At 46.6% G+C, this 138,588-nt stretch overlaps 11 protein-coding genes across 15 annotated transcripts in view; 4 read left to right on the forward strand and 7 right to left on the reverse strand.

Annotated features, from left to right (window-relative positions):
• Positions 1–373: 373 nt before the first annotated feature.
• On the reverse strand, positions 374–12,461 carry LOC119224732 (UDP-glucuronosyltransferase 2A1-like). Of its 2 annotated transcripts, XM_037481994.2 has the most exons (7): positions 11,564–12,461; positions 4,410–5,036; positions 4,068–4,216; positions 3,843–3,974; positions 3,092–3,179; positions 2,579–2,798; positions 374–1,618 (listed from the first exon to the last, which is right to left on the reverse strand). In XM_037481994.2, the coding sequence occupies exons 1-7, from the start codon at positions 12,390–12,392 to the stop codon at positions 1,333–1,335; spliced, it is 2,331 nt and encodes a 776-aa protein (XP_037337891.2). In that variant the 5' UTR covers positions 12,393–12,461; the 3' UTR covers positions 374–1,332. The 2 variants fall into 2 exon arrangements, with proteins under 2 accessions (XP_037337891.2, XP_062418506.1); XM_062562522.1 differs by lacking the exons at positions 374–1,618; positions 2,579–2,798; positions 3,092–3,179; ... (1 more) ...; positions 4,068–4,216; positions 4,410–5,036 and adding exons at positions 7,195–8,885; positions 9,016–9,235; positions 9,875–9,962; positions 11,074–11,205; positions 11,295–11,443 and having other exon boundaries at positions 11,564–12,460.
• Positions 12,462–15,144: 2,683 nt separating this feature from the next.
• tal2 (T-cell acute lymphocytic leukemia 2) lies at positions 15,145–16,892 on the reverse strand. The gene has a single exon (XM_037481997.2). The coding sequence runs from the start codon at positions 16,873–16,875 to the stop codon at positions 16,525–16,527; it is 351 nt and encodes a 116-aa protein (XP_037337894.1). The 5' UTR covers positions 16,876–16,892; the 3' UTR covers positions 15,145–16,524.
• On the reverse strand, positions 16,888–29,946 carry LOC119224729 (protein shortage in chiasmata 1 ortholog). Its single transcript, XM_062562192.1, has 28 exons — positions 29,687–29,946; positions 29,476–29,605; positions 28,967–29,057; positions 28,705–28,886; positions 28,458–28,620; positions 28,125–28,230; positions 27,897–28,038; positions 27,700–27,804; positions 27,304–27,433; positions 26,998–27,107; positions 26,653–26,880; positions 26,061–26,471; positions 25,044–25,244; positions 24,756–24,935; positions 24,537–24,629; positions 24,229–24,413; positions 24,074–24,146; positions 23,913–23,982; positions 23,601–23,776; positions 23,396–23,501; positions 22,978–23,089; positions 22,685–22,806; positions 22,518–22,605; positions 22,205–22,336; positions 21,951–22,100; positions 21,016–21,745; positions 19,706–20,711; positions 16,888–17,993 (listed from the first exon to the last, which is right to left on the reverse strand). The coding sequence occupies exons 1-27, from the start codon at positions 29,753–29,755 to the stop codon at positions 20,626–20,628; spliced, it is 4,371 nt and encodes a 1,456-aa protein (XP_062418176.1). The 5' UTR covers positions 29,756–29,946; the 3' UTR covers positions 16,888–17,993; positions 19,706–20,625.
• A 1,133-nt stretch (positions 29,947–31,079) lies between these two features.
• Positions 31,080–37,117, reverse strand: krt1-c5 (keratin, type 1, gene c5). The gene is made up of 9 exons (XM_037482966.2): positions 36,977–37,117; positions 36,285–36,663; positions 35,988–36,070; positions 35,214–35,370; positions 34,329–34,493; positions 34,102–34,227; positions 33,162–33,379; positions 32,930–32,958; positions 31,080–32,345 (listed from the first exon to the last, which is right to left on the reverse strand). The coding sequence occupies exons 2-9, from the start codon at positions 36,645–36,647 to the stop codon at positions 32,230–32,232; spliced, it is 1,257 nt and encodes a 418-aa protein (XP_037338863.2). The 5' UTR covers positions 36,648–36,663; positions 36,977–37,117; the 3' UTR covers positions 31,080–32,229.
• Positions 37,118–42,128: 5,011 nt separating this feature from the next.
• lhx6b (LIM homeobox 6b) lies at positions 42,129–48,555 on the reverse strand. 2 transcript variants are annotated; one of them, XM_037483678.2, is made up of 9 exons: positions 48,360–48,555; positions 47,573–47,703; positions 46,915–47,043; positions 46,541–46,662; positions 44,941–45,161; positions 44,250–44,350; positions 44,041–44,136; positions 42,879–43,050; positions 42,129–42,427 (listed from the first exon to the last, which is right to left on the reverse strand). In XM_037483678.2, exons 2-9 carry the CDS (start codon positions 47,573–47,575, stop codon positions 42,345–42,347), a joined length of 927 nt encoding a protein of 308 aa, XP_037339575.1. In that variant the 5' UTR covers positions 47,576–47,703; positions 48,360–48,555; the 3' UTR covers positions 42,129–42,344. The 2 variants fall into 2 exon arrangements, with proteins under 2 accessions (XP_037339575.1, XP_037339576.1); XM_037483679.2 differs by having other exon boundaries at positions 44,941–45,158; positions 47,573–48,555.
• Positions 48,556–57,713: 9,158 nt separating this feature from the next.
• Positions 57,714–64,120, forward strand: ptgs1 (prostaglandin-endoperoxide synthase 1). The gene is made up of 11 exons (XM_037483688.2): positions 57,714–57,856; positions 57,952–58,029; positions 59,494–59,610; positions 60,028–60,168; positions 60,795–60,938; positions 61,012–61,193; positions 61,296–61,379; positions 62,005–62,251; positions 62,400–62,686; positions 62,857–63,004; positions 63,582–64,120. The coding sequence occupies exons 1-11, from the start codon at positions 57,850–57,852 to the stop codon at positions 63,929–63,931; spliced, it is 1,785 nt and encodes a 594-aa protein (XP_037339585.2). The 5' UTR covers positions 57,714–57,849; the 3' UTR covers positions 63,932–64,120.
• A 2,343-nt stretch (positions 64,121–66,463) lies between these two features.
• Positions 66,464–76,687, reverse strand: LOC119225604 (roundabout homolog 1). Of its 2 annotated transcripts, none has more exons than XM_062562525.1 (19): positions 76,605–76,687; positions 74,088–74,229; positions 73,858–74,009; positions 73,400–73,553; positions 73,043–73,235; positions 72,824–72,918; positions 72,366–72,552; positions 72,146–72,243; positions 71,905–72,058; positions 71,665–71,783; positions 70,815–70,976; positions 70,582–70,695; positions 70,379–70,431; positions 70,088–70,202; positions 68,651–69,899; positions 68,408–68,562; positions 67,735–67,804; positions 67,451–67,646; positions 66,464–67,025 (listed from the first exon to the last, which is right to left on the reverse strand). In XM_062562525.1, exons 2-19 carry the CDS (start codon positions 74,215–74,217, stop codon positions 66,528–66,530), a joined length of 3,894 nt encoding a protein of 1,297 aa, XP_062418509.1. In that variant the 5' UTR covers positions 74,218–74,229; positions 76,605–76,687; the 3' UTR covers positions 66,464–66,527. The 2 variants fall into 2 exon arrangements, with proteins under 2 accessions (XP_062418509.1, XP_062418508.1); XM_062562524.1 differs by having other exon boundaries at positions 68,351–68,562.
• Positions 76,688–78,158: 1,471 nt separating this feature from the next.
• Positions 78,159–83,588, forward strand: pmpca (peptidase, mitochondrial processing subunit alpha). The gene is made up of 13 exons (XM_037483197.2): positions 78,159–78,285; positions 79,174–79,376; positions 79,470–79,549; positions 79,635–79,717; positions 79,834–79,928; positions 80,246–80,346; positions 80,519–80,782; positions 81,375–81,467; positions 81,583–81,701; positions 82,120–82,210; positions 82,380–82,442; positions 82,580–82,724; positions 82,833–83,588. Exons 1-13 carry the CDS (start codon positions 78,239–78,241, stop codon positions 83,000–83,002), a joined length of 1,554 nt encoding a protein of 517 aa, XP_037339094.2. The 5' UTR covers positions 78,159–78,238; the 3' UTR covers positions 83,003–83,588.
• A 41-nt stretch (positions 83,589–83,629) lies between these two features.
• inpp5e (inositol polyphosphate-5-phosphatase E) lies at positions 83,630–88,650 on the reverse strand. The gene is made up of 11 exons (XM_037483195.2): positions 88,526–88,650; positions 87,158–87,986; positions 86,566–86,689; positions 86,365–86,462; positions 86,150–86,274; positions 85,865–85,984; positions 85,667–85,774; positions 85,264–85,425; positions 85,031–85,146; positions 84,797–84,933; positions 83,630–84,679 (listed from the first exon to the last, which is right to left on the reverse strand). Exons 2-11 carry the CDS (start codon positions 87,904–87,906, stop codon positions 84,547–84,549), a joined length of 1,872 nt encoding a protein of 623 aa, XP_037339092.2. The 5' UTR covers positions 87,907–87,986; positions 88,526–88,650; the 3' UTR covers positions 83,630–84,546.
• Positions 88,651–89,891: 1,241 nt separating this feature from the next.
• Positions 89,892–90,683, forward strand: LOC119225215 (gamma-crystallin M3-like). Its single transcript, XM_037482932.2, has 3 exons — positions 89,892–89,954; positions 90,077–90,319; positions 90,405–90,683. Exons 1-3 carry the CDS (start codon positions 89,922–89,924, stop codon positions 90,681–90,683), a joined length of 555 nt encoding a protein of 184 aa, XP_037338829.1. The 5' UTR covers positions 89,892–89,921.
• A 23,133-nt stretch (positions 90,684–113,816) lies between these two features.
• Positions 113,817–138,588, forward strand: part of LOC119225069 (neurogenic locus notch homolog protein 1-like) — a 31,334-nt gene continuing 6,562 nt past the window's right edge. For both annotated transcript variants that reach the window (XM_037482712.2, XM_037482713.2), the window contains exons 1-27: positions 113,817–114,091; positions 114,752–114,833; positions 123,411–123,550; positions 123,824–124,162; positions 125,198–125,320; positions 125,424–125,657; positions 125,795–125,950; positions 126,226–126,411; positions 126,984–127,097; positions 129,567–129,680; positions 129,827–130,060; positions 130,160–130,270; positions 131,462–131,654; positions 131,756–131,901; positions 132,017–132,130; positions 132,860–132,979; positions 133,135–133,287; positions 133,379–133,607; positions 134,028–134,229; positions 134,477–134,630; positions 134,749–134,933; positions 135,471–135,603; positions 136,159–136,416; positions 136,572–136,684; positions 137,095–137,666; positions 137,763–138,197; positions 138,318–138,466. In XM_037482712.2, coding sequence (XP_037338609.2) covers positions 114,034–114,091; positions 114,752–114,833; positions 123,411–123,550; positions 123,824–124,162; positions 125,198–125,320; positions 125,424–125,657; positions 125,795–125,950; positions 126,226–126,411; positions 126,984–127,097; positions 129,567–129,680; positions 129,827–130,060; positions 130,160–130,270; positions 131,462–131,654; positions 131,756–131,901; positions 132,017–132,130; positions 132,860–132,979; positions 133,135–133,287; positions 133,379–133,607; positions 134,028–134,229; positions 134,477–134,630; positions 134,749–134,933; positions 135,471–135,603; positions 136,159–136,416; positions 136,572–136,684; positions 137,095–137,666; positions 137,763–138,197; positions 138,318–138,466 — 5,047 coding nt within the window. In that variant the 5' untranslated portion in view covers positions 113,817–114,033. The remainder of the gene's footprint in view (positions 114,092–114,751; positions 114,834–123,410; positions 123,551–123,823; positions 124,163–125,197; positions 125,321–125,423; positions 125,658–125,794; positions 125,951–126,225; positions 126,412–126,983; positions 127,098–129,566; positions 129,681–129,826; positions 130,061–130,159; positions 130,271–131,461; positions 131,655–131,755; positions 131,902–132,016; positions 132,131–132,859; positions 132,980–133,134; positions 133,288–133,378; positions 133,608–134,027; positions 134,230–134,476; positions 134,631–134,748; positions 134,934–135,470; positions 135,604–136,158; positions 136,417–136,571; positions 136,685–137,094; positions 137,667–137,762; positions 138,198–138,317; positions 138,467–138,588) is intronic.

Below are 138,588 nucleotides of genomic sequence, written 5' to 3' on the forward strand. Positions count from 1 at the left end.
GAAAGCAAAGAAGTAGAAGGCTTACCTTTTATTGGTAACCTAAGTGTTACGGTTCATTGTTTCTTAAATAAGAGGCCTGACTGCTTTGTTCACAGGAAACTTGAAAAAAAGAAAATATTAAGCCGTGGGTTAACGGCACTATAGGCTGAGTCCTTGTTTACCTCAAATGTGCACATTCTAGTTTTATTTTGTATCGCCCTGTTTGGCAATGTTGTTTTTCAGTAAAATAAAATATTTGCATAAATCAAGCCAATCCACTTTTCCATGTTGATAAGAACATTAAAATGAAACAAAATATATGGAAAAAATATATATGAAGGGACATTTAGAATTTGCGATTAATTGTGATTAAATATTTTTAATTGTTTGACACACACACACATTAATGATTCCAAACGATATACATTCGCAGCATTATGAGCCACCTTGGAAACAAGAACATCAGCAGAAACAATCATGCAGGATTCTTGTCAAAGAAGTAGTGAATATGATGGGATGCTCGTTTGTGCCACTAAAGGGATGTGCATTGAAGATGGATGGTGTTCCTGCACTATATAGATTTGCTCCAATAATGCTGTGGAAATTCAGACTAAAAGTAAAAAAAACACAATTTGTGTTAAGCTCGGTCATGTTTCTGGTTGCAAAAAAAAATCAGACGTCAGGGTGCCAAAATACAAAGACAGTGTTTGAGTAAAATTCAAGTAAATTCAAGTTAATAAAAGTTAAAACACGTTGTGAGCAATAACATTTTGTAATGTTATATATTTTCTATCTCTTAAACTATATTATATTATGTAAGGTATTAACTTTGGTCAACTAAGGTATCTCCTCATTAGAAACAGTTGTAAAAATCCACCATTGGATTAACTTGAAGTTGAAGCTGGAGTTTCGGAGTTCCCCAAGGGCACATAATGAAACCTGTTTGTGTGTTTTACACCAAACTATAATCGCTTATCATTTGAGGTTTAATTGGCCTCAAATGCAGTGAATAAATTAGCTGCAATTTCTAGCCATAGCCAGAAGAGCAAATATCTGTGTGTACACTGCATGCAAATACCTGATATATGCACATGTGGAGGATAGAAATTATTTCACTCAAGTGTTAGATTCTAAGCTCATAGAATGTAGAACAAAGTAAAGCACATGCTACATGCTTAACAGCATAACCAGATGTTTTAAACATTTTCTTATTTTAATTGTTTCAAAGTTTGATTACCCATCTAAAACCATCAATTACAGTCCAGGGCATAATGGTTACATAGAATAATTTAGACCAACAAGACAATATGGATTTCTTCCCAGCAGTTTTTCGCCGGCTACATCTAAGTTCAGCTACTCCGCCTTCCTCTTTGTCGCTGCCTTTCTGCCACAACACCTGCGGAAGCACAAACTGCAGGTCTTGACAAAGAGGAGCACGAGGACCAGATTGACGGCGAGGACGAAGGCCAGGACATCCAGGCTGTGGTACTGGTACCAGGTGAGCTCATGGGCCTGCACCCTCAGGTGCTTGGCCCCTTTGTTTCTCATGGTAAACTCCATCCAGAACACCGCTTCATCCAGAGGACTCATTGGTCGGTCGTGGTGGATCCTGGACAGCCGCAAGGCGTTCTCCTTGTACCTGTGGAAGCAGACATAAAAGGGGGGGGGGGGGTGTCAAATACTGTGTTTCATATATTTTAATTTTGTTGCATTACTTTTCTTTGATCAAAAAAATAAGAGTTAATCTTTTGGTATAATGTCTTTAAAAACTCAATAATCCACAGAAATGGCAATACATGAAGGGAAAGGCTAAGCCAGTTGTTTTGTAGTGTCTTTGAAACTGTTCAGTGGTAATTGAACTGACATAATATATCAGGCCAAGACTCTTTCTACTGCTGTACTAATGTGACCTCTCCAAACGCAAGACATTTATCCTTCAATCAATTTTCTGCTCCTCTGGGCTAAGATTTTGGGTGGCATTTGGCAAATTCCAGACACCCTTCTACTCAGCAACAGCTTCCAGCACCTATGTGAATCCCAGGGTGTTCAGACACATAATCTCTGGAGTGGTTTTCAGGGTTGGCGTTGTCACCACCATTGGCTCACCGTCAGCATATTGAGAGCTGTTTAACCATATTTTGATGATTATTGGAATGACATTAAATGTTAATTTGGTCTTTTGCCAACTTGCGTCTGTTCTCTTGGAGCTGAAACCTGGGACATCCTATGCGTGAAGATTATTCGCACAATCCGCCTTGGCAGAACCCAACGTCCACTAAAAATGTGTTTTGACTCCCTTCAGAGAATTTGGACACACCTCTGATATCAGACAAAGTTGTCCTCGTGTTTCATGACCCAAGGCCAGACGGATCAGTCGACTGGACCTCGGTGGAGTGGGTGGCTTCAAATGTCTCGACCTGACTAAGTCCTATCACGGTACGTCGGTATTTTAAACAACTTTTTGTCGTTGGAATTGCTAAATACGCTGAAACATAATTTTGTCCGCCTGCTGCCTTTTTTGAAAGTCTATTTAATAAGTTGCGGAAAAATGCTGATTTCTATGAGGCAGCACACAGAGATCTTAGGAAAAGTAACTTACGATTTTACATTGATCACGGTGTTGAGTGCATCTCTGAGGTCATCCTTCTTCATCAAGTTCAAGTTCACATTAATTGCAGCTCCCTTGGCTGCCACATGGACCATGTTGTCTGGCTGGTCGGCGAACATGGGCATGCCCACCATGGGAACACCGTGGTAGATGGCCTCATAAATCCCGTTTGCCCCGCCATGGGTGATGAAAGCTCTGGCCTTTGGATGACCTAATAAGGTACAAAGAGTTAAGAAACCTTCACTGGCACTATAGAAAAAAATCACATGGGGAGGAACAAAGTATTCAAGATACGCGGTTTAGAAACCTGGATCTGAAATATCAGGCCGTACTTATGCGTGTTGTGACTGTGGTGAAAAAATCTGGTTTATCTCAATTGACGTGCTCCTTCTCGCCAAAGAAGGATCTCAATGTGTTCCTCTCTCATTTGGTCGGTAAGCATTTTGTTTTTTTTGTCAAACTAACGAATGAGAAAGATCTATAAGATGTTGCGATGTTACTCACCCAATAGATCGTTCTGTGGGATCCAGTTGTAGATTCTGGTGTTGGCACCCAGAGTCACTGGGGCTTCTCCGCCGTATCTCCAAAGCACCTACAAACAAGATAGTTAGATACAATGCTGCATCTATGTCATAGTTTACTGTGGCAGTACATTTAAGGATGCATGTTTAAACAATGAGAATGAAAAAAATACATAGCGTACTTTTAATTGTAAAATAATGAAATTTGATTGGGCTGTTCGACACAAAGATATAAATGTTTTTTTTTCTTTCTGGGATGCAGGAAATCCATTGGCATGACTGAGGGACAGTTTCTTACATACATGTAATTTGGCCCGTCACAGGTTCCTAATGAACCAAAATTACCTCACTGCAGCTGTATGTACCTGCAACAATTTTAAACACTGTCTACATGGTTCAGCCTTATACTAAGTTTTGAAAACCCTTTTTAGGTATTCACCTTCCCTCATTTCCTGTCCCATTATGCTTACTCAGCCAAAATAGAAAGGCATGTTGTTATACCTTAACCACCATTTATTATCAGCTGCTGACCAATTTTAATCCTTGACCTTACTTTAGATCCAGTCAAAAAACATTAAGCACTATATAGATCAAATATGTGCAAATAAGAGCCTTTGAGATGTTTCTTTTCATGTGACAAATCAAGTCCATCCGAGAGCGCAATACTGTGGCACTGAAAATGCTCTTGGAGGTTTTTCATTTCATTCCAATTGGCTCTTAGTTTGTCCTCTGACCTTTTGTGGGATCTGGGCGAGGTCTGAGGCTATCATGTTTGCTTTCTCTGTCGTGATGTTGCGGATAAATGATCCCAAAGAGAAGACCACGATGCCAGCATCTCCAGAACTCTGCACAAACTCCTCCATATCCTGAAACAAAAAACACACTGCAATCCGAGGAACATTTTCACATTGTGGAGGAGGTGTAATGACATAAAAATACAAGTAGAGACGGCCCTGTACCTCTGGCAGAGGTTTGGCCGGTCTGCAGTGAATTCCGCCAACAAATTTGAAGTTAGGGAGGGAAGGACGAGGGAAATCAAAATCCCAGTAGGTTCGCATCAACCAGATATCTGCCCGGCCCATCGTCTCACAGGCACTGGTGGGTGTTCCTGTCATGAAACAAGAAGTAATGAAAGCTGTGTATTTACAATGAAATGGCAAACTGTCAAATCTTTACTGAAAATATCATTGTTGACACCAATGACACTATATAGAACCAGTGCAATTAATCCATATCTATGTGGTCACAATTGGCCTTTATCTCCTTTGTTTCCTCAGAAATCTTGTATTTAAGTAACTCACCTTTGACTTCGGAGTAATATTTGTCCAGTACTTTCCAGTTTACATGATCAATCACGATGTCCTGCAGCACGTAGAAGAGGAAGTTCCACACTCTCTCAGAGAAGTCCATCTTGTCGGTGAGTTTGCTCATGGCGCCCGGTACGAAGGAAGGAGGAGCAGGGAGCTGACCGCAGTGTCTTTCCCAGTGATGGGCAAGAGAAAACCTTAAGGAGAAGACCAGGGGGATGCCCAAAATATCTGCTACTAAGTCACCACCGTGGAAGATGGGGTCAGCCAGGAGAAGGTCGTACTTTCCCTCCTTTAGCTTCTTCATGATGGGTTCCGATTTCACTACGCCGTCTAAATACTTTAAAGCATTTTGGAGGTCTTGACTCATCAAATCCATGTATTTGATGTACATCTGCACGTAGCTCATATGATCTATCTCGTAGATGGAGAAGTGAAGGTACTCCTCAAACATGGTTTCAATATCCTCCATAGAAATGGAGACGTTGAAGGGTTCGTAGCCGAAGCGAGAAGGCTCCTCGGGGCTCATGAACATGGACGTGCTCGGGACCAGAACCGTCACCTGGTGTCCCCTGTCGACCAGCGTCTCCAGCAGAGGCTTCATGTTGATCCAATGGCTGCCTTCGGTGTACCACACCAAAATGTTCCCCCCGCTTGCGCTCCACGTCCCGCAAAGAACCAGCAGGACACACACAGAGAGACTCTGCCCCGGCTCCATCGCGCCTGTTTGTCCGGGTGAAAGGCCGGCTGTGCTTATAAGTCTTCTCCCTGTTTTTTATGGTGCTCTTGGAAAAACAATCATTAACCAAACAAGCTGAACTCTGGCTCGTAGTGCATCTTCATGCAGCATGAACCATTATGTAATCAGCCACCCAGGGAGCAACAGCACTCCCCTCCCGAGGAGGTCTCATAAACTCCGGAACACATCCACAAAGAAAAGTCCGGGGCGGTCTCCAGATTCACAGCGGGACTGATCCAGTAGGTTCCTCGGCAAAGATCAAGATCAGATGCGCCCCGTGGACCATAGATATATACTGTAGGATATTAAAAAATAAATTGACGACCAGGTTCATAAATTAACAATAGATAAAATGCATTTAGTGTACAACAAAATACAATCATGATTCTGGAGATATGTATTCGATAAAGTAATGTGATTGTTGTAAAATCACTGTAATTTTGAAACTGTAATCAATAGATAATACCAATGTACAGTTATGATTGTATTCAATGTAATTCAAATGTTTCTTCATTATTTGAACACAACAATACCTATGCCGTGGACGGCTTAAATCCGTACCGGACGTCAAATATAAAGACGCCCCGCCCATATTGATCCAAAGCAGATCACCATTTCTTAAAAATAACCCCAGAAATATCATTGAATATTCATTAAAAAAAAAGAAATGCAACCATAACTAAGTACGGTGGCCGAGAAGGTTCAGACAAATACAAAAGCCACAACACACCCGCAAATGCCACAGCACAACAGTGAACGCCACAACACAAAATACAAAAGCCACAAGACAATCGCAAATGCCACAACACAACCGAACGCCGCAACACAACACGAAAGCGAAAACGGAAGTAGCTAAATAACTGCCCACGGGAGCGAGCGTATTTTGGAGGAACGCCCACGGGAGCGAGCGTATTGTAGCGTGTCTTAAGTTTCTAAATGTGAATATGGTTCTGATTACTTACTCTGTTACTTGGGCCAGGGTTTGGGGTACCGCCCCTCCCGGGGTAATGTGTGTAGTTTATGGGGAACAGAGGAAGTGGGAATTGCGGGGAGTTGTGGGAAGTTGTAGTTCTTACTGGGATGGCGTGGCTGTGGCCGACAACAATAAACCCGGGTTTTGATAAACTGGCCCTTTATTGGCACAGAACGTTGCAGTATTTTGGAGGAACGCCCACGGGAACGAGCGTATTTTTGACGACCGGTGTTACGTGCCTACTGGTTTTTGAACCTACTGGTTTGGCTACGCGTGCGTGTTTGTTTTGCCCCGACAGCGGCAGATGTTGTCTGCCTCGGTCACCTGATTCGTCACACATTCGCAAACATATTGCTGAAAATGTTCAAAATGCATCCCATATCCAATGCAGCGTGTATGATTGTATACGTGAGCACTACATCACTGACACGTATAAAGAAATCAATAAAAGAACATACATTTATTAAAAGATCGCCACCTGGATTCGAAATCACGCAGTCGAGCAAAACAAAAACACCTTATAAGACGGCGGCGCCACGCCGTCGGCCAACCGAGCTTTCAATGTTGCTGCTGATTTCACTAGTTCTCATGAAATTGCACATCGTCAGGGGCAAGAACACCTTTTGTTAGTTTGCAAAAAAAAAAGAAATTCTCAGATTTACAAGATTCTGCATTCACTCTTGCACCACTCGCACTTCCTGGTCCCAGTCTGAAGCCCTTGTCATGCCCCTAGGGCATATGGGTAATGTAGTCAAGCAAAAACCGTTGAAGGTTGGGAGAACACTAACTGGACCAGGTGATGTTTACCCCTCCAAACTCACTCATTGTCTTGTGAGTTAGTGGCCACCACAGTTTGAGATCATTTGACTGAAAGCCTTATTTTTCCATTAACCCCTTTCCAGTTAATAGCAGGCAGGAAATCAAAAATGCATTATATATTACAATTAACTGAATAAAAAAAAATCAAACCCGCTGGGTATTATCTAGTGTTAGTTACATATAATAGTAATGATGATCCATGATCCAAGCTCGGAAAGTAGAAACAGACTCAAGACAGAGGGGAGCTTGTTCACGTTAAATCACCTTTCATCACGTTCAATCACTAGAGGGCGCACTCATCCTGTGCTCTACATGGAAGGAGGCTTTATTTTTCTCTGGTGATGTTTTTTGTTTTGTAGGTTAAAGCCCTCAAAAGAGTGTTATTACCAATCAGGCAAAGACGTTACAAAGGAATGGAACATGTTTTTCTATTTACACTATTAGATGATGCAGACATTTCTTGACAGTTTGAATGTTTTTTTTTAAGGAATATCGTCCTGTGTAGTCTTCACTCGGTGCATGTCCATGATTCCTCCGGGTCCAGAATTGTGAAATCAAATGGTGATCTGCTTTTTATAATCTGCTTCATGTTGATTGCCAACTAATAGTTTTGTTTTTTAATCCTTGAATAAAACATAAATGTAACAAAAAGTCAAACTTTACTGATGGATAAAAAATGCTTTAATACAAGAGCGTTACATATGCTATTTGTTTCACATGGTAATATTCTATATTTGGATCCATCTGTGTGTATAAATATATATAAAAATCACAACACAACACAATAACCTAATAGAATAATTAAATGAACAGAATGAAAAAGGGTTTCCACCTCAGTTTGACCTGAACTCAACTTCATAGAGACATAAACAAGTGAAACTAGATCACTGCTGTAATGTTTGATTAAATCAATCAACAATTGTCTCATCCCCCCCTTAAGATGTGCTTTTCACATGCGCAGACATCATCACTTTCATCCATGATGATGTCAGCTCTGTGCAGGCGTCTCCGAGCGCCTTACTGGCATTGCTGCAAAATGTAGCATCTGTTCATTCTGCATTAAGTCTACATTATGTCTACTGCATTGAGACTGTGTGAGCATTCACTCATTCATTCATTCATCGTAGAGAGCAGTATACAGTATGCAGTACGCACTGATTAAGTATGCAGTACACACACAGTACACACTGATTCAGTATGCGGTACACACACAGTACACACTGATTCCGTATGCAGTACACACTGATTCACTATGCTGTACACACTGATTCAGTAAGCGGTACAGTATTACAAGAAAATAATGATATTGCCTCTATTGAATTGACAATGCGAGTCTCTGCAACCAGGAGAAGACCTTGAGCATGCAGCCATGGATGGAGGCCTGGATTAGCGGTGGGCAGACGCTGATTCTACTAAATCACACTAATTAACTCATCGCAACTGTAACAAATATAACAACGTTGTTCAGACTTTTATGAGGATACTGGCCATTGTAAGGGTTTTCCCTGAGTGTTTCATGTGCTCTTTCACTGGTTTTTGAGTGGTCCCAAGCCATACATTGCAATCCGGGGTTTTGTGGTTACATTACATTAAATTAAGCCATAATTTAACAGTATTTTCACCCATCACTTTTTCTTTCAGCCAGATACTCAGCTACTCCGCCTTCCTCTTTGTCGCTGCCTTTCTGCCACAGCACCTGCGGAAGCACAAACTGCAGGTCTTGACAATGAGGAGCACGAGGACCAGATTGATGGCGAGGACGAAGGCCAGGACATCCAGGCTGTGGTACTGGTACCAGGTGAGCTCATGGGCCTGCACCCTGAGGTGCTTGGCCCCTTTGTTTCTCATGGTGAACTCCATCCAGAACACCGCCTCGTCCCGAGGACTCATCGGCCGGTCGTGGTGGATCCTGGACAGCCGCAAGGCGTTCTCCTTGTACCTGTGGAAGCGGACATGATACATTTTAATGTAATTGAACTCCTTCATGCTATGTCTTCAATCGCTCACGTGATGGAAGCTCTCCGTAAAAAGCAGTCATTCTGTTCATTCTAGTCTGTCACACAACTCACGATTTCTCATTGACGACGGTGTCGACTGCGTCTCTGAGGTCATCCTTCTTCATGAAGTTCAAGCTTACGGTGACTGCAGCCCCCTTTGCCGCCACATGGACCATGTTGTCCGGCTGGTCGGCGAACATGGGTATTCCCACCATGGGAACGCCGTGGTAGATGGCCTCGTAGATGCCGTTGGTGCCACCGTGGGTGATGAAAGCTCTGGTCTTGGGGTGACCTGACGCGGGTAATAAAAAAAAATCACAAAATGCAGAACAAACACGCATCAATGTCTTCCATTTAAGACAATCAGAGCCTCTGGAAAAATCGAGGTTCTGGAAAAATCTCCAGGAAGCGGCACACAGTTCGCCTCTCGGACCCTTCTGTCATCGTTGGGCACAACCATTGGACCCTATGGGGTATCGGTTTGAAAAAAACGGTCTAGCGTCTGCAGGCAACTGCCATTATTTCCCGGGTTCCTGTTTAGCAACGGGATATCCAGGCGAAGACTTCCTTTTGTGTTCATTGTTCACGGTACGGCACGCAACCAGAGAGCTGGAGGCTGGAGGGGAGAGACGTCGTCCAACATTCGCGTGTTCCACAAGTTGGCGTCATAAAAGCTAGTTTTATGACGATATTAAGCACTTTAAATCAGTACAAAGACATACACATTGTGTATATAGTTAATACATTTGTATGGAATGAAGACAGCTTTGTTTTGTGGACCTGTCTTCTTAGTTACTATGACATACTATTCACTAGATGAATACCACTTTGTAATTATAAATAATATAAATGTGATATAATCACTGGTCTCAGAGGAAAAAGCAAAGTTCACTGAAACATTCTTTGTGTGTTTTCTTTAAGCATTACTCACCCAGTAGGTCATTCTGAGGGATCCAGTCGTATAATCTGGTGTTTGCACCCAGAGTTGATGGTTTTTCTCCACTGTATCTCCACAGCACCTTTAAACCAAAAGAGAAACACGCAAAATAACACAGTGCTCTTATATTCTGTAATAAACTGCTTAAAAGTACATCAACGCTTGCCAAATAAATTGCACAAAGTTTAGTTTTTCCATTTAGAAATGATTAACTTGGTAATCTGTCCAGTGTGATTGGGGTCCATTGTTTCTTTTTATCTCTTACTCTTACACCCTGTCATGCTATCGTGATTCAAACAGGTCACTCTAACATTTCATTTGAATTCAAATCAGTTTTGGCTGCCCACCTCCCACCTTATTTTTTTAGTGGTCACATGCGTGTGTAGACGCATGCAAATTGACCTCTGTATTTAAAACGTCCCAAGCCATTTTTCTCTGATCAGTGTCTCAAGGACACTTCAACATGCGGTTCTGAGGAGACGGAGTTGAATGTCACGTGGTGCTAAATCACATTTGATAACCTAAAAACTATTTTTTTCAGTGACCTCCAACGCTGTTTGGGTGTGGACAAAGGTCGAAACTTGTAGAAGAGGGCGGCCACGTGTGCAACAAAATGTCCATTCACGTGTGGTACGGGCCTAGCACTGAGTAAAAGTGAGTTATCCGCCTTAAGATGATCGGGACGAGCTCCCTCCTGCAGCCTCCCAAGCTGCTGGGGGGGGGGGGGGGTCATTTAAGTTAATCGAAGCTCCTTTCCCATGGTGATGTCTGTGCATAAAGATGTGCTATCGTGTTTATCCTTATTCTGCCCTGTTGCCACTGCTCACGACGGGTCAGGGGTCAGGGGTCAGGAAGCCCAAAGACGACACAGGAAGGCTTGGAGACTGTCGTTCCCACATCTGTGCAGCCTCTGTCACTGGCTTCGTGTGGGACTATCTTTGTACCGGTGATGCTTTTACCTCAAATATAGTGTAGTTTTCCCGATGAAAAATCACGTTCATGTTAAACGGCGGAACTTTATGCTCAATGTAAACAGCAGTGATTTGTGTGCATTCCTCATTTTAATTCAAAACATGCACCGCTGGAATGCACAGCTGCTTTTGATTCGATTGTTCTCCACGTCGCACATGGGAAGTGCATCTGCATTTTGTTTTGCAACCCTGTGTTGCAACGCGGTGAACTTGTCCTCTGACCTTTTGTGGGATCTGAGCCAGGGCCGAGGCTATCATGTTTGCCTTCACTGCTGTGATGTTCTTGATGAATGATCCCAGGGTGAAGACCACGATGCCGGCATCTCCAGAACTCTGCACAAACTCCTCCATGTCCTGGAACACAAAACACACTGCAATTTTTCACATTGTGGAGGAGGTGTAATGACATATTAATACTGTGATAAGTAGAGACGGCCCTGTACCTCTGGCAGAGGTTTGGCCGGTCTGCAGTGAATTCCACCAACAAATTTGAAGTTAGGGAGGGAAGGACGAGGGAAATCAAAATCCCAGTAGGTTCGCATCAACCAGATATCTGCCCGGCCCATCGTCTCACAGGCACTGGTGGGTGTTCCTGTCGTGAAACAACAAGTAATAGATGACAGTTGCTATTTTGGAAAGTGTTGCCAACGTGTTGACGAAAGGGACTGTATCTAAAAGCATTGCAGTCAATCCGAAGATTCCCTGGACTCACCTTTGACTTGGGAGTAATATTTATCGAGTTCTTTCCAAAAAATGTTTTCTAACACGATGTCCTGCAGCGCGTAGAAGAGGAAGTTCCACACTCTCTCAGAGAAGTCCATCTTGTCGGTGAGTTTGCTCATGGCGCCCGGTACGAAGGAAGGAGGAGCAGGGAGCTGACCGCAGTGTCTTTCCCAGTTATTAGCTATGGAAAACCGTAAGGAGAAGACCAGGGGGATGCCCAACATCTCTGCTACTAAGTCACTGCCAGGATAGACCGGGTCCGCCAGGAGAAGGTCGTATTTCCCCTCCTTCAGCTTCTTCATGATGGGTTCAGATTTCACCACGCCGTCCAAATAGATCAAAGAATACTTCAAGTTGTCCTTCATCATGTCCATGAATCTGACATAAATCTGTATGTAGCTCATGTGATCCATCTCATACATGGAGAACTGAAGGAAGTCCTTGATGAACTTCTGCATGGTCTCCATAGTGACGGAGACGTTGAAGGGTTCGTAGCCGAAGCGAGAGGGCTCCTCGGTGCTCATGAACATGGACGTGCTCGGGACCAGAACCGTCACCTGGTGTCCCCTGTCGACCAGCGTCTCCAGCAGAGGCTTCATGTTGATCCAGTGGCTGCCTTCGGTGTACCACACCAAAATGTTCCCCCCGCTTGCGCTCCACGTCCCGCAAAGAACCAGCAGGACACACACAGAGAGACTCTGCCCCGGCTCCATCGCGCCTGTTTGTCCTGGTGAGAGGCCGACTGTGCTATAAGTCTTTTCCCTCCTTTTTTTTTTTTTTTTTTTCTTTTTTAAAGCTGCTCCTAGAAAGATAATCATTAACCAAACAAAGCTGAACTCTGGCTCGTAGCTATTCTTTGTCCTGCGTGACACGTTATGTAACGAGCCCACCCCCGAGTGGTGAAAGGTTATGCTGTGTCAGCGGAGAAACAAAAGTAGCCCGTAACATGAACCAGAAGTCCACAGAGGCGGGGAAGTAGAAACGGACCTTAGAAAGCAAGATTGCAGTTGGCTCTGGAGAGATGGGGCAGCTATGTGGGCTCGGAGCCACGTGAGGATGTTGTGTGTGCACGTGGGAGCCTGAGCAAGAATTTCCGTGCGCACAAAGTGTGGGAGCGGGAGTGGAACCGAGGGTGTGGAACCCTTTTAAAGGCACGTTTGCTTACAGCTCCCCCCCCCAACTCCGCTCAGTTCTGTGGTAGCTGCAGACATCTCAATGTCTCTTCCAAGACATAGAACTGCACATCTGGTACGAATGCACATGAGGATGAAGCGTGCTGACTTTAAGATCTTGTGCAGATGTCCTTGTTTCAAATGATCCCCTCACTTTCCCTCTAGCGCCCCCCCCCCCCCCCACCATTGGGACTTTTGCAGGGGTTGTTTTTAATGCTATTTAAAGTCTCAACATGCAACCACGCCATGTGTGTGATACACTTCAGGATGAGGGGATCCCGTCACAGTGTGTGTGTATATACTGTATATATATGGCTGCAGTCTCTTGTTTTAGGCTTGTACCCGGCAATGAGGCAGCTGATTTCAGAAGCCGCCAAGGGGCCACAGGGGTCACCCCGGGGTGAACATGGGGGGGGGGGGGGGTTGTCCACGATGCCTTTTAGGAATCGTCAGCGTCGAGGGCGCGCCGTTCTTGGGAAGTGTCACATGCAACTAAATCTTAACTCCGGGTATCCTTTGCCCCCCCCCCCCTCCCCCCCTCATTAACATTGTAAATTCCCTTTTGACGGCGGATTCAGGAGCGTCTGGAAAAACAAAAAGCATTTGAATATTGAATTCAATGCCCTGTTGAGGGAGTCAGTGGCCATTCAGAGGGTGTAAGTCTATACGGTTTCGTCCTCAGACCTCCCCTGGTGGTAGAGAGGGACGTGTAGTGGGGGAGGGGGGGGGGGGGGGGACTAGGTATATCACGGTGTTACATAAAATCGTTCGGCCTGAGCGTTGGATTCCAGATGAAATGAAACACGGGGGCGCAGCGCATTCCTGCTGCTTCCTCCTCCTCCCGTCCTCCTCCTCCTCTTCCCCTCGCGCTGCCTTTCCACCACGGGGTAATAAGGGTTACAGCGCACTGCTTTTTGAAGTAGACATTTGCATAATCAGATTAGGATGCGTGATTGTCAGTGGGCCCACCCCCCGCCCCACCCATCAGAGGGTGCTCCAGAGGAGAGAGGGTGCTGTCCAGCCCAACAATGGACGCCTCCCCTCCTCTCTTCGCCCTCCAACCAACCGGCCTGCACCTGCATCCCACCCACCCGTCCGCCCGGGCTGCAGCGCGCCGCCGCTCCACGCTTGGACTCGCAAGCCGTGGAGGGGAGAGAGAGAGAGAGAGAGAGAAGGGGAGGAAGGAGGTGGGGGGGGGGATGAGTGCCTGACGGGAGTGGGAGGGCAGGGGTTGAGCTGAGATATTCAAACATGCAGAGTGTGAATTGGCTTTAAGGGGATAAAGAGCTCAGGGGGGGGGGGGGGCTATCGGTTGGCACCCAACTCCAGAAATTCTTTTTCACGGGGCGCCTCAAGCCGGGAGAGCGAGGGGCTGCCTGCACTGATCTGGCCCATTGTGATAACAGATTCAGACAGTGTGCTAGACGCTGATAAGGAAATGTGCTCTCAATAGACGATTACCAGCACACCCGGGAGAGAGCAGTCATTCAGGCGAACGCGCTCGGTCGGGAGGCAGCGAGAAGCGTACGGATTTGTTGTTTTTTTTTTTTTTTGCGATGCAGGGCTTCGTAATTCTGCTGGAAAATTGAGGTCAGAAGTAACGCTGGTGTTGTCGTTTTTTTTTTTTTTTTTTTGTTAAATAAGGGCGGATCAGCAAAATCCAGTTTGAAATGGATTTCTGAATAATTGAACGTGAAACAGTTTAAAAATGCATTCCTGATACAAACAAGTAAACGCTTTAATATTAGCAAAATACACGTGACCAGGAAGTACAGCTATTAATTACTGCAGTAGTAGTAGTTTTTTCACCATTCCCCGTGAAAATTGCTGCGGAAGTGGCTCCCAGTTCAATATTATTATACAATATATTTATTTCCCATGTTTGCAGGGTGACAAAGAGTCACCTGTCAGTTCCCACAGGCTTCCCAGCCAGTATGTCCAGCTGCCCTCTGCTCCGTTTTACACGCCATCAGCCATTAAGAGTTTAAAAGGGCGCAGTGAAAGCCGCCGCACGAGCCGACTCGGTGTTGACTCTTCGGCTCAGTCAGTCGCGGCCTTTTCGCCTCAAAAAAAAAAAAAACGCGTTACAGTGACAAAAGGCGAGTAAATGTCTGACCTCCAATGACAAACAAGGGGACGGGGTGCATATGGGAGTCAGTGTGTGGAATGACACAAAAATGATTCTCATGATTTATTCGGTTGAAAATAGCTTTTTTTTTTTGTAGCAGCTGCGTCTTTCTGTTTCATTTTGATTGGAAACAGTTTTTTTTTTTTTTTATTTCCGGAAAGACAAAACAGGTCATTTTTATAGGCAACTGTATGTTTTTTTTTGTTTTTTTTTACTGTTGTATTATTTGCTGACTCATCATTAATCGATTCATTAAAAAACATTTTGTGAATGAATGAAATTGGAATTTTAGAGTTAAACGGTGAATGAGTCGCCTTAGTTCTAAATCCAGAGAGTAAACTCCATCTGCACGCCGGTCCACCGGACCCCGTTTGACTGCAGCACGACCTCCGACCCTCAAGGGGGGGTCACAAGTTAAGCTGTCACTTTTACCGGGGCGGAGGTCACCTCTGTGTCCACGCGGTCATCACAGGACTCGTGGGCCGATGTTTCTCGGGCCTTTTGAGCTCGGGACAAAGAGGCGGCGGCTCGAGCCTCTTGAGCCGGACGTCACTTTGACTCACGAGGCCATCGCAGACTGACCATCTGAGAACGGCCCGCTAGGGTTTGAGTTATGGTTTTTTGGTTTTATTCGGCGTTCCTGCTGCTGATGTTTCCCTCCCACGCTCCTTTATTTCCCTTGTACACTCAAATATCTGTTTTAGTATGCGTTATTTCACTCACTACAGTTCAAAACGGGCTTAAATGTAGTAAGTAGTTGTACTTCATCTAAAATGTTTCCTGCGGCAGACGTTCAGAATGATTTGAGTGACCTCTGGCATTTAAAAGATTTCAAAAATCATTATCAAATCATTTATTAAATAAATAGTTCAAATAAATACCATACTGTATATTCACAAGCACACCAAAATAACTTACAAAATAGGTATCAGAAGATAATAAGCACACTCTTCACAGTAGACAATCAATTCAGAATCTTTGGCTATATGACATGCGTATTTTACAAAGACTCAAAACACATTTAAATAAGGAGATATTTGTGGGATGAAGCATGTGTTTGCTGTGAGAGGATTGTCGGTTCTGCTGAAGTTCCTCAGCCCGATCCTACGAGTAAATCTGAGCACAACCAACACTCAACGTTGTTTTGCCAAATTGGCGAGAAACCTCCAAAGTCTTAAAACGGAACGTCCTCCTCTGAAGACCGATTGGATTGGTTCTTAATGAAAATAAAGGTCAGATTTAGAAAAACTGCATGTCGTTGGTTTAAAAAAAAAAGAAGAAAAAAAAGGCTCTTTCGAGACAATTGCATTCTGCAGAATTGTGTGAGCCATTATCTACTCAAATAACTGAATCTGTGGCTTGAAATGAGCAATTCCGTAATCCCCTCCGTTTTCCTCATCGGCGAAGCACCCCGTCATTGCAAAACCCAATTAGTTCCACTCTGCCCGGCGACAAGCAACATTATCGTGAAGACATGAAGGCAACACTGTACATCCTGGTGGTGTTTCAACACATCCATTCCATGCAGAACACAAATCACATATCAACACCCGCGTAGTCCCCCGGCTCCACAAACATCACACAATATCGCACCTCTCTGCACACAAAACGCCGCCGTCGAAGGGGAGAGTCGCCCCCCCCCGCGGGGCTCTACCAGGCCTCGGAGCCGTCGCAGCTGGAGCCGGGCGACGGCACCTCGGTGTCGCTGGTCAGGGCCCAGCCGCCGTGCGGGGGGGGGGAGTGCAGCTGCTCCATGCTGCCCCGGAGGAAGGTGAGCAGGGCGGCGGGCGAGTGGCCGGCCGGCTGCCCCCCCCCGCTCTGGCTCTCCAGCAGCCGCACCAGGAAGCCGATGTAGCGCATGGCCAGCCGCAGGATCTCGTTCTTGCTCAGCTTCTTCTCCGGCGGGTGCGTGGGGATCAGCTTGCGCAGCTCGGCGAAGGCCGTGTTGACGTTGTGCTGGCGCCAGCGCTCCCTCGTGTTGGTGAACACCTTCCTGGTCATCGTGCCGGGGGGAGGGGGGGGGGAGCTGTAACGAGGCGTCGGGTTATGGATCAGTCGTTTGATACAGAGGGAGTTTTGACAATTTGAAATAGGGTTGAGGTTCCAGCTTGTTAAGTGGGGAAGATTTCTTTCTTTTCTTTCTTATAGATAACAGCTAATAATAATAATAATAATAATAATAATAATAATAATCTTTTGGTTTTGAATGCTTTTTAGTAAAAAAAAAAGACATTTTGAGAAACCACCTTTGGCATGCAAGCATTTATGGGAATTATTCACTATATTTTTAGGGCATTTAAAAACAAAATAGTAAATCAAGAAAATAATGTGCATCTTAACCAAAAATCAAATATTCTTAATTCTGAGGTGACGGGATTGGAAGGAGAAAGAGTCAGTGTATGTCATGAAAACTGGCCACGTGTGTGTGTGTGTGTGATTTCTTCTGCGAAGTGATATTGATAATTATTCAGGAAATACTACAATTCATCAGAATTATTTTAATTGTTGGTGCTTTAAAAAAAAACCTCATATTGTCCCTATTTTAGTCATAAATTAACTTAAAGGGTTGTTTGGCTTGTACCAGGCTTTCACTGTAAAAATGCTACTACTCCCTCTACAGTATTTAGCAATAACAAGCAGGATATACACTTTTAACATATTTAATAATACTTGACACAATAATGTAGGAGATATATATTGGTAAATCCTCCTGTTTGCACATACAGGTGAATGAACAGATTATTCATAAAAAATATAGGGAAACACAGGGTACGTTATAGTGCATTACATGTATCACATGTCAACACGGTGCAGTATATTTCATTCTGAAGAGGTTGGTTGAAGCTTAGTATTATCTGATCCGTTTTTAGGAGATTCTCAAACAGTTTGATGTTCCAATTCATGCGAAGTCTGGTAAAATGCACATCGCCTTGTTTTACGCCGCTGAAAATGAACGCACGCGGCCCGAAGGGGTAAAACGAGCGCTTCAGCACGACGACCTCACCTGTGTGAACGCGTAGGAACGGACAGAAATCCTCTGCAGACCGCCGAGTGTCCAGGAGTCCTGGGGCTGTGGAAGGTCCACTCAGACGTGTCTTCTCATGCTGGCCGAGGGGACCCTTGTGAGCGAAGAGGGGAGGAGAGAGTGAGAGGGAGGGACGGGGTGAGACTGCCGCATGCTCGCATCCCCACACTTTATAGCAGGGTGAACCCTATTGTGTGACGTGTGCTGCCTCTGTGGCATTGTGTGTGTGTGTGTGTGTGTGTGTGTGTGTGTGTGTGGTTGATGTTAACTGAGCAGTGATTGTTAACCAGCCCCCCCCTCCCCTTCTATCACTTAGAACCAATGGAGGTGGATTTATGAGTATCTCCTCCACACGTCATCGCTTTAAGCTGATTTTCATAGGTGTTTCTGTGCAACATTTGACAGGATTTTTTTCTTTTTTTTCTCCTTCTCCTTTTCTCGACGGCCTTTTAAGTGACCATTCGTTTGTTGCTTTTATGATTCATTGCTCGTTTAATCCTTGGAGGCTATGATAAGTACATTCCCATTGAAGTGAAACTGAGACGTTGTGAGATCCCTCGCTCACTGCTGTGGACACTTGTCCCTTTCTGTTTCCCTGACATTAGGCACGGACGGCCCACCGTCCGCCGGACCTTGATGTCACCGGCCGCTCCGCCATTCAACTCGGCCCGATTGGCCCACAAAAGGTAAAAATACCACATCCAGATTGACAGTTGAACAATATGTGTTTTGTAATGACTATGGTAATCTTGTTGAGCCATTCCAAGGGGCCACACATAAATTACAGCCTCCTGACTCACCTCTATCCAACCCCCCCCCCCCCCCCCCCCCTTCCTCTGCCTCCCACTTTAAACCTCCGTGCAGATAACCCAAAAAAAAAAAGTCTAGTTTAACCAATTGTCACTGTTCCTTTTACACCCTTCAAGTGTTGTTTCAAAGACGCAGCCTTCCATAAAAGTCTCCGTGTGGAGTAGGAATTTACATAATCCGATTAGGGGCCGGGATTAGCCCCCGGGCCTGGAGGACGAGGGCCCGATGGGGGCCGTTTTTCTATTTTTTTTTTTTCTTTCTTAAACGGCCATTCATGGGCCCTGCTGCACGTCCACGGCGCTGCACCTGCAGGCCCGGGCGCCCGGGCACTCGGCGGCTCCGTCCCGGACCCCCGAAAAACCGGGAAGACTGCGCCGCATTTGTTGCAGCGTCTTTTTTTTATCGTGCTGGTAGTCGGGTGAAGCATTCGGACGTGTCGGCGCACTGCGCGAGCCCCCGAGAGGGGACGATGCATGGAGTCGGGTGTGGACTGGAATAAAATGCGCGCTTGCTGCAGCTTTCGGAGAGGACCGAATAACAAGTGACATGATGGGTTTTGGTCTTAATTCCCCCCCCCATCCTTATGCGTTTTGGGGTTTTATTTAAGAGGAGAGGAAACACACAGGTGACAGTTAACTGCTGCCTGGGATCACAGACGACCACACAGCCGTGTGACCTTTACAGCTGCGGTCGGCGCACAGTCCGAACCTAAAAGGGTGGCTTTTGGTTTAAACAGCCTGTTAATTCCCACAACATCTCCCCTGTCCCATTCAGTGAGCGTAGTCAGAGGGCAATTACGGCGCCATTACCCCGCCGCTGTTTACCGAGCGTTCACACGGGGACTCCTTTCGCCCCCCCCCCCCCCCCCGCGCGTCTTTTGTCCCTTGCGCCGTTAAAGAAACAAACAACCCATTTAGTTAGTGTCTTTTGTTTGTCTGCAGACAGAAAAAGCAAGAGAGAGATGTTTAGAAAAAGAGAAAAAGGCCCCCAAAAAACCTGGTGGGTTATTGATGGTGGCCAGGGCTGGATGCGGCTGTCCACGGGCAGGAGGGGGGGCGAGGGGCGAGGGGCTTGGAGTCGATGTCCCTCGGGGTTGTCTTTGTCTGGGGGGGATCGTTCCTCGGGGAACTGGCTTCACTCTGCTGGCTCGTGAAGATAAGCACTCTCTCCACATGCTGAGAGACGATGATAAGGGGATTGCTGGACTAAATGAAAAAAAAAAAGAAAAAAAAAGAGAGAAAGAAATAGCCCCACCATTGGAGCTGCTGAAATGAGAGGCGTTATCAGTTTTGCTGGCAAAGACCCTCGATCCCACTCCTCCAACCATAAATCCCAATTTGTTTGTCACTATTGAGCATGCTCTGTGTGGGGAAAAACCAAAATAAAATGTGCACTGTTGTGGTCTTACTTTGTGAAAACAAAAATGGCCAACGACGCCCTTTTTATTGCTTACAAGCAGTATTTAAACACATAGTAAACAGTAAAATAGCAGGTAGAGGCCGTTTCAACTGTTTATAAATGTGCAGTATTTTCAACAATTACAATTTACAATTCTAATATTTTATAATGTTACAAATGTTATATTGGTGTTAATTATACATTTATACACCATTATCCCGTCCTGAATGCTTAACAATAAAATAAATTGAAATTATGTCTAAAATGAAGAACTAGTGTTGTAGATTTGATTAAATAAATCATATAAATAACATTTATGGGGAAAATTCAAGAATAAAGCTTCCAAACAACTCATAACAAAGACTTAGCTCACCATAGAAACCCTTCTGCAGACTAACCGTGCAGAATAAAACATCCTGTAACTGAATGAATGAAAAACTCTAAAACTTAATAATACTTGAATTTCACACATCTTTCTTTTTTTTTACAGACCAGCCTCAGGTACAAAGGATTTGTGCCTAAAATAATTTCAGCCTCGTCTGTCCATCACTTCTGCCGGGCACAACCTCATAGCTCAACCTCCCCTTCTTCAGTGGCGTCAACACTGCAAAACAAAGAGGAGGAAATATCTCAAATCCTCCAGTAAGAAAAAAAGTCAACCATCCAAATAAAGTGCCTAATCCCTAATCTTTCCAACTATCGCCAAAAGGAAATCAAACCTCAAAGGGTGGAAGTAGAGGAAGGCCTTCCTTTGGAAATATAGCATCTATATTTGTTTCATGTATTTATTTTATTTGATCTGATGCCGGAGCTCCAGCAGATGTTTAAGTTTTATTTCCTCGACGCGTTGTCTTCCGATTCGACTTTGTTTGCATTTCTGCCTTCATTGAAAAAAAAGTCGCCCTCACCTGTTCCAACCAAACGGGCCGCCTCGCCGCTCCTCTTCCTCTCTCGCCCCGCCCAGCACCTGGAGCCGTAGCTGGCCGAAGCGGTCGGCGTCTCCCCGCCGTTTGGAGCCAGCCCCCACGGCGCGACCTGCTTCGGGGGGCTCAGGCCGTCCGGACGCCATAGGTCACCGAAGGCCGCGGAGTAAGCGCCGCTCACCCCGTACGTGGGATCCGCCTCGAAAGGACCGCCGAGATCCGACGCGGCTCTCTGGGCCCAGTCGCCCTCGGCTCTCTGGGCCCACTCGCCCTCGGCTCTCTGGGCCCAGTCGCCATCGGCTCTCGCCACGACTCTCCCCGCCGCTCCGGCTCTGCCGCCCCAGCCGGAAAAAATAGGCGCCTCCTCTCTCCACGGGCCGCTGGCGGTCCGGACGCTCTTGAGGGGAACAACTGCGGCGCCGAGGGAGGAGCTCAGGTCGAGTCCGAAGGCCGGGTCGCCCCACCGCACCGCCGAGTCCGGGTCGCTGAAGCTGTGGTCGGCTCCGAACAGGAAGCCGGTGTCGTGGTCGCCGCTGAATAGTTCTGCACGGGGGCTGATGGGGGCCTCTTGCCGGAGGTCAGAGTTCACATACTCCGTGGGGGTCCAGGGGATGCAGAGTGGACCCTGTGTCTGGTGGTGTGTCTCAGTGAAGGCGCTCGGAGGCTCCGGATGGTCCACGGTGCCGGTGTACAGGGACGTGGTGTCACTAAACAGCTGAAACCAGAGAGAGCAGAGAGGGGGGGTTCAAATGTTCTCATGATGAGTCACTTCTTTTTATTGATAAAATGTAAATTACATTTAATGTTTAAACTGCAGAAGTTTTTTGTATCTCAAAAGATTTGTTTTAAATACATACATACAAATATATAATCATAATAATGAAAGTAATAATTAAAGATGGCGATAAGTCTCCGTTCACCTTGAGGACTTTATGCGGCACCTCTGGGAGCAGCTCCATCAGCTGGGACAGAGAGGCCCCCAGGAGCCACCGGAGCGACGGCGCTCTCCTCAGCATCAGCTGACCGACCAGAGGGTTGATACACGGGAACTGCACCAGGCACCTTTCCTCCTGGAGGGAAGCAACATGAATGGGCGAATGACGCAGCCCATTTAGCGTTTTATCATTAAAATAAAGTAGCTTTATGCTAATGTAGCTTCCCCGGGACAGATCACCTCTGAAGGATTCACAGTCAGCCAGTCTCTGTCCAGGTAGCTGCGAGGGTCCTTCTCCCCGGCCATCAGGCTGTGGAAGCAGATCTGGCTGATCCATTTGGCCATTTCAGTCACCTCAGACACAATCAGCACCTGACCAACAGAGCAGCAGACTACGTGGATAACATTGTTATCCTGCCAGCTTATTTCATTTCAAAACTAATCAGTGAAGCAAACAACTTGCTTTTTGGGCCTTTTTTGCTCTTCCCATATCTTCAATATAAACAGATATATTTGAGATTTTTTGACAGCAAGGAAAGGAAATTTGTTCTACCTTGATGTCTAGATCCTCAGACTTCATGGCGAACAGCACCAGGGACGAATAAACTAACACCAAGTTGCTGAAGGCTTCAGTGGAAAACCTGTCATCACAAGAACAGCAGAATTAAGTGTGTGAGCGTGTGTGTGTGTGTGTGTGAGCGTGTGTGTGTGGACGCTGACCCTCCTCCTTGGCTCTCTCTGCAGTGCAGGATGAGCCAACAGTAGTTGTATTGCAAAGAGAGAGCGGCCAGCCTCATCACTACTCTCTCACTGGCTCGCTCCTGACACAATTCCTCCTCCTCCTACACACACACGCACACACACACACACACACGCGTCAAGACTGTTTTCCCACACATTTCCATGCAGTAACCGACAAGTAGAGGGAGATAAAAAGGAAATGAATCCAGCATCATAATGGATGTGAGTGAGTTACAGAGAGCTGGAGGAGGCAGCCGGTATCTCCCTGGTACCTGGATGATGATGGCGGTGCTTTCATCCACTGTGATCACAGCGTAGTGATGAGTCCCTCCGAGCATCTGCAGGGACGGGCTGTGGCTCCTCTCCACCACCATTATATCAAACCTTTAACAGAGACATGTTTGTCAGACGATAGCGTATCTTCACTTGGTAGAAACATTGTATTTAAGAACCTGCCGGAGAAGAGATCTTCAGAGGTTTTCCCCCAAAATGTCTGGACGGCGGGATGGCGGGACGACGGGTTTTGTGATAAAAATGTATTTAGCAATCGCTGTAACTATTTATTATAAACTTGCAATCATTGCAAAAACATTTGAAGGACTCGCATGAAGCCAAAACCTCTTTTTGATTTACCACCACGCGTAATGAAGACATTTGTCATTCTGCGTGTGATTCGGTTCGAACATTCACCCTGACTCCAGTGTCTGCAGCAGCAGGGGGCAGTCGAGAAGCCCCTCTGTGACCAACAACACATACGGCACATCGTCCTCCAGGAGCCTCCAGGCTTTCGGCTCATCTTTTGGTAAAAACAAAGAAAACAAACAAAGGTTTAGGGAGACGGACGTTGCGCGTTACCGCACAATGAGTGTGAACAATCCGCGCGTGGGCGGCTGACCCGGCTCGGGGACGACGGTGTGGAAGGTGAGGTGACTGATGCTCCTCTCTCCGCAGACCGCGGCCCATGGCGACTGACCCGGGTGGTCGTACTCCACCACGAGGGAGAAACTGCTCCACGGGAAGTCGGGCCCGACGTGCTGCTCGTGCACCACGACGCACACACTGTCGCACGTGCTGCCGGGGCGTGGCGGCAGGAAGGAAGAGCAACGCTTTCACTCTCACCGAAAAGTCTGGGTGTGATTTATTATCATTTGTTATGTGCTGACATATGTGAATTAAAGGATGCGGCAAATACAAACATGATTGCTACCTGCTAACCACACTGGCACCATTCAGTTTTTTCTTGTTCTCCTCGGGACGAACGGCTGCCACAGCAGCACCTGAGACAAAAAAACAAACACATGCTCAGCAGTATGACGCACATCACAGCGGTGTTGAGTCTGCTGACATGTGATGGAAGGCGTTGCTCACCCGCCACGTGGCTCAGGCCGCCGAGGATCGAAGACCTGATGTGGTCAGAGTCGACGGATATCATGACGAGCATCTACGGAAAAAGGCGAATGAGCAAGGATCATGGCAGTTTGCGTTTGAGTAAACGCTGATCCGTCGCTGCGGGACAAACTGACCTTCTCCGCGGCGTTCTGCCCTCCTCCTGTGTGCTGCAGCCATGAGGCCAGCAGCTTCTGCAGCTCCAGCAGTTTGAGGTTGGACTCCTGGCTCTTGTGACTGAGGTAGAGGATGAGCCGCAGCCTCTTCAGCAGCTGCTCCAGACTCTGCTCCGCACGCGCCTCAGCGGCCTTGGTCAGGTACTCTTCAGTGCATGAGCAGAAGGGCAGTTAGAGCACGGTTGGTTTATTTTTGTTGGAAGAGTTTCTCACTGGGTCTGAGTCTAGTTATAAACAAAACTGCAGATATAAATGGGAGTTATACCGACCTAGTGCAGTGCCGAGGTCACACTTGAGCAGCATCTCCTTAAATGTCACCAGCACATGAATCAGAGCCGCCTGTTTGAACAGCTCCTCGTGATCTGAACACACAGGGCACGGCACACGGGTCTCACACACCTTTACCGAATTCAGACGCTAATGCCACGAAGCTACGAGACAAAAACAACATGCTCTTGTTCCTGCGCCAGGAAGTGAGTGTTTTGTACCTCCGTGCAGCTCGGCGGCGTAGAGCGCCCGCTCCTGCTGCTTGAGGAGGAAGTGCGTTCGGTCCGGGGTCAGGCGGCTGAAGTCTCCTCGCGCGGCGAAGTTGAGCCCCAGCTGCCCGGCGGAGCTCATGCGAGGCCGAGCGAAGGCCAGCAGCTCACCGTGGGCGCGCTGCTGGCTGACTGTGAGGGAGCGAGAGCCGCAGGGGAGCAAGTCACAGGCTTCAAACACTCCGGGAACAATCATATTTAGGTGTTTTCTCCGGTTTGGTGTCTCATTTGGTACCGTACCCGTAGCTTGGACTTCTACCACTCTGCTGTGCTGTCCGTTCTGATGGATGGACTGGCCGGTTTGTTTTTCATTCTGCTCTCTGGTGGCCTTTGCTGACACGGCGCTGCTCATATACGTCGGCCTCTGATCTGATCTGTGAGGCTGCGCCATGGGAGGCTGACGATGCTCCGATGTTGTTTTTTGCTGCTCGACATTTGGTGCTGATGGAAACGATGCGATGAGACAGTGTGTGAACAGACTTTGATGTGCGTTTTAAAGTGATGTATTATGAATTTGAATTGCATGTTTTTAAAGTCCATATAAATGAAGCCACGTTAACGTGACAGTAGTAACTTAGTGATAAAACTAGCGGCCTGCTTAAATAACAGAAAAATCAACAGAATATTTCTCTTTTTAGTAATATTATTTTCTCCAAAATATCAGTAACATAGTTCACAGAGCCGATAGTGAAGTCTTAGTCCAAAAACCAAAATAATTCAGTATTATAATCAAATAACAAATGTACATTTAAAAAGAGTTAATAATCAATTATCCAAACGGTTTGATTAATTATTTTCTTTTTGATTGGACCAATCATTCATGGTCTGCATTATTAATAATTTTGTACAGCAACAAAAATAAAAACATAAAATTATAGTTTTGTGAATATGTGTGGCTACATTCTAGTTTTGACCACCAGAAGGAGCCATAGTTTAAAAAAAATGAAATCTTACATAACAGTAGGTAATAGCAGTCGAAATATTGTATTTTACCTGAAAAACACAAAATCCATATATTGATGCAGTTTTTTAAATTAATTGATACAAAAGATGTTTACTGTGTACATTTTTAACTCCACTAACCTATCATTCCTAAAAATGTATATACACCAAAAAAAAGTTAGCAGAAGAAATAAAAGTATAAAAGTAAGTAAGTAAGTAAGTAAGGTGATGAAAATCATCTTTAGGCTTTATAAACAATGAATGAATGCATAATCTAATCAGTCATTTCAACCACACTGGCGTGTCACAGAGTACCTGAAGTCGAGCTCTCGGCTGCTTCGGAAAGCCGAGCCTGAGATCTCAGCATCATGAAGGCGGTCAGAGGGTCGAGGTGCTTCTCCAGCCGACGCTTTGTACCCGGCAGACATCTCCGATGCTCTCCGCCGGGCGCCGCGTCCCGCTCCGTCTCCGAGTCATCTCGGCTCTCACCTTCTAAAAACCTCCCGTCGGCACCCTCATCTTTGGAGCTGGCGGTGGCATCGGCTTTAGAAAATGTCGAGGGTTTACCTTCCTTGTCGCTTGTGACGAGCGCGGGCATCAGGGATGCGGTGCGAGCCCCCTCGCCAGCGGGTTGGTTGTGGAGCCGAGTGTCGCCGGCAGACGTTTCAGCCCGAAAAGGAGCCGCTTCACATTCCTTCGAGTGAGGCGACATCGGGACAGATGTGCCTGAAACCAAAGGAGACACGAGATGAGATCCACGTCTATGAAATGACCCTCAGTCCAGAACTTTACTCACCGTAGATATTTCTGTTTTTGTACCATACATTTATGAAGAGTGTTTTTATCCATCGACTCGATTCATTTAGCTCAATTATGGTAGAAATCTCCTTCCAACAAACCGCCTCACCGTCCTCGCGCTCAGGGGGCAGCTGGGTGAAGTCCTCCTTCTCCTCCTCCGTGCCGGGGGAGCGGTCGGGGCTCAAGCTCTCTGTGAAATGCACCGGCGGGGCTCCGGCCTCCGCCTCCCCCTGCAGTCCGTCGCCAGCGATGAGAGAGCTTCGATCCTCTGACTTCGCGGCTTTCCGGGCTTCAGACAGCGGCTGGAAGTCGACAGCTGGTCCGTCTGTTTCAGGCTCTGTGAGAAAATATAGCGGATTAAACGGATGGAAGCCTCGGATGGACGTCGTAGTTTTTCTCCGACTCAGCACTCTAAACTGCTGCGGGCAAACAAACAAAAAAAACAAGCGCTTACCTGCAAATAGAAAGCCCACCACGAAGGTCGGGTGCTTCTCCGCCTTCCAGAGGGCCGTCTCCATCTCTCCCCGAGCTCTCGCTGACACCAAAGACCTGCGCGGCCACCATCGACGTTACGAGAGCTTTTCTACGCTGCATCTATTCTGCCTCACAACAGGAACTCCCTGCATCAACATCTAACCCTGCAACATACAAGCTTTTCTTCTCTGAAAGCGTTAAAGGGGTGAAGTCTTGGCGCTTGGTGAATGAACTGAACCCAGTGGGAACCAACGAGCAGTCCCTCCACGCGGCTTTCCTCGCTCACCCGCCGCCGGCCACTGACGCCGCCTCCCGTGGAAGGTCGCGCGGGGACGGACGCATTCGGGTCAGACTCGTCTTGAGACACGGCGTCATGGTCACGTCCAGCCCCATTTCAGTTGGAAGCGTCACACGTCCTTCGAGGGAGATTGAGTTGTTTGGGTTTTTTTGCACATTACACCCGCAGCCAGAGTTCTCTGCAGTTATATTTATATAATGTTTCTATTCTAGGCATGAACTTTAATGACCAGAGGACGGCAGCTGTTGTATTGCAGCAAATACCTTCATACTTTTAAGTAACCTTTGAGTAAAATGTTGAATACAGGACAATATTCCAGGTCGGCGTATGGTTTTGCTACTTATATTAAATAACAGGTTGTTTTTTTCTTCTTTTGACTTTTACCCTCTGGCGCCGCCGAGCCTTCCTTCGCGTGGCATCTCTCGCCGGGCTCCTCCGCTGCTTCATAACGGGAAACGTCAACCGGCGCGGATCCATCGGAGGGGAAAGCTGAGAGAAATGCGAATCCAGTACACAAGTTTACTTTTTTGTGCCGCTGTTTATTTTTATATTTACTAATTAATTGATATATTGTTAATTACCTTTATGAAGCAGATCCAGGACTGAAAGTTGCTCTTCCAGCTGCTCGGGAGCAACATTAAGTGGACCAAAAATGCTGGATAAGGCGGTGGAGTTTTCATGGCTAAGACTCAGCGTGTCCACTACAACAGGCAGTAAAAGAGACTTCACAGAACAAAAAAAAGACACTTTTTAAGTCATCTTAAAACAGAAGAAACAAACCACTCTGAATATGTTTCTTTTTAAGTCACCTCTCCTTTCATCAATGACTCTTTACCAAACTCCTCGTGAACGTTTGGACACGTCTGAAGGTCCGTGGGGAACTCATCAGGAGGTTTTTCAAAAGACGCACAGGGCCTAAAAAGCAGAAGGAGAAAGTAACAGAGTTTTACCTTGAATCATAGTATTTCTACACTGGTATTTTTATTAAAGTAAAACTGTAGTACTTAATACTGCCACTACCACAGCGTTGTAATCTGACATATTTGAATGAATACCATAAAACCAGGGAAGTGATGTCCTCATGGGCAGATTTTTGTGCAACCACTTTGAGCACATAACAACTGAAGGAAAAACATACACACCTGAATATGGCGTCCTCGGGGATGGTGTCTCCCGTTAAGCTCAGCAGGGGGTCGGCCACGGGAAGCGTCCTCAGCCGGGACAGTTTAGCTTTCAGCGTGGGTAAATGTCTCCTGAAGTGTGGCAGGTTATCGGCAACCAGGAGCTCTTCTCTCAGGAGGAGCTCTTTGACAGACGCAGAACATGTTATTGGTGAGAAAGACGAACAAAGACACAGACGTTCTTACAATTATAGGAATATTGACCTACCTTTGTTTGCGCCTCCAGGTGCCATCTGGTCAGTTGTCAACTTCAAAAATGATTCCTGACACGGATTGTTGATGCGCGTCTCTTTTAAAAAGCAGAAGCCATCGTCCTGCTCTGGACCCTTCAGTGAGTCGGCATCAGAGCCCGCTATCGCCTCCACGTCCTCTTTTGCCTCACTCAGAAATCTGAAACATCAATAGAAATTGCGACGAGTCCAATAAAACATACTGTGATTCAAATGAAACACAGTGAGACCGGTTTGAACCTTTCTGGTGAAATGTCTGCTTGGCTTTTCTCTCCCAGGTCATCGAGCACGGAGCCACTGACAAACAGTTTGCAGGTGGAGATCACCTTTCCTATAACGAGTTAAAGAGAAGGTTGTGCTTGTCTCATTTAGGGGAGTCAGACACCTGCAGGTATTTATTTTCTACGCTGTCTCAGTTCCATTGGGTTAGATTGGTTTGGTTCTGTAACGTTAGACAAGGTAAGAATGCTCTTTATTCTTATTTTCATTATTTGGGAGTCACCAACACTCCACATCGTTGCTATTAAAATGGTTCCTGAAATGTGTTTAATGATCACAATGATATATATAATATCACAATGATACACAATGATATATATATCCCCTCTGCCCATAAAATGATCATTACTATTTGTTATACCCTACAAATAGTGGTTAAAGATGTCATGCATTAGCAATATGCAACTTACTACAGTGCCCTGAACTACACATCCGATGCAGAACGTGCACAAAGCAGCTGATGTGTGTACCTCTGATCCACGGGGTCCTGTAGGGGCCTTCAGGTAACTGGCCCCTGTGCGGGTACCGGTCACTGGTCCCAGTAAGATACGGGGCCGGCAGGCCCAGTAAGTTCATCATCACTTTCAGCCTAGTGGAGGTCTGAAATACACAGGGCAGAGTTTTGAGGTTTAATGTTAGTTATTGTGATGTAATTAATTTTGAACAAGCCGTTAAACTCACCTCGAAAACATAGTCGAGAGCTTTAAATCTGATTGGAGGGAAAGAACCGCTTTCGTTTTCGGGCCTCATCTTGAAGAACTACAATTATGTTTTAGGAAACAATAAAGCATCACTTTGTAAACAATAACATATTTAGCAGGAGACCTTATTTTAATTCCAAAACATTAGTGCTTCTGGCTGATAATAATAATACGTTTGCTCGTAATAATTCTTACGACGTTACCTTTCTTTAGCTTTTCGAAGTTAGCTTAGCATCTCATCCAAGTTAGCTAACGGTCAGTCAAGCTAGCAGAGTTAGCGTTAGCATTTATTTAGCTTAACTTAACTTCAACATTCGATTTTTTGATAAATAGTATACTTTAACAGCACAAGGCGAACAAGTCAAACAGAATAACCAGGCTTTGTGTTTCATCACCAAACTTACATGTTGTTGATTGTTGATTCGATTTCGGTTCTTTGACTGACGAAGTCTTTCAGCCAAAGATCGTTTATTTCGGAGGACGCTCTTCATGAAGCGGTTTTCTGGTATCATTGTTTTTGTTTTAGTTATTTAAGGAACAAAGATCCCTCCACTGGACTCACCCTACCAACCGCACCAACTGACCTAATTTAGATTATTGTTGAAAATCACGTTTTAATTTTGTCCCTTTGAAAAATAGCAAAGTAAAAAAGTAATCGAAAAGTAGAAATAATTCTAAAAATATGACCGCATAAAACGTGTTCAGCGTCTCTACCAGCAGATGGCAGCATAAGTGAACTTAACAATCGATTAAGTCACTGCATATTATCTGTGGTTTTGTTCATTATCTATATATCGAGATGTACATTTGAGGTTTTTAGTTCATTTGCAACGTAGTTATAAGCATGGTGTATTTACTTGTCACGCCCATTTAATTTAGGAACCAAACATTACTACTGTACATGAAATGATGACTATGTGTTGATCACAAGGCAATAAATAATGACAATTAAAAAAACAAGATTTATTTGTCAACAGAAGAGGTCACAAGGCCAAGGTGAGAAGATATAATGTTGGTCAAATATTAAATCAATGACTTTAATGTTATTGCCATTGAGAAACAGAAATTGTGACTAAATATGTTCTTTTGTACACAAGACAAGAGCAAAAATAGATGAATTGCTTCTCTAATTTCTATGTTAGTCTTGTGACCCTTTAGATTGATCTCTGTAGAGCTCCAATTACTGAATTGATACTGAAATTCATTACTTAATAAATTACATTTTATTTTTTTATTATTAATTACATTGATTAATGTCCAAGGGAAAGAGCTAATCTGCAGAGCTGAGACACCTAGATGGAACTAGACTATACTGAATCCAACAGACATGTTAATCAGTCCAAAACCGGGGATAAAAAGATCAAATCAGAGAGCAGCACAGGTTGGTCACTTAATCTCTTCGTGAGAGTCCTTCTACGTTGGATTTGACAGAACGTTTGCTTAGATTTGTACTTAAAACATGATCTTAGGTGAAAGAAAGGAGTACCTCGGGTGCGTCACATTCCTTTCTGGCTTGATGACACTTAAAAGTCTGTGTGGAAACTCTGCATTCGGATTTTTACAAGTTTGTCACAAAGGCGAGAAAAAAATAGTCACCGTTTTTTATTCCGAGACATTATATCAGGACTCGGACGCTATCGGTGGCGTCTGACTCTGGCGCTGTGTTTGTTCATTGTTTTCTGCATCATAGTGAAACTTTTCACGCCGGAGTGACAGACTGATGTGAGACCCGCGCTCACAAGAAGCTGCAGGAAACCAGTGCTTCCCTGAGCTGAGTCTGCACTCAGTTTGTTTCTGTAACGCCTATTCAAATTGGAACGTTCAAATTTTCGGGAAAGGTTTGGAAAAACATTATTATGTAATACGGAACATTACAACAAAAAACACCCCCGACAACCTAAATATAACATTCAAAATATAAAGTGAAATTAAACTGTTTTTACCGTTGTTGTTGACTGCTGCCGGGATTCGTGTTGTTATTGTGGATTGTCACATTTTGACTGTTTACACATTTTTTTTTTTTTACTTAGTTTTTTAGTGGCCGTGTTCCAAACATTTCTTAAATTCCTATAAACTGTACAAAATGTACATGTGCGTTAAAAATTCAAAAGGAAAAGTCACTGAAACGAAAACACTCGCAAACAAACACACAAAAGCCCGTAAGCTGAAACCGTTGCGTTTAGGTCTTTGTGGTTTCTGCCCTCTTGGTGCAGAATCACAGGTTTCTTTGTTGCTACGCCGACGATCATGTTCCTCCAGTATCAGTCAAAGTTTCGACTTACTTGAAAATGAGCATGGACTCTCATTTTTTTTTTCCGAAACACTGTTTTATTGACACTGTACAGCTGCTATGGTCGATTTCTACAATTAAGGCTACAGCATGCGCCGAGTTTAATTACAAGAGCTGGATGAAAAAGACCAATGCTTTGTGCATGGAAAATGAAGCTCGAGGCCTTTTTCAGAGCTGCCTGTCAGCAGGCTTTGGGTTTAAGAGACGTCTTCTTCTCTTCGCACACTCATGGCTCATTTTTTGCGCTCCTCGATCTGCTCCACCTCGCTGGACTCATCCACCACTTTGCCGTTGATCATGGTCTGGGTGACGACTTTTACTATCTTCCTCGTCCTGACATCCGGTTCTTCTGTGACGCGGAATTAAAAAAAAAAAAAAGTAATGTCAGTCGAAGTTCAATGAGACAAGAAAGAATCGTCTAACAGCAATGCAATGTCTTACCCTTATTGTGATGCTGAACAGAAACGTCAGAAGGACGTTATTATGTGTACTTTATACTTTATGCCAAGACATACAAAAGGGAATGAGAAAGGACGGAGATCCAATATCCAACTTGCCTCTTATCAGATCTTTTGGGTATTAAGCAACCACACCCTGGATTACAATGTCATGTGGGCTATATTAAGAGTCTGTAACTCAAGGATTCGATGCCTCTGCAACATTTTGCCTACTGTGGATTTGTTTTCAACCAGGCCCCAAAGGATCCACAAAGGATCCACAAAGGATCGGATTAGAGCCAATAATGAATTGAACAAAAACAACCCTTTTTCATAACAGGCCAATGCTGACCAACCAACAATTAGTCGTCCGCCCATAACCTCCTGCAGGAGTTACCACAGGGCCATGTAAACATAATGAAGAGAACTTTGGAGAAAGTCCCTGAAGCAAAGAGCTCCTTTAAAGGCATCCCATTGAAAGGTGGCGTAAACTTACTTTTCGGAGGTGGAGGTGTTTCTTTCACCCTGTGGGACGAAAGAATAAGACAATGTCATCCGATGGAGCGAGACGACACCCCTCTCACTCAATTCCCCCAGGAAGTAGGACACCTTACGTTTGCTCCTTTTTACTGTTAAGAGTTTCTAGAGAAGACGTCCGTCTCAAAATCAACTATGAAATATGTCACAACACTATGAGTGTAGGCGGTGGAATTTTGGCCCTCACTGACATTTCCTCCCCCTCCAGCAGCCTCCTGTAGGTGGCGATCTCCATCTCCAGGTTCTGCTTGATGCGCAGCAGCTGTTCGTACTCGGTCTTGTTGCGCTGCATGTCCAAACGCAGCTGAGACAGCTCGTCCTCCAGGTGGGTCAGCGTGGCCTGGAGACGGTCCATCTCCGCCGAGTACCTGTGGCCCGTTTCCCCCAGGTTTCCCTCCAGCACTCCCACCTGTGAGCGGGAGAGACCAGCCCGTAGTCATGGCGATGAGTCCTACCACACAGGCTACAAAGCAATATTAACAATGCATTTGTGTTTATTGTAAACCCCTCATATGGGTCAAAATATGTCAATGTCAATGTTTGGGGTTTTTTATGTTGACCGTCATGGCAAAACAAACCAAATGAAATTGAGATCAGAACCTTATAGATCAGATCTGTCGTTTTTGAAAGAGTGAGATACGCTGAGACATTCTGCAAAGCCCCAACAAAGGCAGCACTCAAAATGCTCCATGTGTAGAAAAGAATACACTGAATAAAAACAGTTCTTTACAAGAAGACTCCTGGAGGCACCGCCCAGACTGCTCGCACAAAGCAGGGTTTATTACACATAATATTCCTTTATCGGGTTGAGCACCTCTACCATCCGTCACTGCCGCGTATTACCCCGCTGAGGTCACCACTCCTCCACAGGCACTCGAGACTGTCAGCGCCGTAATAGCTCTGCATTCACTACCTATTAGGCAAACATCAACAAGCCCTACTGCCCCCCCCCCCCCCCACTGCTGCACAGATCTATGTGCTCGTTTAACATGTGCCTACATGAGACTTTTGTCTTTTGTCTTGTCACACTGATTGATCACCGGAGCTCAGTGAGAGACGACCGGGGGGGCTGAATTGTGGCTCTCCAGCAGCTGGTCTCTAAAGGGACAAACGTGTGTAAAAGTGGCGCACCTGCTTCCGGAGGCTGTCGAGCTCGACCTCCAGAGCCTGCAGGAAACGCCGTCGCTCGCTGAGCTCGCTCTGGGAGCAGCGCAGCGCCTCGTTGTTTTCTCTGACCTCCGACTGCACCGCGTCCAGCTGAGGACATCCATGGAAATGCATTCAGGAGGACGTTGAGCATGCGGCCCCCGGCCCGCGATCGTCCCTTTTCGGTGGATCAACAACAGATCGGGACGCACCTTCTTGAGGTACCAGGTCTCGGCCTCCTCCTTGTTCTTGCGGGCGATGCCCTCATACTGGACCCTCAGCTCGGCCATGATGGCTCCCAGGTCCGGGCCGTGAGCCGCGTCCACCTCGACGCTCACCTGGTCATTGGCCAGGCGCGACTTCATTAAAGTCATCTCCTTAAAGGGGGGGGGGGGGGGGGGGGGAAGGCAGAGCGGGGGTTTAATGGTACGACATCTTTGTTTCTGCCGCCCTCTTAACATCTGACTATTTTAAAGATGTTCATTGGAAGTTCAAACAGGTTGAAATAGTATTTGTATTCTCAGTTATGAGTAAAGAACAGAATCCACCCATTACAAAATATTTAGGGCACTGAAGACAGTGAAAGCACAAAAAATAACGAGTAACTTAAGGGGCCAAAAGAAAGTACTTTCAGTTTGATTTTCTTTCTTACGACCAGTCTTTGTCACAGTGAAACGTTTTATCACGTCTGCTTGTGCAAAGCTCCCTTAAAAGAACTGTCTTCAGTGGGGTTTCCAGTCCACATCCTGGAGGCCACGCCTCAGAGTCTAAGCACATAATCGGTGTGTCTGGAAGGTTCCTCCAGTGTTCCTCTCTCTGTTGTGTACACAGGTGCTCTGCTGCTACCTTAAAGCGCTCTACAAAGACCAGTGGCGTGTCTGCCCACTTAGAATGATTATATTTCAGCTGTGGGATACTGTTCTCTCTGCCATTGTGTTACTCCACGGAGACTCGGCGAACCCCCCCCCCGTGCCTCAAAGACGCCTTCCAATGCCGACAAGACAGTTCCGTGACGACTTGTGAAGTGATTACTTTGACGAGAAGGCGCTCGTTGATCGCGTCTTGACGTGACCTTCGCCCCTCGGTGAGGGTCTCACCTCGTCGTGGTTCTTCTTCAGGAAGTAGAGCTCCTCCTTCAGGCTGTCCAGGTCCCCCCGCAGAGTGGCCACCAGCTGGTCGTGGTTGGTCTTCGCTCTCTTCAGCGCCTGGCAGTCCCTCTCCACCGACTGGCACATGGTGGCCTCGGCCTCCCATCTGCAGGGAAAACAAAACTTGTTAAATGTTAAAAGTGTTCCACGGCCTGGATCCTAATTTCATTTAAAAAATGAAATGTTTGTTAACAATAGGAAACTAAAAGAAGGTATCATTGCAGCAATGTGAAAACACTTTATAATGAGCAATATTGTGCAGTATTATGAGCAAATATAGTTATACTATTCTGTTACCCCAATAACCTGAAATAATTCCCCAGTGGATGAACGCGTATGAAAAGCCCCTTGCTACCTCATCAATCCATAAAGTACACATGCACGTTGCTGTCGACACCATCAAAAGTGGCCCCGGGTTGGAGCATCGCCCCCTTTGCACCAGGCCACAGAACATACCATCAACACAATGTGAAAAAACGGCACCCAGCCCCACTTTGCCCACTCTGCACTCCGACGATGTCCCTCTGACCTGCACAATCCGTCTTAGCCCTGCTGCGGCCCCGACGGGCGCCGTGGGAACGGGGGGTGGGGGATGGGGGGGGGGCGGTCGTATTTCACAGCCTGACACTGAGGTCATTTATCCGCATCGCTTGGCGCGGTCTGGCGCGAGCGTGCGAAAAAAACCCTCGCGGCGAGGCAAAAAAAGAACCGCGTGACACTCACTTGACCCTGAAGTCGTCGGCCGCCAGCTTGGCGTTGTCGATCTCCAGCAGGATGCGGGCGTTCTCCAGCGCCTTCTTCCTCATCTGGGCAGGGAGACACGGCGGGAGGTTAATGAAGATCCGACATGAAGCATATTCATCATTAAATTCCAAATTCCAAAGTGAAATAAGAAAGAGGTTTCTGCTAGTCTGGGTTTCAGGTGTGATGATCGAGACCATCACCAGGGACACGTCTCCATCACTGCGAAGCCACCAGTTTCTGCCTGATGGAGAAAAAAAATTCCCCCGAGACACTGACCTCCTGCCCGATGGCGTGCGCCTGGGCCATCATCCCCTCGATGTCGTGCCCCTTCGGAGCCTTCTCGAGCATGAGCTGCTTGATCTTCCCCTCCAGTTCGCCGTTGGACCTCTCCAGCGAGCGCACCTTGTCCAGGTAGGTGGCCAGCCGGTCGTTCAGGCCGTGCATGGTCTCCTTCTCGCTCGCCGCCCCGCCGAGGCGGGTGGCCAGCATGTTGAGGCCGTTGCCCATGGAGACGGAGCGGCCCAGGGCCATGGTGCCCCCGGGGAAGGGGGGCTTGGAGCGGACGCTGTCCCTGGCGGACATGGCCGAGAGGGAGGGCTGACCTACCGAGTAGCTGCGCACGGAGAAGGTGGAGGCCATGAAAGTCCTCAAAGTGCTGGGACAACAAAAAAAAAAGCATTGTTTTGTTTCTCTCGTTGCACTTTTAGTTTTTAGTTTTATTTACAGTTATGTAAAACAGAGGCTCTGTGTGCAGTCGTGTTTTGCTACTAAACAGAGGTTTTTGTTAGAATGTTATCTACAAAGTACACCTAAAAAGAAAATAGAAGATCCAAGGATTTAAGGCATCACTTTATCTCTGTCATTGCCGAAAACTTGATCTGCTTCACCCCTTAACCCCTTCGTTGCCATCAGTGACATAAAGTCACTTGATGGGTACAATTAGAGGAGAAAGACAACTGGGTACTTACATCACTCTCAGTTCTTCCCTCGGCCCTGGCGCTGTAGTGGCTGTTGTCACAGGTGAGATTGTCTGCAGAGGCGCGGGTCTTTTTTTTCGTCGGGGCGGAGCCACTGTTGGTGAGTCCGGTCCCACAGGAACCAGGAGGAGGGCAAAGACTCGACTCATTGTAGAGGAAGGCCCCCCAAAAACTAAACTAAGTCAGTGGGAGAATTTTTATACATTGTCTGCCGCATTGCTTAATTTAACAGTGAAAATAAATCTTATTTCAAATGGAATTTTATTATCCAAGGAAGGAAAATAAGGACTGCAATTAATGCAGAGTAATAATAACATGTTTATTGGTGTTCATTAAATGATGAAATCATTTTAAAAAACTAATGAAACTCTGAAAAGATATAGCTTTAAAACAAAAAAAAGCGGTTAAAGGTCACGTGGCCTCTATTTTTCTTGCTGTGGCCTGTTTTTCTGGACTATTACTACATTTTAGCACACAAACGGACTGAGCCACGTTGACACCGACCTCCTCGGGCATCTGTCTGACCTGTACCGTGTAACTGGGAGGGCAAAACTGGTGGTGGGGCAAGCAGGACTGGAAACAAGCCCCCTGCTGTCCACGCCGATGCCATTTAGTCGGCACACAATGCACACAGCAGCGTGAGAGACACCGCCCCCCCCCACCCCTCCCCTCTCTGACGGACAGCCCGGTGGGAGGAAGCCAAAACAATGCAGGGCCCGAATGAAAAGAAAGGGAAGACCCCTGAGAAATGCAGGGCTGAAGGTGTGGCGGAACTAGAAACCTGGATACCTGGCGTAATCACACACACACACACACACACGGACAGAACCACGCCCTTTTCTTGTACATTTAAAATGTGTCAACTGTCTCTCGGACGTCTCTTGCCGTTGTACAGTATGCGTTGTCCCCTATTGTGAGCATTATTCTCTCTGTAGGATCAGATCTCACGGTGACACTGACTTGGTTGAGTTCCTGCCTCGTACACAAACAAACACACACACACACACACACACACAATCACAGAAACACTGAAAAGGACAACAGGGATCTCTTTAACTCTTGAAATTATACACTTTTAGAACAAATAAAAGAAAGTATTTCTTTTGTACTTTTTAGAATCTGATTGAATAAAAGAAAAAAACGTTGTCGTGATGATTTCTTATTACTTGACATCGTGTAGGTGAGCGTAACAATGCAAACAAGCTCTTGCGATACGCTCTGCAGAATGTATCACCACATATTAATAACACTTCCCTTTAAAAAAATCTGGATGCCATGCCTCCCTCAGTGTGTCGCTATATGAGAGTTTGCGTTGCACGGATCACCCCACTAGAGTTCAGCGTGGCTGCACCGCCGCCTTGTGGTTAAAGAAAATACTGCACAGTCCGTACAGACCAGCTAAAACATACTGTCTAGTCTTAAGCAGTAACTAAGATAGAAAAAGTAACTGCATTATACATGACACGGGTCCAGTGAGTGTTCATTTGACCATCTGGAATTGTCTTTATAGCACTTTTTTATTTGTAATGTGTCATATCGTGAGCATAAAGAAGGAATGTTGGGCCAAATATGCTACACAGAGTGCGGAGGCCCCCAAATTCCCTGCCCAACAATCATATTAAAAATCTTTAAGAGGATTAAGAAGTACATTCTGCCCGGTTCAGTGAGCACGGGACACATTTTTACACGTTGCTTTTGCTACTTTTACGAAAGTGAAAAATACATGACTAAAACCGCTGTAATGTTATTTTTGTTGAGAGAAATAAGTGTCCCAGTGTGCCCCCAGGAGACCGATTCTCATCCTGCTCCGGCTTCTCACAAATCAAACTCAAGTGCTGGGATATATTTTAAAAGCCGTCTCCCCCCCCCCCCCCCCCCAATATAAACACACCCTGGGATCGCGTGTTTATTTTCGCAGGCTGGCCGTCAGCCCGCCTGAAGGGAATCATACGTTTCAGCCATTCCACCCCCCCCCCCTCCCCCCCTCCCAGGCCTCCTTCTGGCTCTCGATTTGCTACTGTAAGAGTCAAGAGTTTTCACTTGAAATAACGTTTCTATGTTTATTTGTCAGAATACTGACCCCCCCCCCCCCCCCCCTCCCTCTGTCAAATTAGTCAAATTAATACATGTTGCTTTGTTTGGAAACTTGATACTGCCGGGGTTGAAATGATAGGCCTTTTGCAACATCCACATTTAAACGCAACACCCCCGTGCCACAAAGTAAATGTTGTCCAGCTTCTCTAAAAGAGAAAGTTTCAGTTCACCCTCCCACTGGTGTCTGTGGACGTGGCCCGGCTCTGGAGGGGGTTGAAGGTTTCAGTTTAGATGTGACGTGACACTTTAAGTGCTTCCGTGAATAAGCAGCCACTGTTTAAACAGCAAAGCCATGCATTTTGAAGGTGGGTGCAGCATTGTTTTTTTTTTTGTTGAAAACAAAAACCGGAAACCAAAAGAAAAGGCAACCAGGCTCTGATGCACAGTTCAAGTTTACAACCTTTTATGCAACAAATTCATTGAAACGTTTGAAACAACAGACGCAGGTGGACAAAACCAGAAAGAAGTCTCCATTCTTCTGCTTGTCGAAGTCAGGTGACCAAGGTTTTACATGAAATAAGTTCACCCCGTCATGTTCTAAAAGAACCAAAACATTCTTCTCTTTAGAAGTTGAAACTGAGAATGTGTAATGCTCGCCATCATCAGCTCAGTCAAATAACATCCTCAAGTGAAGAAACAAAACCAGAAGCATATGGCAGCATCTGAATACACTCGAGGAGGAGGAGGAGGGCGCTGATGAAGATGGCTCACGTTGCAGTCTTGCACAGAGGTTTTGTTGACGGATCGTGCAGGGGAGAGCTCATCAGCGTGAAGGAGGGGAACGGGAATGCGCGGAGACGAGGGGCGCCGCAGCGTGCACACACGCACACACACACACACACACACACACACACACACACACACATCTCTGCTCATTAGCGGGGCGACGCTGTAATTCGGAGAGCGAGCGGCTCTGCAATCAGGGGCCTATTCATTAGCGCTTTCATCTGCGACCACTCCAAGCTGCCAATCAACCGGAGCGGACGCGACCAACACGGGGAGGCTCGTGCGCGCGGAGGAGACGCGCCCGCAGTCTCGTATCTGACGGGGACTTTGAAAGGGGAAGAAATGTGCGTTTTTTTAGAGTGTATTGCTGGCAGGCGGCCCGAGCTGCATGTGTCTGATAATCATCTCTCTGCTAAGCGCATAGATGGCTTTTGTTCTAAGGTTCCACGAGGAGGAGAGATTAGTTCAGAGCGGGTTTCCTCCTGGATTGAATTGATTAAAGGTGATTGATTGGGGGGAGGAGGGGGGGAGGGGGGGTGTGGGTTGAGGAAAGAATGAGAGTATTCCATCAGTGTTCGTTTGTGTTGCAAGTGGTGCGCTCCTTCCTCGTGCTCCCACACAAAAGACACGTATACGTGCATCACGTGCGTAGGATGGAGACGCACACACACACACACTTTCATGCACATGGACTTGTCAACGTTTGGGAATCTATAAATCGTCAATTGAAACTCCAACGAGACCTGAGTTCACCTCTTTTTAGTTTGTGTTCACTTTTTATCAGTCAGGGGACAAATTAGACAACAAACACGGTGCCACCCCACTAAACACATTGTGAGAATATGATTTTCATGCGGGATGTTTTTTGAGTTGAGTTTCATTAAAGCGCTCAACCAGCACAACCAGGTAAAATTACTAATAATTAGCACTCGTATCAAAGAAACTTAATTAATTTCCCCCTATTGTACACAAGGTGTGGAATCTATTAAAAGAAGTATGAAAATGTGAAGCTGGAGCCAGAAGCTTGCTAGCTTAGCTTAGCTTAGCATAAAGAGGGAAGAAACAGCTTCCCTCCTCTTTGCTCAAGAAAAGCCAAAACGATTAGCCGCTACTTTCATGGCGCACAAATCACTTTGCAGAAGTTTGTCTTTAGCTTTTGAGTTGCTGATGTGCAGATTCATTCGGACAGAGGAGGTCTATTTTCCCCTCGTTTCCAGGTGTTGCTATGCTAACCATTTGCGAATAAAAAAAACGTTTTATTTATTTTTTATGTTGAGGTAGTGGTTAAAACCAAAAAGAATCCCTTTATGTAATGTGTTATGTAAATAATCTATAGCACATAGCTACATAGAGATTTCCTTAACCTTTCAAATATCAATACATCATCATCTGGTATCAAACGTCCTGCTGCTTGTTGGGGTTGTGAAGATGGAAGTTAATGGGCGTGGCTCACCCCAAAATCTCTTGAAGGTGCACATTGGGCCAGTTTTTAAAATGTAAATCTGATGATATCCTTCAACTCAAAGTATTCCATTCCTTCTTGACATTGCAAGCTCCTTAAGTGCCGTCAATCAATGTAACAGCTGTGGATAATCTGTGTTAAAAGGCCTCATAAAAGCCAACACGCTGCCAGATCAATAGTCACGCTGCCACAGCAGGGTTGACCACGTTTCCTGGTAAGTTCAGTGTGTAAATTGGAGATGAAGTGCAGTACATTGTTCTCCATAACAGGCTTCTGCAAGTCCCCGGCCCCTGACAGTCGACCTTTTGATTTTTGTAGCTCTTAGTGTGAAAATAGGGCCTTTATGATGTTGGGATCACTCTCTTTAAAAACGTGCACTTCTCCAGACATTTTAACACACACACACACACACACACACGCACACACACACACACTTGCTTTCTCTGCAGCAGTAAATTCAATTTCATCCTCAGTTATTCAAACACTAACATTTTCATAACGGCTCTGATACATTTTTATTAAACTGTAGCAGTATTTACAATGTACAATCACTGAATTATTTCATTTCAAGACACATCTAAAAGTGCTTTTTTTTCCGAAGGTTAAGTTTTGTTCTGAATAAATAGGAGTTTCCTGACAACAAGACAACAACAAATAACAGTAAAGCTGCAAACGTGCTCATCACCAATACAAAAAACAATTGCTGAGGTTTTACTGTAATACTGCTACAACACTGGTTCCATGTTGCCGGCAAAAGCATTAAAATACCTTGAGTGGGAAAACAATCCTGACCTGATGCAACGTTTAAGGGTTCCATCATAAAGAGGAAAAATAAAATGTAAGTGGTCTTCTTATTTGTAAAATAAAAAAAAAAAACTCCCACGTTGGAATGAAAGTGAGAAAAGATCTTCACAGTCAAAGAAGAATCCAACCCGTTGGAAACAGATCGCCGAGGTCCTTGCTGCCCAAAAAGAGCAGATTATTGACAGTACGTCCCGAAAGGAATTCTTTTTTTTTCACAACATCAGACGACGCAGATTCTTTTTAAAAGAACAAAAAAAGTGTGTAAACAGGAGGTCAGCGGCTGATGGGAAGCTGCGGCAAAGAGATGGACGGATGGTTCAAGTGGGCCGGAGCGGCGAGGACGGAGAACGGGTGAGCTGCGCGAGGAAGGGAGAGAGAGAGAGAGAGAGAGAGAGAGAGACCACGTGAGAGGATGGAGCACCGGGACGTGATTCGGTTCAAGGAAACGCTGCCGGACGACGAAGGCAAAAGTGTTCGGTGTAGTGGTTGAAATGGGTCGTCTCTCCCTTCGCTGTGACCTTATATAAGTCCTTCTGGGTTCATGGCACCGGAAACTGTTCCATTAAACCAGAATATATGCTCCAATCTCGGGATTTAAAAAAAACTCCTTAAATCGTATTGTTCCAATATTTATTCAGACCCTTATTCGACATATTATTAAAAATATTAAAATATTTGAAATGTAGTAGAAGGAACCAAACCTCAAATCTCGACTAAACGAGCCGCGTCACAGATTTGCAAAAGAGCGCAACAACTCTTTCCCCGTTTCCGTTTGGGTCGATTGACCTCAAAGAGCCTCCAACTCACCGTCCAGGTAACCGTGCAGGGCCAGCAGGTGCGGTCGGTCCGGGCTGCCGAAGGGCGAGTAGTGGATGTCGTCCGGCAGCGACGGAGGCATCCGGGACATCGGGGCGCCCTGCGGGTACCCGCTCAGGGGCGGCTGCTTTTTGTGTCGAGCCCGGCAGTTCTGAAACCAAACCTGGGGGAATCATTCAGATGGTGAGCAAGCAGATGGTGGGTGGGTGGGTGTGGGGGGGGGGGGGGGGGGGGGTCATTCCATTTCATCCATCCATCAGATAAATGGGCAAGTGTCAGAGAGTCAAATTGGCTCTGTGAGATTCAATTTTAACTCTAAGCTGGTGTTTTTATTGTACCAATCACTCAACGAAGTGTTTTAACTCGGAATAAGTGTCAAAATAAATCTGCTCAGTGTTGAATAAGACGTCATTTAGCTGATGCTTTTATCAAAAGCAACTTATGTTGCAGTTAGGTGTGTTGCTCAGGGACACTTGGACATGGAACATGGGTAAGACAGGAATTGAACCAACAACCCTGTGTCACTCTCACCAATCCATGCGCCATATTACATGGAGTTAAGCCTGATACCAACAAGTGTGACACTGTACAGTTACATTTCAATCCTATCAAAGAGTTAATTTAACTCTACTAAGTGTTGCAAATGAATCTGATCTTGACTCTGGATGATGACTCCAGCTCTTAAAATTGGTTCTGTAAGAGTTGAATCTTTTTTCAAGTGTGATTTTAACTCTGCACTTCAACACTTTTGCCCAACACCGGAAAATTAACTCTTAAGGACTTTGCTGTGTATCCTGGTTTGATTGATTATTGTCATGAAAAGTCAATGTTTAATCAAATAGTTTATGTTCATCAAAAGTAAATCATTAGTTTTCCAAACAACATCAAATTGGGATAAAAAAGATTCTCATCATGTGCTCTTTTCTTTTGGATTACCTGGTTAAATCCTGCAGTTTTCAGGGGGAAACGTGTTCAAAGGTTGACACTGCTCCATTTTGAGCAACTACAAGTGAGAACATTTCACAACTAAATTCTCTTGATTTACAAGGTTATTTTTCCAAAAATAATTAACAGAATTTTTAAAGATGCATCAATCCTACATTTGACAAGACAAATATGTTTTTTTCCTCCCACAACCCTTTCAAAGGTCTACCTGTATGACTCGTCTGCTCAGTCCCGTCATTTCTGCCAGTTTCTGTAGAGTTTGGGCATCAGGGTTGTTGTCCTGAGCGAACTGAGACTGCATCACCTGCCAGGACACAAGGTCATGAATCCACACACACACACACACACACAAACACACACACACACACATATATATACAGTATACACACACACATAACCTGAGTGGCCAGAACACACCTGCAGCTGCTCAGCAGTGAACGATGTCCTCGCCCTCTTGGCTGGCTTGGGTTGACAGTCCTGGTCAGAGGGCAGTGCTCCCTCCAGAGTGAGTCCTGTCCCTTTAAGAGAGCACAACCTCTTACAGGCCTGATCCTCCACCCCTGAATTACATCTCATCAGAATTTTCAGTCAGAAGTTTACACAAGACACAATTCGCCCCAAAACACAATTAGGGGGTTTTTCATGCCGACAACAGCAGAGTCCAGAGTATTTATGAAGCCACTTCTTTCCACTGAAGGCAGCAGGAAAGGTTATTACGAGTTTTAGGATCCACAACTATTCTCTTTTATCTGTAACATGGGAAGCTGATGGCGTTGTGCTTTCTCACTCAGGCTCAATGTATTTGATTGGTGATTTTGTTACAGCTCCTCGAAACGTTCAGGTTCTTTTGTAACAAGATCATGATTTAATCTCATAACGAGTGAACAAATGGCTGCTCAAACTCCCAGTAAAGTTTTGCATTCGATGTCTAAACCCTAAAGGTTTCCAGTCTTTAAATATTTCCCCTTATAATATTTTTGTGACCGTGAGCTTCTGGGCGTTTTCATCCAGAGTTCCAAAGGTCAATTTGGACCCTTCAGAGATCGACACTTGCAAGAATACTCTGTTCCATGTGGTTGACCGTTGCACCCGCGCCGCGGCCCGGTACCGTTTTCTGCAGCCCGCCGCAGGTTGTCCAGCATGACGTCGTAGTGACTGCGGCAGAGCACCCTGCCCTCCACCAGGCCGAACTCCTCCCCGGTGGACAGCTGCCTCTTGCAGGAGAAACAGGCGAAACAGGCCAGGTGGTACACGCTGCCCCGGGCGCGCCGCACCCAGTCGCTGGCGTACACCTGCCGGCCACACTGAGCGCACTTAGTGCCGAACCTGCTGTGAGGATGAGAGGAGGCGACGGGCAGGTGAAGGTCGGCTGTAGGTGGCACACCTCGGCTTATGCCGGGGTCGTTCACAGAAACGTTTAATGGCGGGTTTTCCGAGCTGTATTCTATATTTGTTTAGTCTAAACTTTATTCCCTTTTGGGTTAGGGTCAGGGTTGCGGCAGGAAACGTGGTGTCAGACCACCTCTCTGCATCTCCAGAGTGATCTAAACACGGAAGTCTCTACCTTTGAGGGTGTGCACGTGCATATTTTCAGATCAATTTGCATTCAATCAAATGAGCAAAACGAATTGACACACACTGGGGTTTAGTAGTTTTCACTTGTATTATTTGCTCTTTAAACAGTCTAAGAATTGCTTTGTAAAATGTTTTGTTCGTGGTATGCTGTAATATGATTAATTATTGGATCTTGTAGACGCCCTGTAAGCCCATCATGACCATTATATTATTAAGATATATATTATTAAGATTTGCGGAATCTTTGTACTTGGGTCCCAAGTCCAAATGTTGATATTGGGGAGCAAATACCAATTTGCTGTAAAACACAGAAATAAAAACCAAATTAAGTTCAATCATTTCCAGCACAAAGAATTTTTGATATCACCTCTCACTGGAAATTCATTATTTTTCCATTTATATATTTTTTTAATTTTCCCTTTAAAGTCTTTACTATCTCGGAAAAACATTCCCCATTCATTTATTTAAAATCCGAAAATTAAAAAAGTTGAAATGATGATACTTGATGTTTGCATTTTTTATCAACGTGAGAAACAACAGGGATCATGCTTTGCGTTAAAGGTATTTGTCCATTAGGAATTGGTTGCATGAATTTGGGGATATTTTTTTTTCAACCTCACGGAAGGAGGATACCGCTCCGGTATTGTTATTTTTTTAATTTGTGAGTTTTTTTCCGTTGAGTATAGACACGTGGGCCTGTTCCTTACTTTCTTTGTTATTGAAGTCCTCTGAAGTTATTAATTAGATCAAAACCCCAGAGCTTACAAATTTACAGTATCAGAAACACTGAGTATTCTGCAGTTTATTCATGTATTGGCCTGTAAAAACAAAGGAATCGAGAGAAAAAAATGATTCGGAAAAAAACCCTAAATATTTAAATTATATTTAAAAGTAAAGGTTTAAATAACCTCAGTTCAATTGAGATAAGTGATACATTTTAATTGAACCTCATTATAAATATGTTATTTAAATAATTCATCAGATGTAAAAAAGTACCTATTAGTTTTTAAAATGCGTTCAATTAAATTAAATTGAATTGAATTGTAACATCACCAATGAATCACCAAGAAGAAACTTTCACAGTATGCTCGCGTTTTAGAAATAATAAATCAGAACAAAGAGGATTTTTATACCTGAAATAATCCAGTTTGCAGTAGATTTCTTTGTTTTTAACGTAGCAGCTGTTGTGTTGCCGCAGAGACGCTCTGCACACGGAACACTCCAAACATCCGGAATGCCAGTTCAGGTTGTTGACCTGTCGAGATTTAAAATAAAATACAATCACATCTAATGCTCTTCTGAGTATTTGTGACCGACAACCATCAAGGTTAATGAAAATATGATTTCTAATGAACTAACTCATTCATTTTTTTTTAAAGTAGATGTCACCACATTTTCCTTTTGCTCCTATTTTTGCACAAATTTTATTATAATATAGGCAAAAAAGACTCAAGTTGATCTACCAACCGAATGAATGTCGATCACGTTTCCTCTTCTTGTTTCTCACCTTCAGCAGGTATCGGTCATGGATCTCCATGCCGCAGCTGGCGCACCGGTTCTTGGCCGCCGGAGAGCAGAGGCAGGCGGCCTCCGACGGGCTGGACTCCGCGGACTCCTTCTTCACCTCCGATTTAGACTGCGTCACAACAAGACGGGTTTATACCGAACACACCAATAGTTCCATTGTCCGATTATTAAGAGAAGAGACTCGAAAAATACACCAAAAAAATATTGCTTATAATTTTCCAGATCCAGTCCCGGAAAAACGCCAATAAGCCTTTCAACACTACTTCGACTTTATTAATGTCTACATTATCATTCACTTACTTATGCTATTATGAGGCAATGCCTTTTTTTTGTTTCATTTATTACACAAATATCAATCTGCTGCATTCCTCAATTTAATCCGAAAAAAGCAGAACAATTGCGTTTTCGTGGCCGTGCTCTCCACGACTTCCCGGTTCATTCACGCACACATACAGCCCACAGTCCCACTCAAGCCTGATTTAAACCTGAACGTCTCAGAGTCCTGCGGTGGTTACCCCGCGTGTAAAAAAAAAAAAAAGTTCAGGGAAAAATAAGCAATCAAAGAAGCTCACACCGACTGAAGGACAAAGAAATCAAAAGGATGCAAAAGCGAACGCGTCCAGATGTGTATGACTCACCATCTTCGAGTCTTGCACGCTGCCTATTTGGAGAGAAGATGGAGCTTGGTTTGTGCATTACGCATCTCTGCCCCAACCCACACTACATCCGGTCCAAAACAAGGAATAACAGCTTCTCCTGCATTTAAGCCCTGGCAACAAAAGGAATTTTGATGCAATTAGAAAGCAGAAAAAAACACCTATATATGATCGATCTTTCCTCTCGTGCGCAATAGGCGGCTGTATTCCCATGCAATCAAAACGCAGTGAAAAGAAAGGATGGCACTATGGCATCTGCAATTAGCGGTGGATTGAAATGCTTCGCTTGATAAGTGGCAACCCGAGTGTCAATTTTATCTGGTAATCAAGAAAAGGCAACCGAGCCACCAGGCAAAGAGCGGGAGAGGGGGGGGGAAAAAGCGGCGCATCTTAATTTCAATAGCTGTATAATCGAAAATCGAAAAATCTCCAAAGTGAAGTGGCCCAATTGGAGATCGGATCTATTCATAACAGACAATGTGCAGAAACTGCAGCTGATCTCAGGGTATAAAGGAGCCTGATTGTCTCGTTGTCATGATGGACCCATTTAAGTGCTTGAGGCTCCCCTGGGTGATTACAGCTGCATTCATGAACTGCCAGAAAATCCGCGTTTCGGGGGCAATCCGGAGTCTGTGTTGTCCTTCATCTTGTCGAAATTATCAGGAATGCAAGATTATGTTAATTACCAGCAAACTAGTGTATAAATATTGGAGGCAGTGAAATAAGGAGAGACGGCCTGTAAGGAAACAGAAAAACATATACTTCATACATGGAAAACCTCCCAAAAACAGCGCAAACATCGTCCAAAAATAGTTTCCCCGGAACATCACAGAGGAAATATTCCAACAGTTCCGCGAGACATTGCTCTTAAAAACTATTCTCTCTGTCTCTGTAAAGCACACAAAAGGTAATCCAACTTCGTCGACTTTGTGGGGATGAAAAAGCCGGTGGCACCAGCGTGCGTGCGTGCGTCGGAGCGCGCTGTGGTTCCCTCTGTGCGCCTCCGCTCATAGTCTACACCCAGTCAGACAGGATGTGATGCTGCCCATTGGACCAGCACACGCGCGGGTGTACCTTATAAACGCGCACGTATGGGGCACGAAGTCACGAAGAAGAAGAAGAACACATATACAATGGTGGAAATCCACTGGAAACACCCACCGATCCACTTAAATCTCTTTCTTTTTCTTAAAATGATGGATGCGGATTGGAGGCATGTGTTTGTTGAAATCACTTCACTGTGTCACTGCTGATTGCAGGGTGATGGAGAGTTGCTAAAGATGATAATGCTTTTAAACAAGATTCAACACTTGCAGTCTTTTCTGATCAGTTTAGATTTGATTTTGAAAGCAGGTCAAGAAAAGTAAGAACAATTACGTGCACATTGAAAGAGTTATTGTAGCTTTATAGTTCCACAAGGTCGAACAGCAAAAGATAACTTGAAAAGTTCTGATTAAGTGGGTTGAACAGCCTTCAGAGGAATGTTACCACTTTAATAACTTGTTCATACAAGAAGAGATGATGTGTTAATGTGAGATTAATAGATCATTGTGATTTTGGTCATGCGGGATACTTTTCTAGACAAAACATTCTTTCGGTTGCGCTCGTCTGGTTTTATTTGTATGGCTTCGGAAGGAAATGGTTGTATCTGATCTGAAATTGTATTTCTGGTATCCATGGGCTCGACACAGTAAATAACATAACCTTAAAAGACCGATGTGTTCATAGTTGAGAGTTCGTTTTGTGAGTTGAAGTGAAGTAAAGAGAACAAGACAATCCGTTTTAGATACATTTCTCTTAACACAGCTTTAAATGAGTTTCACCAAACTACCCGCATGAGAGAGAGAGAGAGAGAGAGAGAGAGAGAGAGAACAGACTCAAAGCAACAGTTTCCGTGAAATCAATAACACTTTAATTCTCATCGATGACCTTAAAAGCTTGCGTAACAGCAGAAGTGCATCGCCTCGGTCTCGTGACGCACTGCAGCGGCTCTGTGCATTAACTGTCATTACAGGTGGAGCAGGGTCAACTGGAAGTGGTCAAGATGAAGGAGACTTTTAAGGAGGAACGAGAGCTATTTCGCCTCCATTAGGGTCGTTCTTGAGTGATGGTGTGCAATTTCTTTTACCAGTTGAATGACTCTTTTTTTGAGACAGTGATTTTTGACGTATGTGATCCAAGCGAGATAAATAATCGTGAAGAAGCTTTTGGGACCATTTACCCGCTGAAAAAGATATAGACATCTTCACCCTGGGAAGCATTTTAGCCCTTAACAATGCATTTAATGTACAGATAAATCGATCAAATTTGAATGGCAACTTTAGCATGTGTTACTTAGAAAGAGACCCGTTGTGCAGCAGCCTCTTTAACCGTTTCCTGTCCTTTTCCGGGAGGAATTTCCTCTTCCTCTTCCTTTGACAGGTTTGACAACATGAAACGCACAACAACCTCCCGGCTGAGGTGATATTTGAGGACGGGTCACCGCGTTGCATCCCGTACAGCTCAGTGCGGTACATGCGTGTGTGTGCGCGTGTGTGTGTGTGTGTGTGTGTGTGTGCGCGTCCTGCAGACCTTGACCTTCCTTTACATGCAGCCAGTCGTCCGCGATCCACACAAACAATACGTGACCAGCGCGCTGCCACAATAACAACAAACTGTCACCGCATGCTAAAGCTATTAAGACTCCTCCAATGGGCCCCAGCGGACAGCTTTGATGGCTCCTGCGTCAACAACGCATGACGTGAGTTCAAACGAGGCCAAAGCCAACCGGCATTTAAGGTGTTGTCCCCCCCCCCTTTTTTTCCGTGGCTGAAAAACAATGCTCATGTAACGCAAACAGCCTTCAACTCGGAGGCCAGGGCTCAAATCTGAAAGATCTTCGTGCTAATAGAGTGTAATAAAAGCTGCTGCTGTAATTGTCAGTGGGATAGTGTGTGAAGCTGAGCAGCCAGGCGACGTCATCTGACAGCTAAATAATCCGAGGATGTTGTTTTTCTTATTTGATTTGCCAGGAGCAACAGTTTTCTCCTCCCGTCACTGAGCTTGGAATCATTTTTTATTTTTTCTCAAGCAGTTTTAACAGTTTGAAGTAATTACTTCTCACGAGCAGTAGTGTTTGAACTTGAGAACTTGATAATAACCCTTCAAAAATGGTTCAATGAAAACGTAACATAAACATAAGGCTCTAATGAAAAAAGACTAATTCATCACTACTGTGAGGGTAACAGCAGCCGTTTACCCCCTTTCTCTTTAAATTAAACAACATTTCCCTTGAAGACTTTGTGTTCTCATGATTAAATGCCCTGAAAACGGCAGCGTCGTCATGATGCAAATAAGTTGAGTTTTAAAGGAGCCGTGCGTCGAATTTGGTGGCATCTGGGGGGGGGGGGGGGGGGGGGGGGGTTCCCTAAATGCTCCCTAGTGCAGCGATACCACAAACTAAATTAAATAGATGTAAGAATATTTGTGTTTTCCTTACCAAGAGTTAAGTTTGTCCTACACACTAAAGAAGTGCTTGTTGCAATCTTCCAATGATCCACTAGATGCCGCCAAATATTATACACCGCACATTTTAATAAAAATTAATTATCATTTTTTCTTTCCTTCAAAACCTAAATCTTCTTGTTGCTTATTGACATATATACAATTTGGAACTATGGTGCTATCGTAATCTGGTTCTATAATTTTCACAATATAAATGACATTGTTTCAGTAACTATATCAAGTCCTTTTAAGCTTATGTCAAGTATGATATATACAGTAAAATGTGAATCAACAGAGCAAGACCAGAGTTTTTGTTGTATAAACACATCAATGCATTCGTAATCTAGATCTCCACATAGTGCGTTCACCCATTGATCTTCTCCGCCCCTCAGCTCTGCGCCATTGTTTTTTTGGGGTGCGAGGTGCAGACAATGAGCATGATTCATGCCTCTTTCCCTTCAATGGCCGCATGTAACGGAGAACCGGCGCGAAGCCTCGGTAACGGGGGGGGGGGGGTGACTGATGGCTGAGGGGAACCGTCTGGAGACGGAGCGCCACGCAGAGGTCCCGTCTGGTTCCTGCGGCGCTTCTGCCGCTGACGTTCGTGTGAATGTTGCCACCGGTGTTCCAGATAAGCGTTTTTGGATCAAGGCCTGTGTGAGGACAGGGCTCGAAGCAAAGAAAGACTCACAGCTGCCATTGTGTTTTTTTGTAAACTAACCGATTCCCCCCCCCCGTGCCGGTGTTACCCCAAAGCAATGGAACGAATGAGCTGTTGACATGTGAGCCAAAAGCCTGAAATACTTGGCTAAAAGAAATGAATAAACTATGAAAATTGATGTAATAGTTAGCTAAACAACCATGGGTACACTGTGAATTAGTCCAAATCAATATTTGAAGCGGTGGAAAGTAAGGTACTAACGGTTAAGTCAGTCGAACCAAAACACTGCAAATAGCTGTAAGTGATGGATAAATGTTGAAATGTTGAAACCTGCTAACATGACCGAGGTAACAAACACAGACAGTTAAATTGCACGAAAACAATGTCACAAAAAAAGAAACCTTTGTTTATTAGTGCTACAAAAACATCCGGTTTATAATCCCTGTATTTGTGAGTGGATGGAAGGATACGGATGATGTGTCATACGAGCTCATCTGAGGCCGTGAATCACTGCCGAAAAGGTGCTTTGGATAAATGTGTTTCACCGGTTGTTTGTTTGAATCCTTTTCGGTATATGTGCTTGACAACGGCAGACGTATCAGAGTGAGTAAACTGCCGAGGACGCGGAGAAGCACGTTAATGGGGGGGGGGGGGGAGAACTCGTGTTTGCCTATGGGAGCTGGTTGCAGCATCGCGTTGACGTGCGCAGCAACAGGCTGCATCTACTCTGAGATCAAACCCCTTCTAGATTACAGTCCTCAAGCCAAGCTTTCAACAAACAAAAGAAATGGCACGATACGCCCCCCCCCCCCCCCCCCCCCCCCCCACCCATCCCCCCCTTTCTCCGGGCAAGTTGCACTGGAGATTAGAAAAGAAAAAGCTCCATTTATTCAACAAATACAAGTTTATTTGGAGTACAGACAAGGAAAAATGAAGGGCTTTTTTTTTTTTTTTTCAGGGCTTGCACTCCATATGACATCAATTTGGGGGTATTGTGTATTTTGGCCCAAGCGTGTGGTCTATGATAGATGACAGGAGAGAAAATCACGAGCCGCTGGCTCGAGCACAGACACGCAAATTGCTTTCAGCTGATTGCCTCATTCTGCTTGATATTTATCAAGTGGATTACAGTATGCCCCTTTATTTACAGCCAGGAAGCAGCTGATCAATTCCTCTAAAAGAGGGGGGGGACACTGATGTTTTTCTTCTGCTGGCTGAAGGAACAAACCCCTCAAGTGGCCAGTGAGCAGCGTGAAATGAAGTGTATCCTCTGTTGCGTCTTGTTTTACCGCATCAAAAGAATAAAAAACATCCAGAAATACAGATGTTTTAAAATGATGATATTGGTTTGTGATAAAACTGAATTTGCAGATGGATCAAATGAAAGTCCAGGAAAAGTGGGGGGGGGGGGCTAAAAACAAAAGGAAAACTGACAAGCAGGGCAAAGAGAGGCTAATTATTTAATATCCTACCAATTGAAACCTTTTGTCTAACCACGTATTTTATCTGGTTCCATGTGGCTTCGATGTTACCTGATTCAAGGCTTTCAAACCCATTTCAGATTTGCATAAATTTCTCAGGCAAATAAGGGATTTACTGATTTTTACAGAGAAAATCTGTATAATTTCAAAGCAATGTTTGTTATTTTAAATAAGTTCAATGTTGGCCGTTTTTCTTTTTGTTTCCTTTTAACTGAAAAGGTTATAAAGTAATGGACAGAAAACAATAATTTGTCACATTGTCCAAATACTTGGGTCAGTTGTTCACCATTTACATTCATTTAGAGTTGTGTTCCAGTCACCTGATGCGTGCTTGTCCAATATCGATTGTTATTTTGTCCTGGTTTTGGTCTCTAGCATCTACTTAAAGAAAAAAATCTATGAGCAAGATGCTTCACTATATTTGCCTTTCTCTGTTTCTCTGAAAAACTCAGTTTCTATTTACCATCTTTGTCTCAAGCTCATGTTTTTCATTATGAAACCTTTACTGAGTAACTCCACGTATTCTGCACAATTGCTTAACTTGTCTTGCCGTTGTGTATTGTCCTTTTATCTGGAGCTTTTCTAGATTCGGAGAAAATAACCATAGCGATGCAATCAGGGTCAACCCAGCCTCGTGTGTAACTCAAAGCTTGTGTTAGGGACGAGGAGTTCAGAGCTAAAAGTCATCTCCCCACGTCCACTGCCTTGATCTTCATCTCTTTTTTTTTTTTTTTTTGGTCAATCTGCCTCTCACTGAATCGTTGAAGTAACCCTCACAAGAAGAAAGGTTGGACGATCCATTAGCAAAACGCCGAACCTCTTCCAGCTTTATGATCCGCCTCCTTCTACACGGCAATAAGCAATTCAACCCCTCAACCTCCCAGAAGAGGATTTCTGTGAGCAGCGCGTCATTTGCTTGTTGGATGAAAACAAGGAAACAGATCTGTGACTAAACACCAATAAAAAACGCGTATGTAAGAGCAATGTGGATGAAATCGGGTTCATTTTGGCACAAGGGTTCCACGGCAGAGATGTTTTGTGGAGCTGTTGTGACGGCTCTTGAGTGTAATTCAGCCCGCGCTCTCGATACGTTTGAGGACTCGGGCCGAGGTCAAAGATCAGCCACTTACCCAATCAGGTAACCAGCTCCAGAGGGGGGGAAACGACCTTCTTCCGACCACTCGCGCTCACCTGCAGTGACCCGGAGCAATCAGAGGTGAAGGGGTCCTCCTAATCACGCGCACACCCGGCAACACGCCGCTCCGCCCCGGCCTCTTCCAACACCAGCTCCTCCCCCACCTCCCCACACCCCCCCCCCCCTCTCAACCCGAGAGGCCAACTCCCAGTTCAAGTGTTTCAACTGTCGCATCAAATAGGTCCAACCGGGGGGGGGGGGGGGGGAGCGCCGGACGCTTCGTGTGTTTAGTTTGGTGCCGACTGCAATATCCTGCAGCTCGGGTGATCCCCGCGGCTTCGGGGGTAGAGTGGCAGGGAGGGGGGTGCATGGTTGATTGGGGGAGGTGGGGGGCAGGAAACAGGGGACGAAAAACACGTTCATCCATTCCGATGAGACCCGCTGTGCGTTCTGTGGCATTGCGCTTTCGACGGGACCCTCGACCCGCGAGGGCCTGAGGCCTGCGAGCACTTGAGTGGGGGTGGGGGGTGGGGGGAGGGGGGGGCAGCCGGTGAATGAGTCTCGCTCCTCCCACAGAGCTCGGGTCCTCTGTGGCAAGCGGAGTAAACAGTCCGAGGGCCGAGAACACTTGAAACCAGCTCACACCCTGTGACTGATAACCTGTTTCCCGTGAGGTCATTTTAAGATGCTGATGTTTCTTACCCACCGCCTGCCGTCGCTTGGTCATCACGAGCCAAGTTATTTTAAGCGAAAAACAATGATCCTCATGCTCCATGTAGCTGAGGGGGAGGACACCGGGTCGGATGAGGATTCTCTGTGGGTTCTAATCACCTCTCACGTTACGCGTATAGTCAGTCATTCATTTGTTTGTGTGCGAAACATTTTGTACAGTTGATTGATGCGACTTTCCGACAGCGATGAATGGACCATTACTCCACTCCAGAGGAGGTCTGCCCTCCTGTTACAATCTGCTGCTTCTTCAGACACTTTTAACAAACAATACCTGGGTTTTTTTTTTAGGGACCTACCGCTGAGGGTCTCTTTTCAAGGGAAACCCCCATCTGAGATAACACCCACCACGATGCCCTCGCCTGTTCGCTTGCAGGTCGCCCCTCCGTCAGTCGGGTCGGCTCGTTCCCCAACTGGACAGGAAGTCTGCTAATCTGTAACCCAATCCGAGTGGGGGGAAGGGGGGGGGGGGGGGGGGGGGGGGAGGAAGACGTCAGGAACAAGCCTTCAGTGCTTTCACCAATCGTATTCATCACCAGAGTTTGGGGGCCGAGGCTCGTTTGGAGCTGGACCGTAGCTTAACTAAACATCTTCCCCATAAAATAAATGCTTCCAGGTTACTCCCAGTCCAGGTTCCACTCATAGGAGCATCTGATCTCAATTACCCGGAGTGCTATAGGAAGCGGGCGGGCGGGCGGGCGGGCTTCGGTCTGCGGGCTGAGCCAACAGCGCCATGGCAACCGAGCAGCCATGTCTACGAGGTCCCTTTCAGGCACTCGTGAAGGCGGGAAATGATGATTTGATAATTAGTTCCTGATGCCTCTCATACTTTTTCATCTCAATCATATCTGGGAAACAGAAAGTGTTTCAAATACAGTTTGAAGCGGCAAAGGTTGGTTAGTTTGGGGAACCGAAAGTCCTTTGAGGGGTGATTAATGGATGCTCTACACTCGGTTTGCCATTGGGAAAATTCAACACTAAATGAGGAATGAATTCCCCGAGCACTGATAAACGTTAGCATGTTTCAATATGTACGTAGAGGGGAAGATATCACAATTGTGTTACAGTTTCCAAGAAGTATGGGTTTTTTTATAATTCCTGGAACCCCCCCCCCCCCTGTTTAAGTAGTGGGAGGGGTTAAATTACTTTGCTACATTGAAGTGGTTCACCTCCTACATCCAAGATGAAAGGTTTTTCTTGAAACTTTTTGCTTTGCTATAGGAATTGGGGAAAAAAGGCAGAAACCATCCAGAAATACAACAGGTTCAAATAAAACAGGTGTTGAAGACTGTAACGTCCAGAGAAACGTAGAATACAGAATTAGTCACAAAAGTCACAAACATAAGGCACTAATTCTAAGAGATTAAAACAATTGTTGTGTAGAGAAAAAGCATGTAAAGGCTGCAGAAATTAATTATTAATATAAAGTAATGAAATCCACTTTGAATGCTTCTTCTTCTTTCAACTGTGACACTAAATTCATCATGAAGAATACCGAACATTATGGATTTACTCTAAATCCCTGTAAACAAAATTGCACTTTCTTGTTTCTTGTCCTTCTGAGTTTGTATCCTCATGGTTGAAATGCACTTGTATTGTAAGTCGCTTTGGATAAAAGCGTCAGCTACATTTCATGTGATTTAATGTAATGTAAAGATTTCAATTTTAATTTCAGCTGGACAATAAAACTGCAGAAAAAACTCACAAAACACAAAACCAATCATATAGTGACAAGGAGCTGAGCTCATGCAGTTTGTATGTGAACCATAACAAATCCCCTCGTCCTCTCGTAGGAAATAGAACATGTAAAAGAAACCTTTTCCACAGCTGTTGTGGTTTGGGGTTTGGCAGGTCAGCAGCATAGGTTTTTAATAAAGGCGATATTCCGAGAAGAAATTATATCAAACCGATGTGAACAAAGTTTTTTTTTGTTTGTTAAAAAAAAAAAAAACCATTAACTGTTCAAAGAGAGCGGAGGTAAAGTAATAAAGAAAAAATGAGCTGAACATGTTTTTGTTCAGGATTTGACTCATCTCCTTGTGGACGAGCTCGTCCCAAATTGCTACAGTATGCAGGAAATTACTTCAACAGACAAACATCTCACATAGCTTTGGTTCAGATAATGTCTCTGCGGAAGGTATCAAAGATCAGAACCTGGCAATTCAACCGCATTGTTTGCCTCATTGTAAAAAAAAAAAAACGACAGCATCCTCGACCCCCAAATTCCCAGGAAAACAAAAATCAGATTTACTTTCCCAGTCTGAGTCAGTACACGGTATGAATTGCAATTAGCTGAAACCATTCAGGGTTATTCTGGATATTTAATATCAACGTGTGTAAGAGTCGATAATGTAAAAAGCACTTTCTTTTAATTATGTACATTTCCAACGTTTTTAGTGTCAAACAAAGCCTTGTGCGTTACATTAGTTCACCACCAGGTGGCGGTAGAGCGCTTTAAAATCTTCCTGCAGCGTCCCTCTCTGTGTCGTTCCACTGCAATGACTTGAATGACACGTTAAACTTCTCCTTTCCTTCAGCAGACAGACGGTCTTTGAAATGTATTGCAGCCTAAATGGAGGAAGTGGAGTAAACTGAGTCACCGCCCCTTCCCTCTAGCTGTTGTCATAAGGCCAGTTGGAGCACATTAGCAAGTGGTTATGAAGACAGGAGCTAAGCCATGTCTATTAAATTACTTTTTAGAAACATTGTGAACCAACATTTCTGACCACTAATTTCATTTTTGAGCCCTCAGAGAACAATCCACTAAATCATGAAAGGTGAGTCCTCTAATTATGAAATGAAACACCTGCAGGAAGAAAGTTATGTTTTCTCACCGCCAGATAAAATTCACCTGTTGTTGTTTTTTTTGAAGGGTTAAGCCTCTTTTCGGCCTGGTGTCTCCACCTGTTGCTGCTGGAGAGCTCATCGTGTGCTGCTGACTCAAGTGTTGGTAAGACAGTTCTCCCCTCATCACGACACATCTGTATCTGTAACTAATCATTTGGAGGATTTGGTTTGAGGTTGGAAGTAATTGGACTAATAGTATACGTTCTGTCTTCATTATAAGACGATTCATGCAAATCTGTTGTTTAAGTGGACAGTTCGTAGAACAAGCAAATGCAGCATTTTTCTTTTCTAATTCCCAGACACAGAAGGTTCATAGTTGATGACTTAAACTGCGCTGTGCTTCTGTCGACCCGTGATGGGCTTCATGGCGTCTGGTGTTCCAGCACAGACGGTTCAGTCATTTGTTGAAGAAGTGAAGGGACTTCCATTTACAGATTTGCAGGTTTAGAATTAAGGTTTAGGTTTTGACACCTAATGGTGAGGGCATTGAGTCGGTGAGGAAGGAACAAAGCAACACAACCAGTTCCACACCGCACGGCCGATGAGGTAACGAGGGAGCAGGTGGACGTGAGAGACACGTGGTGAGACGTGTCTGGAGACTTGGACAGACGGTCAGGACAAGTGAAATAAAAAAACAACCGAGATAGACACAGTGATGGAGAGTTTATGCCATGACAAGTTTATTTATTGAGTTTTGAACGGCCCACAGGAGCACTGGTGGATGAATTATTGAAATCTCTTTAATTTAATGCAGCAATGCCACCTAATTTAATACAGTCCAGTATTAATGATTGCATCATGAATCATTAAAAGTAAAAGCAGAGAAGCATTTGCAGCAAAATACTACTTTTAAGTGTCAAATGTACTCAGTAGGATTTGCTCCATGAATAGATGTATGAATAAACTGACTTTTTATTATTAATCAAAGAGTGTAATACAAACCAATAAGCAACGGTTTGAAACCGTGGGAAATCGTAATGGGTTCTAACCTTCTTACGGTGTAAACTCACATGGACTAAATTGAAATAGAAGTAGAATTTACTCGGGGTGTTTGCAATGAATAACACGTTTCTACCTAACAATAATAAGGACATACATTACATCACACTAAGTTAAACTGCTGGTGCGTGTCGTCCTTAATGAAGCTTCCTGTCTTGGTAGTTCCTGTCTGGTGGACATGCTAATCTCTCACAGGTATCTGAGGAGAAAGACAAGACTGGTCATTATCACAATGGACTTTTGCAATCGTGTAGGTGGGGGGGGCAGGAAGCCGTGTTACCACAGCGGAGAGCTAAAGATACGATGGAGGTGGTTTGCTGTTGGTGCTCGGCAGCAGAAGTTACTATTTGCAAGCGGGGAAGTCTTTGTAACTTTGTAACCTTACTCTGTGAAGGGTCACTGAGGACATGGAGGGTGTGCAGAGGCAGTTAGAATGACTTCACACAAGATTTACACATACGAACACACAGCAATACTCGTAAACGAGGTTGACAGTGGATGTTCTGAAGGAGTACGCCATCTCCTCCGTCATTTAGGTCCGCGGCTGATCTTTTTCTTTGTCTTTCAGTGAACCCCTGTTGTTATTACCCGTGTCAGAACTCAGGTGTGTGTGTGAGATTTGGTACGGATCGCTACCAATGTGACTGCACACGCACCGGCTTCCATGGAGACAACTGCACCGTCCGTGAGTACAGAAACATGTGCACGACCTCCCAAGCACCCAATAGCTGCTAAAATGTTACATTAAAACGCTAACCACAACCCTTCTAATGCTCAATGGATTGTTGTCAAATGATGTATAGTTTTTAATTACCACATGGTGCTATAGATCCCCCGAAAAGCTCTTCTGCCGAAGGGCGAAAGTCCCAATCCTTACTCTGCCACACTTCATGAACCAAAGAACTGAAAACATCAAACGAACTTCAAATGAGAATTAAAACACGCCTGCGGGATGTTCTACAACCTGAAAACACAAAGGGCTTTAATGTGACCTATAAGCAATTGATCAATTATTCATTTAAAATATTCACAATTGATATTGCCTGCACAGAGGCCGATTAGGTTATTTTCAAGACTATTGATTGTCTCTTTTAACGCGCAGCGCAGCTCTGGACCAGAGTTCGTCTCGCGCTGAAGCCGAGCCCCGGCGTGGTTCACTTCATCCTCACCCACTTCCAGTGGTTCTGGGACCTGGTCAACAGCTCGTTCCTGCGAGACACCTTCATGAGACTAGTGCTGACGGGTAGGTGAAAGAAAGTGCAAGGTAAAAAAACTGCAACCCCTCCCCCCCCTCAACAAATCAGTCAGAATCACAGACCACAGCAGATGAACCAATACGACTTGCGGCCAATATATCCACACATCTTTTTCACAGATCTTGTTGCTGTTATATATATATTTTTATGTCAGAGCACGCTTTGATACACAGTATTGACCTCTGTGTGTATAAAGGGGGAGAGAGGTTTTGATGAATATCTTGCTGAGATCACGGCGTTTTTTTTGGGGTGGTAATCGGCTAAATACTCTCACGAGAAGCGAGGAAGGAAGGTCAGCGTGGGTTCGCCTCGTGCGCAGACAAAAAAGATGTTTGCATACAGACAAAAAGTCCTTTGAGCTCTACAGAGAATAAGCTTCATCAGGCTTTAATTGGTCTGCAGGTATTGAATCAACGGGGTTTTGGTCTCTTCGTGGGCTTTGTCCACCAATAGCATCTCAGCAGGTTTATTCTTTAATTCATTGAATAGATCAGAAAGTGAATCAGCTGTCCGAACGAGGCGCTTCATTCATTTCAATAAACGCGCTGAAGAAGTTGGACGCACAGAACAATGTACTTGTAGCTCACAGCATTTTGTGATTCCCCCTCCAAAGTGAGAAGCGACCTCATTCCAAGCCCTCCGACCTACAATACCAAGTATGGATACCTCAACTGGGAGTCGTACTACAACATCTCCTACTACACCCGTCTCCTCCCTCCGGTACCCGAGGACTGCCCCCTACCGATGGGAACCAGAGGTGAGGCCTGCGTTCCTCAGCGTTCCTCGGGGTTCCTTCGGGACGGGTCTCTAAACGTTTCCTCCTCTGACAGGCAAATCGGAGCTTCCCGATCCCAAAGTGTTGACTGAGAGGTTCTTTAGGAGAGAGACCTTTAGGCCGGACCCTCAGGGAACCAACCTGATGTTCGTCTTCATGGCCCAACACTTCACCCACCAGTTCTTCAAGACGGACTTTAAAGTTCAAGGGGGCTTCACCAAGGCTTTAGGACACGGGGTGAGACAGCCACAGCGCGGGATTTCGTTCTGTGGTTGTTAATGTGTTTGACTTGGAATCGAACTGACAAAGTGATGTGTTTTTTGTGTTTTGTCTCGCCAGGTGGATGCAAGCAATATATACGGAGACAACCTGGAGAGGCAGCATCACCTGCGGCTTCATAGAGATGGAAAGTTGAAGTACCAGGTAGTAAAGAAAGTCTTCGTTTCAAGAAATATACATTTCTGTCAGTTAGATGAGGAGATGTATCACTCTCACTCTCGCCTTTACTGTAAATATATTGCAAGTATCATCATTTTCATTCTAGTTTTCGGTCTGCGGCTATTCTCCAACAAAACATCTCAAGTTATCCTGCACATGTATCCCTCCCTATTATATTATCACTTCCCCCCTGTTTATCATGGCTGCTAGATGGCTTCATATTCACATTCATTTAATCAATGTTAAATAAATGTGCACACAAGTAATGTAATATGTATGACTGTGTCATATGAGTGCTCTCACTCAATACGTTTTTTATTATCTGTAGAATAAGTCTTGTGGTAAAACTGTCACCCTTGCTGGTTGCCTGCCTTTGACAAACTCGTTATCAGTTCAAGAGGGAACTTCCTCAAACCATTTTTATCTAAAAGTCTTTCGACTTGAGGAAGTTCTGTGGCTACATCTCCAGCCTGGTATTTGCAAGTTCTGTCGCAACTTTTTACTCAACCAAAGATGTTTGTGTGAAGAATTTTGAGTCTACTGAAAAATGGTGAATGGTAAAAGTTTGAACGGTTCTGAATTGCCTTTTATTTCTTTTGGTTGTTAACAGACAGTGAAGGGCGAGATGTACCCTCCGACTGCATCGGAAGTCCCCGTGCACATGATCTACCCTGAAAACGTACCCCCAGAAAAGCGCCTGGTCATCGGTCACGAGGTGTTTGGCCTCCTGCCGGGCCTCACCATGTACGCCACCATATGGCTGCGGGAGCATAACCGAGTGTGTGAGATCCTGAAGGCAGAGCATCCCACCTGGGACGATGAGCAGCTCTTCCAGACCTCCAGACTCATCGTCATTGGTGAGGGCGAGTGGTTGTCTATTCAATTATTCAATGATTGAATACACATGACATGTTGAATCTTCAGTGCAGGGCCTGTCTCGTTTGAACCATTTGTTGGTTTGGCTCGGTGTGGGACATCAATATTTGCATTGTTTTTGTCCCGCAGGAGAGATCATCAACATCATAATCGAAGAGTACGTGCAGCACCTGAGTGGCTACCTGCTGAAACTCAAGTTCGACCCCGCCCTGCTCTTCGACGCGCGCTTCCAGTACAGCAACCGCATCGCCCTGGAGTTCGGCCACCTCTACGACTGGCACCCGCTCATGCCCGACAGCTTCCTCATCGACGGGGACGACATCCCGTACTCGCGGTTCATCTACAACACCTCCCTCCTCCTGCACTACGGTGTGGAGAAAATGGTGGATGCCTTCTCGCAGCAATCCGCAGGGCAGGTAGACAAGTCGGGGGGGGGGGGGGGGGGGGGGGCATTTATAACGCGAGGGATTTTCTGCCCTGGGACACGTGAAAGATTTTTTGATGAAGATGTTTGTGAGAGGAGGAGAGACAGGATCCGAATCACGAAGCACGAAGCGTTACGGTAACTTCTCTGTTTGTGACGCAGATCGGCGGAGGTCGCAACTCGCATGCGGTGGTGCTCAAGGTGGCGGAAATGGTCATCAGGGAGTCCCGAGTGACCCGCGTGCAGCCCTTCAATGAGTACAGGAAGAAGTTCAACCTGAAGCCCTACACCTCTTTTCATGACTTCACCGGTAAACATAATAACTTGATATGGAATGAATGCTTTAGATTTATAATTCAACATTTATTTCACCCACTTGGATTTCAAAGGATTTTAGGGAAAGAGAATCTCTAAAAAACAACAGTTGAGAATTAATGTTTTATTTTGTTTTTTTGTAAAAAAAAGTTTTTGAAAATATTAGTTCAAAAAGGTTTAAAAGGTCTCAGAAAAAAATATACACATGATTAAAAGTCTAAATATGTTAGGTCAAAAGGTTTACACTAATACACAATTCAAACACAAACCACCAACAACTACTTAACAAAGTAATGTTGCCTAAACCTAAGCAACTGTTTTACCATTTCAACGCTGTTTTGTCAGCATCATGTTGAAATCCAGCATATTCATTTGTTGACGGCAACACACAGTTCGGAATTTGCTTCTGCCAACAGAGCAGCGTCACAGTGCTACATAGTGCATGGAAACATGGAACAATAGATGATCACATGACTGAGAACAGTTCAGCACACCATGCTTTTGAAGAAAAAACCCATTTAAACTGTGTGACGGTGCAGATTCAGCTATTTTTCCTCTCTTTTTCTGAACAGATGACACGGAAATGGCCAGAGGTTTAGAGGAGCTCTATGGAGACATAGATGCTCTGGAGTTCTACCCTGGCCTCATGCTGGAGAAAACGCGCCCTAGCAATCTATTCGGCGAGAGTATGGTGGAGATGGGTGCGCCCTTCTCCCTGAAGGGCCTGATGGGAAACCCCATTTGCTCCCCTGAGTACTGGAAGCCCAGCACCTTCGGGGGAGAGACCGGCTTCAATATCGTCAAAACCTCCACGCTGAAGAAGCTGGTGTGCCTCAACACCAAGTGGTGTCCATACGTGGACTTCCGTGTTCCCCGCAAGGAGCACGAAGCCAAACCGAGGGAAACATCTACCGAACTCTAACGATGATTTCAATCATCAGAATATGTTGGTTGATGTTTTAATTCTAATTCAGGGGTAAAATTCATGCATGCATTGAGTTATATGTTGTCCATTGAAGCAGGTCTCCCAAATAATAATTTAGACAGCATACCATTAATATTTCTAATGTGTACCAAAACATGTTATCTAAAAAATAAAAGTTACTCTCCTCCGACTCCACTGGGGCTCTCTGGGTTTTTAAACATCTTGCTCAGGAGCAGCCGCGCACGAGAGAGGAGTGCAGATCAAACTAGTGACAACTGTCCGAGTTCTCGCAGACCCAACAACAGGATGCGCAGGGAGGAGTATCACCTCGGAGCGCGTGTGAGAAAAGTGATGACACACCGCAATGGTTTGACTTAAAAAGAGAAACAGGGTCGCTGTACTTCCCTGTTTCAAGTGTTGTTCATAAATATTTGCTGTAGACTAAATGTGTAAAACCTGATTTGGGATGTCAGGGGGGGCTGAACACACTAAACTGTACACTCTATTATATTTGCAACATTAGTAACCATGCCACTTAACTGTTGCATTTAAGGTGAATTCATTATGGTTCAAACCCTAAAATATTTAAAGATGTGAGATGAATCCTAATCCAGTATTATGGTTCTGTATATCCTTCCTGCATTGATAGTCGTAGAATGCAAGTTTGTTTTATTTAGTTCAGAAACTCATATGATTTATGTCAGAAATAACATCCCAGGCCATTTCTGAATTACATGCAAAAAAAATGATACTCGTAGTGGTGTGTAAATGTTTATTGATACAGCCCCTCTTACCCTCATTTGGTTTGAAGTTGTTAACAGTCAAGTAGCTTGTGACAATGTAAAATATCCTTGGCTATTTCACTAGATAAGTCAATACTGTACAACACATTTAAGTCTTACTGCACTTTAACTAACCCATAACAAAAAAACAAAAAGGCATTTCTACATAACGTAAAATTGAAATAATCAGGCACATTTTCACTTTCCTGTTTGGGTAGTGAAATAAAAAAGGTAGAAAGCAAGCCCACAATTCAGAATCATGAGGGAGTAATACAGAAACTGCTGTGCTAAAGCTATGAAACACAACAACATGATATGAGCCCCATTGTTTCACTCATTCAAAAAAGAAGTAGTTCAACATTGCGGGAAACTAGCACAAAAAGATGGAAATGTGTGTGAGTTAGTGTCGCCACGTGGAAAGGTATCGGTTCCTCTTAAGCGCAGGAATATATAAAATAACATGATGTATTTTATTTATTTAACCTTTACCAAAACATAAATCCACAGATTGGGAGCTTGGTAATGTAAATAACATTTTTGTGAATGATATTTTGTCTTCACAGTTCAGTTACTATACACATTACACAACAACAAAAAATCTATTTTAAATGAGGTGGCCTGTGTATTTGTATCGGAGCCAGGTCAGCCGTCAGTCTTCATGCTAAGCTAAGCTAACAAGCTAAGCTAACAACCTCTAACTCCATCAATTTTTATTTTATGATATAGGTATAATCCTGTGGCCCTGTGCAAACCGTTCAAGCAATATGTTTTCAGTATATATATATATATTAGGGGTGTCAAATGATTAAAAATTTTAATCAAATTAATCAGAATTTTCAGTGAATTAATCATGATTAATCACACCTGAATCCTAACCATTTTTTCTTTCTGAAATGCATACTAAAGATAAATAACAGGACACAGATACATAATTATCATTATTATTATCATAATTATTATTTTTTACATAAATATATGTTATTGATATTTGATTTTTTAATTCATTCCAGAAAATAATCAAATCAATGTTATTTGATAAGTTACAGACTGATTTCCCTGCATGGCTCTAGAAGGGTCTCGAGCCTCTGCAGTTTATCCCACTCTGCTGCGAGTTTGTGCTCCTGCGATGACCAGACATGACCAGACATGTCAACCCTCCCGATGTTTCAAAGCCCCCCCCGAAAATCTCCCGGACCGACCTTTCTCCCGATTTCCACCCGAACAACAATATTGCTGCACCACCCGTCACTGGGCGCGCCGTTTCAGACCGAACAATAATAAAGGTTACACCTTGAAGTCAAGCGCGGCGATTAGAACGACTGGCGCTGCAAAGAAATCCGCTACCACCCCCATTTCAGTGTGAAATATTCCCATACCTGGGAGGATTTAGATCGCATTGGTTTCTCTTCCTCCGCATGTTTCAGAACAGCGCTGCTCTTGCTCTGCTGGGCGGAGCTTTTCTTCTTCTCTGTTCTGCTGCGCGAGAACGGGGGGGGGGGGGGGGGGGGGGGGGGAGCGGGTCTCTGGCGCAAACAACTTGCTGAACCTGACGGCCTGACATATGCCTGCAGGTGGCAGTAATGTGTTGTATAGGATGAAGTGCATTCCCTAGAAGAAGAGGTTCTTTCCGGACCTGAATAATTTGTCACACTGCGCATGCGTGAAATGCGTCAAAAAAATTGACGTAATTAACAACAAACAGCTAATTAACGCCGTTAACGCGCTATTTTTGACAGCCCTAATATATATATAAAAAAGTATTTTTAAAATTAGCAAATATTTTACAAGCGTGTCCTGGCCTTAAATTGGAGCTACTTGCTCTGATTAAATCTGGCCGACTGGTCATTCTCTTGACGGTTAACTACCTGGGAACCGAACACAGGCGCAGCCACCGAAGTGGAATTAGTGACTGAGCTGATATGAGTGGTGCTACCCACTGACGTTGAAGCAGTGGCTGCCGGGTAAAAATGAACGTCTACCGCCACGGTGGTGAGGCCCAGGGAGACGTGGTGAGACAGCAGCATGGGAGAGTTGCCGTGGGTGATGCTGAGGCTGTGGTGGATGGGTGCCAAAAACGCCTCAGCACTCCGCAGGGTCAGCGAGGAGCGCAGGCCCTCCTCCTCCCCCCGTCTGGACGGCGGCGAGGGGGAAGGTGACGGGGAGGGTAAGGACGATGGCGGAGGCAGCGAGTCCTGCAGCGGGCTGCGGCGGCAGTCCGCCGTGTCACCGGTCCAGTCCTCGGCACACTGCAGCTGGACGCTGGGCTGCGACGAGCTGCAGCCCTTAACCTCCTCCAGAGGGGGATCGATCTGTAAAAAAGTCAAACAAAATTGATTTGATCAAAGGAAGGGTGCCAAGCCGCAAATTGCAAATTCTAACACTTTCACTTCTTTTAAAACATCCGGACCGGACCCCAAAAATACTCAAATGTTTCTAAGATTTTTTATTGCACGGTGTTCTTGTGATTCTTCCCGTGTCTGTCGCATACATTACCCACTCAAACAAATTTACCGCTTACAGGTTGTATGGAGAGTTGGATCCGCTGTAATGACAGCAAATCCACATGTTAGTTGGCTAAATATGTCTGTTAAACGCCTACATTTCGCTGTCTCAAGTCACATGGCATGAGAACCTTTTCTCCGCTTCTGTGATACAACCATGCAGAATTATTGGACTCAGTCCTTAGCCTCAGCACCGCCAAAACCTCCAGAATGTGTTTCCTGTGTCCCCAAACCTCTGTGTCAAGAATGGGCTCGGGATACGTCTCCACGGTGACCAAGTGACCGTCCCCCTGAAAACCCTCAAAGGCAGGCTCCATCTGCACCGTGACCAGGCTCGGCCCCGGGGGTCGGGCCCGGGTGTGCGACGTGTTGGGGCTCTGCTCAATCACGGCCACGCAGTCGTCGTCGCCGCCGTCGTCTTCAAAAGCTCTGCGCGAAAACACAAAACAAAACGCCGTTCCTGCATCTCCCACAAACAAGCGGACTCTGTCTCTGTCCCGCACGGCGGCGCGTCTACCTGTTTTCATACGTGCGTCCTGCGGCTCGGCGGTCAGTGTGTCGCACGGGGACGCCAACGTTCCTCTGAGCTGTCGGGGGACATTTCAATTTTAAAGAAATTGTTTCACATTTTGGTAAATATGCTTTATTTGCTTTCTGGTGGAGAGACGATTGACACCACTCTGGTGACTCGCAGCTGGGCACGCAGGCTTGAAATGAGCTGAGTGAGGGATCGAGTTGCAAGCTATAGAGGCGTGGTCAGGTTACGTCAGGCTCGCTGTTTCCCCCGTTGAGACGATTTACAAAATGAACATGTTAAATGCAAAGTCATCCAAACAATCGATCTTCGTTTTGCAACCAGAGTTGTCCCTCCATGATGAGCAGTAGAGAGAGTGCATGTTCATGGTATATCTGCATGTTTATGGTATTTCTGCATTGGTCCAGGATTGGAGGTAACCAGCCTGCTAAAATTGCACATCCCTATAAAAGCTATAAACAGGCTCACTTCCTACAATCGGACATTAGAGCGGTGTCATTTTTTCATTTAACTCTCCACCCCAAAGCGAAAAAGCATATTACCCAAAATGTCAAACTATTCCTTGAAGAGTAATGATTTTTTTTCTTCCGAGGTTTACCATGTTCAGAATTTGAAATAGGTGTGCTGACATTTGATGTGGCTGAGGATCTCTGACCTGCTCGGCTTGTTGGTGCAGGTTCCTTCTTCTGGACCACTGAATAGAAGGTAACAGTGATGAAGATGAAGGCCAGAGATACACCCACTCCCACCACAATGGGAATGTCGTGTTTCTCCAGCAGGGGCAACCATGACGGAGACTGCTGCGTTACTCTGTGTGGAACACAAAACCTAACTGAAATATTGCTGCTTTTCCCTCTTTCACAGTGTCTATCACTCCGCCATCACGTATCTGACCTACCTTTGATCATTGCTGGTCATGGGTGATTGGGAGGTGTTCCTCTTCAGCCACTCTGAAGGCCCCGTGTCATTGGCTGATTTAGCATCATGACCTGGTTCACCTCTGTGGCTGGTGTTCCGCTGCACCGCGTCGGACATGTCGATCCGATGGACGACAAGGGTCTCAGAGGTCTGATGGGTTGAGATTGAAGGCTGGATTTTAAGGGGCTTTCTGTGTTGGAGCGGAGATGTTTCTGTCTGAGGTAGAGGAGCATGTGAGTGGAGCAATGGATGCTGTGTTGGAGATGATTGAGGAAGTGCGGAAGTGGTTTTGGTGGGTTCACTGTGAGTTTGGGATCGTCGAGGATGTGTGACTGAAGACGGCGGAGGTTGTGTGGAAGGCAGGTGGTTTGAGTTTGTTGATGGCTCAAGGTGAAATTTAGGAAGAAGACTTTGAGTGAATGATGGTTGAGGATCAGCTTGAGTCATTTGTGAGATGGTTGGTGAATCCTGCAGATTTGTTTCCTGGTGTAGACGTTGACCGCTGTTCTCGAATTCGGTTTGAGAAACCTGGGTTGAGGTTGGCTCCTCGACGGATTGATAGATTGTAGCTTTTGAAGCCACCTGGTGAGTTTGAGTTTGGTTGGGTGGAGCTTGAAGAGAAGGCTGGGTGATTGAACCGGAGTGGCTTGTCTTTGTCTGGGTTGTTGGACTCTGTGTTGGAGTTGGCAAGTAGAAACCTATCTTGACAAAGCCATTGGGTTCACCCACTGGAGGCTTGGACCTCTCAGTGAGGGGCTCTAGGGTTGGACTGGCTGGAGACACGGCGCGCATGCTGGACCCCTGAGAATCGGGCTCTGTCAACAATCCGTCACTTGCCTGATGCCGAAACTGTGCACCTGATGGCGTCAATGCCAATTGCGATTGACTTTCAGTGAGTAATTCCGGAAGGGTTGTACCCAAAACGTCCCTGGTGACTGCTGATGTCTGGCTGTGTGCGTTACCTAAAATCGAAAGGGGACCACTAGCCAACGGTAGCTGCGTGTGGCGATCTACCGACTGGATGTTTGGACGTAGAGGGGGCGGTAACGTTGGAGGCTGCATCTGTGTAACCAGTGGCCGCGTTGTGATGGTCGCCGGTTGATCGAGGCGCTCCTTGAAAAGACGGCCGTGTGATTGTTGGGGCATCTTGAGCTCCGCCGCGGCTCCTCTTGGCCATGTGGGCAGTGTGGTGGTTCTGTTGGTTGTAGAGCCACAGCGCGATAAGGAGCCTGGGAATGAAAAAAGAACAAAAAATCTCGTCTAATTCTGCGGTTCTATCGGTTGACATTGAACTCGCCAATGCAATGGCGGGAATGTACAGCAGAATTGCTCAAAACCGATACAATGTTGCAAGCACTTACTCTGATGAGAACAAAGTTATCACAACCATTGGGGGTTTTTGTCTTAAACTACATACACGTGGCTTCTTGATGCTGTGTCCGTGCGTGGGGATGGTGTGTCGTCCCGAGGTGTTGCTCGGCCAACGCGTCACTGGATTGGGAAGCGGCCGGGTCTTTGCTAGTGTCGTTGCTCTAGAAAATATGAAAGACTCTTTCGAGAACGGGTGTAGCGCTTCATACAGTCTTTCAGAGCTGTGACGTCAGCCAATGACAATGAAAGTTCACCCCAGGACAGGCATCAAAGAGTAATTTACAGACAGACGGTGATTTGGGAGCTAAACAGAGGTTTTCACCGCGTTATTACTCACAGCGGACAAATAGGGTCTTGTCTGCTTGCCTCCATCAGCAGGACGATGTTCGGCTTAGGACAGAGGACATTAAGAAAGACAATCAGCAAGAAAAATGAACTTTTGCAAATGGGGTCAAGGAAGCGCCACGTGGATTAACCAGTGATTTGCCTCAAAGTAAATGGACTCTGGTGTTGTTTCATGATGAGCAGACATCAGCATACCTATAACAGCAAGGATGCTACGCCTCTGATGTCGCCCTGCCCGATTCTCAGCAGTACAGATATATTCCCCAACGTCAGAATACTGCACACTGGAAATGTGAAGAGCTCCATTTTCTGCATGGACAGTAAGATGACCAGTTTCCGTGGATTAAAGTGCATTTTCTTGCTGCTGAAAAGCGACTTTCAAGGAAAAACCTGATTTAAAAGGCTGATGAAAAAGTGGTTGGCCTCACCATCGATGCGTCGGTCTTGTGTGATGGAGGAGTCTCTCTCTGCTCCCCCCTTGCTCCAGGTATAGGTGATGGGCAGAATACCCACGGCCCTGCAGGGCAAGACCGCCGAAGCCCCGATCCTGCAGCTCACCTGACCCACGAGGCTCACTATGATGGGACTCACTGGGACGAGGAAAGGGAAACGTGCAGTTACAGTACCAGACAAAAGTTTGCACAAACTTTCTCATGAGAAAATGTGTCCAGACGTTTGAGTTGCACTGTATACTGTTTATTATGCATTCTAGGCACAAAAAAAGCATGCTGCTTCATGTGCCAAAAGATAAAGAAAATGCAATTAGCCTCATTTTATAATGATTATATTATCATTATTGTACCTGTTTGAGGAAAACAATACACTTTGGTCACAAGTGTAAAGCATTCTATTTTTTTCAATTGGATTATTGTTTAGTAGATAAAATGTACTTTTGTTTTTAAGTGGATTATCAGTTCAAACATCATATTATCAATTTAAGACTCCACTCTACATTTCTTTGAGATAATCCCAATTCTCTTTAGGACATGAAATATTGATTATTGAACGTAAACTGCCAGGTTGTTGTACAGCATCTTTCATCATATCATGGTTACATCCGTTGGGTTTGTTTGTATTGTGCACAGTTTGCATTCCCACAGTACTGAGTATCTTTGCATTGAACAATGGATGCTCCTCACACTTCCATTCTCAACCATTTGAATCATTCCTGAACGTTCTGCCGCTAGAGTCGGTTTCAGGTGGTCCTGACTTCCCCCGGTGGGCCTCAACTGTTTCATTTGGTCCATTGCATTGCAGTTAAGTTTTTGTTGACATTACCAGCAACTCTCAGCACCGCTGTGCTGCGGCTGTGGCCCAGAGCGTTGGAGGCCTCGCAAACATACTCTCCCTCATCATAGCTCCGGGCCGACTGGATGTGGAGGGTGGCGTTTCCCGATCTGCGCGGGAAAGATGAACATGGTCACAGGTGTCATAAGTAATCGATCTTTTGGACCTCAGCGCTAGATGGCGCCAAATTCTACACATTCTTTTCATTAAATTCACAGGAGGCCAGCGTACCCCAGGACGACCTTGCCTCCCGTCTGCTTGGAGTGGCCTCTCTTCACCCAGCTCATGGAGGGGGAAGGGTTACCGGACGCCTGACACTCCAGCGCCACCCGAGCTCCAGCCGACACCGTCAGCACCCGGGGCCACAGTGTCACCGACGGAGGGGCTGCGGTGAAGTGAAGAAAGCCACGGCTGTTATTGTGCATTGCAGGGGAAGCAGGGGGTCCGGTGGAGCATTATTGTGACGTCATACCCAGCACAGTCAGAGCTGCTCTCCTGGAAGTGACGAATCGTTGAAGCTGGACGTTGGAGGCCCTGCAGAAGTAGCTCCCATCGTTGTCCGCCTGTACACTGCGGAGAATACAGTCAAGGCGCTGATATCTGTTATTTACTTAGTCAGCGTAATGCAATATGTAGAATGTCGTTATGTGCTCAACCAGAACGCACACTTGTACATGTACATGAGCAGAGACCTGTGGAAGAAGAGGTCTCCGCTGGGCAGCACCGTTTGGTGAGCGGTGGAGGTGAGAAGCTGGTTGTTTTTGAACCAGGACACCTGAGCGGCCGGTCGGCTGTACGGAGGCCTGCAGGTGACTGAGACGTTTTCTCCTCTCTTCACCGTCAGGTCGATGGGTTGCTGGATGAAACTCCAGTCCATTTCTGGGAACACGACGTGTACTTTTCACAGGCAGGGAGAGTCATGCTACTAGAGGGTCCAAAATACTTTAGTTTCTATCTGGGAATCAGTTTGTGTTTCATTCCCTGTTTGACAACCAGATTGTTGTGAACTGACCTTTACTATAAACTGGAGGAAAAGATGACATGACCTACCCTTACTACTTGCAACATAATACTTGCACATCATTTTATAAATTCAAAACATTCAACCAAAGTCTAAATCAAGGAGATGAAACCCTTTAGTTCACTGTACCGGCTGGCAGTAGGAAGGCTGCCTCGGACGTGATCGATTCCCTCTGGTTGGATGCTTCACAGTGGTACGAGCCCTCGTCCACCCTGGTCACGTTCCTGGAGAACACGGGAAGCAATTTGAATTTGAATTATTTTTTTTTATAGTGCACAGTTATTGGTTCATCAATACAATTTGACAATAAAGAATTATTATTCCCTCGTGCCCCATGCAGTGTCGGACCTGAATGTGAGCAGCTGCCCATTGTTCCGGAGGCTGAACGAGGCCGAGCCGTTCGACAGGAGGCTGCCGTCTTTGAACCAGTGCACCATGGGAACGGGGAAGCCGCGGACAGCGCAGTGCATGGAGACCTCTGTTCCCGTAGCGACGGTGATGTTGTCAGGGCCCTGGATGATCTGCAACCTACTAGGCACACCTGCGCGGTAGAGTGACAACGCCTTTTAAGACGCTGACCCCCCCCCCCACTTCAGAAAATGTCATTCAAACGAGACCTTTAATGTAGCGCTGGCTATTTTTAAAAAGTAGGAAAAAGTCCTTCAAAAACAAAGCAACTTTTTGGAACAAAACGCATGCGCTCACCGTGCACTGTGAGTTTAGCCGGGCTGCTTTCCTTGCTGACGTTCAGCGAACGACTGTGTGTCACACAAATGTACATCCCATCGTCCTCTAATGTTACGTTGAAAAGATGCAAGGTACCGGAAGTCTTCTTCTGGTTACCACCTCCGTACTCACCCTGAACCACAACAACAACAACTCACAATTTAAATATGCATCTTGGTCAAATCATTCTGAAATTTTCATCGAGGGGTTTCATCCTTGGAGCAGCTGGGACGGTACAGCAAGACGGCCCCTGATCAGAATGAACAGAGCATGAGGATAATAAAGGTGTGGTTAAACATTTACTACGACCCTGCTGAGTACCAGCGCTCTGGTGTCGTTCTTGTGGGTCATGTGACCGTGGCGTTTCCCCGACCGTCTATCTCAGGTGACGACCTTCACACGTGTGGTTGTAGGAGACCGAGAGCAGAAGAGCTCACCTGAATGCGTCTACCTCTCGTGACCGGTGCCCCATCTTTGAGCCAGGTGATGCTTGCAGGAGGAGAACTTTCCCCTGACACACACTGGAAGAAGACTCCCTCTCCTGCTCTGACTGTCTGGTCCTGGGGACTGAAGAAAACATCCTCCAAACCTGTGTCATGAACAAAGTAATCAGGTGATGATGAAAACAGCAAACATCTAGTGGTTGGACTCAGCTACGTGGACTCACTCGGTTCCGATGAGACCGCCAAGCTGGACAAGATGAGAAGGGTGGGAAGGTGGGAAGTCATCTGTGGAAACGTCCAAATGGAGACACTGACATGCATCCTACTGCAGAGGAAACCCCCACACAGCTTCATCCATGGTGTCAGCTGAAAGGTGCGCACATGAAACAGTTTCTATTTTTGTACTTTGTCGTGTTGCTCTCGTGTGAGTCTTAATCATCAGCTCCACGGCCACACATTCTGGTTAAGCTCAACAAGAATATTTATACAGCAAAGCCATTAAAAAGATGTTGGTCGTGTTAATTTAAACGTTACTGGGTTGAACAACAAATTTCACACAAAAGAAACTCACGACAGCTGACTTCATCCTTCATTTTTTTTGCACGACTTTCTTTTGATCCGTTTCTAGCAAACGTAATTCTGCAGGTGAATTGAACATCACCCTCTTGCTCTCAATGCCTCCCCCCCCCACCCCCTCCCTTTCTTTTCTCACTTTGCTTCGTTCCTATTTTGGTAGTGATCCTGTGGCGCCGCAGCAAGCTCAGCTTTGTCCTGCTTAGTCCCTTGAATGGGCCCAGCCGCATTATAGAGCTCCCACTGTGGCCCTCCACTCAATGGAAGTGACATGAAAAGAGGCTGCGGAGCTTTGTACTATGAAGATCAGTTATTGGTCCTCTGCAAGGAAAGCTGCCGTCTGATCACATCGGGCTTTCATGATCCCCTTAATACGGCCATGTAAGGGCCGATCCTTTATTGTTTCAAACACATTTTGCGTTCGCCATGCTGAATTGTGCACACGGAAGTATGAGGAGATATCAGAGGGAGACGTGTTTTCTCTGCAAGAATGTGATCGCTGCACAGAGAGACCGGACAGAAACGCATGAAGCAGCTGGTGGTGCAGCATCGTCTGTATGGTGCTGCTGAGTTGTCATGGGAAAAAAAAGATTAGATGACACTATTTGGTCTGAGGAAAGTTGCTGTTTCCATTTAATCTTTTCTTTTTCGATATTTCAACATTATTCACCGTGAAAGGAAGTGAATGCAACTTGCTTATTGTTTTCTTATTGTGTCAAAAATTGGTCAAATCAGTTAACTAAACATCCTTTTCAAAATATGAATGAATACATACACAATAATTTGTCCCAAGAGGAAACTAAAACTGTTTTATATTATTACAATCATATCATACCCACAAACGCATCATGCTATCAATATTCAAGTTTAACATCCTTATATTCAGCTACGTTTTGTAGAAAATGTAAATCACAGGGTGTGACAATGTGTAAGTCCCACCGGTGATGACATGCTTCAACGGATAAAAACAAAACAAAAAGCTCCTTGATTTTTGACATTGGAACGTGAGTCATCGCTGTTGAACTAAACGCATCAATGAATTGCTTGAATTGGTTCGGCGGCTGGTTACACTCAAATAATGCTGAGAGCCTGTGGGTGTGTATTTGTTTGTCTCAACAGATCATTTACACAGTTTAGCATGTCATTAGGATGTTTTTAGCCCACACACTGACTCTTACGCTCGTTCTTTTGATCCAGAAGCACATTGCTTCTTTTCTCTTCACTTAAACTTTACTTAAAGATGAAATAAAAGAACGCGTGGAGACGCTGAGTTAGTATACAACCCAGCTTTGTACCGTGTGATACGATACCGAGCAAGTGAAAACAACTTGCACAATGTCGCATTTCTCGAAATTGTATTTTGCTGCTTAAATAAAGCAGAAAAAAGGAAGGTACTCATAAGGAAACGGTTGCCCGCAAACGGGTATAAAATGGGCTCCAGCTGTAGTGAACTAGTGCACAAAAAGAATGAAAAAGTGATTCCACGTCATTTTGTCCGCATTAGACAATTTTCACCTGAAAAGCTGAAACTCTCCAATTGTTTTATCCCAATTGAAGTATTTACATTTAATCCTGGCTTGTTTTCAGAGCAGAAAGTTGACAAACAACAACAGCTAGCACTGTCGTTTAAATTGCTTCTCCTTGTAATCAGTTGCATTTGTTGCACACACTGCATGCATTCGAGAAAAGATGTCATCCAAATAACTCCATTCTGTGTTCAATGTAATTCTTTTCCATACTAGTTTTAAAGCCAAAGGTTTTTCCGTTAAAAACACATGTAAACTATTCCATCATTGTTGGTGTGCTCCCTTTCTCTTCATCCTGGTGAGCATCAACACTACAAACGCCAGATTACTCTGGTACTGTAACCTGCATGCATGCATTCAACAGATAAACAAGAGACACTAATATTCAGTGCTGGTTCTTGTGAAGCATTGTGTGCAAAAAACAATGCTGTACGGTGCCCTCAGATACTAGATGAGAAACTTAATTTGTACATCAACAAAAAAAAAAAAAGAGTAATACAAACACACTGAATAATCAGTGTAACGGTACAGGTGGTAAAAGAAAATGCACTTCAAATATAAGACAGGATTCCCAAGAGGTTCTGGTTGCAACCCGTTTTTCATTCACTCCATCGAAGCCCCATTGAGAGTCTTGATACTTACCGGTCCATTCGTGTTGAGTCAGCGTCTGTCTGTAGTCTGAGCGCAACATCCGTTGCCCCGATGCATTTGCACAGCTTCCAGCCCGGGAGAGAACGGCTAGCAAAGCGCATGTACTAGACAAACCTCCACCCCCCCCCCCCCCCCCTCCTTTCATACACACCCACACAGGCACACTGTGAATTCTCATTAATAGACAACGGCTGTAATGAAGCACCAAACCGTTGCGTGCATGCTCATTATTTAGAAATTAAAACAGAAGCAAAAATGATAAAGCTCTACTCACATAAAACAGTACATCAAAAAGTCCGCTGATTACAGTAAGTGAAGAAGCACAATATTAGATGATGTCAACATGTATACGGTCATACTAAGATAAGACAAACTAATATGTGACTTTGGCCTGTTCACCTGAGAAGGTTTTTTCAAAAGGTTTGGGCTGCAGGGCCTTGCTGCCGTTCAGACACGACGTGTAGGTAAATGTAGGTGTATGGGGGGATGGTATTTAGGGAGGTGGCTCTTTAGCGTGACTATAAAAGATGTGACTTAACTTTTATTAAGATTATATTTGTCTGAAGTTGGACGAGGTTGAGATCCGCTTGTTCTTGAGTCGTGATGGTTCACTTTATAACACACAACATTTAGCACACGTGGGTCCTAGATGATAAATCTTAATGATTATTTTGATCATGTGACTGTGCGAGCAATCAATGTGGACCACATTTGCTTCAAAGTAATATCTCATGATTCCCCCCGAGGAAATTTATTTAAATTTGGCACAAACGACCTGTTGGACTCAAGGAGGATCTGAATATGTTTTGGTGCTCAAAGGTAAAGGATAAAAAATAAAGACTGGAGCAGTTGACAACAAATGTCTATATTATAGTATCTTTGCTATAGTGTTGACTTAATACAAGTAAAACTGATGACATTTGGCATCCGCTAGACTCAAAATATCCCCGGATCATAAGTACGATGTCACAGAGCTCTGGTTTCAACCACAGAAGGACAAATGCACCGATTTATAATCTATGCAGAAAGGGTTATTTTAATTAAGCAGACAAAGAATGATGTAGTGGCCAAAATGCAACATTGTTGGATTCAGGACAACATCAAACACATACATAATCCACCGAAGGAGGTGTAGCATCGCCGTTCTCCAGAAATCATCTGTGTGAGGGCAACGCAGATGTCAGAAGAGGTTTCTTTGTGGTAAAGACCCTTTGAAAATGGAATTGTTGATATGCTCCCTCTGTCTTTCTCCAGCACACTGCCTTAAAAAAAATCAAATATTTAGTGTTGAATTTTCATCATTTATATATATTTCATTCCAATGCCAATTTCCAATGTAGAATCACTTCACACCACATTCCATTAGAATTTTTTTGTAGAGATTTTTTTGAAAGAGATAAATATACCTTTGATACCCTGAACATTGATTGTTCTATTAATTGCAGATTTTAGTGGAGGAAGAAGAAGAAATGTGAAAAAATGAAGAAAAGTCCCCTAATCTAAATGATTCACATCTTATGTGTCCCTCAGTTAGAGCGAGTAGCTGTAGTGTTTTCGGCGGAAGTGCCTCATGAGAATGACATCATCATCCGGGTCAGTTGCTGCCGGTTCACACAGGATCCAAGATGGCGACTCACATGTCGAAGTGTAGAACCTGGAGTCGTGTTCAAAGGTAGATTTGGTTTAAAAATAAACCCTCTTAAGTCAAGGCCAGACTCGAGTTGAAAACACTGGAAAAACATTAATGATACATACCGAGACCCTTTTCCTCCATGCAGTCATAACTTTGCTCCCCACCACGATTAGGGGCTAGCTCGATGCTAAGCGTTAGCTGTCTACAAAACGAATGCCAATGTTACATCACGAGTAAATAAAATCACCAATAGTTATATTTTGGATGACTTAAGCCGGCCTTTTCTCCTTAGTTAGACTTTGATTCACACAATCGGCTGAATGTGTTTTTTTAGTTAAATCACTAAAGCTCATATTGCGGGATTTAAAGTGTGAACACAGCGATTCGTTAATGTTAATGTGTAATCTGCAGATTAAACAGCTTCTATAATCTCGCTGCATCGTTACTTCGTGTTGTAATATGTTACTGCATTTCACGTCATATTGACTCATTCCCCACGCTTTATCATAATAATTCAATAATGTATTATGTTATCAGTCACATTGCTGTCACTTTAGTTCGCAGTCCTCCTTTATCGTGTTATCAACTCATAGTTTAGTTCCCATTACATATATCTATAAATGTTTAGTAAAAATGAGGAAACGCACATCGGTATAACAATGGAATTCAACAGAACTTAGTAGAACAACAATTTAATAGAGAGCAGTAATGAAAGTTCAGATGATTGCCAAGTTCAAGTTAAATTACTAATATATTCGCATATGATTCTTTAATGAAAAAAAATAAAAGACTAGAATGCACATATATGTGCATACACCCTGATATGCGGTTTACCTTCCTTCGCTCTCGTTATGGGTTTGATTGAACAATATTTTCCAACGTTGCTAGAAATAGTTAAAGTAAACATTGCTTTGTATTTCCTCGCAGGTTTGGGATCGCAGCTTACAGAAAATACAGCAGTGGCGGCCGATACCCAAATATCTCCCTCTCTGAACCGTTGCCTGGGATCCCAAAACCAGTGTTCGCATCTGGGGATGGTCTGGAAAAATATGAGACAAAGATCACTACTCTAGAAAATGGCCTCAAAGTCGCTTCCCAAAACAAGTTTGGTCAATTCTGCACAGTTGGAAGTAAGTTACAGCAATTAGATGCAATTCATTCAGAGTCCACTTCTCTACGGGAACCAAAGTGGATCAAATGTTTGTCTTTTTTCTCACCTTAAGTTTTAGTAAATTCTGGATCCAGACATGAAGCAAAGTACCCGAGTGGGATAGCCCACTTTATAGAGAAACTCGCCTTTTCTGTAAGTAGAACGCAGTAAAAAACACAGAGTGGAGAATCAAGGCTGTTGACGCAAGAGCAATGATGGTGAATTTTTTCGTCTTTAGTCCACAGCTCAGTACGGGAGTAAAGATGAAATTCTCCTCACGTTGGAAAAGCACGGAGGGATATGTGACTGCCAAACATCAAGGTGTGTAATCTTTCAGCACAACGTCTGTCTCTTAATGCCTTTTATTTTTTTCTCTGTTGGAGAGCACGCTCATACGGCCGTTATAGGTGTGATGCATGATTCATTTTGATGTGCAGGGATACCACCATGTACGCGGTGTCTGCTGAAGTGAAGGGTCTGGACACGGTGGTCAGTCTTCTCTCTGATGCCGTTCTGCAGCCTCGCCTGCTGGGTGAGTCCACTTTTAAAGATGTTTCTGCTTTTACTGTTTTTTTCTTTTTTTATGGTTGTCATTTACTTTGTCAATTGCAGTAGAATTTTTACTTTATTTATTTTTACCAATGATTCTTTTCCATTCTGTTGCACTTTTTTAATCTGCTGTTCATATATTTATCTTATCTTTTTATTCAATTGCTTTGTTATTCGTTGATTAAACTCTGGCATGTATTAAATAAAGTTCTGTCTAGTTGTCTCATCTCATCTTCTTAAATTAATTTAAAAAAATCAGCAGCAACTGTAGCAAGTGTCTGCGTGTTTCTCGCCGCGCAGATGACGAGATCGAGATGACCAGAATGGCCGTGCGCTTTGAGTTGGAGGATCTAAACATGAGGCCGGACCCCGAACCTTTACTCACTGAGATGATCCATGCTGTGAGTCATTTGTTTAAACCCCCTGAACACATCCACCCGATTTATCGCCGACTTCTAAGCATCTGTGATTGATATTAAGTTATTTCTCAGGTCAATCAGTTATCAGAGAACTACACTTGTATCACGCCCCCTTCTAACAGCCCCTGGTGTTTATCCGTGGTTTGTTCCCCAGGCGGCATATCGGGGCAACACGGTCGGACTGCCTCGCTTTTGTCCCGCGGACAACGTGGAAAAAATTGACAAGGAAATGCTTCACAACTACCTGCGCAACTACTACTGTCCCGAGCGGATGGTGCTGGCCGGCGTGGGCATCGAGCACGAGCTGCTGGTGGAATGCGCCAGGAAACACCTGCTGGCCGCCAAGCCGGTGTGGGGAAGGACCGCAGCGGCCAACGTGGACCTCTCCGTCGCGCAGTACACCGGCGGCATCGTCAAGGTGATTTCCTTTGTTGTCAAGTTGTGTTTGTGCCTCATGTGGTGCTACGCGTTGTCTTCGGGGTGCATTCATTCTCCAGGTGGGAAAGACGAAAGGAGCGCACGCGTGCTGTAGTTTCACAGTGCATTTATTGAAATGTGCAATCACATTTAGCACTAACAGGAGGAATGCTAGTACAGATAGCAGCAGCTCGACTGGTCTTCAACCTTCCCGAAATACTCCCACACCACTTCTCCGTTCTCTTCACTGGTTTCCAGTGGCCGCCCGCATCCAGTTCAAAACATTGGTACTGACGTACCATGCTGTGAATGGATCGGGTCCAGTCTACATCCAGGACATGGTGAAACCCTACATCCCAACCCGCACACTCCGATCTGCCTCTGCCAAGCTGCTTGTTCCTCCCTCTTGGCACTTTTCTATAACATGCTTTGAAACTGCTTATTTGATGAAAAATGTACTTTCTTGTGCCTTGTTCTTCTGAGTTTGTATCTCTATGTGGAAATGCACTTATTTGGATAAAAGCGTCAGCTAAATGACATGTAATGTAAGATAGTACAGCTCAGGACAATGACCTTTTCTTTTACTCTGTTAGATGGATAAGGATATGTCCGATGTGAGCCTCGGCCCCACCCCGATCCCAGAGCTCACCCACATCATGATCGGCCTGGAGAGCTGCTCCTTCCTGGTGGGTGTTGACGGTCCCGGGCCGCCCCGATGAGTCTCAAGTCGGAGGGTGGGGGGGGCGACAACTTGTTGCTACTACAAGCTCCCAAATGAGTATGAGAGTTGTCCCTTCGCAGGAAGACGACTTCATTCCGTTTGCGGTGCTCAACATGATGATGGGTGGAGGGGGCTCCTTTTCGGCAGGAGGACCCGGCAAAGGCATGTTCACCCGCCTCTACCTCAACGTGCTCAACAGGTGAACGGCTCTCAATTCACCATCGATTCGGATCATTACAGCGCTGCTCTTCCTGCAGCAAAGGTTGAGGCCATAACATCATATCCACCATGTTCATTGAGGCCATAAGTCTTGGGAGTCAAGTTTTTCATTTTGGAGGAGTCGCCCCCTACTGGACAGGAGAGAATGCACGTTCCGAGACAGGGCTTCCCTCGGCAGGGACGACAACTAGTCGGCTAGCGTGTGTGCTACAGCCTCCAGCTATCAATGAAGGTGTGACTCTCAGTAGACCACACTCCCCGCTGGCATTTGATCATATATTAAACTAAACGCCTGGATTCATGGAGCACATTGTTTTCAGAAGCTTCAGGGATTTACCAATAGAACACGAGTCTGTTTCACCAAGTCTGTCGTTAACTATTCTCCTCGTCCGTTGCAGGCACCATTGGATGTACAACGCCACCGCCTACCATCACAGCTACGAGGACAGTGGTCTGCTGTGCATCCACGCCAGTGCAGACCCCAGACAGGTCGGTGCAGGCTCAGCACAGCGCGGGTCAAATGTCTCATCGCACCGTTGACCCAAAAAGGACTTTTTTTACTAAAGTTTACTAATCAACGTCCATGTTGCGAATGTTTGGTCATGTGGGTCTTCAGTGATGTTTGTGTTGTGTCGTTGTTACAAATCTCTGTCTCCAGGTGCGGGAAATGGTGGAGATAATAACCAGAGAGTTCATTCAGATGGCGGGCAGCGCCGGAGAGGTAAGGGCTGTGTTTCACCATCGGGTCATTCCACCCCTACTGAAGCTAAAAAAAAAAGAAAAGATGGTGGTGGTGTAACATTCATAAAGCATTTTCTTTTCATTCCCCCCCCCCTCCCCCCGTCTCCTATTATTCAGATGGAGTTGGAGAGGGCCAAGACGCAGCTCAAGTCCATGTTGATGATGAACCTCGAGTCGCGGCCGGTCATTTTTGAAGATGTTGGTCGCCAGGTTCTCTCCACGGGGAAGAGAAAGCTGCCACATGAACTGTGCGAGCTAATAAGTGAGTGCACAGAATTCCTTAAGTAGCCGCAGCAGAGGACATTTGGCAGTCTAATCTCCACCCCGCGTGTATAGTTCCTCTTCTGACTTGTCGACTCATGGTCTGCAGGCAGCGTGACGGCCAGCGACATTAAGAGGGTGACCACCAAGATGCTGCGCAGTAAGCCCGCCGTGGCGGCTCTGGGCGACCTGACGGAGCTGCCGTCCTACGAGCACATCCAGGCCGCGCTGTCCAGCAAGGACGGGCGCCTGCCCCGCATGTACCGCCTCTTCCGATAGGTCCCGCCCACCCCACCCCATCCGCTCCCCCCCCTCCCGGCCATCAGACATCAGTGTGACTACACCGGACTGGAGATTACACGAGTGTTCCCTCCCACCACGGCTCACTCGGGGAGCGGACTAATAACCTCACCCCTGAGGACTGTAAGGAGACGTTACCGTGACCTTTGTCCAACTGCAGCTGGGAGTATCTGTATTTATTGATTGTGGGCAGGAAGGGGTCATTTCATTATTTACTGGGAGTTTACAAAACCACAAGAACGACGGGTTATATTCCCGTTTTGCAATGAATGACACTTAAGAAGCGTACAAGAGAGCGGTCCAGAAGGTTCTTTATTGAGCTACACTGTGAGAATTCTCATTTTCCAGAGTGGATGGATGGAAAAGAAAAGCACTTCACAAAGGCTGTGCATGGCGGATGGTTAACGGGTTGATAAAGGGTTGATAAAGGGTTGGTCCTCCACACTGAAATCATGGCTTCTGTCATTGTGTGTAAAGAGATTGAAATCTGTTTTTTTTTTGTATTCCTGTGGTTGTGTAGATGCCTTTGCAAATTAAAATATGTATATTAATAGGATCAAATTAAGCCGAGGTTTGTGTTTGGACAACATTCAGCCGACAAACAAGTGGGTTTTAAAACTTTAATTTTAGTTTTGCTAGCTTCCATTTTGCAACTTTAAATACAGTGATTTGTAAAAAATGAGGATAAAGTTAAAAGGTCTTAAGGAAATAAAAACAAGATTAACAGGCACTTTTTAGAGGCAGACTATTCTCCTGGCTGGGAATGCAACTTGATTAAAATGTTAACTCCGATACAGTACATGTAGGGTGGAGATGTAAGGAAAGGCATCGCCTTACGATCTGCTGCACTTGGATCACAAAGTCGTGACAGGCGTTAACAGTAAATTATCTTTTTGTAGTCAGTGAGTTCCTGCAAAATATGAAAGACATAAGCTGTCAAATACATTCGATCCCCTTGAAATGTAACAGTAGGGTGTAAAAAGCAGTGATTCAAGATAGATTCAAGTCAGAATCGCCTCCAAAATGCCATCAAGACTGTATGCCTCTCTTAATGTATATATTTGACGACACATGCAAAAGCGGACAGACTCAACATTGTGGTTCATGATGCTTTGGAATCACCTCCAAAAAAAAAATCTTAAGAGAATGAATGCAGTAACGGAGCATTTAAGGTTAGGGGGTCTTCAGCTCACATTGGAGCACGTGGCTGAAGAGTAAGCCCCGCCCCCAGCTACCCCCGCCCCCCCCCTTCTCGTTCAGTCTTAGTCATGTTTGAATAGAGGGGTCTGAATAAATTAAGGCCAGACTGCTGCTGTGTCTGCAAACCTTAGTGTGAGTGTGTGTGTGTGTGTCCTCGAGGTGCCTGCCCTGGAGTTCAGCCAAACACACGGGCAGCTCCTAGCGATGCCCCACAGGGGGGCGCCCTCTGCTCAGTCGCCACCACCACCACCAAGGTTAAGACAACGCTGGTGTTTTTCTTTTTGTTTCCTAGTTTACGTTCCTCAGGTGGTTTCTGGGGGATTTTAGGAGACGGTGCACACGCTGCTGCTTCTTTGGTTCTTCATGGCCTCCCTCCTCTTCAGCTCTCTGGTGATCCTCCTCCTGATGCCCTCCAAGTACAAGACTCTGTCAAACTGTCCCGCACCTAAGGGAATACTAGACGACGCAAACAGACACGCTTAATACACCACGGCTTAAATATGCAGCAAGAGCAGAGGACGCATTCCCACAACCTCCTGAGAGAGAGCGGATCGGTCGCCTTTTGGGACTCACTTGTCTCTGCCTGGCCTGAGTTTGACCTGGAAGACGCCGACGACGGGCCGGTGGTCGGAGGTCTTGATGCTGGAGCAGCTCGTGTACTTGACGACTCGTATGTCGTCGGCCTGCCTGCTCCTGAACACGATCCGGTCCTGTGAACACGCACGGGGGGGGGGGAGCCACAGCGAGAGAGGCGTCAGATGGCGGGATTCGTTTGAGGGAGGCTTGATGTTCGCCGTTTCTCCTCACCGTGTACGACGGCGTCCTCTGCTTCGAGGTCGTGTCGTAGACGTCGCAGCCTATGTCGAACTTGTACGTGGGGAGGAAGTGTATCGGTGCCTCCTGGAAACCTTTAAAGATCGAGCCTGGAGGGAAAAGCCAGAACCGTTTCACGGGGGGGGGGGGGAATCCACACACATACAACTACAAAAGGATTTTAGAAACGGGTTTTGACAGATTTAGACAGTGACGTGACAGCTCACCCTCCTTCATTTCCTTAGAGAGCTGGTCGTGCTCCAGCAGGGGGCCCATTTTGCCGTCCGCTGTGCGCTTCATGATGGCCTCCACGTCGACCCGGTCTTTACACAGCCGGAAGTTAAAATCTCCGAACCAGAAGACCTGGTCGAATCTCGTGGTGACGTCGGCTGCAATGAAAAACCGTCATCCTGTGATCATCAGGCATAGAATTGTGAGGGCTACAGGTCACATGTGTCTTTTGGAAAACTACTAAAATACGATTCTTTTCCAATTTCCAGATGATATTTTAATCCAGAATATGAGGCTGACTGCAGCGAAGTCTGATCCGTCACAATCTGGGAGCGGAAACAACTCTGTCCCAGTTGTTCCGTTTCTTCACATCTTTCACACAAGCTGAAGCCGCCTTACATGCTGTGGAGCGATACGGGTTGGTGTCTGGAAGGCCTTTAGGGAGAGCCAGCGCCTCGACGATCTTGTTGTAATCTAGTACTCTCTCGTAAACTTTGGCATCTCCAGCTGGAACCCGAATCAGAAGTTAGAGACATGCGAGGCAGCCTAGCGTCGTTCCATATTTACAGAGAACTTGCTGGGAAACCTGCTACTCACAGGTAAAATGGGACGTGATGAAGAGGAAGGAGGTGCCAAAAAAGGTAAGGGCGAGTCCCACGGCCCCTTTGGTCTTGATCTGAGAGATGATCCTGGTTGTGACCGTGGCGTGCTCCACCTCTGCAGGGGGGGTTCAACAGCACAAAATGTCGTGGTCAGTGTCCTTAAGAGTGTTTTAAGATGGACTCAAACACAAAAGCATGCGCAGTGTCCTTAAAAGAAATATGTCACAACCAGAAAAGAATTTCATCAACACTGAAGATGAATAAAAAAAAAAAAATTTACCTGAGCAGAACCAGATGAGATCTCTCCTGACAAATACTGTGAGGTACAAAACGCCATGTGACGCAGCATACAGCATGACGTAGTAAGGTCCCAGAGTCTCCTGGAGACGGGTCTCCCACTCCCTTCTGCACACACAGGCACCATCAATCAGCATAATAACTCACTTTAAATCCCTGGACATTAATAAGAAAGAAATCAAACACAACACAACTCACCTGTCAGGACAGCCCTCCTGGACCCCAATGACATAAAAGTCTTGTGCAAATTCAGTGTCCGGAGGAAGGAGGAGATCATCCAAGTTAGCTGGAAGCCCCTGGAATTGATAAACGCATGTTTACAAGCCAGTGTTTGCCACACTGTGGACGGTGAAATAGTTCTGAAGTCTGAGATGCTGCAGAGTCTTGATGTCCTGCTACCTTCTCCCCCTGCATGTTCCAAGTGGCTATGTAGATGCCTGCTCTCCTGTCGGGGAAGTGGCGGTCCAGCTCCTCGGCCCCGAGCAAGGCGCCGCTCCCCAGCACGCTGCCCTCCAGGAAGCTCCTGCAAAAGTTCACATCGAAAAACGACGTTACCGCTTTATAGGCGCAGCGCAGGATGCAGAGTAGGAAAAGGCATGAATGAAGCCTCGGATGTCAGGTCAATCTTCATTAAAAGGTAATAAACTGCCACCTTCCTATTTTCTTGTGAAAAATGTCTGGAATGCTCCAGAAGCACAATGCAAATCAGCTCCGATCCGAAGGCGCGATCAACACTACCGGCCCATAGTGAATATAAGACACTGTACCTAATTGTCCTGCAGTGGCTGTGTGTGACAACTTTCTTTCGAGCCATTATCTTACAAGGCATGGTAGGTTGGTGCCGTTTGGGTTCTCTGGTTCCCTTGAAGCAGACCAGCCTTAGAAAGCCTTCTGTACGACACAGTAAGCCTTCGGGGAGAGCCTTCACATCAAGCCTGGAGATGACATCATCTACACGGTGGTGACATGCCTACTGCATCGCCTACTGTACCTGTTCCTCACATCCTGTGGCCTGATGGGGCTCAGCACGCTGTAGGTGGACCTCATGGAGCTGACAGAGGCACTGTCCGACCCCATGTTCTCCAGAAGCCGGCTATCGCTCAGGTTCCTGTGGAGTCTCTCCCCGAGTTTCTCTCTGGCCAACGCGCCGTAATCCACACAATCCCCGTCAATCCTATTAGCCGCCTTCAAAGAGGCCGACGCAAAGCTCTTCCCCAGAGCAGGCAGCGTCCCGGCGGGTTGCACCGGAGACAGGCGCACCTTGGTGGGCCTCGCTCGGTGGTCCGTGGGGTCGCTCTGCCGACTGTGGGGCCTCTTGTCGGACTCGGACGGACTGCCGCTTCTGTCCCTGAAGACCGGGCATCCCGCCGAAACAGCGGAGACGGGTCTGGCATAGGAGTCCCCGTCGGGCCTGATGGGGGCGTCCTCGCTGAGAACGAACCCACCTGGAGCCGGGGCTGCTCGGTCCTCTTTAAGCGAGTCCGTGGAGGAGCTGGTCTCCACCGGGTCACTCAGACTCTCCTCGCTGTTCCTCAGCCTCCTGGTGCTCACGGCCTCCTCCGCCGAGACGCTTTTGCTGGACTTTGACCGCCTGGGCAGCAGTGGCCAAGGCTGGTATGGACTGATATCTCCCTTTGCATTTCTAGCGGTGTTTTTAAGGCCCTCGTTGTGTTCCTTGGTGGATTCTGGGTCTGCTAAGGAGGTCTGGAGAGCCCTGCTGGGTCGGGCTGTGCTCTCCATTCTCAGTCATCCTCTCGTCATGTCTGAGAGCAGCGTTGGTCAGGTTGGGTGGAGACGGATCGTCGCTAACTGAGAAGCACCTGTACACATAGGGCAGAAAATGATTTCATCAAATGGAATTAGCCCTTTAAATGAGGTATTTTTTTATATGCAAGTTAACCATGCAAGCAACGGTTGCTGTATAACCCGTGAACATGTTTATTTCCAGTCGTAAACTGAAGCATTCGTTACGAATAGCGCGGGGGAAACTAACTTTTTAACTATCTGTTGGTCATCGTTGAATGAATACCAGCTGCGTGAGCTAGCTAACTAATGCTAATGTTAGCAAGAGTCCGAGACTGAGAAGAGAAGGCCCCTCTTCACTAACTTTTTTATCGAGCCAACACGTCACGTTTACATATAAGCTGACTGTACAATGCTAACTTCAGCTAACGTTTATTTTCGACAGTATTCAGAGAAGCTAATGTTAGCTATAGAGGTGATGTAACGCCGGAGGCTATCTCAGCTAACAATGTTTGAAACAAACTTTCATGCGATCATATTAATAAACCGCTAAAACCGATAGTTTCTGGCTTATGTAACTCTCTCATTGTCAACACGTTGATAAAGATAAAGTTACCTCTGGTTAACGGACTGGTTTCACAGCATCCAGAGTGGCTAATTTGAGAGTTGCGCAATTACTTCCTTAGCAACGTTTGACAACAGATTTTGTTACTAAGTCAAGAGAGTCCCCACAGAGAGCAGCGCATTCGTCACAGCGCCCCCCTCTGGTGAGACGTGAAAGCTCACCCCAACTGAAATGAGCCTGGTGTATCTGTATGTTATTCGCGAAACAAGTGTTTATGCACAACACATTGAAAATAAAATAAAATGTACCTTCAACACGTGATTACTGTATACACTATTACAATTATTGAAAGAAAATAAAGTGGACTATGTGCTCAACTTACTATTACGACATGGCTACTTCTAATGGGACAACATTTGTAACCATACAAGAAAATAGTCAGCTTATTAAATAGAGTATATGTCGGTCTTAAATCCTGCCTTTTGCTCAAGCAAAATTCAGCTAGTCTAAATTACAGTTATTTATTGTCTCTGTACAACAGATTTGTGGAACGAAATGCTGTTTTTTTTTAACATCATCCGTAATTAGAAAATCGCAAGCAAACTTTAAGCATAAAGCATAACTGTGATGTAAACGATGAATTAACTGAATTACTGGGTTTCTGTTTGAGTAAATTAAATAAAAGTCAAGTTTTAAGTTTTACGACTAAAGGTATATACAATTGTCTGTATTTAATATGAGAGACTTTTTGTGACATGACAAGTTTTATTAATGGAAATAAAAAAATAGTAACTTATTATTCTAATAAGGCTGTCCGAACTTTTACGTGTTTTTAATATACAGACCCTGTTCAAATGCTTTTTATAGTTCAGAAAACCTTTTCTTATCGTAGGAATCCAAATAGCTCAACAGAGTTTTATCTTTTATCTATTGTTTTGGGCATTTTCAAATGGTAAGTATAGTATTATATACCAAAGATGTTGATTTATAAGGAAGCCTGAACTCTTAAGCTAAGTAGCATAAGATGTATGTAAAAATTCTATATTTTAAACAGTACATTTACTTTTAAAAATCTTGGTATACATTAACATCCACTGAAACACCATGAAAATTATCAAAGTGAACTGCAAAAACCCATCTACATGAGCCCCAACAAGCTGAATGATATGACTTTGCAAGTGACACATTGCCACAAAAAAAGTACGTTGTTGTTGCTGACAAAACAGCGTGAATCCCCCTTCTCTCTGTGGCCCGCTGACGGGATTTCTGAGCCGCCGGAGTTGTGGACAATCCCTCCATATTCTGTGCATTTCTATGGCACTGTTGCTGGCTCAGGGCGTTTACACAAAAGCGCCGGTCTGTGGCTCAGGTATAAAAGCCAAGGGTTGAACCAGGTAGAGCTACAGTTCGGTGCAAGAGCAGCAGCAGCAGCAACAGCAGCAGCGACATGACGTCCTCTGGAATGAACACCATGGGCAGGGTAAGCTCTCTCTCTCTCTCTCTCTCTCTGCTGGTTTTTCTGCCACAAACAGAGCTGCAATAAGAGCAAACTACGGATCTACACGCAAACAGCAAGCACTAACCAAACCCTCTGTCCCTCAGATCATCTTCTACGAGGAGAGGAACTTCCAGGGCCGCTCCTACGAGTGCACGAGCGACTGTCCCGACATGTCCTCCTACCTGAGCAGGTGCCAGTCCTGCAGGGTGGAGAGAGGCTGCTTCATGGTGTACGAGCGCAACAACTACATGGGAAACCAGTACTTCATGAGGAGGGGGGAGTACGCCGACTACATGGCCATGATGGGCATGAGCGACTCCATCAAGTCCTGCCGCATGATCCCCATGGTAAGAGCTCGGCACCTGGCGAGATTCCTGTATACGAATACGTTGTGAGCTAACCCCCCCCCCCGTCTCGTCTTGTGCATCACAGCACAGGGGATCCTTCAGGATGAGGATCTACGAGAGGGAGAACTTCGGGGGTCAGATGTCCGAGCTGATGGACGACTGCGACAACGTCATGGACCGCTTCCGCATGTCCAACTGCATGTCCTGCCACGTGATGGACGGCCACTGGCTGATGTACGAGCAGGCCCAGTACCGGGGCAGGATGATGTACGTGAGGCCCGGCGAGTACAGGAACTTCATGAACATGGGCGGCAGCGGCATGAGGTTCATGAGCATGAAGCGCATCTCTGACTCCTGCTACTAGGCTCTCTCTCTCTCTCTCTCGGAGCGCCGAATAAAACTGTCGTGACCTGAACTGAGCTGGTGTGTTTTTCTTCAAATAACCCCGCACTCATACTTCACACGGTTTAATCAGAGTGCTGCAGACTGCTGGCTGTAAGAGCGGATATGACGTTCACCCAGTGCTCCAATTATCTGTTCATAACCACCTGTTTCTAGTCTTTGTGCTAAGCTAAGCTAGCACTTAATGTCTTGCTATCCTCTTACATTTCTGACCTGCTTCCTGACTAAAGTCCACCAGGGTCTGCTGCTTCTTTTACTTCCACTTGAGGAGGCCTCTAGATTTGTCTGATTCGCAGGCCTCGCGGAGGGGGGGGGGGGGGGGGGGGGGGGGATGGCCTCAAACGGTGGCACTGAGCCGGAGGAAGTTTAGTCTGAGAGGCGCTGCGTTAAGTTAACACCGCTCCAACTCTGGCTTTCGGTTATTATGGGATGTAAATATTGTCCTTGGAGCGCCTGAGGCTTGTTTCTGCTCCGCTGTGCGCTCATTAGGCGATAACATTCACACGGGTAAAGACACATCCAGAGTCTGGCCATTTCTCACTCGTGCGTTACGATGACAATACGCAAATAGGACGAAGTAATTGGGTAATTGTAAAGTGTTTTATTTAAATTATATAAATACTCTGCTTGTGGCATAGCTCCATGGATGGCAATGCCGGTGCTGTATAAATGATCTCTCAATAACAATATCAGAGATTTCTGTTAAATTGGGTTCACACGCTCAGGTTCCCTGCAATGCCACTTTTCATCCTTTTTCATCCCGTGAATGGTCACTGGGCCACTACTACACCACACGACAGGTAAACCTTCTATTTGGAATGCGGAGTTCGTGCAGTTTTTCCACTTGGTTTTGTCTTGTTTTATGTGAGTGGGCACATAGTCAGTGAAATATCAAGACTAACCGAACAGATTGCCACACAATTCTGCAGAACTCTTGAAGTATTATATGACGTTTCGTGCAAAGTACCTGCACAGCTAATGTTATTCCTATCAGCCTCAACTATTCTCAGATATTCTTTACGTTTCCAAGCCAAGATATACTTTAATTAGACTTTTATTAAAACGATAAACCCATGCAAAAGACATATTATAAATCTCGAGATTAGCTTTTTGTTACACGCCTCGGAGGAGGATTAAAGAAGCACATGCCTCCATCTTCCCTTCTCACTCTCTCCTCTCTTCCTCCTCCAGAGAGGGGCCGATCCAGCGAGCGAGCGAGGGGGAATCGATGCCCCGATACCAGATTCAGCCTAATGAGGATCAGGAACATCTTAATAAAGACCCGTAATCCACCACTTAATCCCTCATTACGGAATCATCTGCATTCACTGGTCCATGCTCCACGCCGCCGCCGCAGCGGCGGCACATTCAGGCCCATTGTTCCCCCCTTCGTCTCTCACCCAGGGCTACGCCTCCCCCCGGTGTCAGTCACTCCTATTTGATCCGCTTTCATTAGACCTTCAGACGGGATGAGCGGCCTGAAAGCAGCGCTTTTGTGCGCTATCTCTCCTGGTCTGAGAATGGAAAATGAGACATATGCTTAATGAGGCGGAGATGGACGGGGGACCGGCGGTCCGACACAGGGAGAGAGATAGGGAGACCCATTGTGTGAGCGACTGGCTGTGAGAGGGCCACAGACTACTACTCAAAGAGTGGGAAAATGAAAAAAAAAAATGAAAGTGGGACAGACGGATTAAAGTTTCGTGCTGAGCCCTGGAAAGATTCTGAGAATGTGTTTTTAGTTTAGCGCAGCAGTTATACAAAAGTTGGAAGTTAAGCAGTTTGCAAGTAGTCCTGTGGATGGGAATCGTCGGTATCAAAGTGCCAAGTGATATCAACCTCATCCAGACACGCTCCAATTTGGACTAACGAAGGAGGTTAACATTAGAGTATGTGTGGAGAAACGAGGGGAAATCTCTTTTCCTTTAGCTGGCGGGGCGTCCTCTGAGGGTTTGGATAATTAGCCCCCGCCAAGGTGCTTCTTCAACCCGCACCGCCCCTCCCTCTTCATTATTGCGTGTGCTGAGGTGAGCAGGAGGCGGAGGGGGATAAAACAAAACAAATACAACTCATTAAAGGTACCCGTGTGGTTACAACCCCCCCCCCCCCCCCCCCCCCTTGTAGTATCCTGGAGCACCACAGACATCATTAGCTCTGGTCAAAGGACCCATCGTTATTCTGCCCGGATGTATGAACGCAGATCAAAGACCACGATAGTTCATCGCCTCTTAACCAGAGGCAGGGTTCTCAAAAGCAGAGCTCCCTATATTGGCAGGTCCCCCCCCCCCCCCCCCCCCCCCCCCGCTCACCCCCCGGATCTCAGTCAGCGGAGACCCAGAAAATCTCTCCACATAGCACGAGCACAGATGAAAAAAGCTCAAATGACTTCTCCAATGGATGCGCCCGTGGCCTTTTGCTGTTGTGAAGAAGGCGAGTTCACAGAGACGAAGGTTCTTCGTCGGTTCTATAAAAGAAGTTGAGTTTGTTCAATTATTTTCGTCACGCTGGCGCGACGTGTCTCTGTGGGGGGGGCGCGTCGTCCGCCAGTGGGTCAGTTGCTTTTGGATTGAGTGTGGCTGGATAAATTGGGATCCTCTGACTTGTCTACATTTGAATTGGTACAGAATTACGCCCAAATACTGACATTGACATTGCATCAGCCCCAGCTTTGGCCTGCTTCTCAGAGATTAGCCTGCATGCTAACAGGCTAAGTAAGATGAACATGACCATGAACCAAAGCCTGAACACGACCTCCTGAAATCCCTCATTTACTTCTGTCCAACAACCTTGTGGCACCCTCTCCAATCCATGCATCATGTTACATGGAGTTAAGCCTGATACCAAGAACTGTGACACTGTACAGTTGCATTTCAATTCTATCAAAGATTTCATTTAACTCTACTAAGAGTTGCAAATGAATCTGATCTTGACTCTGGATGATGACTCCATGGCTCTAAATGGCTAATGGCTCTAAAATTTACTCTGTAAGAGTTGAATCTTTTTTAAAGTGTGATTTCAACTCTGCACTTCAACGCTTTTGCCCAACACCGTAAAATTAACTCTTAAGGATTTTTCTGTGTACAGTTGTCCTGTGGGGTCCCCCCCCACGACCCCGCTGGCCTTACATGTTCCATAAGGGCCGCACCTTGACATCTCGATCTGAGACCTTCAGGTCAGGGGCGGAGAGCTTCAGGATTTTTTCAGAGATTTTTCAGAGATTCAAAGATACTAATCACACTCTTCAGTAAAGCAGCGTGTTTACATTCTTTCCGCCCGCTCCCACCGAGACGCTGATTTATTTATTATTTATTTAAACCCGTTTTCAGAAACACAGGCAGGTGAGCAGCTGCCGCGAGTGTAACTGCTGTCAGGCGCAGAGCGTCCCAATCACACACACACACACACACACACACACACACACACACACACACACACACACACACACAGTAACATCTGCAGCCAGCTGAGCAAGAAGAGACGGCACAAGCACACGAAAACACGCCGAGAGCGAACAGTTATGGGAATAAACACGTGCACGTGCTTGGAGAAGTGCAGATATTAATTAAGCAGAATGGTGCGTATCTTTGTTTAGACAAACAATCTTTAAATAGTCCGCTCTGCTGTAACACAACATCTGGGGGAGAAACAGATTGCTCCGCCTGAACACGTGGAGACGCTGCAGTTGGACGGATTTTAAAGCCCCTTGAGGCATATTTGTGATCCGTAACGTTAGATCTATACGTGGGGGGGAATAATTCACTCGGCTCTGTTCCAAGCAGCAAAGCTAAACTGTTTTTTTTTTAAACCAGGGCGTAGTGTTTCTGCATCGTTCCACCTACCCTGATGAAGCCCTGATCTAATCACCACCCGGGCCGGTATACGCTCAGTGAACCACATCCAACCTCTCCAAGAAGCACATTTAACTCTAAAGGGGAGAACATCAACAATTGAATCAACACAACAATGTGGCCAATTGATTTGGTGGATGAATTAATATTTAATTGACTGTTTCAGCCTTAGAATAAATGTGCTACTATAGGTGCTACATGAAAATAGTGCCTCAAGTACTCGGTTCTCAAGCTTGACCTCTTGTATTTAACCTGCAGCTTCCGTGACAGTAAACACGCAGAAACAACGTTTCTGTTGTCTTTCAGTTGTAAACGTTGTTAAAAGAAAGAAAAGAAACGTTTAACACCAGATACCACGGTTCGGATGGGGGGCACTAATGGGAGAAAGCTGGGGGGCTTTTGTGTTCCATGGTCCCCCCCCCCCCGCCAACACAAACACAAGCATGCCACTCCCCCCCCTCTGACCTCGTAGCGGTGTGACAGGTCGAGTGCTGTGAACGAAAACACACCAGAGCTGTTTTGAGAACGTGACCTCTGGGCTTCTCTGCTTGGTTTATTTCATCTTAGCTTCAGATTAGCTTCAGATTAGCTTCAGATTAGCTTCCTTTCGAAAGAGCGGCACACAACTCGCAGCCACACACCCAAACCGCCTCAGACCTAGAACATGCCGCCATGCTGCGTTTGATAACACGCTTCTACTAAGAGGATGTTGTGATGCTGAGGGAAAATGTTGAGTCAACACACGATTCTCCCTCTTAAATCCTACGCAATATTCTCTTCAACTATTGATAAACAGATACTGGTTATAGCAGCTTTTGCCACTTATTTGCTGTACGGCACAACAAATAAATGTTGCCTCTGCGACGCTCCAACGAAGGAACTGAAGTAATCCAACTCTTTACGACCCGAGAGTCTGTTTCATTGGATTAACCTTTGGCCTTTGTCACATTATCCACTTAGCAAGTGGAGAGAGTAAACACGAAGGACGCCAATAGCCGAGTTCACTTACCGATCAAATCCCTCTGCTTTAAAGACCTTAATCCACCCTCAGGTGATCCAAATGTTTTCTTAATGATCTGTTAATATTGTGTCTTTTTCACAATTAAGTGTGTATTGATATTCCCTTTAAGAAAAACAATAACAGAAGTAGCACAGTGACCCATTTAGATGGAGAAGGCCTTTAGCTGTGGTCGGGCTTTTCATTCAAAGATCCGCCTTAACCAGCAAATCCACAACGACGATTTGACCCGCAGTGCACTGACGACCCACAGTGACCTCTGACCTCTTGCCCCTTTTAATATGACCCCCAGCAGATCAGCTCCATATGGTGAGTTGGGGAGGAGAGGCTTGTGGAGGCCACACCGAGAGTCACTTCATTAAGCGTCTCCCTGCGCCTCGATGGTCGGGACCCATCAAACCACATTAGGACGATCAGCTGTTAGCTGTTATCCGTATGATGCGTAACACACACTCGTTTGCGTTAAATCGTAGGATCAAGCTGGAAAGAAGATTTAACACTGCACCAGTCAGAAGCCTGTTCTCCATGTTGACACACTGGCAGATGATCAGCATTATCAGTATTATCAGTAGCTTTGACGTTGGCCAAGGTGTTGACACAGCTGCATTCTGGGTGTAAACGTGACCGGGATCGACCTGGTGCTGCCCGCCAGCCCAGCGGCGCCACCCAGACACAACCACTGGAAACGTGTGAAACCAGTCTGAGAAATGCGTGCTTTGACCTGAAACGCCTTTGTGATGAGTAACAATATGATCTTGTTAGACCCGGGATAGTGTTTGTGTAAGGAATACACAACTTTTTGCGATGTTGAAAAATAAATATATATTGTGTTTATTTTAATCAGTTTATAATTTCACTGTGATGCAAGTGTAGATATTCTTAGACATAATGCAGTTTTTTTTTAAACTTGCATAACACAAATTGTGACTGAAATCGAATGTGTACCTTTCGCAGTTAAACTTGTGACAGTTTTAAATTAAAACATTTGATCCTTTTGTTTAACACTGAGTTGTAAAATGAACAAATGTCCGAAACGCACCGACCCTCCTGAAGTAAAGTACATCATCCCCACTCCTTTCCATGGGCATTAACCTTCCCTTTTGGAGCATGTCACTAACAGTACCTATTATCATATAAACTGCTCTTAAGTCACGTGTCTGAGTGCTTCCTCCACTGCTGCATCAGCTGCTGCAAATACTGATCCATCCTCTGGTCAATTCAGCACCTCGCCTCACCAGAAGGGGGCAGCGGCGCTGTTACTCTGCCTCATTGTATTCTAGTGGATCTTAAAACATTTTTTTTAAGTGTGGGGGGGGGGGGGGGGGGGTGGGGGATCTACGATTCTGCAGGGACACCGGTATCAGAGGGAGACGGTCCACGGGGACAAGTGTTGTGGGATCAATATTTAACGCTGTAAATCCCTGTGTTTTGTTTCAGGGTAAAGCTCCTCCGTGTTGTTGTGTGCTGGAGCTACTCTCCTGTGGAGTGTAACAGGTGCTGCAGGGGGGAGGACGCGGGCCTCCCCCCGAGGAGTAAAAGGGAGGAGCAGCGAGGTACGTGGTTCACACATCTGAGAGAGGATGCTCCATGCACCGAGTGTTGCCTGAAAACGGGTAGAAATGAAGTTACACTTCCCCACGTAGTTTATTAGTCTATCAAGAGGGGGATTATTGCAACAAAGTTGTTGGAATAAAGCCCAATTGATATTTCAGCAGCATCCGAATCCGTGAAGGAGCTGACTAATCAACCACATGTACAACGTTTGACCTGTTGGATGTTTGTGGACGGAAACCTCTTTTGAGATAAACACAATGAACACAGATCTTTAAATAAATGATGCATGACATCATGCAGCAACATCGCCAAACCCAGCTCTACATTTCAGGTTCATTTGTCTGCAAGAATCAAGGCTAAAAGTGAACAAACACACACAAACGAATTGGATTCATTTTTTATAAAAAAGCAGGTGTAGCAGAACTGAAGGTAGATTAAATATTCAGTGTGTGCAGGATTCTTTGTGTCGTTGATTCATTCATTGAGGATGTCACAGGGAAAGAGCTTCATGTTTTTATATTTTCTTCTTACCATTTCTGTTCTCTCCACTCGAGCTCTAGATGCTTTATCATTACTTCTATATTTGTAAGGGTATCCCAGAAATCCCAGATCTGTGTAGAAATATTACTTCCCCTTTATATATATATTTGTATGTTTATTCGTATGTACAACTTGTTGTGGAGTAACCATCGTTAACCAAGTAAATCTTAAGATTAAAGACAGGGTCAATGGTGTTTAAATATTCCACTGTTTGATGGGAAAATGCCCTGAAATACAGGCATCAAGAAGAAGCAGGACGTCTCGGACCAGAAAGCATCCGTTTTACAGTAACTCCTTTGGCATTTTTCACAAAGGATCTGAGGTCACTTCCTGTTTGGTATTCCTGATTGCCATCATCCTAAAAGTCCCCGGCAGCTGTTTTTTTTTTTTTTTTTTTTCTTCCAGCAATCCAGGAAGTCCTTTCTTAATTTGTTATGCCTCCATCGCCTCCTCTCCTTTTTGTCCCCTCTAATCCCCAAAGAAGACGGGCACAAAGCAATCGGACGCTTATCGAGTCGGGGACTTAAAACGTGTTTATTTACAGATCTTCAGGGGAGGCCTCAAATTGAGCCGCTGGTCCCGCTGGTCCTCCCGGAGGTTTGGGTCCCCAAGGGGGTGGGGGGGGGGGGGGGCCCTGACGGCCATTCGGGCGGGGCTTCAAAGGGCGACGTGGCGGCTGCAGATGTGTGACTGGGGGCCCTGATCTGTTCAGCGGAGGAGGGATCCAATCCGGAGCTTTTTTTTTTCTTCATCCAGACACTCGGAGACACGTCTTCTTCTTTATTTTTTTTTCACCGAGAGGTCTGCTGTAACACAGTGCATTAGGAAGATAAAGGCCTCTCTTCACAGCTGTCTCACGCCGACAGACTCTTGGAAAAAAAAAACCCGGCTCGGGGGGGGGGGGGGGGGGGGTGGATCTGGGAGGATCCTTTCCTCCTCCGCGGCTGTATCTGCTCTGCAGGTTTCTTCCCTCGCTGCCTCGCGCTTACTTACGGACCCTTGAGCTTGGCCTTCTTTTTACCCGTAAATCTCTCTCATCGCGGTTATGATAGAGGACTCCTCGTGGTGCTGGTTCATAACGCTGCGCACTTAACTGCAAAGCCCGGGCTTTTTTTTCTTCTTTTTTTTTTCTCAGGCATATGAGTTACCAAGCACTATGAAAACCTCACTCGCTTAAAACGTCTGAATATAAACCAAATTGTTTGATATGGCAGCCAGAAATCCATATTTATTCACATAGATTCATTCTAAATCATTTTAAGTTGAGAGGCTTCAGAAGTGTGAGTCAAATTAAGCGTTCCTCTTTTGGTCAATGACGTTCCCCACAAAATCCATTCACTAATAATTCATTTAATTTGATGGTTGCATTAAAACACGAGTAACACCTTTGCTTTGCAGGATAAGACAAGGAGGGAAATTCTCTCCTAATTGGCCATGAGGGTGACGGTTGCTCCTGTCCAATGAGGGTCAGCGCTGACTCTCGTTGTGCGTGCGTGTGTGTGTGTGCGTGTGTGTGTGTGTGTGTGTGTGTTTATAGATAGGAGGAAGGCAGAGTGATGGATGGAAGTCAGCAGACGAGCCGGGACACGGAGAGGACAGCGCCAGGGCCGAGGGGAGGAAGGGAAGCGTAGTGGAGATGAAGGGAGGGAAGGAGGCCGAGCCCCAGACGTCACATCTGCCACCACAACTCCCAAGGGGCCTCCAGGGCATGGGAACTTCTCCAGTCTCCACCCAAGGCCCCCCCCCCCCCCCCCCACCAATCCCTACTCTCCATGCTTCAACCAGTCCCTCCACAGGCCTGGGACCTGGTCCTCCTGGAGGAGACGCAGGTCTCCCACTCGTTTCCCTGACTCTGTCCACAGCTTTTTATAGTCTTTGTCTCGTCATCTCTGACTTCTCCTTCCGCCTTTTCTCTCCTTTCTGTCTAAAATATAAAATGTATACACAAAAAGTCTCCAAGCCCCGGGGTTATTTGCCTAAAACACTTAAGTTAAGTCGAGCTAAATGGTAAATAAATTGGCAGAATTTGTCTTAATTTGTTTAATGCTCAACTTCCTGTTTCAATAATTGGGAGAATTTGCTGTTTTCACTATTTACTTAAATAGGATCCCCGTACGTTTTGTACTTAGGGTCAGACCTCATTTAAAAGCCGTCGCCTTCTGGTTGCTGGAAACGTAACATTTAAAAAACACTTGATTCATCCAGGAAACAATCAGCTGATTTATCCATAGTGAAAATTGTCATTTCGCGTCACCCGGAGACTCGAGGTTCACTCGCTTCATCGGCTCTTTATCGTCCCATCTCACGACTCGGCCTCAAGTGAAAGTGCTGATGTTCGGCTTTGCTTTGAGGCTCTTCACATCCACTGAAGAAGACTGGGAGCCGCGCTTTGGGGCTCTAGAAAAATCTGGAAACGTAATACAGGGGGTTTTCCTGGTGCACTACAGGACAAGGGGTCATGGCCATGTTACTACATGTGTCCCTCCACACGTCAAAAAGGACCTTGTTTTCTCATATTAGTGTTTTCAAAGACAATAACAAAGTGAAATGTATGAAACACCCGTAAAACAGAACAATTCAAATAAGCATGTAGTTATTAAGCATAACCAAGGCTATGAAAACCAATACTCTGAGTGACTAAAGCTATTTGTTTTACAACGTTGTATCTGTAACTTGGCAGAACGCCTCTTTGTTGAGATGTTCAGCTCTCTGGAGGCTGAACTCGCACATTTTGAGCTTTTCTTCTGTCCAAATCCACAGTGGAAAAAGCTATTCTTGCATTTCTCAAACAACTGTTTAGAAATGTACGAGATAAAAAAGTTGCATTGTAGACTTCTACGTAGTATGTGATACTTCGCGGCGTCTCACACAGCGGCTGCGAGCGGCTATTTGCGTCGCGCTGTTGCGTTCACACTACTCAGTTTCGACGGTCAAGGTTACTCTGGTGCATTAGCTCCTCGCGCCTTGCGTGTCTGCACTAATACAGCAGTTAAACCCCTGCCAGCTGTTAACAATGGCATGCTGTGTGTGTGTGTGTGTGTGTGTGTGTGTGTAAAAGGCCTCTGTGCGAGTGAGTGTGTGCAGCAGCTTTCGGCGGCGTGTAGGTCTTGCAAGCCAGCGGTCCCCTACACCCCCCCCCCCCCCTGAAAAACACGGTGCGTCAATATTATAGCAACAATATCTGTTGTTGTTGTTGATGTTTTGCAGAGGTGTCCAGAGCTTGTCATCGGCTGCCCGCCTGCCGTCTTGTAGCAACACTCGTACCTGGATGGAGAGGAGAAGGTCGGGTCGACGTGGCGGGCGGTTCTGAAATGAGAAGAAAAAAAAACGTTCCGCTACCGAGGGACTACTTTTGTCGGGCGGTGAGACGTCCAGCCGTGCTGTCCTCGAAGATAAAGAAAACACTTTGAATGTTTTCCCTGTCGAGGGGGGGTCACGGGGTCATGCCGCCTCCTCTGAAACACCTAACGTGGCGACAGCAGCTGACATTTCATAAAATGTTTTAAAAAAAAGTATAACGTTTTCTTCTTGGACCGTGCAAAACAAAGGAGCATCAAACAGGTGGCACATTCCAGTCCCCCCCCCCCCACCACCCCACAGAGCGGGCCCCCGTGTCACGGGTCCACAGAGTAAACGAAGGCGCGCCTCGTCACACCCGGAGCGCCGTCTCCCGTCACTTTAATCCGCTGCAAATGGAGCCCAATTGGGCTCAAGTGACCGCCGGATAAATACTTTCCCGTTTTTTGTTTGGTCTTGTTGCGCACAGCTGCTATTGAGCGCTGTGAAAGTATCCGCTCCCGTTAAGTGTGATACTAAGAAACGAGATGATCGTGTCGCTCTCTCGTGTAAAGTCTTCTTACCTCACCGGTGAAAATCTCTCCTTAAATATTAAATTTTTTTTTTTTTAATTCATTCCCGAAGCAGCGCTCCTGAAGCTTCTTTCCAGCTGGGAGGAGGTGACGCGTTGAGAGGGGCCCAGACACACGGATCAGGAACCCAGGGGTTTGGCGTTTGACGGAGTACGTGCTGTGTGGATTGACGTTGACGCCGAGGTCACCTGACCTTTCTGTGGGAAAGTTTACGTTGAGTTCAGATTTACCTCCTTTATAATAACTTTTAACACCTGTTTGTCACTAATCTGCGCAATAGTTCATTTTTTGTTGCACTTTTTGGTGCATTTCTTCATTAAAACAATTGGCAGGAATGAATCAAAACTTGCTAAATGCAACAGTAGTTTAGTTTTTTTATTTAGGGGAGTAGGTTGTTTTTGTTCATCGTCCACCATTTTTCAGTGAAATCTACCTCGGCTTCCTCCTGACAGGCGAGAACAGAATGTAGGGAACAAACTATGCGCTTTCCGGGGATTCTTACTCTTCCACACAATCAAGCCCCCGAATTACACCTTATCACCACGGGAACAATGTCCTCATTCAGGTCCACGAGGCGCAGGTCCAGCAACAATAGGTTGTCACGCACCAGCAAACTGTTCTCGTATACCTGTGAGGACATAGATTTATATGAACTTTTACTCATGTGAGGTCTTTGGAGGTTTAAATTGACTTTGACCATCAGGGATTTCGTTACTGTTGGTTCCACAAAACTTCCAGATTATGTCTAATTGCAATTGTTTTAGGAGTATCACACAGAAAAAGCCTTTGGAGACCTGGGTGCTTTATGAAGTCTGACAGTGTGTCCATTTATCCATTAGCTGTACCCTCTTATCCTCGAGGGTCTTGAGGGGGGGGGGGGGGGGGGTAAAAGGTTCATGTTAAACAAAACTTCAAGAGCCGAGTCTCCGTTGTGATGCTATCAGATGAAGGCCCGGCTGTTCTGACCCTGACGGAGAGTCTCCAAACCTCCTTTCAAAAAAGCCTGCTGACCCGCAGTTTCTCTCCTTCTGTCCCCGCCCCTCCTCTGGGGGGAGCCGGGGGCTTTTATTAACTCACCGCATCATCGCCAATAAACCTCTCATTTGTCATGAGATGTGTCCTACGGCTCGCTAAAGTCCCGGTACTTCCCTGGAGCTTTCGGGCCTCCGCACCGTGCTGCCGCGTCGAATCCCCCCCCCCACCCCCCAAGCCACTGGGACGGGAAAATGGACTCAGCGCCCCTTTTTACTGGTTTAATTGGCACGAAGAGCCGCAACCGTGTCGACATGTCAGCGATGGCGGCTGCAGCAGGTGGTGCTGATCTCAGTCACGTGTGGCCCACACACACACACAAGGAAGGATGAGGGGGGGGGGGGGGGGGGGGAATAGGAAGCACAACAGCGGGCATCGAAGGCGGGAACATCCAGCGTGATGGTTGAATTTCAGGAGCGGGAACGGAAAGAAACGAGGACGAGAAGGTAGGAAGGCCTCGCTAAGGCCTCGCTGAGCAGAGGCAGCTGGGAGCTTGGCAGCTGTTTGAATCCCTAATGAGGGACCGTCTCCCTGACCCCGCCTCGTCCCTCTCTTTTCCTCCCTTCATCCCTCAGCTCAATAAATCCCCCCCACCCCCCCTCCTCCCGCCGCCGCCTCTCCTCTCCTTCGCCTCACTCCAGCCAGCTCGCCGCAATTAGGGAAAAGGATCCCCGAACGCGAGGAAAGGGGACGAGAGGAGGCCGCGCTCAACCACGTCCCTCCCCCGTCGGACATTACAAGCCTTTTGTCCACCAGAGGTGGCCAGATAGAGAGAGGCGCCTCCCCCCCCCCCCCACACCGCAGGAGTCTGCAGTGTATTTCGCGTCCTAGCCGTGACCTCGGCACACTCGAGTCACTGAACTTGACCCCTGGGCTCCGTTCCCAGCCGAGGGGTCAGGAGCTGCGGTGTTATCGGTCACAAACCATCATGTCTCAGGCACACCTGAGGCTGTTGTTGTGCGCGCGCGACACAATGCGGTGGTGCAGACTTTTATTTTTATTTTTCTTACCACATCCACACAAGCACCCGACAGCCAAAACATTACCATTTAAATGAGAAAATCCGTTATGCAAAGTCTCACTAATGGTTGTGTGAGCAGTTTTAAAAGGGTAAACACCACAGCAGCTGCTTGATGAGATCGTTTGCTGTCATTCCTTCGCACTGCGTGCGGTTCTCGAGTGGAACCGTTTGACTCAAAACACGAATGCAAAACGACTCTGGGTGCAGTAGCAGGGTAAGCACTGTGCGAACATAAACATCAATATTATGTCCTCACTCTGGACTTTTTCCCAGGCTGCAAAGGAATTTTGTTCGTGCTTTAAAAGAAGAAAAAAAGGAGAAAAAAAAGATATGGTGTCGGTTGGTAAACAATAGCCAGTAACCCCGAGGCGCTTTCATTGTGCAGAGAGGGGAACGCGAACGGTTGACTGGGATGAAACGGGTGTCAGAAATAGCAGTCCCATGCTCTCTGAGACGCGAGAAAGTTACGAGGGAAAAACAAAACTGCATCACACGGCGTCAGCATTTTAAAAAAAAGAAGAAAAAAGCATCACAAACATCATCTGTGCAGCTGACGCAGCGCGGGAGCCCGGTGAAATGCGCGAGGAGAGTTTGTGAGGCTGCGGTCGGTGTGAATCTCACAAAAAGTGATTTGTTTCACAGCACTTCTTGAATGTGAAGCCCTGGTTTGTGGCAATAATAAACTGCACCTCCTGCTGGAATAAATGAAAGCCAAGTAAACAAATGAAGTAAGTAAGAATATAATTAAAAAACGACTCGGCCCTTGTGGATTTCTCATTTTCTCGTTTTTTTTTTTTCATTCACTTTGAAGCTCTTTTGAGTCTTGTCTGTAGTCTTTATTTCACTTTGTTGTCATTTTTACGTCACTGTGTTTTTTGTTCATTTTGTCTCCCTCTGTAGTCTTTTAACATCACTTTGAGGTGGTTTTGTGTCATTTTTTCAGCTCACTTGTGTCCCTTTGTGAGTATCTTCTCTTTATTTGTAGTTGTTTTGCATCACTTTTTCTGAAGTTTCGAATCATCATGCAAGTTACTGTAGTAATCTTGCATCACTCTGTGGTCCTGTCAGCTGCATTTGCTGTATCTGCTGTTTTGTTATACTGACCACAGCTCAGTGCTGGGAGAAAAAAAACATTTCCTGTCCTGCAGCCCACTCGAGACGTCCGGTTTCCACCTGCAGCCTTCTGCAGATGTGAAGCGACTCAACCGGGGACTTGAAGGGATTCGATCACGTCATCATGATTAGAGCCATTGATTACAAAACGAAAAAATTAGAATTATCTTCAGAATACCATGATGTGAAGGAGGAGAACCTATCCGAACACCTGTCAGTCATCACAAGTACCTGTGACTTGGTGTTGGGAAAATACTTGTTCCTTTTCAATGACATGCAGTCTGCTTATTCATAGGCCCCCGTTGGGGATTTAGAGCAGTTAGCATTTCTCACACCCGCTATTTAGGGATTTAAGCCTCTCAACTGCATTATATATTTCCCACAGTTGTGATATTGTCTGGTCATGAGAGCGAGCCGGGGACAAACAGGTCTATATGTGCAGACTACTGTATTTGCCTCTGTTTGGACGGAGGGGGTTATTCAAGTACCCTGTGAACCGCCTGTGAGCCGCAGCCTCAAATAGCTGTTTTAAGTACAGGATTAAGTACACAAACAAATAGTGCGCCGTGTCTATAATTCATGTAAGTTCTTCTGCATTTTGTGGAAGTGAAAGGGGGATTCTGAACAAAAGTCAGGGATACATTTCATCCCACAGACCCACAGGTGAAACCCGGAACTGAAAGCTTTAAAACACACACACACACACACACACACACACACACACACACACACACACACACACACACACACACACACACACACACACACAGAGGAGAAGATAAGGAGCTTAATTGCACAAAACAAAACATTTACTTCCTCCAAACTGCGTGCGCGTTGCTGGGAAAATCTGCACAGAAGGTGGTTGTGTCGTTCTGGGCAGCGGCGAGAAGGAAACATGCTCTCCAGCCCGCTCCGTCACACGAGGCATTGTGTGGAGTGAGGTTCTCATGCTGCTGCCTCTAGAAACGCAAACTTAAAAACGTTTAGACAGTTTGTTCCTTCCAGCCACGGTGTGCAGTTTTCCACTGTTAGAATACGCTGTCCCAGATTTGTGGTTTTGTGGTAAATTTATTGAACACAAATTGATTTGTGAATAACTACAGAGGAAATTTATGAGGATTTATGAGATCTGGAAAACTGCATTTCTTGTTAAATTAGCAAAAACAAATAAATAGAGTTAAATAAAATGGTCTATTCATTAGTTTTATGTTTCCTCTGCTTCTTGAAATGTTCTCAAAAGAAAAAGTCCAAAATACTTCTTTAATGTGAAAGAAGATTTTCCTTTATCGCAGGAGTTTCTTAACTGCTGTATAGTTAAAAAAATATGTGTTGACTCATTTTTAGATGAGCTATTTATTCAGGGGAAAACCAACATGTATTAATGTGAAGGCTAATGAGCTTAAATATAATCATACCTTAGAGGACTGATGGCCACCTACAAACGGAAAAGTCTCATATAAATAAGGTATGTGATTTTTTTATTTTTTATTTTCTCTGGCCGCCAAGTCCTCAGAAGCATTAAACCCTCTCAGGTGCTTCTTTGTCCCACACAAGTCTTGGTTTCCTCGCCCTTTGTGTGGCGCCGTGTCACGAGCTCCCACATTGATCCTCACCCTTCCTTCCCTCGGCCCCCAAACTATAATTATGAGATTACTCCCACAAACAAGCAACGCACGCGCGCGCGCACATTATCGGGGCTTTGCACTTATACCGTCCGAACTTGCGGAGACATCAAATCTTGGAATAATAAACCCCCGGAGACCATCAAAGGCCTGGGTAAACAATTATTTTCTGGCAAATGTTTTTTTTTTTCTTACAAAGATTTAGAGTTCAGTGGGAAAACGAGTGGGATTAAAAGGCGCTCGTGTGTATTTCTGCACATACAGAAGAAAAGTAAAGTAGTAGATAAAAGTCCCCTCTGAGAGAAAAGACAGAAAGTCCCCATCGGTCGGAGCGGCGACCTCACGCCCGTTGACTCCATATCAGCGGGATAGGCTCACAGACTCAGAGTTATTCCCATGACTGGGCTGCAGACATTTACCCACAATCCCACAGGGTCATGGAGCCAGTCCCGTCCCGCTGTGGCCTTTGACATCGAGGTCACGGCTGATCCGGAGGAGAGAGAGCAGCTTTCACCTCTCTCATGCTGCGGCCTGCAGGTGATGATTAGTGTTCTGAGGTCATTTGTGCAATATATTATGATGCTGCAAATCTGCAGGATTTGGTTCTTTATCTTTTGAAAGAGGTTAAAACAGATTTTGGGGAAAATGGCTGCTGCATTGCAACCGATTTGTCCTCGACTCCCAGTTGTGCGCCACACCCTGACAGGCTTCCGAATGGCAGCTCATGTTTTACTCTCACCTCTCTCGGCTCCATTTCCTGTCTCAATGTTTCAGAAAAAGGGAGTTTGGGCATGGAAAAGCTCATTAAAAAATAAAAGTGGGGACGCCATAACTGGAGACAAAATGGGCCGTGACTGGGAAAAGGTGACGCACCTCACTATAATGTTAGGTGGTGGCCGTGTTTCTGCAGGAAGTGATTCAACGTCGGGGGGAACATTATTGGTGCCCTTGGGTGACATCATCGCGCAAGATTTGGCGTCTCTGAATGAGTTTTTGTGCGGCGGACGTAGATGACTTCAAGGCAAACGATCCGAAACTCGAATCGATACTCAGACTTACGACTGTAATTGAGATCACATCACCCCTTCTCGACTGGGAACACAACAGAGCCTTTCATGGGATGCAAGTCAAGACTATTTTTACATTTCACTGGAAGCCTTTTTTTTTTTGATTCAATTTAAAAACAGTGGAAAAAAAAGTGGATTAGAGTTGCTTAATATCCCCCGTGGGATTTAAACAAGCCTCGATGTCTGACTTGTGGCGCGACCACCGAGTGTGTGGGAGCACTCACTCACTCGCTCACTGGCAGCTAAAACATTAAGGGAAAACTGTGCAGGAGGGACGGAAAGAGAAGAGGCGGCAAGAGACGGAACCGAAAGGTGCGAGGGTTTGCAAGTGACGGGAAGAAACCCAGCGAGGAAGATGGACTGAGTGGAAGTGGGCTCGCTCACGGAGCACCGTGGGAAAATCCCAATACGGGAAAGGCCACATCGTTCCCAAACACGGACCTTTCTTTCCTGGCTGCACCTCGGTTAGCATTTTAAGTAACATATAATCCCCCTGAGAGGCCTTTGCATCCTCATAACACGGCCTCCGGCATTATTACTGTTTTCCATTAAACTACATGCGGCCCCCGGGACTTCACACGACGCGGACCACGCCGGGTGCTTCACAGTCGACGGAGTGCTGCGTTAAGGGCGGCATGCAGGGAGCTCCCTGAGCTGTAATTATCAAATGTTTTAAGGAACAAAGGAATGGTGTTTCCCCCGCCTGGGAACGGTGGCTCAGAGGTGTGGCGCGCTACAACTTAAGCCCCCCCGGCACGCTAGATGCATTCCTTTGAAAAGCAAGATCTTTACCGGGAGGCGGGGAGGGGGGGGGGGAGGCTATTCACAAGTTTCTGGAGTCGGCGAGCCAATGCGAATTTAAAACTTTGTCATTAAAGGTTCGAGAGAGACCCATCACTTTTGAATGAGATGAGTTGAGGAAAAACACCAGAAAAAGGCAAAATCGAGAAACACAGCAACTGGAGATAAATAGGATTCTGGTGCCGCAAACATTGGTCCCCCCTGTAAACAAAAGGAGGAAGTGGCCCTGTGCGACTGGCTTGCCGGAACTTCCTGTTTGTGATTATGCGTCCAAAAACAGAACCAGGGTCCCCTGGACCTCCCACGACTCTCCTCTCGCTGGGCCTCTCTTTTCGCTGACCCGCTGCGCCCGGCCCTGTCCTCGCATTGTGTTTGCGAACGCAGCCAGGGCGCCACAATACGGGGGGGGGGGGGGAAGCAGCTGCTGTGGACGCAGCGGGGGACAACAAATGTGCGGTTTGTCGACGGCACGGAGCAAACCAGCTCTCGTTGGTGCAATTAGCTTAATGGGTCGGCGCGGCGCAGGAAGCCGTCCTAATGGGGTTCTGACTGATTGACCTCATTGTAAACACACTGCAGTTGTGGCTGCGCCAAAGATTAAGATTTGCCGTGGATTTGTGGCCGACAAAGTCCAAGTGGAAGAAGAAGGCCAACGCACTGTAAAACCCTGCGTTGTGATCTCCATGCTCATCGCGTTGAGGACGCTTTGATTACAAGTATTATTCATATCAAGATAACATTGGAGATCATTAGCTGAAATCAATGCATCTGAGTTCCCTCCAGCAAATGCACTGCAACTGTTTATGCCATTTCAATAATGAAATGATTCATACATGTGGAGAAAAAATCATCCTCATCCACTGATAAGTGTGAGATGAAGTGAAATAGTTTTTTTTTGTTCCGTCAATAAGAATTACCTTGGACCACTCGGTACTTCCGAGCATGCTTTTTCCCACCTGTCCCAACAATGCATTTGCTTGGTGAGACTCCCAGCAGCCGCCTCCTCCCCCGTGACCTCGCCGCTGCAGGAAAAAGCAGGAGCCGCCGGGCCTCACCTTCACATCCTCAGCGTAATCTACAATTCAACGACTGAGCCAGTAAAAAAAAAAAAAAAAACCCTCCTCCCCGATTGCAAACAATACGGCCAACACCAGGATGCATTAATCCGCGTTTTGAAACACTCAGGAAATAATACCGCGGCAATACAATGGCCCATTTTGCTTCCCTCAGGTACGCGCCGTACCGTCCGAGTGCACGCCGCGCTGGTAGGAATGTCTCTGCGCTGGATGACATGTCGACAGTAACTCAAACGCCCCCCCCCCCGTTGAAGGTATGATCCCTGGGAAAAGGGAAACGCAGACAAAGGAGCTGATTCTTTTGCTGTAGAGTGATTCAGCTGTTGGAAATAAGAGGAAATAACGGTATTGTAATATACAGTATCGATAAAAAATGGGTGTCTCTTTGGAGCAGTTTAGGAACTAATGTGACGGTTTAATCCGAAGGGATGGACCCCCTCACTGCAGTCTCTGTCAGAATGGTAATAAAAACACCAAGAAGACCACAGCAGATGCGCGGGGGGGGGGGGGGGGAGGAAGGAAATCAAGGGGCCTTTCTAAAATGAACCTCAAAAAGCAACAATGCATGAACCACGCCACACTGTTCCTGCTCTTTTACAAACCTTACGCTAAACTGGGACAAAAAAACAATGTTGTTCAAGTGATGAGAGTCCCTCAGCGGGACGTCAGGGTCAATTCCGTGAACAAGGCAGCATAATTAGAAACGGTTTGGCTGCACTTATTCTGTGGAAACAAGACAAGGCCGCTGGGTTCTGAAGGGGGCAACAGACGAGCTGTTTTGGATTGTTGCTCCGTGAACATCTGGCAGAATCAGCTGGAAGACGGTCTTTTCTCAGATGGGGAGGGGAGGGAGGGGGGCGGAGGCGTTAGAGCGGCTCACTTTTGGCGGGGAAATTGAAAGGAGCATGACCATGTATTGAGAATAAACAATGTTTGAACAATGGATCTGATCAGCCTTGAGGGATGGAAATGGACACTTCTAGGGATCCCTTTTAATAAAACAGGTCGACTAATTAAACCCTCTGTGCAGCCAAAGCTTGTGTTTTAACACTTTCTCACACTCCAAGGGGCTTTTTCAGGAGTCGCTGTGTTTAAATTAAATTGGTATATTTGTTACCTGTTATTTATTTAAAGCGCTCATCACATTGTAAAACCACTGCAGGCGGAACGTCTTTCCTCCGATTTCCTCCTTGAGTCAACAGGTGCAGGAGAGTAAATACATTGGGATGTAATAATTGATTCTACCCCATATGTTATTCTTAGGAGATTTTCAGCGATATAAGTCCTAAATCTTTTTTCACATCGGAAAAATTCATCAAGATCGACATTGAGATATTAAACTTTTTTTTGTACAGTCTGTGCTACTTTGTGTACGGTATTGATGGAGCATCCATGCGCTTTGACCTTATTCTCCCCTCACTTCCACAATGTTGGGCCCACGGACGCCAGCCAAGAACTTTGCATGACAGTAAGTTACATAAACATGTCCCGACTTGCTCCTCACACACAACATCTGCCACTGCAGGCTGCTCGGCGCCCGCCCACACTCTTCTTCGCGCTAACAGAAGATCTTTTATGCAAAGCGATTGAACAACGTGGGACAGTTCTTGGCAAATTGTTCATTCATGAAATACGGCGAGTGCAGCAGTTGAACAAGTTTGTATTACGTCACCGACGTAACAAGCATCCGAAGGTGAGGAGTTGCCTGCAGAGGAACTATTGAGGAAATTATCATTGGTACAAACTTGTTCCACACGTGAATTTGAGAAAATGTTCTGTGTTAAAGGAAAGCATTTCAAAAAACACAAAAAAGACGAAAAGAATTAGTGAGGATTTGGGTTGAAAAGATATAATATATAAAGAAATACAAAAAAGGCAATGGAGAATCAGCCCAGTCTCAAAATGACGAAATAATGTTCGTTTTGGTCATTTTAGTGATCAATAATGTTTCATTTAATGCCCCGTGGTCTGCACTGTGAATGTGCTGCGCTCGGACCAGGCGACGGATTAAACTAGACGATAAATAAACTTCAATAAAATATATTTTAAAAAACACATCTATTTTGCTTGGGCACAATGACACGTGTGAGAAAAAAAACCTTCTCCTGTCAAACTTTTTTTTTAACTTACCAACCAAGTTTAGCCAGGTTTATCAAACCAAACTAATGGTTTCCCCCCCCCACAGTTAATAACAATCACTTTGCAGTCTGCCGATAATGAAATCCCTCGTTAGGCGGCTCGAATGACACAAGTCGACAGATTGTGCGATTTGATCCAACCCTGAGCAGCTGCCTGTGTTTTTCAAGGCTGACGCGGTGCGCCCAGGTCTCTGCATCTGCGCCGCAGCGGCCCGACGGGACCGACCCCCACGACCCCGAAGGTCAACACAATGAGGAGGAAATCAACACGAATCCTGTTTACCCTCCGCCTCACAATGCGATGCATTAAAAACATTTCCCCCCCTCTCTCTTCCCCACAATGAAAAGCGGCACAATGGGGTTTTGTTTAAAAGAGAGACCGCTTTTGTAGGGCTTGTGTTTGAGGACGTCTTTAAACCTGTAGCGGGCACGGGGGGGGGGGCGACGACACACGCCTGTTCTACTCACCTGGGAGATGACCGGCCCTGAGAAATGGTCAGTAAGTGTTGGTTGATGCCGGCCAGTGATCCCGATGAGGTGCAGTGTTAAGACCGAGGTCAAAGCTCAGCGTTTGACATGTCGAGTGGGGCCACGCACACCTCCGGGTTTCGGGTAGAAGGTTGTTGTTTGAAGGTGTGAGGACCTTCAACAAAGTGCTAGAAAATCTTTTCTCTGCTTCAACGTGCTAATCTTCCCCCAGATGCACGAGATATTGTGAAATATCATTGTGCAAACTCTGTATCGATTTATTCAAAACAACAAATGAAACCCGGCTCTCCTCCTTTGAGGTGATGGAACTAAATGAGGCTGAACTCTAGCTGGGATAATGGCCAAAGCTGATTATGAGAGGACCATTTACATGACAATGCCTACATGGAATCACCTTTAATCCGTCTAGCATCATGCTTCGGGGTGCATGCGAGCGGACTGATTAACGTGTAGTTTGCAATCTTCTTTGTCGCGGCGACCCGTTTGGCGGTTTTCTCTCCCATCGATGACTCGTCCCCCGGCCCTCCCACGCTCTGCCTTGCCCCTCGGGCTTCCAACGTCTGCCTCCCGTGTCTTTTAAATGTTTTTCTCTCAGGTAACTGTTTTACCTGTAACGTGCCTCTCTGTGGTTAATGAAAACAAAGCAAAATGAGGGCCTGAGGGTGGCGAGAAAAAACAGTAAACAGCAATGTGCCGCAATTTAACTGCATCTAAAAGGCGGCATTTACGTGTCAGTTGTTGTGCGCGATTGATTATATCAGCACATTGTGTATCTACGGTTACCTCTAAAATGATTACCTTCTTTCTAGGTTTTCATGTTTTAATCAAAGTCTTTGACATCAGACTCTATAAATTCTGGATCCTACACTTGCTTCAAATCTCGATTAGTATCTTTAATCCCGACCAGATATAGAAAATCAGATTGTGGAAGGAAACATTTTGCACCTGTACTTAGTCGCTCCTTTTTGTCACCAGGTAAGAGATCAATAAACTCTATTTAAACCCTCAACCTCTGACCCCAGCCGGAGAATGTAGGACTACGTAAACAAACGGGTTATCGGCCCGGTCTCTTCCACCTGTGATTGGCGGCGGATTCCTGTGTGAAGCCGCTGGCACTGCGTTTTACAACCACCTGATGGGAAACTTCTCCTGGTTCCATGCAGGATGGCTGAGCAAAAACTCACGTGAGTTTCTGTCAGCGTTTATTTATCTGGGGAGAAGATCTTAAGCGGCTGCTTCCCAGGCTCATGGGCCTCAAGGGTGTGATGCAATGACATTAGTTGTATGGATGGTGGCAATAAATACAAATACAAAGACACAGTGTTGCCAACCAGAGTTTATTCTACACATTTGAACGAGGTATTCTTCCTCTTGCTTACTTGGATCAATGGATCATTTTGTGTCTTAACTGTGGTCCGTGTTCTTTTTGACTTTATGTTGAATTGTTAAACTGTTTTTGGATTTCTTATATCTTTGTTGTATAACTAATGTATAAAGACTGAACAATATTATAAAATATTTTCTTTTAGGAAAAAGTGAGTCACTGCAAAAGCACTAAAAGTAAATTAATAGTATTTATTTATATATATACAACTATATCTATGTATTTATATCCGTATCTGTATTGTATCTATGTAGTAAATCATGTGTGTTCCCACCAAAGCAAACGTCCAGGTTAAATGACGTATTACCAGGACTAACTAACTAACTAATCACTGTACAAACTGAAGTAACTTTCCATTACACTGGCCCGATATCGATTCAATCTTGTTAATTAACCAATCACTGCCGAGAAAAAAACGCCCGGGAAATAACAAATGCAGGAAAAAAAAACCTTGCGCGCGCGCGTGCGTGTGCCCGCGTGCGTGCACGAGAGAATAACGCCCCTCGGTGCGGCGGATGGAGGAGCGCGTCCGCTCGAGCCATTTCCATCCCGGGACCCGAAGTGACAGCACCGCGGACTCGCCTCTTGTGTGGAGCTACTCGGGGGATGAACTGAACCTCTGCCGCGCCGGGGCTTCTGTTTGTTTGGCTTTTTTTTTTTCTGACGGAAGGGGGAAGACACACCATCGGATCTATGAAAAAACCCACGTGGATTTGTACAACCATTTTAAACCAGAAGGAATGCATATTTTCTTTGTGAAACTAACTTTCTTGTTGTCGCTGATAGCACTAGCACGAGGTGAGTTGCGCGCGCGAGAGAGTTGTGTGTGTGTGTGTGTCTGTGTAAGGGGGGGGGGGGGGAAGATGTAACAAAATGTGAACTAATTCAAAATGTAACACTTTTCACAATTTTTGTTTATTTGCTTTTTAAATTTACCGGTTGAGCTCAACTTGTTGCATTCAGCGCTTCGCTCCTCCGGCAGCTGTTTTGAGCGCACTTGTTGAAGCAAACCCTTCAACTTTATTTTTTTCTTCTCACGGGCGTGTATCGCTTTTGCGGTTTGGATTCAGAGCAGCGTGTGCGTGTGTGTGTGTGTGTGTGCGTGTGTGTGTGATTTTTAAATCATTGCAAAGCTGTGTTGCTCCCGCAAATGGCACATTCTCACCGGGACAGCGGCAGAGAGGAGCACGCATCTGCCGAACCAGCGTCAAGTCCACCCCCCCCCCCAAAAAAAAAACACACACAACTACCCCCCCCCCCCCCCCCAGCTCTTCTGAGGTGCCAAGTGTCGCAACTACACTTGAAATGTATGCAGGATAACATGTGCTATTTGTAGAACTCCTCCTGAGGGAGAAAAAAAAACACACACACGCAAAAAAAAAAAACAGCACCACAACTTGGCCGCCTGAAAAGTTCTCGTAAGTTCTTGCAGGTGTTTTTAAAAGTGTCCCTCTGCAGGTCTACGATGCTCCATGCCCACCGAGTCGTGTTTGAACCAGGGGAGGTGTGAAGCCACTCCGGATGGCAACGGAGAGTGCAGGTAAGTTTACACCAACCTGCAGGGCACATTGGTGCGAATTTGACATTGCGTCAGATTTTGGGTTGACATGTGAGGTCTGTAAAAAAAGAAAAAGGAGGTGGGTGGGTGGGGGTTGTGGGGGGGGGGGGGTGATGCTCACACCAGTGTTGCTATTTGTGGGAGGCAAATGGTCCGAGAACTGAGACAGAAATGAGTGGACATTGATGAGGACAGGGGTCAATGAGAGAGAGAGTGTGTGTGTGTGTGTGTGTGTGTTTGGGGGGGGGGGCGACTGCCACCACACTCTCCCGTCTGCAGCCGAACTCTCGCGGCCCTAAATCTTGCTTTTCCTTTCTTTCGCGGAGCGACAGCTGGGGTTGCCAGAAGCTCGGCGACCATTGTTCTCCACTGTGATTAATTCTGTGTGACTAATCTGGGTGAGGCTTCCCAGAGAGACCCTCAGACCCTGTCCTCCTACCTCCCCCCCCCTCCCTAAAAACCCCTCCTCTCTCCTGGGATTGTGTCCCTTCCTCAATGGCCCTCAGTGCTCTCTCTCTCTCTCTCTCTCTCTCTCTCTCTCTCATTCCCTTGGACAGATGGCATTGGGTGGTTGTGTTTTAACCTCCTACAAAGATGGAATCAATTTCCTCCCTTTTTCCCCCCCCCCTCTTTATAATTTGTGGATGTTGTCGGCCCACATGAACCAATAAGCTCCGGCATTTGGCCCGAGGACTCTCTCTTTATTGTTATTTTTAAAACAATAGCCTTTGCTGCTGGATCTTATTTCCATCCCGGCATGAGTGGCTCGCCGGGTCCGGTTGGGTCACCGCTCCAAAGGCCGCCAGGGCAGCCATCTTGGCCCCCCGCCACATCTTAATTTGGTCTGGTCGTTTTATTCACCCCTCGACCCCCCCTCCCAGTCCTCCTCACAGGGCAACAAAGCCGTCATTGTGCCCCCTGCGCTGTCCGTCTGCACCAGACTTTGCCAATTAAACACGGAGATGGACATCCTCGCAGTTTTTCCAAAGGGGTTTAGAGCGCGCAGCGATGTTCTAAAAGCGTGTTCGAAGACGTCACCGGACCACCGGAGGGCCGGTAGCAAAGCGCATGTTCAACAGGTTCAGCCAGCAAGAGCTTCACATGAGCAGTCTGTGAGTTTCAGGTTGCTGCTGTTGTATGATTCAACCGCTGTGTAAATGGTTTCGGTTCTAAAGGTGATGGTTTTCTTGGACCCAATGAACACATTATTCTGATTATACATGCTGACTCCCTTTTATAAGTGCTTTTGTTAGAGATAAAGAGGTAATTGATATACGTTTTGGATCTGCCTGCGATATCCAGACGGTTTTTCTTCCCTCTCATTCTTGACAGGATCATTTAGTCACTCCATCACGAAGCCTCCGCTTTTGAACTCGAGTGTTTGTGTCAAAGTGGAACAAGTGGGATGTGGTGCTTCGGGTTTTATTTAGTCCGACAGCGAGGCCTACTTGACGTGCCATACCGTGGATGCCACCTCCCTCCTCATATCTGGTCCTCGTGACATCCCGACCAAAGTTTATCTCCAAACAGCTCGGAAAGCGGGAGGCCTCCCGGTGCAGGCAGGGAGGGGGGGGAATAACTCGCAAAAATCAAAGCGATTCCCTCCGCCCGAAGAGGCGAGAGATGCCCGGCGAGGAGGGACGCAAAAAAAAAAACCCTCCATCGTCGTGGTGACGGAACTCAACTGACGGCCCGTTGAGAGCCTGATCGGGTTCTCCAGGTAGATGAAGGCGTACCAGCGTCTGTGGGCGTGCACGGAGATGCAATACTTTTCCATCAAATAACTGTGTAGATCTGATGCCATTGAGGTTTCTTTTACCCGGAATCGGCTCCTCCTGTTTTTGATAACCGGCAGAGTCCTTTTAACTCCTCGCTGGATCGCTGCATTATGCAACCGCTTCAGTGAAAGTGAGCCCTTGTTCTGGAAGTGAATCCTTATTAATGGCACCTCTGTTCAGGCTCTGGTCAGATGAGTCCGTCCCGACACACAAGACAGTACTCATGGGCCGCGTTCGGAGTCAGGAAACAGCCTCGCAGTGGCCCGAGGGGGGTTGGGGGGGTTGGGGGGGGGGGGAAGGAGAAGCTGCCGCGTCTGACCGAATCGCCGCGCAAACGAGGAACACGGAGCACGAGGCTTCTATGCGGCCGCCGCCGGTGTCGGGTTTTTCTCTGCTGGCAGGAGTGCGGCTGATGAGGGAGGTGGGGGGGTGGGGGGTGGGGGCGGTTCGGGGCGTTCTGGCTCAGTGGAGTGACTCGGTGGTGGGCAAGGATCAGGGATATTTGAGCCTCCCCCGTTGACGGATGCCAGGGCGAAATCACATAAACTTTGATCGCAGACCTGAGAGGACTGACAGCTTGTGTGTGTGTGTGTGTGTGTGTGTGCGTGTGTGTGTGTTGTCAGAGAGACGCTGAGAGCATACTCCAAACCACACTTCCTCATTTCTCCTTCTTTTTTACTTTTCTTTCAGCCGGACCACCTGTCCGTGGGTTGTAGTATAACAACTAAAGAGGGAGCACGGCAGCATCCTCCATAATACCCATGATTGCTTTGTGGTTTTTGGCCAATTCAACTCCAAACAGGGAAGGATTTACTTTGTCTGCCAGGTGTGCCTTTTAGCTTTCAGTCGCTGCTGGTACACACTTACTCGCGGGACATTTAGGTGCGAGGGCTTTTGTGGTGCAGTTAAGCAGACTGTAAGACTGATTACAATCACGACATCTGTTAGAAGGAGAAGAAGAAAAAAAAAAACTCCTCAAGGCTTGTAAAAGATTTATCCAGAGTGTGGGAGTGTCTCAAAGTCAAATCCTATCAACACAGATATTTTTAGATTTAGACAGTGACTTACTCTTGTCATCTTAACCAAAGACACCCCCAGAACTACTCAAGTGGCACCTGAAACACCTGGAATTATTTTCAATGATGATTGCTCAGTCACCTCAGCGGTTCCTTTCACCAGCAGCTCACATAGTTTACATTATATTTTGAGCACACATACTTTTTTTTTTTGTCCACCGATGAGTGGCGTTTCCTCTTTTAAGAAAACAGCAGTTAACAGCCAACCGATTTAGTTAAATAAATAAATAAATCTGCACAGGGGGGGGGGGGGGGGGAATCCTTCTGACTTGAAGTCGTTGTGTAGAGTGTCCAGTTGCAGATACACCCGTAAAGCCCTAAAGTGGTTCCCAGCCTTGTAAAGTCGGCAGTGGCAGAAGTCATTAGAGCTGCTAAGACTCTCAAGACATTCTCACACACACACACACTCACACACACACACAGAGCGGTTGGTCCCGGGGGGAAATTGACTCTTTCCCATGGGCCGTGTCCATAACGCTCCCAAATAAACAGGGTCCTCTAATGGAGGCCGCCAGATGTGGGCCGGCCCGGGGTCAGCTCTCCTGTACGATTAGAGAGGAAGGAAAGGATGTAAGGAGAGGGAACGAGGGACAGCGTTTCCCTGTAATTTCTGCAGCCGGTGAGGATTTTGCTTGTGACAACCCTTCGCGCGGTTTTAGCGGAACAGCTATTTTCATTTCACTGGTTTGTGTGATTGAAGCTGAATATAAGCGAGCATCTCCGGGTAGATTTTTGTCAGAGTCGTATCAGTGGTTAGCCACTTAGTGCTTCTGGGAAAACACACGAGAGAGAGAGAGACACGTGGACGAAATTTACCATCCTTGGCTGCGACTAATGATTAGTCTAATGATTACACTTAGATTCTTTTGTATAATCCTAAATTTGACCTTTCCTCTGAAAATCCCTAAATATCCTCCTATAGTTTCAGATTTGTTTTGTTAATCTAACACCCTGACACTGTATAATATCAAATACCCACATAAGGGGGGGGGGGGACAGACAAAGACTACGCCTAAAGTAATCTTACTTACACAGCTCACAGAGGTGGAAACAGACACGGACACCTTCTCCCACACGGCTTTGCCAATTGTTTAAATGCACAACCTAATTCTCTAAGCTTCTTTAAACGGATACAAATTGGGGGTTCGTACAGCTGCCGAAGTCTAAGTGCTCTCTCCGGGGTTGTTGTTTGTGTGTACAGTGCACATGTGTAGCCCACATATTATACGTTCAAAGCACCCCCCCCCTCCCTCCCTCCCTCCCCGTCTGCATGTGACCTCAGAGAGGTGGCAGATGGCAGATTGGCCTCGACACCGAAGGAAAGCCCCTTCAGAGCGACGCCTGGCCCGAGGGTCAGATGTCACCGCGGCATCTGTTGTGGGCTCTGGCTGCCGCCCCCCCCCCCGTTTTCTTTTACGCATCCCGTCAGTGTCGGCGACCTGTTGCCGCGGGTTACCGTGGCAGGAGGCGCAGAAGAAGAAGAAGAAGAAGAAGAGAGAGGCGCCGCCCCCCCCCCGGGAGCCAGCGCAGAGGAGAACAATGAGGGCTCCTGGGCCGCGATGACGGAAGAGATAATAACAGTATCGGCCTCACCGCCGAGATAATTCCACCGCTGCCCCGCGGTTATACGATACCTCCCCAACACCTGATATTTGCTCAGCTTCTGATTTGTGCGCCTCTTTTCATGTCGTCTTTATTTACCTTTCCAGCGGCCCGGTTTACCTGCTGCCGTCTGGATTATTATCCCGCTCGCCAGGCCCGGCAGATTTCTCTTGTTGAGGCAGCTGCTTTTCTCTCTTGTTTGCTTTGAATGCAGCCGACACTCAATAAAAGAGTCGTTGAATATCTTTTGTCCCCCCCTCCCATCAACCCACACCACACACACACACACTTATTTTGAAGTTTGCTGAGGCAGTTGAGGCTGCTGCCCCGTAGAAGCTGCTTTGTGCTATTTGACGGGCTCTCGCCAAGTTAAAGAGCAAACTGTTAGCATTCTTTGCGCGGCGTGCGCTACCTCAGCCCCGGAGTGCGTTGCGGCGTCTCCGTCTGTTTGTCTTTTGCGCCTCGGTGCCAGACGCCGGGGAGCTTTTGGCGAGGCGCAGATGCCGGGTATAACCGAGTACCTTGTTTTTTTTTTTTTAAGGAGTCACAGATAGTGAGACTGCCTAGTGGGCCTCGGGGGGGGGGGGGGGGGGGGGGGGGGTCAGAAATCAGCACAGGAGGCTCTTTTGAGTAATCACTAAAAAGTCCTTTTTCGTTTTGTCCCGCTGCTCCCGCTGTGTGTGTTTTGGATTTCCAGCTTCTCCTTTGGCCTCAAACGTCGCGGAAAACCGCTGAAAACGTGGAGCCGCAGTCAGTTGAGACGCATAAATACCAGTGCGGTTGCTAACCATCACAGTGGGACGGGGTGGGAGGGGGGGGGGGGGGGTGGGGGGTGGTGAAGAAGGTGCACAGAGGGGGGGGGAGCGGATGCCAGCGACCGTACGACTTTGAACGGAGGAATTGAACCCGATGATGAGAAAAACATTTCAGGGGGTGAGCCACGTATAATGACAGACGATCAAGAGAAAGATTATATTTTGCGGGGGGGGTGAGGGAGGAGGGAAGAGGAGGTGGAACAGCTGAGTACGCCCGGCCTGAGGTCGACTCTGAATGGCGAGGGGGGGGGGGGGGGACAATGGGCCCACTCATCCTCAGCTCGCTCTCCATTTTTCTGCTAAGTAGTAAGGGGAGAGGAGGCGAGGGGAGGGGAGGGGAGAGGAGGGGAGAGGAGGCGAGGGGAGGGGAGAGGTGGGGGCCGGCCATTCGGATTCCAACACTGTAAAAAGTGTAGTATATTTACTTTAATATTCTAAAGCTAAACTGTTCTTTCACTGGCCGCTGTGTCCGCTTGAGGCCGGTAGATGGATGCGTGCCATGCAGAGGAAGGAGTCGGAGCGGTGGGAGATGGGAGGTTTTGGGGCGGGTGGGGGGGGCTTTGAATGGCCCGGGTGCAGCAGCTGCCGTCTCCTCATTAACATGCGCACCTGCTCCCCGCGGCCCTTTTTCCAGCGAGCTCGTGTGGCGCCTCACGACCTCAGCACCCGCCACCGCTGGGACTAAACCGGACTGGTGCTCTGGCAGCCCCTGGGCCACACACACACACACACACACACACACACACACTCCTACTGCCCTCGATACGGACGATCACAAATTATGTAGAAGAATTTTTATTCTCCACAAGCCGCTCATCTGTCCTATTAAATCGAAATTAAAAGTTGAAAAGAAAAAAAGTTACTTTCTTTAGTTCCTATTGTTGAAGTTTAAATTATGACAAGAAGAATGCAGTTTTAACAACTCACCAGAAAATGCAAAAAGCATTAGTGCAGTGGAATGTACATCTGTAAAGGTGTAATAGTATAAACAGGAATCTTTATTACTCCGCCCCAAGTGTTTTCTCCTTTCCTGCGTAAAGGTTTTTCATTATTTAAAAATGTACTTGACTCTGGAAAACAGCTCTGTTTTTCCACGTTAGACCTTCGGCTTCTGACGCCGGCGCCGGTTCAACCTTCACGCTCCAGTGGGCCGGCGGGGGGCCCCGAGTGACAGCGAGCCGAGGTGCCGCTCGGCGGTGACATGCCACCGCGCACTACTGCTGTTTGTGCAGCGGGCAGCCTAGCATGTGATGTTTTCTTTTCCTTACCGCCGTCCCAAGGCCGCCTAATCCCCTGAGGGGGAGACTCTGTCCAAACACACACAAACAGACACACTGCACCCCCTGGGAATGTTTGGGGACGTGGTGCAGCCCCTCGGGGCTAGCAGACTGGCTGACTCTGGTCAGGTGTTTGAGGGGGGGGGGCAGCGGAATTCAGCGGGACGGACGCTTTGATGTCGGCGTGAGAGTGAAACGCGACGTATTCAAGTAAAAAATAAACAACAAAAAAACGCAGAAATATCGATTTTCTCGGCATTCCCCGTGTGATTTCCCTGCGTGCGGGAATTCGTGCTCCACAGATGATCTTTCTTGGGGTAGCGCCGTCGTCTCTTCCTTTTCATCCTCTTCCCATCTCCTGTCTGACATCCTCCCTGCGGAGGAAAGAATAACAGGCGCCTGGGTGGGGGGCGAGCGGCTTTGAAGTTTCATACCGTTGGCCCGCAGCTCAAACGCTGTGCCATAGATGCCCGCCTTGTCCTCTGGATGAATGAGTGCTGACAAAAAGGGTCATGGCGAGCACATTTTCAGACTTAAGGGCTGCTGAAAGGTGCCGCGATGGGGCCCCTTTTCTTGTATTCCGGACTTCTGGAAAGGACGGATTATAGGAGCAAGTATTCCGAAAGCTGCAGGTTTTCTTTTTTGTTGTTGTTGTTGTTCTCGTCGTCGGCGCTTTTGAGTCTTTTCAAATGAAAAGTGGCTAGCAGTGCTTGCCAAATAAAACCCTTAATGGATCCAGCAAGAGAGTCCCCCCCCCGAGTTGGCAACACTGACTGCCCTGAACATTGAGGCCTCCCTCCAAAGACACGCTCCCAAAATTGTCATTATGAATATTGGGATGTCATAATAAGCGATTCCGGTACTCACAGCTGTGAGGTCGGGCAGGTGGACAGGCGACTAGTCATTAAATGGTTAATGGACTGTACTTTAAGCGCTTTAACCCTACATGTCAACCCATTCGCACCCTGTCATATACTGATGCTTATTACACGACGGACGGGTAAATATACTGTTTTATTTTTAACAAAGCAATCTATTTATTATCAGGATGTAATGAGATGTCAACAAAAATATTGAAGTTACCAGCTCTGCCTTTAACAAAAGCTTCACAAAACAAGAGTGTGCATCTTCATGAAAAGGAGCCGGAACAAGGAAATATGTTTTGAGGTGTGCGCCCTTAAAAAGACTACACACTGTGTGTGTGTGTGTGTGGCCCCTCTTTGTTGAGCCGTTGCGTCTCAGGGGACTCCCTTCAACTCCTCTCATTGTAATTGTTAATGTGAGAATGTGTCCCAGGTCTCTCTCTCTCTCTCTCTCTCTCTCTCTCCGTTTTACAGCCTGAAACACATTGTTGGGGGGGGGGGTCTAAAGCTCGGTTTTTGAATTGCCGCGTGTTGTAAAAACAGTCGTTTGAGAGAAATGGATTGTTGGTCCGAGCAGCTGATTTATGTGCACTGTAGCAAAGAAAGGCGATGACCCCTCGTCAGTGTTGTCTCACCCCTGTGAACCCTTCCATCGGTGCTCAGCTGAAAAATATTGGATGGATGAAAAGGTTTGTCAATTCCCTTTGACCAAGTCCACTCTTTGTCATGCTAATTCCAAACAAAGAAAGAACACTTTTACTTTTATTAGTCGAGCAATTTATCTTTCAGAAAGGCGTTTTTATGAGATCATTTGGAAATTGTTTACCTTCATGATGTTTAATAAATAATGACTTATATGGGGGGCCCAAAACTGAGGATTTTGAATCAGTCGTACTTTATATAATCTAGGCTGCATGAAAAGCATCCTGTAGCCACACAATATGTGGAGTTATCTGAGCCTTCTTCAGAAACTCCTGCAAGGAACGTTGAAACATCCGAGAATCTCAGATAAGAAAATACTAGTTTTTAAGTGAGGGTCAGAGCTGAGATGAAGATGCATGTCCCAGCCCATCTCCCTCCTCACCTGCCAAAGGCTGCAAAGAGAATTTAGCTCACCCCCCCCCCCCCCCCCCCTCGTGTTCTCTCAGGTGCCAGGACGGATATGTGGGAAGCAGGTGCCAGTTCGGCGACCCGTGCACCACCTCGCCGTGCATGAACGGCGGCTCGTGCCGCGCCGTGTCCAAGGGCAACACGACCTACAAGTGCCGCTGCCCACCCGGATGGTCAGGTAACACGCAGCAATACTACAAGGAGCAGTGATGCAGCGCTTCTTAACTCGATCATGAGACATATTGTGAGGTCATACACAGATGCCTGATGTACAGATTAAGCAAACTGCAGATTTTGCCTCTTCAACTTGTTGTTTGTGAAACGTAATTATTTTTAAAGAGAGACACCCAAGGGGAATACGGGAATCAAATGATTTAACTTCCCCATTGATGTAATTAACTCAAGGCAACTAGTGCAAAAACTATAGCATCTTTTTTCTCTGTGCCCTCAGGTAAGCTGTGCCAACAAGCCGACCCCTGTGCCTCGAACCCGTGCGCCCACGGCGGCCAGTGCTCCGCCATCGGCTCCCGCTACATCTGCACCTGCACGCCGTCCTACTTCGGGGAGTCCTGCAACAAGGACGTCGACGAGTGCAAAGCGAGCCCGTCGCCCTGCAGGAACGGCGGGGCGTGCGTCAACGAGATCGGCAGCTTCCGCTGCCAGTGCCCGCAGGAGTACGTGGGAAAGTACTGCGAGAGCCGCTACCTGCCCTGCAACCCGTCGCCCTGCCACAACGGGGGCACCTGCATCCAGAAGGGAGAGACCAGCTATGAGTGCTCCTGTGTGCCAGGTAGGGAGGCGAAACCTTCGTCCACGTGGGGTCGGGGGGGGCGGGGTCCGGGCGACGCGATCGTCTGGAGGTTTGCTTTAAGGCAACCAGTGCCGCTTTAGCCGAGTCGCCCCCGCGAGTATTTGCCACGTCGTTGAGCCTTTAGACCTAAATATTTGGATGGAGATGGGATGGAGAATTCTTGAGGTAAAACATCAACCAGAGCCTTTGGAATTAAAGTCATATAATCTCTCAGGGCAAATTTAAACGTTACTGCCCTACTAGTTGGTGCTTTCAGGGGGATGATGTCATTTAAGGCGCACACACATGTGTATGTTCCTGCTTTGGTGTGTCCACTGTGTGAACAAGGCAGAGCAGGAAGACATGGGGGCTTATCATAAGGAAATGGTGAAAGGACAACATCCTTTTCACGTAGCAGTGTGGAGCAAAGCCCTCCACCTCGTCGCCACAGACCAGTTGCCTGGTCTTTGTCTGTCGTCCATGAAGTCCACAACAAGCTGTCCATTGAAAACGTCTCTCTTTAAAATAATTTTGTATTCATTTTTTACCCTCGAAAGTGCCTAATGTAACTTAACATCCTCTTGAAGGTATAGTGGAATAGTGAAAAAAGCATCATTGAGCATCTTTGTGGGTCCTTGTTTTATTAATTATTTTATCTCATAATGATGAGGCCCGTTAGCGGGTGTCCCATTCCCACACACTGAAAATGTTTATTCCTATTAGAACTGACTAATAATATATAGATGACATATTGTCGTTATGATTGCCATTCCATCACTGGTTCTGCACTCACGCCACATGTGCAGTCCAGTGGTTGCCGGTAACTGAATAGCAGAGTGTTGTATGTTATTACACAGCAAGGTTACCACAGACCTCAGGAGGATACAGCTGCCTTCTCTCTTTGGGAAGAAAAAAGACAGTTGACCACATTTAACCGAAGAGTTAGTTTCACTCTCTTGATGTCGGAGTAACTGAAAATCTGGAGGGCCCCCCCCCGGCAGGAGCCTTTTACTCATATTTCACTCTTCATTTCAGGTTTTACGGGTAAAAACTGCAACGACAACATCGATGACTGTCCAGGCCATGAGTGTCAGAACGGAGGGACGTGTGTAGATGGAGTCAACACCTACAACTGCCAGTGCAAACCGGAGTTCACAGGTCAGCTGATCCCTTTAATCAGATCAGAGTGTCAGTAAACCGGGCGGGTTTTTTAACCCTCTGACCTGCCGCTCCGCCCCCCCCCCCCCCCCCCCCCCCGCAGGTCAACTCTGCACGGAGGACGTCGACGAGTGCCAGCTGATGCCCAACGCCTGCCAAAATGGCGGCACGTGCCACAACACCTACGGCAGCTACCAGTGCGTGTGCGTGAACGGTTGGGCCGGCGACGACTGCAGCGAGAACATCGACGACTGTGCCAACGCCGCGTGCCACCAAGGGTCCACCTGTCACGACCGCGTGGCCTCCTTCTACTGCGAATGCCCCCACGGGCGCACGGGTACGTGCACCTTTTGGTCTCCGATTGTCTCCTAATGCCCAACGGGAAAGGGGTTTCACGTGGAATATGCAGGACTCTTTTTATTAGGTGAAACGGAGACAGTTGGAGGTGACATGTTTCTACTTGTGCACCGCCAGGACTGCTGTGCCAGCTGGACGACGCCTGCATCAGCAACCCTTGTCAGAAGGGCTCCAACTGTGACACCAACCCCGTCAGCGGAAACCACTTCTGCACCTGCCCGTCGGGATACGTCGGAGCCTCGTGCGATCAAGATGTGGACGAGTGCTCCCTGGGTAAAAAAAAATTGCACACCGCCCCACCTTGTTGACCCTCGTTGACCTTATTGACCTTGATCTCTTTCAGCCTAAAGTACTTAACTTTCAACTGTTGCTCCCCCGGGGAGCTGTTCGACCAATTATTGCGATAATGGCCACAGTCGCAGGGGAATTATTGTGTCGTGTGGGCTTTACATTAACATTAAACCCCCTAAATCACCTCGTTGTAATACACACATAAAAAGGGAGGCCTGTTTCGCCCAAAAGCTGAAGGTATTAATCCGTTCGAGCAGGTTCCAACCCGTGTGAGCACGCAGGGAAGTGCATCAACACCAAGGGATCCTTCGAGTGCAGGTGCCAGCGGGGTTACGTGGGGCCGCGCTGCGAGCTGGACGTCAACGAGTGCATGTCCGACCCGTGCATGAACGAGGCCACCTGCCTGGACCAAATAGGAGCCTTCCACTGCATCTGCATGCCGGGTGAGTTGGTAGAAAACGTACCCTGATGCCCACGTTCCCGGACTGGCTCTTAAAAATGTCCACATTGAAACTATTTGTTCGATTGGTATAGATAAATTGCCACAAATCAAGGCTTAAAAATTAATCACATAGACTTAAAATAGTTGAGTCCGTTAAATAATTCTCTGTTTTATATCATTCATGGTTGAAGTCTTTGGGTTTTAAGCTGTAGGTCAATTTTTTTTTTTACAATTTTCAGCTACTATAGCAACTAAGTAATTGATCCATTAATCTTGAAAAAGAGAGGAAACCGATTAGATGATTTATTGATTAGTAAGTAACCGTTTACTATTTAAATAATTGATGAGGGATTAGCTGCTTTGTCTTTTGGGAGGCTTTTAAGTCTTTATGTGTTGGATAAAACAAACAAATGCATGATGTCACCTTAAACTTAACATACATTTTTGACTACGATTAACCAGGAAAATAACTGCAGTATTATATAGCAATATGTATGTTTATATATAATAAAACGCCTCTCGGTGACGAACCCAATCCAACTCGGCGCTGGTCCTCCTTTGCTAATTGGACAGGTTACGAGGGGGAGTTCTGCGAGGTCGATACGGACGAGTGCGCCCACAACCCCTGCCTGAACAACGGCAACTGTATCGACAAGATCAACGCCTTCCACTGCCAGTGCCCCACAGGTGAGGCTGCCGCGCGGCTGCAGAAAGGGAGGAAGGGGGGGGGGGCGCAGAGGTCGATCTCTCTCTCCCTCTATCTCTCTCTCTCTCTCTCTCTCTCTCTCTCTCTCTCTCTATCTCTACCTTACTGTCTCTCTGTCTTTCACTCACACACACACACACACAGACACCTTTCTGGACGGGCACTAATCTCAGCCTTGAGGCAGGCTTTCGCAGGTGCAGGTAGCCCAAAAGAAAGGCAGCAGTCGAGGAAGAGTGTGGAGGTGGAGGGAGGGGGGGGGGGCGGGGGATCTATAGGAAAAGGCTTGAGGAAGTTTGAACTTTCCAAACAAGTTTTTTTTTTTATCCCCTTTAACGAGTCTGATGAGTGAGCTGAAAGTATTTTGAGGGAAGCTAGTTGCCAGCTCTTTTTTTTGTTCCAGGAATGCCATTGGAGTGACACTATTTATTTTTTTAGGTATTGATGTTTTTGTTCGAGGGGTTGGGGGGGGGGGGGGGGGGTGAAGGAATGCAACTATTGAATCTTGGATGGAGAGGCGAGAAGAAAGAAAAGGAACGGCCCTCAAATTCCTCACGTGTATTTTTTTTTCTTTTTTGTTGTTGCATTCTTTCATTGGGATCATTGAGGTGGTCGATGTATTTCGGGGAGGAACATGGTGAAGCTCTCACTCGGGTGCATCAAAGGCGGCCCCGGGGTGGAGCGAGGCAGGATTCTTCCCGTTGAGAAGAAAAAGAAAGGAAGAAAGAGAGACACCCAACAAGGACGCTTTAGAATGGACAGAGGCTGTACAAGAGGGAACAGTGGAGCTTAACGCCTAAGAAAACCGTGTGTGACGGCGAGCGAGGGCTGTGCGAGGAAGCGGCATGAAGTGGTGGCGGTGAAAGTGTTGTTAGGGGAGGGGGGGGGGTGCGGGGGGGGGGGTGCTGAGAGGCACAGGCCGTTATGCTGGAGCAGGAAGGGAGGGGCAATGAAGGGGAAGGGGTCTTTGCCGCCCTGCTTGAGATGTAAATTTGTCCCCCCCCGTTGCCCGAGGCGAGGGTCCCCTCTTATTACTTCTGTACATGGAATAGCCATGGAAACCCCACTGAGCGCCATTGAAATGTCTGATTCCAGCAGTCTGGGGATAAATCCCTCTTTGGCTGTGATGATGTGTGTGTGTGTGTGTGTGTGTGCTCCTATGGCATGCCTTTGTGCGTGTGGATGCATTTGTGTGCATTGGCAGAAATTCCTTCACTGGGGACTGTGACTTAACTGTGAAGAAACTTAACTTTTGCAGGACATTTTGGCATAAAGAACTCAATGTCAATCACTAAAGTTAATTCGGCTTCCAACTGCTGATCCTTTATTTAATTTAAAATAATTAAACGTATTCTTTATAATATCATCTGTTTCTTGTTGAATGAGTAGTCTTTGCGTGGTTCGCACTTCATTCCTAGTGACTGTGTAGTGACAAAATGAAATCTTGACTTTTGATGAGATATACTGGAGAAAAAAAAATCCCCTTTACTAATATTTTGAGGGTTTGACGATAGTGATTGATACATATTTCACCAACGCTTCATAGACAATAACCCAATAAGTTGTAGATAATGTGTGTCTAATTGAATTTTTGACCTCATTAAAGATTGGGGAATATTTATTGACTAAGTTATATACAATAAATGTGTCATTAATAGTTTTTTGTTTTTTTTTGCTGATGGACTGAGTTGAGCCGCAACTCAGTCCGTCTTTTTTGCTGAAACCACCTGTGTGTTCCCGTGCGAGGGGGGGGGGGGGGGGGGGGCTCAAACATTTTATCTCTTCATCAGACAACATCCTGCTCTTCCTTGGACTCTACCATCATGTGACTGGGGGGGGGGTGATCAGATAAAATGTCTGCGGTGAAAATAACTGGGGGGAAAAAGAAAGGAGAAAAAGGCTGCTGGTTGATTTTGAATGACAAGTAGTTTGAATAGCGGAGGGTCGAAGGTCAAGCTGGTTCTTTTTAGAGGCGGGGAGGGAGCAATGAGGGGGGGGGGGGCAGGAGGGTTGAAAGCAAGACGGGAGAATGCACATTGTGATGGAAAAGTTTGGGGGGGACAAAAGAGGCAACGGGCTCAGTTTGGCGTTGCGTTGAGCAGACAGGCCCTCCTTTGTCTCTCAAGCCGTTGGTCAGGAGGCCTCGCAACTTTCATTCTTACCCTATTCCCCCCCCCCCCCCTCCCTTAGAACAAATCGGTTCCCCCAGTCTCCCGTACCCCATTGGGAGTCGCGCTGAAAAGAAGTGAAAGGGAAAATCGAGAGTTTGTAGTGTTGCGCGCCGGTTTGTTAATTAACATGCAGATGTCTGCTCCTGTAGCATGTTCTCAGGGTTATGAGTGGGCCGTGCTTGGAAATGGTGAGAACACAGTGGCAACGTCTGAACCCACACACACGCACACACACACACACACACAGACACACACCCTCATTCCCTCTTGTTGATTTTACAGGCTTCAATGGGAACGTTTGCCAGATCGACATCGACGAGTGCGCCAGCACGCCGTGCAAAAACGGTGCCAAGTGCACGGACGGACCCAACAAGTACACCTGCGAGTGCACTGAAGGTATACCATTTCTCGACAAAAGCTGAAGTAATAGAAACAGAATCTTATAAGACCCTCCAAAAAGCGGAAGGATAGTTTCGAATTGTAAGAGCAAACCAGTGAAATAAACCTTATTGCAAAAAAACACAACCATTTCTTTGTCCCAGGTTACTCCGGGCGGCACTGCGAGACGGACATCGACGAGTGTTCCTCCGACCCGTGCCACTACGGCACCTGCGTCGACGGCCTGGCCTCCTTCAGCTGCCGCTGCAGGCCCGGTTACACGGGCCGGCTGTGCGAGACCAACATCAACGAGTGTCTGAGCCAGCCGTGCAGGAACGGAGGCACCTGCCAGGACCGAGAGAACGCCTACGTCTGCAGCTGCCCACAGGGCACCACTGGTAACCGCCACGCGCACGCAGGCCCCTCGGGAACAGGGACGCGACGGTCACGCCGAGATTTGAGGATACTGAACTGTTTTTTTTTTTTTTTTCTGACAGGAATCAACTGCGAAATCAACATTGACGACTGCAAGAGCAACCCCTGCGACTACGGGACCTGCATCGACAAGATCAACGGCTACGAGTGCGCCTGCGAGCCCGGCTACACGGGTAGGAAACTTGTTCCGCCATTCTCTAAAAAAAAAAAGCTCACATTGAAGATTAGGAACCCCCCCCCACCCCCCCCCCAAAAAAAGGGAGTGGGGGAGTTGGGATTTGTGGGAGCATGAGCGCATTTTGGGAAAAGTTAGCTATTATTACAAGTGCATCCTTGATCGATCCTGGTGAGGTGCAGGTGACTCTCGCTCTGCCTTTCTGCCTATTGAATCATTGCAGTTTGCAGAGTACACGCTTAAAAGAAAGGTCTTACGTGGTCTCAGGTGACAGGTACGCAAAATGAGTGTTTTTAAGGTGCAGTGGGGGGGTGTGGAACGTTTGGTCGGAGGAGCAAGGGCTTCAGATGGGGGAGGGTGACAGATGGCGAGCGAGGTTTGGCCGGTGTCACTTTCTGGCTCCGGCTCGTCCCCAACCCGGCTGCTGTTAGGACACTGCAAGCTGCCCTCACGTACAAAGGAGGACACACACACACACACAGAGTCAACTGGGATTTTAGCAGGAGAAAAGATTCCATGAAAGATTCCTGAAAGTTGAGCTTTTAAAAGCTTTGGAAGCAGGTCCTTGCTTTAAAGCTAAATGGGCTGCCTTTTATGTTTTGCATGGCACCAGGCTGAATGGCCTCAGCGCTTCAAGTCGCCGACAAAAGGTGGAACCGAGAGGCCTCATGTTTCTGAAAATTGATACATTTGCAGCAGATATGGACTTCAGCGTGTCTGTGCGAGCTGGTGTTTTGTATTTGAAATAATACCCCAAATATAAAGGGCACAGCCATCCCGTCGACGGACACAATTATTACATAACTTCACTGACACCAATTAAGACAGCGCTTGAATCACTAAAAAGAAAAAATACTGAGCCTCCCTTTGCCCACCAGCCTCATCTTCTCTCTCCTCATTTGGCTTTTCCAATGTGATCAGCTGTGGGCCGTTTCTTTTTTTTGGATCACGGTGAAGTTCTGTGCTTGACACGTTTTTGGCGCTCAAATATGATCCCAGGTTTGTCGTGGAGGGTTATGTGTGGGACTATTTGTTGACCGGTAGAAGAGACTTCCAGTCGCCCCCCCCCCCCCCCCTCAACTCATCCCCCCCTGTAAAAACAATTCCTTTACGAGTAGTGATGGGTGTTTTTTTTTTTGAGAATTGTCGCCGTAAACAAAAGAAAATACCCCCCCTCCTTACTTCCCAGGCACCATGTGTAAAATCAACATCGACGAGTGCGCCATCAACCCCTGCCACAACGGCGGCACCTGCATCGACGGCATCAACGGCTTCACCTGCGCCTGTCCGGACGGTTACCAGGACCCCACCTGCTTCTCCCAGATCAACGAGTGCCTCAGCAACCCCTGCATCCACGGCCACTGTGAGGACAAGATCAATGGGTGAGGCCCGTCCCCCACAAACTGCCGATATGACCCGTTTCACCCGGGGGGGGGGGCACAACCTGCAATTAGAGACTCTTTCTTTCTCCCCCCCACATCAGCTACAACTGCCTGTGCGATTCTGGCTGGAGCGGCAAGAACTGTGACATCAACAACAACGAGTGTGAATCCAACCCGTGTATGAACGGAGGCACCTGCAAGGACATGACCAGCGGATACGTTTGCACCTGCCGCCTGGGCTTCACCGGTCAGTACTGATGTGGACGAGCGCCTGTGTGCGCGTTTGTGCACTGTTTTTCCCGCCACTTTGACCTGTTGACCTTTTGAACTCAAGCACGAGTCTGTTCTAACTCACCCAAAAGGACCCAACTGCCAGACCAACATCAACGAATGTGCCTCCAACCCCTGCCTCAACCAGGGGACGTGCATAGACGACGTCGCGGGCTACAAGTGCAACTGTATGCTGCCTTACACGGGTATGAAAAAAAAAAAAAAAATATTTCATGTCATGCACGTCGTTGATATTTCCAGTTTCCACAGCCTGTGTACGGTAACTCAAAGGGGGCAAAGGGGAAAAATGTGCCGCGGGATGAAATAATAATAATGATCAAGTTCAACAGCAAGACTTCCTCAAGTGCTCAAAGACGGCGAACATCTGACTCCGACCCGCTCGTCTGCGATTCAGAATTCCCGATAAGAGAGCTGGAAAATATTTTTTATCTCATCCCGAGTTTTTATTTGACAAAAGAGATAACGATGGAAAGGGTGAGGGCCAAGTTTTCTTATGCTTTGTCGAGTCGTCTTTTTCGGAAAAATCCACAGGACTCTGAATAATAAAAGGCCTTCTCGCATGTGCCGGGGTGGGAACGGGGGGCTTGACACATTTCCTGTTTGCCTGCTTCCTGTCTCACAGAACAGCAAATGGCTTCACAATCGCCGGAAAGTGGAGCCGGCTTCCTGTGCGAGCCATGTGTTATGGAAACAGATAGGGAAATGTCTGTGGAGGCCTCTAACACTGACAGAACCTGGCTAAAATCTAGTGATAGACCCGATTGAAAGACGATTCTGCGTCCATTTGGATTGGGTTATCTCCAAGTGCATTTGACTCCTACGCCATATCGCGCACACAGCGAAAGCGAGTCTTCGACAAATGTTGTTTATTCTAAATAAAAGCCGTGTGTGTTCCTTCGTTTGTGTGTTTACAGGTGAGAACTGTGAGACCTTGATGGCTCCCTGCAGCTCCAAACCCTGCAAGCATGGAGGGGTGTGTCAGGAGTCGGAGGACTATCAGAGCTTCTCCTGCGTCTGTCCTGAAGGATGGCAAGGTAAAGATCAACGTCTGCGCGTCCCACAGGGGAGAAAAACCCAATTCAGAATGAATAACTACGTTGTGTTTTACACGTGTGCTCGTTTTTGGGGGGGGGGGCGCACCATTCAAAGAACAGGTGACATTTGACTCCCACTTTCTACCCCTTCGAAGGCCAAACGTGTGAGGTGGACATCAAAGAGTGCGTGAAGAATCCCTGCCGCAACGGAGCAACGTGCCAGAACACTCTGGGCAGTTACCGCTGCGCCTGCAAACCGGGCTTCGCCGGACGCAACTGTGAAAGCAACATCGACGACTGCAAGCCGAGTGCGTTAATGGATAATCTGCGGACTTTCTGCGAAGGACCTGAAAGTGCACGCACTGAGCCTTTCCCTTTCGCCCCCCCCCCCCCCCGCAGACCCTTGCAGCAACGGAGGCCTCTGCCAGGACGAGGTCGACGGCTTCCTGTGCACCTGCCTGGCCGGCTTCCGGGGCACAAAGTGCGAGGAGGACATCAACGAGTGCGAGAGCAACCCGTGCAAGAACGGAGCCAACTGCACCGACTGCGTCAACAGCTACACCTGCACCTGCCCGCCCGGCTTCAGCGGGATCCACTGCGAGAACAACACCCCCGACTGCACCGAGAGGTACGCGCCGCCCCCCCCCCCCCCCTCCCTCCGGCAGCTCAGATCAACAGGTTCGCCCTTCATCCACCCGTAGACGCCGTTTCCCTGCCCGCCGCTGCCCCCTCTGGTTGGAGCCTCGATACGCACGAGCTGACGTTCCAGGAACCAGGAGGTCGAGTAGGCCGCACTAGAATGGGCTCGTAAATGCAGCGTTGTTTGTTAAACTGCCCGAGAGTGGTGTCCCAGGTGGGAGGTTAAATGTGAAGAATCTGGAAAAGAAAAATGCATTTGTTCTCAGTTAAGCTTCGGTAGAAGGGTCCGATGTGAATAAGACTTCCGTTCCAGTAAATGAGAGTTGTATTGATTTGCTTTCTTCCTCCTGAGAATCCTTTGATTGCTTCACGCATTCTTTAACATTGTTTCTTTTTTCTTTTTCCGCAGCTCCTGTTTCAACGGCGGCTCCTGCATGGACGGCATTAACACCTTCACGTGCCTGTGTCCGCCGGGCTTCACGGGGAGCTACTGCCAGCACGACATCAACGAGTGCGACTCCAGACCCTGCCTGAACGGCGGCACCTGCCACGACAGCTACGGCACCTACAAGTGCACCTGCCCACACGGATACAGCGGCCTCAGCTGTCAGGTACAGGCGCAGGAATGCTATACTTTTCATACTCTCTCTTGCTCTAGTGGTATTTATGGTCTAGGTGGTTCTGCTGTGTGCTGCTTGGTCCTGCTTGTGGTCCTCAAAGCGCCAAAAAATGAACTTTTATTCAAAAGATGTTACGGTGAAATCTGTATTAAACAATGATTTATTTGTCTGTGATACTTAACCAAACCAATTCCTCTTTTGTGATATAAAGTAGAGCCTGTTGATTCGCACCTTTCAGAACCTGGTCCGCTGGTGCGACTCGTCCCCCTGCAAGAACCAGGGGACCTGCTGGCAGAGGGGAACCACCTACAGCTGCGAGTGTGAGACCGGCTGGACGGGACTCTACTGCGACGTCCCCAGCGTCTCCTGTGAGGTGGCCGCGAAACAGAGAGGTGAGATCATCGGCCCGAGGGTGTTCGTCTTGCATGTAATTAGAGTGGGAATTGGTTTGAGGGGTAAAAAAAAAAACTAAAAAATGAAAAAGCACATCGTCTCATCCCGTTCGCGCAGGAGTCGACGTCGCCCGCCTGTGTCGTCACTCGGGCCAGTGCCTGGACGTGGGGAACGTTCACTACTGCCACTGCCAGGTCGGATACACCGGAAGTTACTGCGAGGAGCAGGTAGACGAGTGCACGCCGAGCCCCTGCCAAAACGGTGCCACCTGCACGGACTTTTTAGGTGGATACACATGCAAGGTAACGGCAGGAAAGACAACCAATGCATCTCGTTGCTGTCAATTATTATGTAAAATGCACCTAAAGTATCAAATAAGGGACAAAAGTCTTGTCTTACTTATTTAACGTAATTTTGTAATGTGACATTCTCACGGTGAAATTTAGCTGAGTGTTAAGTGTCACTATACTCGGTTATTTAAAAGTTAAAACATTAACTTATTCATCTTTCTTACATTTTTAAACCTCCCTTCTTCATGACGGATTTATTAAAAGTATTAAAATGCCTGGGTGCAGAGCAGGCATCCTCTCAGCTTCCTCACAAAGAGGCCTGGTTATAAATAGAAGACAAACAGCTTGGTTATGTTAATCTCCTCTGGAATAAAGGATCTGATAGCCTTGGCAGGATGGAGGCCAGAAAACAGCCAGGTAAACAAAAAGACATCTATTTCATGTCGGACATTGATTAAGCTTTCCCCTCTCTTCTCCTCCTGCTTTCCTCTTCTTCCTCCTTCTCCTCCTCCTACTCGTCTTCTTCCTCACTTCTTCTCTCCCTCTCAGTGCATGCCAGGATACGTTGGGACCAACTGCTCCGACGAGATCAATGAATGCTTCTCCCAGCCGTGCCAGAACGGGGGCACCTGCATCGACCTGATCGATACCTACAAATGCTCCTGTCCCCGGGGAACCCAAGGTCAGCGGACCCCACGCACACACACTCCCCCACGCCGCCCTGCCTCCTCCCCGCCTCTCTGCGCCCGGTCTCCACGCTTCATTAATTAGGGCTTAGCAGCACCGGGGGCCATGTCCGCGGAAACTCCTCCTCCCCCGTCCCGCCTCCGCCCTAAACCTCCGCTCGTCAAATACGCTATTGATTCCTTCCCTCTCACACATGAACGCGGTGCGTGCTGCAGCGCAGCCGGAGATGAGCGTCTCCCAAAATTAAAAAAAAGACGACACCTCGTTGGACACTAGAAGAAGATGTCAGCGGTTTTGACACCCAAGTTAATGGCAAAGTCACTTTAAATTGGTATTATTATTCAGATCCATCATATGTAAGACTCGTTGCTTTTTTTTTTACAGATTCAGAATCTTTTCATAATAGATATTTTATGGTAATTATACTTGATTAGCTCCTCCCTGCACCATGCCTTGTTTTTGATTTAAGATAATGCATTAGTTTGTATAGATCCCTCTGCTAAATCTTAAAAATGTCTCTCTTTACCTGCCCCCCCCCCCCCCCCCTCAGGTGTGCACTGTGAGATCAACATCGACGACTGCAACCCGTTCACCGACCCGGTCACCAAGGAGCCCAAGTGTTTCAACAAGGGGAAGTGTGTGGATCGCGTGGGGGGGTACCACTGCATCTGCTCCGCGGGGTACGTGGGGGAGCGCTGCGAGGGAGACATCAACGAGTGTCTCTCCAACCCATGTGACCCGCGGGGGACGCACAGCTGCATCCAGCTCACCAACAACTACCGCTGCGACTGTCGCACCGGATACACAGGTATCGACATCTGAGGGTCGTACTGAGATTAATGAAGTTAATGCTCACGTCGAGTCATTATGTCTCATCTTTTGTCTCTTTGATCTGGACAGATCAAGTTACCATTTTCTCACATTTTTCCATTTTTTTTGTCTGTGTCCGTGACTCCTCTGCAGGTCAACGCTGTGACACGGTGTTTGACGGATGCAAGGGAAAACCCTGTCGCAGCGGCGGGACCTGCGCTGTGGCCAGCAACACGCCGAACGGCTTCATCTGCAAATGCCCCGCTGTGAGTACACACTCAGATCTATCTCAGCTGTAAGAGCGTTTTTATTAAATCATGTTTTTTTTTGGGGCTCGGAGCATCACCCAAAACTGGAACCGTAACTCCAATCGTAGACCTAATCGTTATCCTTTACGGAGCATGAGAGGCTGGAGATCTCTCTTTATTCCCTTTGGCCTAACTTAGATATTTTAGATATTTTCTCAGTATATTTTATTTAAGATGTTTTGTCTTTGGAGTTCTATAATATTTAACTTGCCGCCCATGCACCGAAATCTACAATGCTGCTGTAGTCTGATTCTACAACAGAACCAGATATTTGTCCCCACAATGTCACTTACATCAATAAATTAACAATAATTGCTTAAATAAGTGCTTAAATAATTGTTTATTCTTATTTATTTTTCCTAATCCAGGGCTTCACTGGCTCCACGTGTGAATATGACGCCCAGGCCTGCGGCAGCCTCAACTGCCGCAACGGCGGCACCTGCGTCTCCGGCCACAAGAGTCCCAAGTGCCTCTGCACGCCGTCCTTCACTGGGCCCGAGTGCCAGTATCCCACCGACAGCCCCTGCAACTCCAACCCCTGCTACAACGGCGGCATGTGCGAGTACACCTCGGAGGCGCCGTACTACCACTGCGTCTGCCCCGCCCACTTCAACGGCCTGCGCTGCCACATCCTGGACTACGGCTTCCAGGGGGGGTTCGGCCACGACATCCCGCCGCCGTCCGAGGTGGAGGTCCCCTGCGACATCCCGCTGTGCGAGGAGGCCAAGCACAACAAGTACTGCGACGTGCTCTGCAACAACCACGCGTGCGGCTGGGACAACGGCGACTGCTCGCTCAACTTCGACGACCCGTGGAAGAACTGCTCGGCGGCGCTGCAGTGCTGGCGCTACTTCAACGACGGGAAGTGCGACTCGCAGTGCGACAACGCCGGGTGCCTCTACGACGGCTTCGACTGCCAGAACCTGGAGGGGCAGTGCAAGTGAGTGTTTGGCGCCCGTGCACCAGGAAACAACTGATTCCGCCACGAATGACCAAAGCCTCTAATCAAGCCCCATCCCCCCCCCTTCCCTCTCAGCCCTCTGTATGACCAGTACTGCAAGGACCACTACGCCGACGACCACTGCGACCAGGGCTGCAACAACGCCGAGTGCGAGTGGGACGGCTTGGACTGCGCCGACAACGTGCCCGAGAAGCTCGCCCTGGGCCAGTTGGTGCTGGTGGTCCACATCGCCCCGGAGCAGCTGCTCAACAACTCCTTCGGCTTCCTGCGCGAGCTGAGCCGCGTCCTCCGCACCAACGTGGTGTTCAGGAAGGAGGCCACGGGCGAGACGATGGTGTACCCGTACTACGGCAGCGAGCACGAGCTGAAGAAGTACAACGTCAAGCGCTCCGTGGACCCGTGGTCCGAGGCTCCCGGCAAGGTCCTGAACGTGGTGAAGAGGGGCCTGTTTGACGCGGCGGGCGGCAGCAGGAGGACGAAGAGGGAGCTGGATCAGCTGCAGGTCAAAGGGTGAGCACTAATATTCAATTGGGCTTCACTCTTTTTGCTTTTAGTTGCAAATATTTGATGAGTCAGTGAGCCAGAAATCCGTTTTTTTTATAGCTGAGCCGCGTGTCTCCTCTTCTCCAGGTCAGTGGTCCACTTGGAGGTGGACAACCGGCAGTGCTTCCAGCAGTCCACCGAGTGTTTCCAGAGCACCAATGACGCGGCGGCTTTCCTCGGGGCTTTGGCCTCCAGTGGCAAACTGGATGTTCCCTACACCATCGAAGCAGTTTATAGTGAGTACATCCTAAACAATCCCGCATGAACCAAAGAAACCGTGTGTGTGTGTGTGTGTGTACACGTTCCGCATGAGCCGGGCTACCAAATGTGTATTTATCCGCCCCTGAAACTAGTCCCA

This window comes from Pungitius pungitius, chromosome 5 (assembly GCF_949316345.1).
Source record: "Pungitius pungitius chromosome 5, fPunPun2.1, whole genome shotgun sequence".
Lineage (NCBI taxonomy): Eukaryota > Metazoa > Chordata > Actinopteri > Perciformes > Gasterosteidae > Pungitius > Pungitius pungitius.

Bases quoted from the DNA above. Each gene is read 5' to 3' on its own strand.
- LOC119224732 (XM_037481994.2), bottom strand. From the start codon at position 12,392: ATGATTATCTTTCTAGGAGCAGCTTTAAAAAAGAAAAAAAAAAAAAAA. The intron at 3,180-3,842 runs GTCAGAGGACAA...TCTTGTTTGTAG, and splicing joins TCGCCCAGATCCCACAAAAG to GTGCTTTGGAGATACGGCGG. The intron at 2,799-3,091 runs GTGAGTAACATC...GTACCTTATTAG, and splicing joins CCCACAGAACGATCTATTGG to GTCATCCAAAGGCCAGAGCT.
- tal2 (XM_037481997.2), bottom strand. From the start codon at position 16,875: ATGACCAGGAAGGTGTTCACCAACACGAGGGAGCGCTGGCGCCAGCAC.
- LOC119224729 (XM_062562192.1), bottom strand. From the start codon at position 29,755: ATGAGGCCCGAAAACGAAAGCGGTTCTTTCCCTCCAATCAGATTTAAA. The intron at 25,245-26,060 runs GTACTCTGTGAC...CGTTTCCATCAG, and splicing joins AGCCGAGAGCTCGACTTCAG to CACCAAATGTCGAGCAGCAA. The intron at 23,090-23,395 runs GTGAATGTTCGA...TCTCTGTTAAAG, and splicing joins CTGCAGACACTGGAGTCAGG to GTTTGATATAATGGTGGTGG.
- krt1-c5 (XM_037482966.2), bottom strand. From the start codon at position 36,647: ATGGCCTCCACCTTCTCCGTGCGCAGCTACTCGGTAGGTCAGCCCTCC. The intron at 36,071-36,284 runs GTCAGTGTCTCG...CTCCCTGCCCAG, and splicing joins CGCACGCCATCGGGCAGGAG to ATGAGGAAGAAGGCGCTGGA. The intron at 32,346-32,929 runs GTAAGTTTACGC...TCCGCGTCACAG, and splicing joins AACACCTCCACCTCCGAAAA to AAGAACCGGATGTCAGGACG.
- lhx6b (XM_037483678.2), bottom strand. The intron at 45,162-46,540 runs GTATAAAAATCC...TCATCCTCACAG, and splicing joins TGCAAACTGGATTATTTCAG to CAGGTTCGGCACTAAGTGCG. The intron at 42,428-42,878 runs GTGAGTTGGAGG...TTCCTCGCGCAG, and splicing joins CCTGCACGGTTACCTGGACG to CTCACCCGTTCTCCGTCCTC.
- ptgs1 (XM_037483688.2), top strand. The intron at 58,030-59,493 runs GTAAGACAGTTC...TTTGTCTTTCAG, and splicing joins TGCTGCTGACTCAAGTGTTG to TGAACCCCTGTTGTTATTAC. The intron at 62,252-62,399 runs GTGAGGGCGAGT...TTTGTCCCGCAG, and splicing joins CTCCAGACTCATCGTCATTG to GAGAGATCATCAACATCATA.
- LOC119225604 (XM_062562524.1), bottom strand. From the start codon at position 74,217: ATGAAGCTGTGTGGGGGTTTCCTCTGCAGTAGGATGCATGTCAGTGTC. The intron at 72,553-72,823 runs GTACAGTGAACT...TCGTGTTCCCAG, and splicing joins AGCCTTCCTACTGCCAGCCG to AAATGGACTGGAGTTTCATC. The intron at 67,647-67,734 runs GTAGACGCGCCG...GTTTTCGCGCAG, and splicing joins GGACGCACGTATGAAAACAG to AGCTTTTGAAGACGACGGCG.
- pmpca (XM_037483197.2), top strand. From the start codon at position 78,239: ATGGCGACTCACATGTCGAAGTGTAGAACCTGGAGTCGTGTTCAAAG. The intron at 80,783-81,374 runs GTGATTTCCTTT...TTACTCTGTTAG, and splicing joins ACACCGGCGGCATCGTCAAG to ATGGATAAGGATATGTCCGA. The intron at 82,725-82,832 runs GTGAGTGCACAG...CATGGTCTGCAG, and splicing joins TGAACTGTGCGAGCTAATAA to GCAGCGTGACGGCCAGCGAC.
- inpp5e (XM_037483195.2), bottom strand. From the start codon at position 87,906: ATGGAGAGCACAGCCCGACCCAGCAGGGCTCTCCAGACCTCCTTAGCA. The intron at 86,690-87,157 runs GTACAGTAGGCG...GAACTTTTGCAG, and splicing joins CCACAGGATGTGAGGAACAG to GAGCTTCCTGGAGGGCAGCG. The intron at 86,463-86,565 runs GTAGCAGGACAT...TATCAATTCCAG, and splicing joins GGAACATGCAGGGGGAGAAG to GGGCTTCCAGCTAACTTGGA.
- LOC119225215 (XM_037482932.2), top strand. From the start codon at position 89,922: ATGACGTCCTCTGGAATGAACACCATGGGCAGG. The intron at 89,955-90,076 runs GTAAGCTCTCTC...TCTGTCCCTCAG, and splicing joins GAATGAACACCATGGGCAGG to ATCATCTTCTACGAGGAGAG. The intron at 90,320-90,404 runs GTAAGAGCTCGG...TGTGCATCACAG, and splicing joins CCTGCCGCATGATCCCCATG to CACAGGGGATCCTTCAGGAT.